Source organism: Halichoerus grypus, chromosome 15 (assembly GCF_964656455.1).
Source record: "Halichoerus grypus chromosome 15, mHalGry1.hap1.1, whole genome shotgun sequence".
In the NCBI taxonomy this organism is placed as follows: Eukaryota; Metazoa; Chordata; class Mammalia; order Carnivora; family Phocidae; genus Halichoerus; species Halichoerus grypus.
The window spans coordinates 48,362,523-48,497,328 of NC_135726.1; the positions used below are offsets into that span (position 1 = coordinate 48,362,523).

At 53.5% G+C, this 134,806-nt stretch overlaps 10 protein-coding genes and 1 long non-coding RNA gene across 20 annotated transcripts in view; 5 read left to right on the forward strand and 6 right to left on the reverse strand.

The window, feature by feature from the left end:
- Positions 1-1,145: 1,145 nt before the first annotated feature.
- On the reverse strand, positions 1,146-25,086 carry NUMBL (NUMB like endocytic adaptor protein). 2 transcript variants are annotated; one of them, XM_036094997.2, is made up of 10 exons: positions 24,831-25,086; positions 21,400-21,484; positions 19,662-19,801; positions 18,668-18,742; positions 18,505-18,579; positions 17,421-17,561; positions 10,473-10,662; positions 6,843-7,145; positions 3,847-3,969; positions 1,146-2,550 (listed from the first exon to the last, which is right to left on the reverse strand). In XM_036094997.2, the coding sequence occupies exons 1-10, from the start codon at positions 24,852-24,854 to the stop codon at positions 1,937-1,939; spliced, it is 1,770 nt and encodes a 589-aa protein (XP_035950890.1). In that variant the 5' UTR covers positions 24,855-25,086; the 3' UTR covers positions 1,146-1,936. The 2 variants fall into 2 exon arrangements, with proteins under 2 accessions (XP_035950890.1, XP_035950889.1); XM_036094996.2 differs by having other exon boundaries at positions 6,843-7,148; positions 24,831-25,085.
- An 893-nt stretch (positions 25,087-25,979) lies between these two features.
- COQ8B (coenzyme Q8B) lies at positions 25,980-42,863 on the reverse strand. Of its 3 annotated transcripts, none has more exons than XM_036094999.2 (15): positions 42,797-42,863; positions 42,276-42,380; positions 42,019-42,138; positions 41,807-41,873; positions 40,148-40,225; positions 37,165-37,287; positions 36,935-37,020; positions 35,533-35,673; positions 35,356-35,437; positions 34,495-34,588; positions 32,481-32,622; positions 32,247-32,354; positions 30,119-30,184; positions 27,276-27,362; positions 25,980-26,852 (listed from the first exon to the last, which is right to left on the reverse strand). In XM_036094999.2, the coding sequence occupies exons 2-15, from the start codon at positions 42,375-42,377 to the stop codon at positions 26,571-26,573; spliced, it is 1,578 nt and encodes a 525-aa protein (XP_035950892.2). In that variant the 5' UTR covers positions 42,378-42,380; positions 42,797-42,863; the 3' UTR covers positions 25,980-26,570. The 3 variants fall into 3 exon arrangements, with proteins under 3 accessions (XP_035950892.2, XP_035950894.2, XP_035950893.2); XM_036095001.2 differs by having other exon boundaries at positions 42,793-42,820; XM_036095000.2 differs by lacking the exon at positions 42,797-42,863 and adding an exon at positions 42,675-42,723.
- Positions 42,864-46,333: 3,470 nt separating this feature from the next.
- On the forward strand, positions 46,334-61,660 carry ITPKC (inositol-trisphosphate 3-kinase C). Its single transcript, XM_036094994.2, has 7 exons — positions 46,334-47,578; positions 51,525-51,624; positions 54,104-54,317; positions 54,893-55,097; positions 57,597-57,698; positions 58,348-58,419; positions 60,188-61,660. The coding sequence occupies exons 1-7, from the start codon at positions 46,493-46,495 to the stop codon at positions 60,389-60,391; spliced, it is 1,983 nt and encodes a 660-aa protein (XP_035950887.2). The 5' UTR covers positions 46,334-46,492; the 3' UTR covers positions 60,392-61,660.
- ACTMAP (actin maturation protease) lies at positions 61,657-68,158 on the reverse strand. 5 transcript variants are annotated; one of them, XM_036095011.2, is made up of 6 exons: positions 67,149-68,154; positions 65,283-65,351; positions 64,739-64,863; positions 64,332-64,461; positions 64,168-64,238; positions 61,657-63,404 (listed from the first exon to the last, which is right to left on the reverse strand). In XM_036095011.2, the coding sequence occupies exons 1-6, from the start codon at positions 67,460-67,462 to the stop codon at positions 63,067-63,069; spliced, it is 1,047 nt and encodes a 348-aa protein (XP_035950904.2). In that variant the 5' UTR covers positions 67,463-68,154; the 3' UTR covers positions 61,657-63,066. The 5 variants fall into 5 exon arrangements, with proteins under 5 accessions (XP_035950904.2, XP_077919527.1, XP_035950907.2 ...); XM_078063401.1 differs by lacking the exon at positions 65,283-65,351 and having other exon boundaries at positions 67,149-67,334; positions 67,910-68,152; XM_036095014.2 differs by having other exon boundaries at positions 67,910-68,151.
- Positions 68,159-68,419: 261 nt separating this feature from the next.
- SNRPA (small nuclear ribonucleoprotein polypeptide A) lies at positions 68,420-79,354 on the forward strand. Its single transcript, XM_036095018.2, has 7 exons — positions 68,420-68,559; positions 69,016-69,110; positions 72,723-72,895; positions 74,939-75,118; positions 76,977-77,150; positions 77,504-77,592; positions 78,988-79,354. The coding sequence occupies exons 2-7, from the start codon at positions 69,038-69,040 to the stop codon at positions 79,145-79,147; spliced, it is 849 nt and encodes a 282-aa protein (XP_035950911.1). The 5' UTR covers positions 68,420-68,559; positions 69,016-69,037; the 3' UTR covers positions 79,148-79,354.
- Positions 79,355-79,407: 53 nt separating this feature from the next.
- MIA (MIA SH3 domain containing) lies at positions 79,408-83,504 on the forward strand. Of its 2 annotated transcripts, XM_078063405.1 has the most exons (4): positions 79,408-82,270; positions 82,356-82,489; positions 82,966-83,076; positions 83,410-83,504. In XM_078063405.1, the coding sequence occupies exons 1-4, from the start codon at positions 82,144-82,146 to the stop codon at positions 83,431-83,433; spliced, it is 396 nt and encodes a 131-aa protein (XP_077919531.1). In that variant the 5' UTR covers positions 79,408-82,143; the 3' UTR covers positions 83,434-83,504. The 2 variants fall into 2 exon arrangements, with proteins under 2 accessions (XP_077919531.1, XP_077919530.1); XM_078063404.1 differs by having other exon boundaries at positions 82,966-83,504.
- A 773-nt stretch (positions 83,505-84,277) lies between these two features.
- Positions 84,278-95,791, forward strand: RAB4B (RAB4B, member RAS oncogene family). Of its 2 annotated transcripts, none has more exons than XM_078063403.1 (8): positions 84,278-84,449; positions 85,629-85,709; positions 85,928-86,042; positions 87,429-87,491; positions 87,579-87,733; positions 88,800-88,895; positions 89,000-89,134; positions 95,449-95,791. In XM_078063403.1, exons 1-7 carry the CDS (start codon positions 84,434-84,436, stop codon positions 89,113-89,115), a joined length of 642 nt encoding a protein of 213 aa, XP_077919529.1. In that variant the 5' UTR covers positions 84,278-84,433; the 3' UTR covers positions 89,116-89,134; positions 95,449-95,791. The 2 variants fall into 2 exon arrangements, with proteins under 2 accessions (XP_077919529.1, XP_035950912.1); XM_036095019.2 differs by lacking the exon at positions 95,449-95,791 and adding an exon at positions 92,485-92,856 and having other exon boundaries at positions 84,279-84,449.
- EGLN2 (egl-9 family hypoxia inducible factor 2) lies at positions 95,685-103,088 on the forward strand. The gene is made up of 5 exons (XM_036095008.2): positions 95,685-96,521; positions 101,240-101,359; positions 101,749-101,885; positions 102,104-102,171; positions 102,435-103,088. The coding sequence occupies exons 1-5, from the start codon at positions 95,685-95,687 to the stop codon at positions 102,488-102,490; spliced, it is 1,218 nt and encodes a 405-aa protein (XP_035950901.1). The 3' UTR covers positions 102,491-103,088.
- Positions 103,089-103,609: 521 nt separating this feature from the next.
- LOC118537529 (cytochrome P450 2F2-like) lies at positions 103,610-106,858 on the reverse strand. The gene is made up of 8 exons (XM_036095005.2): positions 106,682-106,858; positions 105,898-106,060; positions 105,325-105,474; positions 104,919-105,079; positions 104,534-104,707; positions 104,306-104,447; positions 104,024-104,214; positions 103,610-103,845 (listed from the first exon to the last, which is right to left on the reverse strand). The coding sequence occupies exons 1-8, from the start codon at positions 106,856-106,858 to the stop codon at positions 103,747-103,749; spliced, it is 1,257 nt and encodes a 418-aa protein (XP_035950898.2). The 3' UTR covers positions 103,610-103,746.
- Positions 106,859-109,794: 2,936 nt separating this feature from the next.
- LOC118537538 (cytochrome P450 2F5) lies at positions 109,795-120,419 on the reverse strand. The gene is made up of 9 exons (XM_036095025.2): positions 120,196-120,419; positions 119,939-120,101; positions 117,466-117,615; positions 114,422-114,582; positions 113,884-114,060; positions 113,126-113,267; positions 112,040-112,227; positions 111,295-111,436; positions 109,795-110,246 (listed from the first exon to the last, which is right to left on the reverse strand). Exons 1-9 carry the CDS (start codon positions 120,385-120,387, stop codon positions 110,065-110,067), a joined length of 1,497 nt encoding a protein of 498 aa, XP_035950918.2. The 5' UTR covers positions 120,388-120,419; the 3' UTR covers positions 109,795-110,064.
- Positions 120,420-132,965: 12,546 nt separating this feature from the next.
- The window catches only part of LOC144378791 (uncharacterized), a 13,951-nt gene continuing 12,110 nt past the window's right edge, over positions 132,966-134,806 (reverse strand). Inside the window, exon 4 of the long non-coding RNA XR_013444454.1 lies at positions 132,966-133,375. This is a non-coding gene — a long non-coding RNA (uncharacterized LOC144378791). The remainder of the gene's footprint in view (positions 133,376-134,806) is intronic.

The following is a 134,806-nucleotide window of genomic DNA, read 5'->3' on the forward strand; positions in this document are numbered from 1 at the left end:
GAATGGGGCAGGGCTAGGACTGAATTAGCTCCAGGAGGGGGGAGCAGGGGGCCCAAGTGGGGAAGGGTGCTCCTGACTCAGCCTGAAGGGGCAAACTTTGAAAGGATTTGTCTCAACTTTACAAGGATTGGAGGGGGGAGCAATGGAAGAGGCTTCCTTTCTAAGAAGAGGTGATACTTGAACCAAGGCCTAAACAACGAGTAGCACTCTCTAGGCAAAGGTGCTGTCAGGAAAGGTGTTGTAGGCAGAGGGACTGGCATCTGCAAAGCTCGGAGATGAGAAAGCATGGGTCATTTCCAGCAGAGTCCTTTGCTCCCTCCCTGGGGATCCCTGGGTGCCCTGGCAGAACCATCTGGCATAGGTCCCAGAGTCCAGGGTCCACACCTGCTTGATGGGCTGGAAACCCTTAAGGGCGGACCTTAAGCTTATTCCCTTGCAGCCTGGTGGTTTAATGATTGGCCTTGAGGTTGGCCAGGAGCTGGGTTCATCACAGCTTCCCCCGCGGATCAGGTGTGTGGCCTTGGGCAAGTGACTGAACTTCCCAATCCATCAGCTGGGGATGTAATACTGGGTTTCACAAAATCAGACACCTCATTTTCAAGAGCTATAAAGAATTAAACATATAATTTGTATGTTACCTATTTTAAAATATATAACTTGTAGATGATTATCAAGGGACCCAAGAAACAAGAGACTTAAAAAGCAACATGCTGCCATGTCAGATGACACTTTGGCCTAAGTTACAGAAAATGCACTTGACCAAACAAGAATTTTCCAGCTCAGTCAAAGATCTGTTCCAAACCTGGTTATTGAAAATTTCCATACTGAACTAAAAAAAAAATACATAAAAATAGCGTTTCAATACTGAACTGATTAGGAGCAGGTTATAATTTTTTGAATTCCTTGGTTCAAAATCTCTAAGAATTAGAAATTGGGGTGATTAATTTTGGGTCCCCTTTAATACCCACCTCTCAAATGCTGGGTCAGCATTCCCTGCTACCATGTTATGACTCAGAGGTTATGGTGCAGGGAGACCCTTTTTACTCCCTCTTGTTTGGGAGTAAAAAGAGATGGCTCAGGTGGTAAGGTTCTGCCACCACACCATCCCCCCCCCACCCTGACACACACCCCGCTGTCCCGAGGGCCATCATTATATTCTTCCTTTATTGGCTGTCCTTGTATAATACAAATCTGTAAGTTTAGATACAAAAAAATCTGGAAATAAAAGATAGAAAAGTACCCGCCAGGCACCCCCCCATTCGTCCCGGACCCCTCCCCAGCGGGCACTGACGTGAGGTAACTGAGCATCTCCTTCCCCTTCCTCCTACCCCGCCTCCTGGGCCCCCAACTTGGCCCCTGCCCCCATGAGACCTTGGCCCAAGGAAGATGTGCCCCCCCCGAGTGGGGGGAGGGGGTGATAGGGGTGAGCACAGCATTGGCAGTGAACGCAGCAGGTGGGCAGAGGGAAGCCCTTTGCTTGTGCTGTGTATGGGAGGGGATGACCAGACTTGGGGTGGGCCCTCGTGTGGGGCCCAGAGGAGTCCCAAAGTGGGCATCCCTTTTCCATCCCACCCAACACTGGAAGGTGGAAGGTCAACAACAGAAACTGGGACGTGTCGCTTGAACCGAGGGCACTCAGTGGGACTGTGGCCATCCCATTGTGTCTGGGGTGCGGGTGGGGGGAAGGGCATTGCCAGCTTAAGTCTGGCAGTGAAATGGGTCCCGTAGCCAGGCCGGGTCCATCCCTGAATTCCATCCTGTCGCAATCTGGGCGTACAATGTCAGTTCTGTAGTGGTTGTGGGGGGTGATCAAGAGAAGGGGCTAGAGGGGGTGTTGGGGGGGCGCAGCCCCAGGGACCGGGACTAGGGAGAGGTTGGGCCTCCATGCCCAGGTGTGGGGCACCCAGAGATGCTGGGGCGGGCAGGGCGGCGCGGGCTACAGTTCAATCTCGAAGGTCTTCTGCAGGTCGCCCGAGAAGGGGTTGGAAGGCTTCTCTACAGCCGGTTTGCCTTCTAATGCTGCCCACTGGGCCTCAAAGGGGTCCAACTCAGGGGCCGGGGCAGGGGCCGGCTCCGGGGGCCAGGGTGCCCCATTGGGGCGTGGGCGGGCCTGGGCCCCGGGGGCAGTGGGCATGGCCGGGGGCGGGAAGGCTCCGGCTTTCCCAAGCAGGGTGGCGGGCTGGGGCTGGAGCTGGGCGGCTGAGCAGAAGGCGTTGGCCACCATCTGTGAGGGTGTGATGCCCACCACGGGCACCCGGGGCATGGGCGGGTAGCCCAAGCCCGGGTAAGCGGGCACAAAAGGGGGCTGCATGTGTGCGGGTGGCAGGAACACGGCCACCTGGGCGGGCGTGGCATCGAAGGGCCCCACGGGGGCGGGGAAGGGCTGCAGGGCGGGGGCCATGGGGGGCACGGAGGCCGCTTGCTGCTGCTGTGCCTTGGCCACCTGGGACACCTCCTCTAGCCACCTCTCGGCCTCCGAAGGGGTCCGCTTATGCCCGGGCTGGAAGGCCGCTGCAGGGGGCACGGAGGACTCACCCCAGGCAGAAGATCCTAGAGAGAGGAGAGGGGACAGTTGAGAGATCCCTAGGCTGGGGGTTGGACCCTGCAGCTGTGTGCCTTGCATCCAGCTCCGCTCCTCACTAGCTGTGTCGACTTCGGGGCAAACGGCTTAACCACCCTGCACCACGGAATGGTTCCGAAGTGCTCAGAAAACACAGTTCTGGGATTCTCAAGTCCTAAGATGGAAGAGTACGGGCGAGACTGACAATCACCAGCCCAGCTTCCCTTCTGATCGGTCAGTGCCAAACTTGTTACTAAATATATATATATATATTTTTAGATTTTTATTTATTTGTTAGAGAGCACAAGCAGGGGGAGCTGCAGGCAGAGGGAGAAGCAGGCTCCCCACTGAGCAAGGAGCCCGATGTGGGACTCGATCCCAGGACCCTGGGATCATGACCTGAGCTGAAGGCAGAAGGCAGCAGATTAACCGACTGAGCCACCCAGGCATCCCGTTACTAAATATTTTTAATAGCACCCTTAGTTCTGATTATTTTGACAATGTATCGTTTTGGGAGGCTAGGATTCTAAGATTGCGTGGATCTTTCTCAAGAGTGTACTGTACCGTTCCAACATAGTGAGCGAGGTTCGGTGGTTTTAAGGTTGTGCTTTCAAAGATTCTAGAGTTCTCAATTTATACTGCAGTTCCAAGTGCTTCCGTGGTTCTAGGATAAGCTCATGGCTCTAGGGTGATTCCAAGGTTTCATGGTTCCCAATCAGGAGGTTCTAATATCCTGTGATTTTAAGGCTGTAGGTTTCTAAATTTTATGGTTCTGAGACAGGAAGGTTTAAAATTGATCCCGTGGGGGGCGCCTGGGTGGCTCAGTCGTTGGGTGTCTGCCTTCGGCTCAGGTCATGATCCCAGGGTCCTGGGATCGAGCCCCGTATCGGGCTCCCTGCTCAGCGGGTAGCCTGCTTCTCCCTCTCCCACTCCCCCTGTTTGTGTTCCCTCTCTTGCTGTGTCTCGCTCTGTCAAATAAATAAATAAAATCTTAAAAAAATAAAATAAAATAAAATTGATCCCGTGGTTCTAAGTTGACCCCGTGATTCTAATGTTACCTCGTGGTTCTAGGATGAACCCATGGCTCTGAGATGACCCTGGGATTCTAAGATGATCCAAGGCTCGAAACGGACTCCATGGTGCTAGGATGGTCCCATAGCCCTTAGATGATCCACGGTTCTAAGCTCGTGGGATTCCCAGGTCCCCGGCGTCCGGGAGGTAGCCCTGACCGGGGCTGCAGGCGGGGCACTGCCGGGTGGCTGCTGCAGGAGCTGGGCTGGGCTTACCTGCTGAGGCCGGCGGTGGCCCGGGCGGTGGGGCTCCGGTGCTGGCGAAGGACGAGCTGATCTGTGTGCACAGAGCACTGATGCTGTCACTGTCACTGGCACCGGGAGGCTCCATCTCGGGCACTGGGAAGTCAGGGAAGGGTGGGGGTCAGCGAAGAGGCCCGGGCCCTGCCCTCAACCCCGTGCCCTCAGGTGGCCCCCTCTGACGGCCTGGGATCGTGGGGTGTGTGGGTCACGGGTCTACTCTGCGGTAACCAATCGGCCGTGGCCATAAATAGGCTAACTCTGTGCAGATGTTACACCTGAGTGACACAACAGCCAAGTGGTATGGGACATGCGCTGGCCAAGAGTCACAGGGACCCCCAAACCAAGGAGGACCTCGAGATCTGGGTATAGCTACAAACCAGAAGAAATATTTTAAATGTTTATCAATATATATTAATTAAAAATATGTCCAACCACATAGACGGCAAGAGGACTGACTTGTCAGGATGGATGTTGGCCCCACTGTTGTGCACCAGCTGGGGATCACTTGTCCGACTTTGGGTGGAGAAGCGGGGCCCTGTCCACCACACCTGGCCTGGCCAAGAGCATACATCATGAGGGCAGAGATGCACCTGTTCCAGCCAGCCAGGAAAACCTGAGCGTGTATGGTGGCCTCACAAGGGCTTGGGATGAACAAAGGTGTCATCTGAATAAACAACAGAGGGGCGCCTGGGTGGCTCAGTCGGTTAAGCGTCTGCCTTCGGCTCAGGTCATGATCCCAGGGCCCTGGGATCGAGCCCCGCGATGGGCTCCCTGCTCAGTGGGGAGTCTGCCTCTCCCTCTCCCTCTCTCCCCACTTGTGCTCTCTCTCTCTCAAATAAATAAAATATTCAAAAAATAAAATAGTGTCATAAACGCAGAATATTAAAAAAAAAAAAGAACAAACCACACCAAACAAACGACGGAGAAATACCAGTGGGGTGTGGTGTCTCAGCAAACGGTTGTCTCCAAGGGAACCTGTGTGATGCTCTGATGAGCATCAGAAAGAAATCGGCTGTAGGGCTTCGCAGGTGTGATGTGGCGGTGCCCAGTGGGAAGGGCAGCGGTTTCCAGGTCAATTCTAGGATGACCGGATTAGTCCAAATGGGTGTGCAGCTTTCTGAGGGTGTGACATCTCAGGGTGACCAAAATCCAGGCACGTGGCGTCTTGCTTGTGCTTCCCAAGCGTGAGCCAATCCAGCCACCCCCGTGTGACACACAAATGTTTTTGCAAGCACGTGTGAATCTGAGATGTGACTTTCGAGTTTGCGTGAATCCGGGTGTGTGGTTTGTGAGTGTGTGTACCTCCTCGTGGGCTATCTGGATACGTGCCCAAGTGTGTGTCAAGGGAAACATCGGCTTCTGTGACTTCCGAGGCTGTGTGACTTCTGAGTCACATTGAGTGTGTGACTTCTGTGTGTGGCACCCGTGACTCCTATGGATCTGAAAGTTCTGGGGGGCAGGTCACACCCAAGCAAGTGTGCCACTGGTTCCAGGCGCATGAAGCTTCCAAATCAGGGGCAGCCAGGGAGCGTGCTCGCGTCAGGCTGCATGAGGACAGCAAGCGCGAGGGTGTGTGACTGCCGAGGGACGCTGCAGGACAGGGAGCGCTTGTGCGTCACTCTCGACCAGCATTGGCATCTGCTTAGCAGTCACCTTTGGGAGCGGCCCAGCCTTCCGGACACAGATCAACACCTCCCACGCCAGTCCCCAAGGCTATAAGAGGTGGGCGTCTCCGATCTGGCATAGGGAAGCAGGAAAGCGGGCCAGACCCCGTGACTTCACAGACAGCTGGGAGGAAAGGCAGCCCTCTTGCCTGTCTCCCTCGGGCAGAACACGGCACTGGGCCACCTCTCTTCCCCCTTTCCCACGCAGACGTGGCTTTTAGATCATGACCTATGCCACCTCTCTCTCCTTTTTCTGGCCCGTGGCAGACATGAGTAATCAAACACGATGCTTTTTCCCCACTGAACTCTGCTCGCCTTCCCCCTCACCTGGCCAGACCTCATGGCTAAGAGAGAGCACTGGTCCTTGCAATTCCATCTCCCCTTTAAGAAAAACAGAACAGCTCCATTGCCTCTCCTAGCAGCACCCAGAGCAGACATGGCTAATCGATGATGATGTGTCGCCTCTTTCTTCAGCACTGTCCCTGGAAGACATGGCTGGCCAACGATGATGGGTGCTGCCTCTGCCTGATACTTTGCCTGCCAGTGACACTGCAAACCCATCACTATGCTCCTTGACCCCTGACCCCCATGCTCATGTGTGCTCTTCACCTCCTGTCTCCACTGGCCAAATTCTGGGAGCCCCTCCTTGAGCTAACATAACTTCTGCTGCTCTCTCTTCTCCCTTATCCATGGCAACCTTCACTAATTAATCATATGGTGTGCCACCTCGCTCCTTTTTCTTGCTCATGGCAGACCCTGTCAGGAGATCGTGCCATATGCCGTCATTCTATTCTCCCTGCCTCAGGCAGACATTGTTAACCCGTCGCAATCCTCCCTTTGTCTGAGCCTGTATCCTTCACCTAGCTAGATCTTATGGCTCCAATGGCCAAATGCTTGGAGTCTCAGCCTCCTCCTGAGCAAACAATGGCATCTAGGCAGCTTCTCCCCTCTCCCGAGCCCCTGGCAGACTCTGCTAATCAATCGTGATGAAAGCCACCTCTCTCATGTCCCTAACCACAGCAGACATTACGAATCGATCGAGGCGTGTGCCATCCTTCTGCCGTTCCTTGCCAATAGTAGACATCGCTAATCGATCATGATTTATACTACCGCTCTCTCCCTTGCTGGCGGCAGATGCTGCTAATCGCCAATCAACCACGATGTGTTCCACCTCTCTTTCCTTTCCCCTGGCAGACAGTGCTAATCGATCAAGGTGTCTACTACCTCTTCTCTCTGTGGTGTTCACTACGGACGGCGGTATGGTATTGCTCCTGATGTTCCTTCCCGCTGAGCCCCCGGGCTCACCTGTGCCCTTCACCTGGAAGTCAGTGCGGCGCTGCAGTGTGGATGGCAGCTCATTCAGCCGTAGGCTCAGCTGCCGTTTGAAAGGTGAGTTCTTCTGGCTGAGTGCCGGGAACCCACGGAAGGAGCCCTGGCGAACCAGCTGTTCCAGGGGGGCGTGGCGTCGGGGGATGGCGGCCGCACTGGTGCCTGCAGCCACTGGGGTGCCCGCCTCACCCTTCTCACCGGGGGATGTGGTGGCCGGTGTCGGGGACACGTGCCCAGGCTGGGCAGGGCCGGGCGCCGCAGTTGGGGCAGCTGCTGCCTCTGCTGGAGACATGGGGGAGACAGGTGGTTAGATACCCCACCTAGGCATTCGCTCCTCTCCCACCAAGTCCCCTTGATCATCTTCCAGTGCTGCCTTCCTCACCCACTGTGTCCTGCCTGTCCTCACGACAGGCTGGTCAGAGCCCTGAAATGTCTCTCATCCCCACCACGCCAGTACTGCCTGCCCCAGGAGGCCCTCGGGGATTCCTCCTCCAACCTCACCTTCTGGGTATCTCTCGCTTTCTGTCCCCAGTCTGGCTTTCTTTGCTGCTTCCGCTGTTTGCCCTTCTGAGACCTTCTGTCTCCCTTTCTGATTAATTTAACGAACACGTATTTGGAGCATGACGGATGTATCAGGCATTGTTCCAAGTGCCTGGCAAGTATGGAGTCATTCCATTCTCGCAACTACCCAGTGAGGCGGATATGAGCATTATCGCCATTTTACAGATGTGGACACCGAGGCCCAGCAATGGTAAGTGACTCTGCTGAAGCCACAATGCTAGGAAGGGGCAGGCTGACTCCAGTCTGTGTCCTAAACGAATACCCTAATCCTGCCTCTCCCTCTGGCCTGCTCTCTCCACATCATGCTATCTTCCTGTCATTCTGTCTGCAATTCCTTCTCTCCACTTCCCACCATTCTTCCCAACTCAGGTACTTTGCCCCTTCCTCCAGTTGCTACTTAGCATTCTAGACCCAGCTTGGCACACTTCTTCCTCTGGGGAATTTTCCAGATTATTGCAGCCCCTCCATTCTTTGTGGAAAGTGCACTGCTCCGTCACTCCTAAATTGGAAGGACCTCCTTGTCGAAGGGCAAGCATGGTGCCTTGAGGCTGTAAATCAGCGCATCTACAGCGAAATGCTGGGTGGTGTGTTCAGCAAATCATACCACACTCCGTAAACTCTCATTTTGCTGTGTAAGCTGTGAATGCCTTCTACATTGCAAAGTACCTAGAAATGATCACATCCTTAGGAAACAGCAAAACCCTTTGCAAACTCTAAAGTGAATGCATGTTCCTTGTAAATGCCAACAGCCTCTATAAACAGTAAAGAAACATCTGTACACTGTGAAGAACCGTGGACCCAGTGTGTTCTTTCGTAAGCACTAAAACATCATATACTAGATCAGGCCCACTGTTAACTTCATTTTGTCATCTGCTTGGCAGATGGTAAAATACTTTACAAATTCGAATAGATGATGTAAACAGTAAAATACTTTGTAACCTGTGAAAAACTTGTAAATTTGTCAAGAGGTATGTAAATGGTCATGTAATTTATACAAAGAAATATACTCTGGACGCTCTAATATTCTAGTGATAAAAACTTCTGTTTTCCTAACTTTTTAGTTAGAAATATTTTATTTTTATTTTTTACTTTGTTTTGTTAGAAATATTTTAAACTTACAAACAAGATCTAATCATGGAACACTGAGCCCACATGTTCTCCTAACCTATGCTCCCCACAGTTAACTCATTTGATCTCTCTTCCCTTCCACAATTTTTTTTTCTGTACCGTTCAAGTGCAAATTGTAGGCAACGTCCTTCACTCTAAAACCTCCAGCATATACCTCCTAAGAACAAGGACGGCCTCAGAACCACAGTACAATTAAATCCAACGTGGGTACAAGACGATGAGCTAATCTGTGGTCCGTGTTCCAATGTCCCCAGCTTTCCCGATCATGTCCCTTAGAGATGCTCTTTATAGATGGAGATCATCTAAGATCCAATTCAGGATCACACCGTGCATTTATTACTACTTGTCAAATCTCTTTAGTCTCCTTTAATCTGGGTCAGTTCCCCACTGTAAGTTCTTTGTAAATTTTAAGCAGTGTTTTCCAAAAATTTAAAAACTAGAATCCACATTAAAAAAAAAAAATACTGTGACTCAGAACACAGTATACTTATATTTTAAAAAACACACTGTTTTAGGGGTGCCTGAGTGGTTCAGTTGGTTAAGTGACTGACTCTTGATTTTGGCTCAGGTCATGATCTCAGGGTTGTGAGATCGAGCCCAGTGGAGCCTGCTTGGGGTTCTTTTTTTCTTTTCTTTTCTTTTTTAAGATTTTGAGAGAGGGGCACCTGGGTGGCTCAGTTGATTAAGCATCTGCCTTCAGCTCAGGTCTGATCCCAGGGTCCCAAGATCAAGTCCCCAATCGGGCTCCCTGCTCAGCAGGGTGTCTGCTTCTCCCTCTCCCTGTGCTTCTCCCCTCCCACCCTGCTTCTACTTTCTCTCTCTCAAATAAATAAATAAAATCTTTAAAAAAAAGATTTTTTATGAAGCACCTAGAATTTTTCAATTAAAAGAATATATTCTCTGGGTTCTGCTATGGCTCAGACAGTGTTAAAAAAAATTTTTTTTTATTTGAAAGAGAGCACAGGCAAGAACGAGTGGGGGGGGGCAGAGGGAAAGGGAGAAGCAGACTTCCCGCTGAGCAGGGAGCTTGATGCGGGACTCGATCCCAGCACCCTGGGATCATGACCTGAGCCGAAGGCAGACACTTAACCGACTGAACTACCCAGGCACCCCCTTGCTTGGGATTCTGTCTCTTTCTCTGTTTACCCCTGCTCACTCTCTCTCAAAAAAAAAAATAATAAAAACCACACTGTTTTAGAATTTACAAAATATTTGCCACTTACCTAGAATGTTAGAGATTACCAGATTTTTTTTTTTTTTTAAAGATTTTATTTATTTATTTGAGAGAGAGAATGAGAGACAGAGAGCATGAGAGGGAGGAGGGTCAGAGGGAGAAGCAGACTCCCTGCCGAGCAGGGAGCCCGATGCGGGACTCGATCCCGGGACTCCAGGATCATGACCTGAGCCGAAGGCAGTCGCTTAACCAACTGAGCCACCCAGGCGCCCTACCAGATATTTTTCTTGATGGCAACCCAGAGTAAGAAAAACCTTTTACACAGTAACCTGTCTCACACACACAGACACACACACACACGCGCGCGCAAAGACATACACTGAAATAAAAGTATCATTGAACTACATTTACCTTAATACATTCAGCTAATCTGATATTTTCTGTTCTTTTCTATTTCAGTTTTTTTCAGTGCCAGCCAGCCACAATCCACCAAGCTGACTTCACAAGCCATTAACTGGCCTTGACACACAATTTGAAATGCCTCGGAGCCTCCCTGACTTAGCAGATAATGGAGCGCTGGTGAGTTTTGCTGGAATCTGTGGCCTGCACAATATTGCCCAATAGAAGTGAGCTCTGTAAACTGTAACCAAACCCTGTGGTTGGTGCTGTGCTTTGTGAAGTGCAGACTCCCTGTGCTTCTGCCGCTCTCCCCCCAAAGTGGATGCCCTCAGGGCAGCACCCACCTTTCTTTTTCTCGGGGGCCTCTCGCTCAGTGGGCCGCCCGCCGCCGGACAGGCGGAAGGAGCCCTCGCGGGCGAAGCTGGTGCGGCTGGCGTCGAAGGCGGCCGTGACCCCGCATTCCTTCTCCCGCCGCTGTTTCCGCTCTAGGCAGGCCGCAAAGGCACAGCCCACGGCGTGGCTCAGCCTCTCGCCCTGTGGGAAGATAGGTCAGGCCGGACGCCAAAGCCCTGGGTGCCACCCGCTCGGTGTGTCGGGTGATCCTGGACAAGTCCCCCGCCCCCACCTCGGGACACAGATGACAGCTCCCAGTGAAAACAGCCAGAAACAAGAGTGCAGTGCTGTATGGCTCCCTTTATATGAAGTTCTAAAACCAGCAAAACTAATCTATGGTGAAAAAAGTCCGAAGCGTGGCTGTTCCTTAGGGGGTAGGGGTGGGGTGGGAACTTACTGGGAAGGGGCAGGAGGCTTGGTTGGAGTGGAGGAATGTTCTAGGTCTTGATGGGGGCTTGGGTTGCACAAGTATATGTAGTTGTTAACATACTTGGGTCTGTGCACAGCATGTATTTGACTTTAAAAGAAAATGAGTGGGAAATGAATGAATTCTACTTCACGGTATGCATGCTCGAAATGTCGGGGGGAAGTATTCTAATGTCTGCAACTTTGAAATGCGTCAAAAATGGGATGGACAGATGAGCGATAGAGTAAGCGCAGAGACCTAATGGCAGGATCTGGGTGGTGGGTGTACAGGGGACTGGTTACCATACAAGTCTTTCGGCTTCCCTGCGTGCTTGAAAACATTTTGTCATAAAACGTTGGGGGTGAAAACAACAGCCCCCATTGAGTGCCTACTTGAGAGTCTCCAAGGCCACAATGATGCTGGCTTCCTGCTTTCCAGCTGTGTGTTCTCAAGAGATCCGCGTCACCTCTTGGTGCCCAAGCCTCCTTGTTTGTAAAATGGGGGCCCTAACGGCACTCACTTAACAGGGTTGTTGCAAGATTTATCTATGGACTAATATATGCAAGGCATACAACACAGGGAGCCAGCCCAAGAGCCAGGCACAGGGAAACACCACAAAGGTGTCCCAGTAAATCTGTCCATCCTTTGTTGGAATCCTCACAATCATCCCAGGAGGTGGATATGCTTATGAACCCATTGTATAGACAAAGAAATTGAACCTTAGTCAACACATCCATTACAATAAGCAAGTGGCAGAATTAGGATGAGAATGAGATTGATCTGACTTCTGTTTCCTAACCAAGATGCTCAGCCACCTTTTAAAGATAAACTTGGGGACAAAAATCCTCAACAAAATACTAGCAAGCTAAACTCACCAGCACAGGAAAAGGGTTATGCACCATGATCAAGTGAGATTTATCCCAGGAATGCAAGGTTGGTTCAACATATGAAAATCAATCAGCATAATACACCACATTAACAGAAAGATGGAAAAAAGCCACACGATCATTTCCATGAATGCTGAGAAAGTATTTGACAAAATCCAGCCCCCTTTCATGATAAAATAAAAAAGTTCAAATAACTTGGAATAGAAGGGAACTTCCTCAATCTGATAAAAAGTCACAGCTAACATCATACTCAATGGTGAAAGAGTGAAAGCTTTTCCCTAAGAACAGGAACAAGACAAGGATGCCCATTTTCATCACTTCTGTTCAACGCTGTACCAGAAGTTCTAGCTAGAGTAATTAGACAAGAAAAAGAAATCAAGGCATTCACATTGGAAAGGGAGAAATAACATTATCTCTATTTACAAATGACATAGTCTTATATATAGAAAATCGTAGAGAATCCACGAAGGAACTATTAGTGGTAATAAATGAATTTGGCAAAGTTGCAGGATACAAGATCAACACACAAAAATCAGTTATACCTATCTACACTAACAGCGAACAATCCAAAAATGAAGTTACAACAATCCCGCTTACAATAGCATCTAAAATAATAAAATGGGGGCGCCTGCGTGGCTCAGTTGGTTAAGCATCCCACTCTTGATTTCAGCTCAGATTATGATCTCAGGGTCGTGAGATGGAGCCCTGGGTCAGGCTCTGTGCTGGGTGTGGAGCCTGCTTAAGATTTTCTCCCTCTCTCTCCCTCTGCCCCTCCCCCCCATGTGCATGCTCTCTCTCTCTCTCTCTCTCTCTCTCTCTCAAATAAATAAATAAATAAATAAATAAAATAAAATAAAATAATGGTTAGGAATAAATTTAACCAAGGAAGTCAAAGACATGTATGCTGAAAACTAACAAACACTGCTGAAAGAAATTAAAGAAGACCTAAATAAATGGAAATACATCCCATGCTCATGGATTGGGAGATTTAATATTGTTAACAATAGCAATATTTCCAAAATGGTCTATAGATTCAATGCAATCCCCACCAAAATCCCAATAGATTCTTGTAGAAATATAAAAGCTGACCCTAAAATTCACATGGAATTGCAAAGGACCCAGAACAGCCAAAGTCATTTTGAAAAAGAACAAAATAAAAGAACTCACACTTCCTGATTTAAATAGCACTCCAAAGCTACTGTAATCAAAATAATGTGATACTGCCATAAGGATAACATATAGATCAATGAAACAGAATTGAGAGCCAGATATTGATCTACACATCTATGGTCAATTGATTTTCGGTAAGGGTACCAAAACTTCAATGGGGAAAGAACAGTCTTATTAGCAAATGGTGCTAGGACAACTGGATATCCATATGGAAAAAATAAAGTTGGACCCCTACTTCACACCATTTACAAAAATTAACTCAAAATGGACCAAAGCCCTAAATGTAAGAGCTAAAACTATAAAGCTCTTAGAATAAAACATGGAGTAAATCTTCATGACCTTAGATTTGGCAATGGATTCTTAGATATGACACCAAATACACAAATGACAAAAGAAAAAAAGATAAATTGAACTTCATCAAAATTAAAAACATTTGTACATCAAAGGACACTATCAGGGGCGCCTGGGTGGCTCAGTCGGTTGAGCGACTGCCTTCGGCTCGGGTCATGATCTCAGGGTCCTGGGATCGAGCCCCGCATCGGGTTCCCTGCTCGGCAGGAGGCCTGCTTCTCCCTCTCCCACTCCCCCTGCTTGTGTTCCCTCTCGCTTTGTCTCTCTCTGTCAAATAAATAAATAAAATCTTTAAAAAAAAAAAAAGGACACTATCAAAGTGAAAAGACAAACCACAGAATGGCGAAACTTTTTGCAAATCATAAAACTGATAAGTATCTAGTATCCAGAATATATAAAAAGTTCTTACAACTCAACAATAAAAAGACAAACAACCCAATTAAAAAAAAAAATGGGTAAAGGATTTGAATAGACATTTCTCCGAAGATATACAAATGGCGAATAAACACATAAAAAGAGTCTCAACATCATTAGACAGTAGGGAAATGCAAATCAAAACCACAATGAGATACCACTTCACACCTACTAGGGTGGCTATAATTTTTTTTTTTTTGTATTTATTTGACAGAGAAAGTACAAGCAGGGGGAGCAGCAGGCAGAGGGAGAGGGAGAAGCAGGCTCCTGGCTGAGCAGGGAGCCCAATGCGGGGCTCGATTCCAGGACCCTGGGATCATGACCTGAGCCGAAGGCAGACGCTTAACAACTGAGCCACCCAGGTGCCCCTAGGGTCGCTATAATTAAAAAAAAAAAAGAAAAAAAAGGAAAGTATTAAGTGCTGGCCAGGATGTGGAGAAATTGGAACCCTTGTACTTTGCTAGTGGGAATGTAAAACGGTGTAGCCTCTGTGGAAAACAGTTTGGCAATTCCTCAAAAATTTAAACATAGATCTAGCATATGATCTAGCAATCCAGCTTCTAGGTATAGACCCCAAAGTATTAAAAACAGGTATTCAAACAAATACTTGCGCACCAATATCCATAGCAGCACTATTCACAATATCCAAAAGGTAGAAACCACCCGAATGTCCATCAGTGGATGAAAGTTAAACAACATGTAATATATCCATACAATGGAATATTATTCAGCCATAAAAAAGTACTGACATGCTACAATGAGGATGAACTTCGAAAACATGATGCTAAGAGAAAGAAGCCAGTTGCGAAAGACCACATACCGTATGACTCAATTTGAATGAACTATCTAGAAGAGGTAACTCCACAGAGACAGAAAGACGACTAGCCATTGCCAGGCTTGGGGAGGAGGGTGTGGGGCACAGGGAGTGACGGCTTAATGGGTCTGAGGTCCCTTTTAGGAGCGATGAGAATATTGGCAACTAGAGAGAGGTGATGAACAAGAAGGTTGAGAGTGTACTAAATGCCACTGAAGTGTACGTTTCAATCTGATGAATTTCATGTGAATTGCACCTCAAAAAAAAAACAAAGTTACACTTGGGGAATCCTGGGAGTTCTGCTGCTTAATGCTTCAAACCCAAGGTTCAGAAGTGGAAGGGAATGCAGAGAAGGTCACGCTCTTTACCCAGAGGAGATGGCCTTGCTCTTTTCTTGCTTTGATTCTTACCCCTAAGTACTTCTCAAGATTTTATTTTATTTGAGAGACACAGAGAGAGACAGAGAGAGAGAGAGAGAGAGAGAGAGCACAAAGAGGGGGAGGGGCAAAGGGAGAGGGAGAAGTAGACTCCCCACTGAGCGAGAAGCTGGATGCAGGACTCCATCCCAGGACTCTGAGATCATGACCTGAGCTGAGGGCAGATGCTTAACTGACTGAACTACCCGGGCGCCCCCCATTCCAAGTACTTTTCAAATGACAGCAACTATTCCTAGTGACTGAACACATGTTATGGGACTCTGTGTAGAACTTTCTGGGTGTGATCCTAACGAATGCTTCCCCAACACACCTGTGAGCAGCCACTGCTAACACCCCCATTTCATGGAGGAAGAGACTGAGTCCCTGAGAGGAAAGTCACTCGGGCTTCATGTCCCACAGCTAGGTGGTGTGACACTGAATCCACACTAACCATGTGGCCACGTGTTTTCCAAAAATAGCCACAACAAATTTCTGGCAACCGCCCGCTCTTCCAGAATTTTGTCACTCCCCTATCAGAGGTGGAGTCTGTATTCTCCCCACTTAGCCTGGGAAGACCTCTGCAAACGTCTGGACAAAGAGAATCCCACAGAAGCAAGGCTGTGTGCTTTCCAAGACCAAGACCAAGCAGGTGCGAGCTCTCTCGTTCTCTCTACTCACTTTGGAGCCGTGTGCCACCACGTAAGAAGTCCAGCTCTCCTGAACCCCCCTGCCGGAGAGTCCTTGTGGAGAGATCCTGAGATACGTGAAGAGTGGGGATATCCAGCTGGACTCCTGAGGTTACAGCTCCAAACACCATCGGATTGTAGCAGCAATAAGAGACCCTGGACCCAGCCCCACCCAGCTGAGCCGCGTCCAAATCCCTGACCTACAAAACCCCTGAGAGATAATAAATGACTGTCATTTTAAGCCACTAAACGTTGGAGCAATTTGTTATGCAGCAACAGATAGCTGATACAACTTAGGCTGCTATGCTCAGGAAACACGCAGTTGCTCGAGGCTCTGGTTTCTGAGATCTCCATGCTAGCCCCTGGCAGGCACTCACCAGTACTGACTAATCCATCCCGACACTCTCACATTGGTTTTCCACATCCGGTGTGAGGTCTGAGAGTGTGTGTATGAGTGAGGAAGTTGGGAGTACTGACCAGTTTTGGGAGTTCGGAGCTCTTGGGGTGGGGATTTCTGAAATACGAAGGAATCCCGTGAAAATCTGAGAGGGGTACGTGTTGTTTTACTTGCAAAGTATCCATTCCCCTTGCTTTTGATAACAGCACCCCAAATTCCCTTTGGGGAGGTCCTCCTCCATATTGGATGTCAGTCTGTGTGCTCCACGCTCCCTGGACCAAGGGGAGGCCTGACCCAAGCCAGGTCAATCCCATGCCTTCTTTTCAGAATTTTAACCTGGGACACTGGGAAGCTGGATTTATCTCTGCAGCAGTGCAGTGGAAGGAACCTCCCTCCTTTATGTAGCTGGAATGAAGATGCGAAGGCTGGAGCATGTGCACCCATTTTGGATCATGGAGTGGAGGCCACACTCCGGTGCCACGACAAGATAAAGGAGCTGCAGCTCTTGATGGGCAGAGAGGAGCCACACCAATCCTGCACTGCCTGCCTCTGGATGTCTTTCACACGAACCAGGGACGAACTTCTATCTCACTGAAATGACTGGCAGCTGGGGGTTTTCTGTCACAGCCTCAGAATCCTAACTAAGAGAATGTTTCTGAGAAGACAGTCCATTTGTGGCTTCCATCAGATTCTCGGCGGGGACCCTGATGCAGGCACAGTGAATCGAGGCTAAAAGAAGAGTGGGGGGCGCCTGGGTGGCTCAGTTGGTTGGGCGACTGCCTTCGGCTCAGGTCATGATCCTGGAGTCCCGGGATCGAGTCCCGCATCGGGCTCCCTGCTCTGCGGGGAGTCTGCTCCTCCCTCTGACCCTCCCCCCTCTCATGTGCTCTCTCTCTCAAATAAATAAATAAAAAATCTTTAAAAAAAAAAAAAAAAAAAAAAAAAAGAAGAGTGGGTACCCTGGGGGTATCATTGAGAAGGGCCCGAGGGACCAGCTGGGGGCAGGAAACTCTCTACAACTTGGCCTGGCTGGGGTTTTTATGTAAGCACGAGTTTATGGAGCCCTGCCCAGACCACCTGTGCATGTTACTATATGCATACAACCCTCATAAAAAACAAAAATAAGAGAAACATGCAGAACTATGGATAATGAGGAAGATGATAATTAATGTTTTCCTGGGCGCTTCTGATGTGCCAGCCGTCATTCCAAATACTTTGTATTAACTCCCTCCAGCCTCCCTGAACTCTAAGTTAGGAGCTGTGAGGACACGGGGCACGGAGAGGAGGGGTGAGTGGCTGGCCTGACGCCGCAGGAGAGAAGAGTCAGCCAGCTTCCTCCCGGCTTCGGTGATACTCACAGAGTCCTTGAGCGCCAGGAAACAGTGGCAGATCCAGCGGCGGGTGGTCCCATCCCGACAGATGTAGGAGAAAGCCTTGTCCAGGTTGCGGTCAGGGGCACAAAAGGAGACCTTTTCGATGGTCTGGTCTACCAGCAGGTCCTGGATGGTGGCCAGGGAAACCAGGAGAGGAACTTGAACTATCTTTCACGTATTCATTCAGCACTCCCTTAGTGTCTGCTCTCTGTCCTGTCCTGAACGGGGTCGGGGACGCCGCACTCATTGAAACAGAGGTGGGTCCTGCTTGAATGGGGCTCCCCCGTTAATGTGGGACTCAGGCCCATCACCAGAGAGAGACACGGGCAAGGGGTCAGGGCCGGGACGGGGGAGGCACAGGGACCGGTGGGAGCCATGGGGAGGTGCCCAACTCAGCTTGCTAAGGAGACGGGCCGAGCTTCCTGGAAGAGGTATTAACTAGGCAAAAAGGCAGGGAACGGTCTCTCTGCGCTCGGGAACCGCCTGTGCAAAGGCATCAATCCTGTTTGGTTGTTAACCTAACTCTTGTCATGTGCTGCTGCCTCCTTGGGCAGTCTCTGGGCCGGGAAATCAACGGTGAGCAAACAGATACTCAGATCCTGGCCGCGTGCACTGACAATAAACCCAGCACAGCTAACATCCACTGATCTGAGCACAAATACTGCACCAAGCACTGTTTTACACTGCGTGAACCTACCTTCTCATTTAGGGCAGGCTCCATGTTTATCCTCATTTCACAGATGAGGCAACTGAGGCCCAGAGGGGTTAAAGCTCATACTCTGGGTCACCCAGCAGATACGTGGGTGAGCTGGGATCCGAGCTAAGACGGCTGGCTGCTCCACAGCCTGTGATCACACCCACTATCTGTGCCAGCTCATAATAACTGCAGGACTCAGTCCTGAATTATGACCACGAGGTGTGCCAAGATGTTGCGGGAGCACATGGTCTAGAAGGCCCCGGAGGGAGGGACATCCTGGAGGTGGGTGGGAAGGCGTCCTAAGCCCCGATTCAAGCGGGGGGGAGGTGAGGGGCCCACCGGTGCCCCCTGCCACCCCCTCAGGCCTCCTACCTTGGTCTTGTCATCCACCACTCGGAGCCCGTCGGCTGACACCCAAAGGACAGACTTCACGGACTTCCGGCCCATCTGGGGCGGGGGAGGAGGATAAAGGGCCTGGTCAGGGCTGCCTCCTGGGGTCTGAGGTGGCCCCCTCCCGGCTCCACCCCGCACTCACCGCCTTCAGCTTCTTCACGGCATCTTCACACACATGCATCCCCCGGGACTCTTCCACCTCCACATGGCCCAGGTACTTGGCAGGGAGGAGACGGGAGCATGGAAATCAGCACAGTAATCAATACCTTCCCAGTGTCCCCTGAGCAGCTGTGATGCGTAACGCAAGGTCCCTCGCCCATCATACATATGAATCCACTCTGCACCTCAGCCCTGTGAGGCGGGTACTCTGCTCCCATCCCAGATATACAGATGAGAATGCTGAAGCAGGCGCTCTCTGATTCCCATCTTGCCTCTATTCCTGGGCCTTAACACGTTACCCTCTTCCTTCTGGACGACAGTGTCTGCATCTCTGGGCCTCAGGACTGGCCCACCGATGACCGATGGGAGCTGGGGTACGCTCACCCCAGCTCCCTCACCCTGTGGCTGGGATGGCTCTATTTCCCAGCATTCTTCCCCAGGGCTATTGGGGTGCCCACAGCTGCAGGTTAGCGACACACCCTTTATGGGCTGCCTACCCTTCCTCAGCCCCACCAGCGTCTCCCACACCTCCAGATGGACCCCTCACACTCCATGTCTGCTTCTGGGGGAAGGGAAACACAGCGGTTGTGACCACAGCTGATGGGGGCTGAGTTGGGATTTGAACCTGAATCCTGCTGTCTCCCTCACAGAAGCGCAGTGTGTGTTGTGAAGAGTCGTCCAGTGCCTTGTGGAAATTGTGAGCTCCCACAGAATAGGGTGACTCCAGGAAGAAGGTACCCCCCGCTCCCCAGGTAATACCTTCCTGGTACAAGAGAATATGTGTTGGGTTTTGATCCCGCCTTTGAGGGGCCCAGACCTTGGGGTCCTGCTCCAGCAGGCTCCACAGCTCTTTGGGAATGTGACCTGTCTTCTGTACAGAACGGGGCCTCAGCCAGCCCGCCCAGCACCGGGACCCGCGAGCTCACAGCTTCTGCCCGCGCCCCGCCCACATCCCCGCCCGCGCCCCGCCCACTCACCCTGACCGGGAAGCTGCACGTGCCCTTGCGCACCGCGTCCTCGTCTGCTTGCCACTGGTGGGGGCGCGACGCCTCGGGCACGTAGGCTGGTTTCCGCCGCCGCAGGCTCTGTCGTAACTTATTCATGGTGCCCGCCCCTTCTGGTGACACAGGACAGGGGCACGCGGGTTAAGGGCGGGGGCCAGAGGCATGGGCTCCAGGGGGATGGATACAGTGCTCAGGAAACATGGGGTCAGATAACATGGGATTTGGGTTACAGGGTTGGGGGGGGTCACTGGGTCAAAGGACATGGCATTCAGGGAACATGCATCAGCAACAGTCAGGGGACAGGGTAAGGCAGGGGAATGCCAGAGTCAGCAGTGGGGCTTCAGAAGAAAAACTTCAGGCCAGAGTACATGGAGGTCTGGGATGGGGGGGGTCATGAATCACAGCTTTTAGCAGTTTGGAGATTAGGGATGTGAGACAGGAAGTATGAGGATCCAAACTAATGGGGAGTCAAGACATTGGAGGGCACAGGGGTTAGAAGCCGTAGGGGCCACGAGTCATGAGGCCAGGGGTTTTAGGGGTAGGAGGTCAGAGGATGAGAGGGTCAGAGAGCACGAGAGTTGGGAGTTGCACGGGTTCAATGTGGGGAGACTCAGAAAGTCCAAGGATTGAGGTCCAGAACCCAAGCCAGAGGGTGTGGGGGCTGGGGGCTTGTCTCTGTCCCTCTGAGGTCCGCCCCTCTGTCAACTGTGTCTAGTCGAAGGCAGGAGCCCCCAGGGTGGTGTGCACCTGTGAGCATCAGATGAAGGTGGGGGAGTGGAAGTGGCCACAGTGGAGGTGGGGACAGTCTTCACTGACTGATAAGTCATCCTGACAGTCCCAGGAGGAGCATGAGGGGCCAACCAGGATAGAGCACCACCAGCAGATGGGGCCTCTGTGTGTGTGTGTGTGTGTGTGTGCAAGCAAGTGTGCAACTGGTATATTCCTGAACAGTGTCTAGATCTGAGCATACAGCGATAATCTATGAGTGTATTTCTGAAGACTATGTACAGAAGGACACAGGTCTGAGAATGGTTGTCTGTGAAAGTGTGTCTGGGAGTGCTGTCTGTGAGGGGGTCAGTGTCCAGGAGTGTGGTTGTTGTCCGTAAGTGAAGGTCCCGGAAGGTTGTTGCTGAAGGGTATCTAAGTGTGAGAGTGGTCATGGACTGTGTGTCAGGGAACATTGCCTGTGAGCATGTGTAGGAGCACGAAGCTGTTGTCTTCGAAAGGGTGTGTCCATGACCGTTGTTTTTGAAGCTGTGTGTCTGTGTGCGGGTGTGGCTATTGTCTTCGATAGCTGTCGCCTAGGACAGTGTGTGACTGAGTTATCCGAGAGTCCGTGTCTCTGGCCAAGAGTGCCGCTGTTGGTGGTGAGGCCGTGTGTCTGTGGCTTTTGTTTGGGAGGGTGTGTGTGTCAGAGTGTGTAGCTGTTGTAGAGAGTGTGGGTTCATGCGTGTTGTTCTGAGGGTGTGTCTCTGCCACCGAGTATCTGGGTAGATGTGTGAGAGCAGGAGGTTGTTGTCTGAGAGTGTGTTCATGAGTGTTATTTGTGAGGGTGTGATTGACGGTCACTGAGTGTGCAGGGAAGACATTCGAAGGTGTCCACTCATGAGTGTGATTAAGCCCGTGTGAGCACAGGGACAGTTCCCCTGGTCGTGCGAGGCAGACCCACACACTCACTCAGCCCTTGCCCTGGCCCCAGCTGGTCACTCACCTGGCTCCGTCCTGGAGGTTTCGGGGGGCCCCGGGGCCCCACAGGGGGCTGGGGGCAGATGTAGCTCAGGCCTCCTGGGTCCGCCCTGCCCAAGGAAGGGAGGAGAAGGTGAGAAACTGGCTTGGGTTGGGGCTCAGTCCCCTACCTCACCCCCTCTTTGGACAACAGCCAAACCCCCCCATCTCAGGTTCCCTGATGAGAGCCCCAGTTGTCATAGCAACTGTTACTAGGGAGACCAGCCACCTGGTAGCAAGGGCCCAGGAATGAGTAGGTGTGTTTCGGGGGGCATGTGTTGGGGATGTCCTGGCCTCAGGAGGCCCTCAGTACCCAAGGGGATGGTGTGAGGAGGGAGTGGCCTTGACCCCTAGACACATGTCCAGGCTACACATAAACATACTGTCACATGCGTGCATGCATGCAACTCAGGTCTAGAGTTGTCCCCGGCCCCTGGGCACAGGTCCGCACGTGTGACTATGCACAGAAACCACCCAGCTGCACACGCCGCATCACACAGACACACGTAAACGGCGTCTGCCACTATCACCAGCTGGTCACACATCCGTGTTCACAGACACAGACGTTTGTCCATGTGAACAGCAAGCCCCAGCCTGCCCGGGCGCTGCCACGAACATCTGGTCACATCAGCTACTGGATGTTTGGTCGCTTCTTGTTTTCTCAGCCGCATACAGAGAGCTGGGCCCGGGGACACGCACCGGAGCAGGACTCCCTCCCAGTGACATCTCCTCAGGCCCCCGCCCGACACACTCGTGTTGCAGCACCTAGAGTCACACCGGTCAGAGGTCGCCCATCAGCACGGAGTCACGCACGGACACAGTCCCAGCCACACACACCTGTCACGCACGCTCCACTGCTGCCCGATGATGTGTGGTCCTGGGTGCACGCAGACACACCGACACGCATTCAGGTGCTGCACGGTCACAGACGCCCGGTCACAGGGACACATGTGTGGTCACAGCACCAGCCACACCTAACATGGAGAGTCCTCCCCAGCCAACCACACACAGAGACACGGACGGCCCTGGCCTGTGCGGGATAGAGGACCAGGCACGCACACTGAAGACATGCATAGAACCACCCAGAAACGACTGGCCCTCGGGATGGCCACGCTCAGGTACGGCCAGACGGTTGCTAGCTCACAGTTCCAGCCATACACGTTTCAGAAATGGCCACGTGTGCCAAGCCACACAGCATCAGTGTCCACGTTACCCAGCCATACACCCTGGCCATGACACAGTCCCCCAGTGTCCCATCCCCGGCTGCACATGTCACCCCATCACAAACACACAGGGAGAAGCCTGTGGCCACGTACAGTCGCAGCGCCATGTGGACAGACGCACAGTATCTCACACAGAGAGACATCAGCACACAATTTCTACGTCACACGTCATAAGCACACAGTGACGAAGAGACAGAGCTCAGAAATGCGGTGACCCGGACATAGGGCTCATAGCTGCGTCTACACAGAAGACACAGTTCCTGGTAGAGCCGTGTACGCAGTCAGGAGAGTCACCCGGTTACCAAATCACCTAGATGGAAACCCATGTGGTCCAGCACGCACACAGGGACACACACACACACCAGAGAGCCACACGGCTATAGACACGCGTACTCTCTCGGGCCACGACATACACTTACGTACATAGAATCACCCAGGGTCGCAGACACGCAGGTCACACACAAATCTAGAAGCCACAATCACCTAGACCCCCCCCCCCCACACAAACACAGTACCTGGTGCCACCACACACAGACACAACTAGAGCTTGAGTCACACACGATGAAATAACCTCAGTCAGGGGTTCAGACCCCTACTCCAGTCTTTCACCCAAATCCCACGCAGACACAACTATAAATGCCCACAGTCACTTAGTATCAACACACAGAGCTAGATGGAGACACAGATGTGACCATGAACACACAACCGTTGTCCTACACGTCACAGGGCCATCACACAACCGGGCACCATGTGTCTTCATATATAATGGCAGGCACATACCCAGAGTTGCAGGGGCAGTTGTGTGTCACATAGACATATGTGTGACCCACGTATACAATCAGTTATAGACGCAACCACAAACACTCACAAATCACCGGGAGAGTGGCACATGGCCACAGTCATACACACAACTCCACGTACACAGTCCCAGCTCCACCCACAGCTTGTCGGCCACACACTCGCCCAACCCCAGACCCAACACACACACTGTCACAACCCAGTTATAGTTACCAAAGCACACACCCAGGGTCACAAAAGACGTAATCACAGACACAACCACACGGTCGCAACCATGCACATGCACACCCAAACACAGACTAAAAAGTACAGGGTTCTGCACAAGGAGTAGCTGTCACACACACAGAGTCACACAAATGCTGGGGTCACACACAGACACCATCGTACACATTACTAGACACAACCACAAAACACAGACACATGCACAGGATTCCTCAGAGTCACCAGCTCCAGCGCACACGCATGCACACACACACTGCCACGGTCACACAAACACCGGGTCACACTCTTAGCCACCTCCCTATCGCTTGGTTCCCCCCTTCCCCCCAGGTACCACACACAAAGCCGCCGTCACCGCAGACGCTGCAGACAGACAGGGCTGCACTGGGTCCCTGGGGAGCCGCCCCCCACCCCCAGCCTGAATCTTGGAGCCTGGGGGGCCATACCCAGGAGAGGGAGGCAGCACATTGTCTGCGGGTGGGGCCGCTCCCAGGCAGCTGGGCAGCCCCAGGGACCCTTGACCAAGCCCTTGGGGGTTGCCTGAAATTTCCCTATTTTATTCAGGCTGGGGGGCGGGGGGTGGAGTCCCAGGCACAGGGACCTTGTTTTGAGAAGGGGCTATTCCTGGGACGCCGCCCAAGGATTGGGGGGGATGCTGTGCTCAGGACGTCTCTGAGGCCTGGGTACAGACTGTGCCTGGAATCCCCCCCAGGCCTTGGCTTGGTGGGGAAGCTGTGCCCAGGGACCCCCATCCTCAACACCTTGCCTAGAGGGTTGTTGTGCTCAGAGACCACCTCAGGCAGGGAGGGGTAGGGATTGCGTCTGCTCTGGAACGGCCTCCTGGAGGCCTTGGCCTGATGTGGGGTTGTGTCCTGGACCCCATCCCCAAAACCTTGCCCAGGGAGTTGTATCTAGAATCTGTCCCCCTGTCCTTGATTTTTTTTTTTTTGAGGGGCAGGTCTATGTCCAAGGGCCTTGGCAAGAGAGGGCCTGTGCCCCGAACCCCAGTCTCTCAAGCTTTGGCTTGGAGGGGGCCTGTTCTGGACCCCCACCCAGGCCCACCCTCCCCAGCCTTGGCACCCTCTCTCCATCCGGGCGCCGCGGCCGCCTCCCACCCTCCGCCACATCAGCAGCGGCGCCGCCCCCCACCCCAGTCCCCCTCTCCCGCCCTTCTCACGCTGGCCGCCGCGCTGCGGGACATCCAGGGCCCGGGCGCCCCCGCCTCCCGCGGCCCCGGCTGGGCCCGGATCCCCGAGCGCTGCTGCTCCTGTGGCGGCGGCGGCGGCGGCGGCGGCAGCTCGGTCTGACGCCGGCCGGGGCCGGGGGCCGGGGGATGGTGCGGGATGCACGCGCGCGAGCCTGCTCCGCTCCCCGGGAGGATTCCGTTCCGGGGGCGGGGGAGCGCCCCTCCTGCCTGGGCTCCCCGCCCCAGCCCCGCCCATTGGCCCGCCGCCTGCGGGATATGCAAGAAAACCCCGCCCCGGCCCGGCGCCTGGCCGGCTCAAGCCCCACCCCCTGGCCTGCAGGCCACGCCTATACGCAGATATGACCCCGCCTCCCCTGGTGCGGCCACCGCCCCGCCACGCCCATTGGCCAGTCCCAGGCTGAGCCAGCATGTGAGCCTCGCTGAGACCTTCCCCCAGGCCCGTCTAGGCGTGGGCTCTCTTCCCCTCCGTGACCCTTGACCTCAGGTCTCCTTCTGTTCCATGTCCGTAAAAGAGCTGCATCAAGAAGCCCTTTGCCGCCCCACATACCCAAATCTTCCAGCTAACCCCACGGTTCTCCCAGCCCAGCGGGGGCGGGCAGAAGCGGTGACGAGGCACTTTTTGCAAGGAAGGGGAGGGGGAATGAAGAGACCCCGGCGTTCTAGTGCGTGAGCGGTTCGGCTTCGGGGGCAGGGGCGCCGGGGTGGGACCAGGGCGCGGTTCTGGCCACTACTGCACCCCCGCTCCCACTCAGTCCTGTGGGTTTGGCAAAGCAGCTGGCAGGGGCATTACGGCCCATTAGCAAAGGCGAGGTTGCCGGGAGCCGAGGGGAGGGAGCGGGGAGCCTGGGAGGTTGGGAGGGGGGGCAGGCCTTCTCAGCTGCCACAGCCTTTCGAGCAGGTGGTCAGCACGTGCGGGAGGGGCGGGAGGGGCGGGAGGGGCGGGCGGGGGGGGGCGGGTGGGAGGGAATGGGTAGAAGGAGGTTCCCGGCAACAGATGGCCCAGGCTGGGCTGGGGCTTTCAGACCAGAGGATGGGAGGGGGCTGGCCATCTGCACCTGGAGGCAGGCTGAGAGCTACTCCCCCCCCATACCCCGCCCTCCCCCCAGCGCAGAGAAAATAGCCGGGAAGGGGAGCCGCTTTTATTCCCGTCTGAAGTTTCAAACCCCTTCCCCTAACCCCCTCCCCAACACATAGAAAAGATGGAGCCAGGGAGAATGGGGAGAACGCAGCTGGTGAAGGGGTGAGGGCAGCAAAGGTGAGGGCTGCCTCCACCAACCACCACCCCTCCCCTTTCACTGGCCAGATCCGTGGGAGACCTGAGGCAGAATTGAGGGGCTCCCCATCTACATGAGTCTGGATCTGCATGCTGGTGGGCAGGGGGCCTAAGACTCTTAAATGTTGGCAAAAATAAGTTAATCCCTGGCGCAGAGTTCCTGGACGCCCACTCTGGAGTGGGGAGAGCAGGATATGGGGGTGTGAAGCTGGGAGTTCCCTAGCCGGAGGGTTCCCCAGATCCCAGGAAGGGAGTTAGGCAAGACTGGGAAGCCCAAGGTGGGGGGGCGGTCCCCGACCTGCAGGAGAATGGAAAGGAGGCATCACAGCCGGGGATGGCCTGCTTTGGGGCCAGAATCCCGGGGTGCTGTCTAACGGGTCTGACCACACGTCCCTTTTGGTCAGGAGGCCACGGGCAAAACAGGCCGCGGGCAGTGGCTACGCCTGGCGACTGGCCCAGTAGCGGTGGTAGGCGTCCTGGAAGAGGTCCCGGCAGGCGATGTGGGCACGGAGGCGGGCGCAGGCCAGGAAAGCCCCTGCCAGCTTGCGGTGCAGGGCGTAGGTCTCCTTGGGCGGTGGGCGCAGCCGCTGCTTCAGCAGCACCGGGATGAGGCCCTGCACTCGGCGGGCAGTGTCACCTGCCCCGAAGTCGTAGGGGCCCGGGGTGGCGAAGGGCTCCCCCAGGATCATCACCGCCTCCACGTGGGCCTCCGAGAATGCCTATGGATGGGGGAGAGCAAGAGGCACGCGGCGTGGAGGTACAGCCCTCCACCTAACCTGGAAGGGATGAGCACCCTCGTCTCCCTCATACCCTCCAGGATAAACGCAGGCCCCCTACTCCCTCCGGAGTCATAAGCAGCCTCCACTCCTTCCAGAGCCCCCAGGCCTCCCCCAAATGGCTCTTTACTTCCTCTCAGAGCCTCCGGGAGACCAGCAGCCCTCACTCTAGAACAGAGAAACAGCCTCCACTCCTCCACCCCCAGTACCTACTAGCAGCCCCCCACTCCCTCCCTCTAGAAGAGAGAAATGGGGCCCATTTCCCCATAGTTTGTGAGTAGCCAAGCCGCCTCCATTCCCCCCACTCCTCCCCAGAGCCCCCCCAGGAGAGATAAGCAGCCCCCCAAACCCCGCAGTGTTTCCCACCTTGGTTTCAAAGCCCGTGAGGAATCTGAGGTCCCGGGATTTCTGCAGGACCCGGTCTCTGTCTCCACTGGCTGCTGCCATCACCACCTGGGAAATTGGGTGTTTGGCAGAGGTTAGAGGCCAAGGGAGTGGGGTTCAAGGAGGGGTCTTGAAAACTGGCCTGGCCCTCCCTACATTCTGGTCTACTTAAGTCCTCTCCCCTAGGAGCCTCTCCCTCCTCACCTTGTCCCTGTCTATATCTCCCTCAGGACTGTTCCAGAGCCTGGGGGGGGATGGTGATGGTGGGGGGTAAGGGGGTAGTCAGGGGCTTTTCCCACCTGGCCTAGGATGCAGAGCCTGCCTGGAGGAAAATAAATGTCAAGTGCTATTCATGGGTCCAAACACTCAACTGGACAAGGATGTGACCATGGCCCAGAACTCCATCTGAGGTTGCCACTGGGCCGTCTCTGTGATTGCCTGGTTCATGTCTGTCTCCTATACTGGGCTTGGAGCCCCAGGACAGCAGGGATGCCGGCTGGGTTTAGTCCCAACCAGACTTGCAGCTCAAGGTCTGGCATTCGGGAGGCCCTTGGTGAACCTCTGTTTGGCAAATGAGCGTGGGGAGAGCAGGAGTTGAGTTGAGGGCGCGGACAGACAGAAGCGAGAGCCAGCCTGCTGGGGCCCCATCCCAGCTCTGCCACTTGCCGGCTGAGAGATTCCGGGCAAGGTGCTTTGCCTTCGGGCCTCCGCTTTCTCATCTGTGAAGCGGGGATGATGAAAGGATCTTCCTCACGGGTGGCTGTCGGGAGGCAGGAGGAAGTGTCTGCGGAGTGCGTAGCACCGGGCCTGCATGTGGGATCCGCCACGACCGGGAGGAGCTACCACTATTAGGATGCAAAAGTCCCTACTTCATGGAACAACAGCAAGGCCAGGCGGGAAAACCTTCACCACTTTCTTGGGAGGAAGGGAAATACAGGATTCAATCTGGCAGTTCTAGTCTGTCTCAGCTCCCCCTGCCCGAGCCTGTCTGGCCATCTGTCAGGCCTGTGGTCCTCAGGGACCGGTGTGGCGGGCTTTTTTTTTAAACTGGAAAAGGCTGGGGAGACCGGAGGAGAGCCATGCCAAATAGGCCTGTGGGGGGGGGCGGTTAGGGGGACACACAAGATGTCCCACCTACCCAGAGAGAGAGGCCTTGGCTCTGTGCCTCAAGTGGCCTGGAGAGAGGGCCCAAGGAGCCTGTGGGGGGTGGGGGGGTTGGGGGGGGTTGCCAGCTCGTCCTTCCTGCCCTATGTCAGGGGTGGCCCCACCATCCCCCAGTTCCCAAGCCAGAGCCCTGGGCCTTGTCTTCTCTTCCCTTCCCTGGGCTCCCAGCCCCCAGTCTCAAAGGCTACCTGCTTTCCTGAGGGAGTTTTCTACTTCTCTGTCCCGCCCCTGCTCAAATCCCTTCTGTGGGTCCCCACAGCACCTGGATAAAGTACAAGGTGCAAAGCATGGCTTTTCAGACTCAGAGTGGTTCCTGCTCCACCCCTCACCTGCTGGCCCAGTCAGAAATGAACTTCCTTTTGGTCCTCCAGGACTGATTACTCAAAGTGTGGTCCCTGTACCAGTCGCTTTGGCATCACTTGGGAGTGTGTTAGAAATGCAGCATCTTATGCCAGACTCCAGACCACGATTTGCATTTAATAGGCTCATGTCGGTAGTGGGGGCGGGTGGGTGTCTCATAGACACTAAGTTTGAGAAGCGTTGCTCTAATGGGAATACGCCTTCTCTCCTCTTGGCCTTTGTATGTTTATCAGTCTGGAATACCCTCCTTGCCTCTTCCTGGTTGGTTTCCTCATCCCTCAGGTCTCAACTCTTGATGCCTCTTCCTCCAGGAAGCTCTCCCTGACCCCCTAGGCTGGCCCAGGCTCCTCCTCTGGGCTCCACAGTCTCCTGTGCTCCCCCATTCCAGCCCTGACAGCGTCTATCCCTGTCCTGGTCTGTGAGCTCCGTGAAGGCGGAGACTGGGTTGGATTAGTCACTGGGTTGGTATTGCCTAGAACAGGGCTGGGCACAGGGGGTTGTCAGAGAATGTTGGAATTGATGAGTAAATGAGTAGAAGACCCACATCAAATAGTCAATCTCAACAAATTAATGAGATGCCTTAGGTAGGTGGGTGGGAAGGACGGACAACAGATGTTCCTGAGGAGAGAGCTGCCCCCAGGGAGCATCCAGCCAGGGAGGTATGTGAGTGTAAGGCTGAATACCAAGGCCTGGGACAGCCTGGGGTGTGGGGAGGGGGCAGGATGGTCACCGTGGGCCATCCGGGGCTAGTCAGGGTTTGGGAGCTAGGCTCCCTGAGTCAATCCCAGGTCTGCTGTGACCTAGAGCAAGTGACTTAACTTCTCTGAGCTCCAGTAACTTCATCTGTAAAATGGGACTAAAGAATGGTCCTAACCCAGGGTGCCTGGGTGGCTCAGTCGGTTAAGCATCTGCCTTCAGCTCAGGTCATGATCTCTGGGTCCTGGGATTGGGCCCCTGTGTTGGGCTCCCTGCTCAGCAGGAGTCTGCTTCTCCCTCTGCCCCTCCCCCCACTTGTGTGTGTGCACGCGCACGCACTCTCTCAAATAAATAAATAAAACTTTTAAAAAATGCTTAAAAATGGTCCTGACCCCATACAGTTGCTCTGTGGTTTAGATCAGTTACCACATGGACAGTACCTCAAACAGTACCTGACATCATATTAAGGGCTTTTTATTTATTAGTTATTACTATTACTATTCTATATGATTTCTTAATTCCAGATACTATATTTCTCCTTCTCACCCTTGCCTCAGTATTGGGCTTGAGGCCCTTCAAAGACCCCAGGGTTGGGGGGGACTCACCTCGATGTAATGGTCTGTGAATTCGGTCCCAAATTCCCGGCTTGCACCAAAGTCCAACAGGGTCACCTGGGACAAGAGATGGTGAAAGGGATGCTGGGAGTCCACCACCACTCCCCACTGTCTGAGGTGGGGGGACCCAGGTCCATTCCCACACCGTGCCTCTCGTCAGAATCCCTGCCGTGCTGCCTCCCTGGATTCCTGGCCTCCCATCTCCACACTTCCTATCCACCCCCATATGAAACTGAAGGGACCTGGCTTTTATATTGGGTCCTATTTTTTATAACAATATGTTTTAGGCATAGAAAAAAATCTAAATAAAATATGTGGAAAAATAAAATGAACACCTACAAATCCCAGCAGCCCGCTTAAAATATTAAAAATTACCAATCCAGGTGGAGCCTCCCATGGACCCCGGCCTTATCCAACCTCCCCCTTCCTCTCTTCCAGGGTCACCACTTTCCCGAGATTATCATTACTAAACTATTATTTGCTGAAATTCCCATGTGTGCATTTCCACATTCTCTACATATGTGTGCACCTGTGAACAATAAATAGGCATGCTTTGCGTGTTTTAAAACTTCATATAAATGGTATTTATGATAGTTATCCTGCGGCTTGTTCTTTGTGCCCAACATGGTTTTGCAACTTATCCCCATTGCTATGTTCAGCTCTAGCTCATTCATTTTTTTCACTGCTGTGTAAGGACTTCATCGTGTAAATATATCACAGTGCATTTATCTGGCCGATGGACACTGTGGTTGTTTCTGGGTTCTGCTATTAAAAACAGTGCCCAATGGGCACATGTATAAGAGTTTCTCTAGGCAGTGGAGTTCACACTATTGGTCACAACCCACAGCAAGAAATACAGATTTTATTTGGGCACCAGTACCCAGGCACACCCAACTATAAGGTCAAACAAAAGCATCCCAAAATAATATGGATCCCTCCCATCTGCGACACACTGGCACCTTCTATTCTATGGCTTTAAAACAAAAAGTGCTGTTGAGACCCAATAAATTGATATCAGGACTCATATCACTGCCCCTCTCACCCTGAGTAGAAAAATACTTCCCTGTGGTGTGGTGTGAGCCTAGCAGGGACACAAGCTATCTGTGCACTGGGCAGGGAGGGGGTGGCAAGGGACTGAGGCTGGAGACTCAGTGGGTCCACACTGCACTCAGCAAAGGGCTCAGACTTGATCCTGAGGTGGCTGGGGAGCCATGGAAGGGACAATTTGGCCAGATTTGTGTTTTCAGAAGATCCCTCTGGGGACGGAATGGGTACAGACCACTTTAGAGAGCCATTTGGCAGCCACGCTCACTGAGTCTTTCAGTCCGAACCCTTACCCCAGGCCTTTGGCTACCTGTGTCCTCTGCCAGGAACGCTCTCTCTTTCCTGCTCTTCAGGTGGCTGTCCCCTTCTCATCTCTCTGGTTTCAGCTTTAAGGGCACATCTTTCGAGAAGGCTTCCTTGACCTCACTGACCTGGTGCCGGGTCAGTCACTTTCCCTGGCTCCCCACGGCCCCCTGTGCCTCCCCCGTCACTGACCACTCTGGCCTGTGCTTCCCCATCACGGTACTAACTGCTCAGTCATCACTGTCTGGTCACGGGTCCCTCCATAGACTGGGAACTCTGAGAAGGCGAGGATCAGGATTGTCTTGGCACCACTGTCAAGAGGCAGTAGATGCTCGGTGTGTTAAATGAATGACGGGTGTGGCAGTGATGACCAGCTGCCTTCCAAAAACTGTGCCCCTAGGAAACCACTGCCTAGCGGAGATTCCATTTCCCAGCATCCCTTGCACCTCAACCAGTTCTTATCAATGTGTGACCAATTCTTATCAATGGAATGGTATAGGAAACAACGTGTCACTTCTGGCCAAAGCAGTTAGGCAGGGCGCAACCCTCTTAACCTCTCTTTCCCCTTTCACTGGAAGGAGAGCATTGCAAGCCTTAGGGGATGGCACAATCACAGAAGGGAAGGAGCCTGGGTCCCTGTGTCACCATGTGGAGGAGGGCCACTCCAGCCTGTCATGTGGGTAATAACTACTATTGTGTCGAGCTACTGAAACATAGGGAACTATCTGTTAAAGCAGCTAATGTACCGTGATCCACATCATAAGGAACCAACCTGGTGGCTGGAAGCATCATACAGGAAGTTGGCCCAGTTGGGGTCTGTCTGCATAAATCGGAACTCAAACAGCTCCCGCAGACACAGCCTCAGGAGCTGGAAGCAGATCTGGAGTGGGGAGGAGGAACAGACATCTCAGAGTCATCCGTCCCTATAGAGCCCTCTCTGCGGGTCTGGCCAGCCCTACCAGCCCAGGGGCAGTGCCCTCCCTATTGCCCCCTCGAGACCCCGTACCTGGTTCCGGATGTCTTGGCTCAAGCTCTGGCACTGGTCCAGGGGGACCCCTCCGGCCAGCTCCATGCCCAGCACCCGCGTTGTGCACAGCTCCTTAATCACGGCGGGCACCCGGAAGAAGGGGTCATCGGCCAACAACTGCCTGGGGCAGAAGGGAGGGGGAGGGGCGGGACCTCATGCTTCAGGCCCCTGTGGCCCAGCTCAGGCCTCCTCCTCTTCCTCTGAGGAGTGCTCCAGGAACATGGAGTCTTGCCTTCTATGTCTTGCCTTCCCTCCTCGTGCCTCTCTGTCCTGAGCGATGGCCAACTCCTGGCCGGACTGATATTCATTCAGACATTTCATTCATTCACCCATTCACTCATTCATCAAATATCTCCGTAGTGCCTACTCTGTGCCTACCCCTAAACTGGGTGCTGCTGGAGCCCCAGTTACCACTTCCCTACCGGAAATACCTCTATGACTTCCGGTTGCCCCAGGATAGAGCTTGATGTATTAAACTTGATGAGCATTACTTTTTCATCAATTTATTAATTAACCCGTCCAAAAAAAGCATTGCTGATATACAAATCTCCAAGTCTATAGTGATATTCATTGGCCAATCCTTGGAGTCATTACTCTGAACACCGGTTAGTACTGACTCCTTCTTGGTGTCTGTCCCTGTGTGGGATGATGCTGGGGGACAGAGCAGTGGATGAGCTCTGGGCCTGCCCCTCAGACACCAGAGACCACACTCTTAACAAATATACAAACAGACCAATAATAGATTGAGTTAAGTGTGTCAGTGTAAGACTTGGGAGGCAAAGAATATGAGCAAGATCCCTGGTTGAGACCTGTGGGATGGCTGGGGCTGGGGGCAGTGAGATGGGGCAGGCCAGGGGAATGATCTGGGTTTTATTCTAAAGGCACTGGTAAATCCTGGAGGGATGGGGGCTTCCAGATCCCATACAGGAGTGCCCTGGCCCAGCCCACTTCATACTCTTCTCTTCAGGGTCCCACTTCGGGGCTTGTTATTTTTGTCCTTGTTTGAACCGCTCCGCCTGGGCCAGGCCCTGTGCCAAGCATTAATTAACACAATCCCCTTTTTGCCCCCTCACTCCCCTATGAGGAGGATGCTCTCCTAAGGGTGCGGATCCAGGCCACCCAGCCAGTTAAGGGCTGACCTGGGACTGGATCCCACATCTGAGTCCAGGGCCATGCCTGGAACCACTGCCCTCTGCCGCTGCCCCTTCTCTCGCTCCGTATCTACACACCTTGGCCCAGGACACCCATGGGCCATGCAGTAGAGGACCTCACTGGGTGTAATTAACTGCTGCACACCATGATGCTTCTAAGATACAACCACGTTGTTCCCTTGTAGCTGAGTTCATTCATTTTCGCTGCTGTGTGATATTCCGCTGGTGAATATACCGTCATTTATTTATCTACCTTGCTGGGTGAATTTGATAGATTTGGGTTGTGTCCAGTTTAGGGCGATTGCTGCTCTGAGCATTCTGGAAAAGGCTGACGGCGTATACCGGCCTAAGCATCCCTACAGCATTTGTTTAGCAAGGAGGGCAGTTATCGGGTTGTATGAGAATACTGGGCCTTGATGAAGCCAGACTGTTCTCCGAAATGCTGATCTCAAAGCCTCCTCCTGCCCACAGTGGATAAGGGCATGAGGGATGACCTGGAGCCCTGTTCTCTCCCACCCATGACAGTGTCAGACCGTTAATGCTTTGCCCGTCCAGCGGTGTGGTGGTATCTCACGGCGTGACTAAGTGCCTGCTGACCAGTCCATCTCCCCCACCAGACTATAGTGGTCGTGCCTCCCATTTGCCAGATGAGAAAACTGACAGGGAGAGGAAGTGACATGCCCAAGCTCACAGAGGACACGGGTTAAATCAAGTCAGGAGTGAATGGAGGGAGGGGTGAGCAAATGAGGAGAAAAAAAGAGTTTGCTGGCTCCACCCCAGGCCTCCACTCCCTGCTCATCCTGGGAGGGGGGCCTGGGGGGCCTGAGGGGGGCTCAGCTCACCTGAAGTTCTGGGCACAAGCTGCCTCCCGACGGTAGTCACACTCCCAGGCCAGCTCCTGCTGCAAGGCCTGCAGGCTCTGCTCAGCGAACAGGCCTGAGGGGGCAGCCGCGTCAGGCAGGGAAGGCCCCAGCCCGGCCCCAGCATGACAGCCACCCCCCAGGCTTTCCACTCAGGGCTGTCTTCTCTTGCCAGTCAGGTCTCTCGCTGCCTGTGTGTCACAGCCCCTCACACCTGCTCCCTGCCTTTTACCACATCATCTGTCCACACACACCTCCCCTCCGGCCTTCACAGAGCCGCGGCCTCCCCTGCAGTCTCCCTCCTGGGGTCTCTTTCTCAGGCACGTGCGCCAGGCCCCAGGCAGCTCTTTCATGGTCACACGTGCCACCTACCCTGTCTCTTTTTCATAGTCTCTCACACTGTCCTCAGGGCCTCAAAATCTTACTTCCAAGTGCCACACACACACACACACACACACACACACGAGGTCTGGCTTATGCTCCCTTCCTGCTTCTGTGGCTCTTTTCCAGACCTCCAGGCCCTCTCTGGGCATCCTGGGTGTCTGTTTCCAAATGTCAGTGTGGGCTTCTGGCTCTGGGTCTGTCAGAATCTCTAAGTTTGCCTTTTCTCACACGTTCAGACTCTCTGGGCTCTCCCTGCCTTGGTGTCCCTTCTTTCTGTCGCAAACACACGGACTTGCACAGTCGCCCACGCTCACACACACAACACACGCGCGCGCGTGCGCGCACACACACACACACACGGGCACACCCTGCCCCGAGCTGGCCTCTCTCCCTCCATCCAGCCCCACTTTCTCCCGTCGAGGCATCCCTCCCACGGTCAGGGGTGGAGTGGCGCCTCACCCTCGGGCAGGGCCACACTCATCTTGAGCACCGCCAGCAGGTTCTGGATGTCACTCTGGATGCTCTGGGCCACGCCTGGGTACTGTGAGCAGGGAGGGACAGAGGGCGGGAGTCACGCCTCTGGGACAGCAAGGGGCCCACTCCCACCCCTGCCCCGCTTCCCCGCCCCCCCCTCACCTGGATCTTCACAGCCACCTCCGTCCCATCCCTCAGCATGCCCTGGTGCACCTGCCCGATCGAGGCAGCAGCAAAGGGCACCTCCTCCAAAGAGGCCACCTTGGCCTGCCAGTCCCTGCCGAGCTCCTCTTCGAGAACTTTCTGGGAACAGTGGTTGAAACAATCATCGTTGCAGTTATAGGCAGCTGAGTTCACTCCCTGTGCTGAGCGCTTTATGTGAATAAGCCCATTCACCACATGCCGGGCTCGGGGCTATGCTCCTGGCTACTACCCAACTTCACAGATGAGGAGACTGAGGCTCACAGAGAAGTCTCTTGGCCGAGGTGACAAGCCAGGTGCTGGCAGACTGGGAGGCCCAGCCTCAGCCTGTACTCCCAAGGCTGTGTGGGCCAATTTGGGGACTGCTATTATGTACGGTCAAGACTGATAATCCTTCATTATACTCCTAAACTGTATTATCAACTCAAAGTTAATGTGATGAAGAAGAGCTAACATTTACAGAGGGCTTCCTGTGGGCTGGGACCTGTCCATAGTGGCTCGGAGAGGGGCACCAATGATCCAGGGCCACAGGGCAAGTGAGCAGAGCAGAGATCAGAAGGAAGGCAGCTGGATCGGGATTCCACACCCTTGCCCAGTCACTAGAAGAACAGTTCATGTCTTGGGCACTTACTCGGTGCCAGGTGCTGTGCCAACCCATTTACAGACACAATCTCCTTTAATTAAGAAAAACTAGTACTGGGGCGCCTGGGTGGCTCTGTCGGTGAAACGTCTGACTCTTGATTTCAGCTCGGGTCATGATCTCAGGGTTGTGAGATGGAGCCCCACTTTGGCGCTCGGTGCGGAGTCTGCTTGAGAGTCTCTCTCTTCTGCCCCTCCCTCACTGCCCCCACTCACACACGCGTGCTCTCTCTCAAGTAAATAAATCTTTAAAAAAAAAATCTAGTACTAATAACAGCTAGAACTAGCATGTCACTCATGGTGTGTCAGGGGCCCTTTCGAAGTGCTTTACATATACTAATTTACGTAACCCTATGATGTGGGTGTTGCTCTCACTATGGCCAGTTACAGATGAGGTAACTGAGGCACAGAGAGGTCAGGCCACATGTCTGAGATCACACAGGCAATAGCTGGCAGAGCCAGGATTTGAACTCACAAAGTCTGGTCCCCTAACCACTGCACTCCCGGCCTCTTCAGTAGCCGTGACAAAGCCCTGAGCCTGCCAGGGACTGGTCTAAGCACTCTGCACCATTCTCTCATGTCATTATCTCAACAACTCGCCGAGATGGTGCTTCAGTGATCCCCATTTTACAGATGGGGAAACTGAGGCTTCAGCAATGAAGCCAGGGGGCTCAGGCAGGTGGAGCCCGCCTCCCTCACCAGCCTTCCCGGCCAGGGCACTCACCAGCATCTGCCAGCGAGGCATGAAGTCGGCGCTCTGGCGGACACGCTCAAAGATGCGCTGCAGCTGAGGGCTGATGAGGCTGTTGTCTGGGGAGACAGGGGGACAAGGGAAGCAGTGAGGGAGGAGGCGAGGAGGGGCCCCTGTGGGGATATCTGAAGTCTGCGCTGGCGGGTGGGTGGGGGTGCGGAAGGAGTGAGGTCAAGGGTCAGGAGTCAAGGGTCATGCTGTACCCTGGATGCTGAGCATTTGGCCAACCTTGAGGGCGGCCCCCCGAACTGTACACAAGGTCTGCACAATCCGCTCGGCATTGGCCTCTGACAGGAAAGGGCTGGAGCCTGGCCGGGAGCTGCTCTCTGGGGTGGCGAGAATAATCATTAGTATTACGACCACACAAAACATCATTATAGCACCGCTGCATAACCCCCAGGATGGCTAAAATGAAACCGACAATACCAAGTGTTGGCAAGGATGTGGGGCACCCTAAACACCCATATTGCTGATGAGTGTCGTGGCACAAGCCCTTTGGGAAGTTTCCAGTAGAGCACACACCTATGGCCGACATAATTTCTCTCCGAGGTATATACCCAGGAAAAGGCATATGTGTGTCCATTGACAGTTATTCCAAGATGGTTCACAGCAGCACTATTCACAATGGTCCCCAACTGGAAATAACCCAATGACTGTCAATAGGATGAACAAAGGCATGCTGGAACAGTCACACAGGGACTCCTACAGCACTGAATAAACCACCTCCATCTACCCGCAGCAACATGGTGGCATCCCGCAGACAGAATGTTGAGCAAAAGCAGCCAGACATGTATGAGGACACGCTGTCTGATTACATTGGCGTAAAGAGCAAAACCAGTCAAAACTAATCTTGGTGGTCAGAAGCCAAGACAGTGGTTTCCCTTGGTGGGATGAGAAGCCAAGACAGGGCAGATAGAAGCTTTTGGAGAATGAGGGCAGTGATTCTCAAAGTGTGATTCCGGGAACCCTGAGGGTCCCTGAGACCCTTCAGGAGGCTCTGTAAGATCAAAACTATTTTCATAATCATATTAATGTTATCTGCCCCTTTTTACTCTCATTCTCCCATAAATGCTCAGTGGAGTTTTCCAGAAACTCCATGACCTGTGATGATACCATTGCTCTGACAGCTGATGGAATGCACGTGTGTGTGTGTGTGTGTGTATTCTTGCGTTCTAAAAATTTGTTTTCTCCTGAAACTAATATTACACTATATGTTAACCAATTAGAATTTAAATAACACTTGAAACAAAAAAAAAATCGTTTTAATCTCTAATGCAGTAAATATCCACAAATATAACCCCCAAATATAATCCACAAGCGGGTTCTTTGGGGTCCTCATTCTATTTTTTATTGAGATGTAATTCATAAATCGTGTAACTCACCCATTTAAGGTATACAGTTCAATGGCTTCTAGTACATTCAGAGTTGTACATCACCATAAGTAATTTTGAAACATTTTCACAGCCCAAAAAGAAACCCCATACCTATTAGCAGTCACCCCCCATTTCTCCCAACCACCCCCCCACCCCGAGTCTCCGGGAACCATTAATCTGCGGTCTCTATGGACATTTCATATGAATGGAATCATACGGTATGTGACCTGTTGTGTCTGGCTTCTTTCACTTAGGATAGTTTTCAAGATTCATCCACATTGTAGCATGGATCAGTACTTCATTCCCTTTTATAGCTGAATAATATCCCATCGTGTGAATATAACATGTTTTGTTTATCCATTCCTAAGTTGTAAGGGTGCGCAGGGATCCTGAGACTGAAAGTTTGAGAACTGCTGTCTTAGGGTTTCTTTTTTTTTTTTTTTTAAAGATTTTATTTATTTATTTGACAGAGACAGACACAGTGAGAGAGGGAACACAAGCAGGGGGAGTGGGAGAGGGAGAAGCAGGCTTCCCGCGGAGCAGGGAGCCCGATGTGGGGCTCGATCTCAGGACCCTGAGATCATGACCTGAGCCGAAGGCAGACGCTTAACAACTGAGCCACCCAGGCGCCCTGTCTTAGGGTTTCTTGATCTGGGCACACAGATGTATCCACTTTGTGAAAATGAACCAAGCTATACGCTTAGGATATGTGCCCGGCTCTACATGCAAATTATAGGATTATTCAATCCTATAATTATTCAATTAAGCTTTTATTTATTTGATAAAAAATATTATTGAGCTCTTTATCTAGCTAGGGCTCACCCTGTGCCAGGCAGAATTCCAAGGGTCTCTGGATTCTCTGGCTGAATCCCCACAATTAGCCAAAAAGTAAGAACTACCAATGCTTTAATTTTCAAGGTGAGGGGGCAGGACATTCAGAGAGGTGCAGTGCCTGGCCCTGGGTCACACAGCATAGAAGTGGCAGAGCAGGGTTTGGTCTTACCTCAAGCCTAATCCTCCACTTACACCCACCTTTTTATTTGGAAAAAAAAAAAATCCAAATGAACAGAAAAGTCACACGCACAGCATCACGGACACCCGCATATCCAATTCAAACTTTTTTTTTTTTTTTCCGATTCAAACTTTTCACCTTCGGCCTCACCTGCATAATTTATCTATGTGTATGTGCCCAAACACTCGCCCTTACTTTTTGCAGACCCATTTGCATGTAGTTGCACACAACTTGTGCTAAAAATAAGGATATTCCCCTACTCAATCACAGCGCCATCATCGTGCCTACGAACATGAACACAGATTCTCTCCTATCTGCTCTTCAGTCCAAATTCAGATGTTCCCAGTTGTCCCCAAAGTCTTTGATAGTTATTTTTCTCAGGCTGACATTCAATCATGGGTCACACACTCCATTTGTCAGTTACTATGGCCTTAGTCTCTTTTTCATCCAAAATATCCAGCCCCATTTTTGCTTCCGGACGTGGGCTTGTTGGGGAATCTTAGCCACCAGTGCTAATCTCCACACACGTCTTTCCATCTCTGTTGTCCACAGACACCCCCCCTCCCCCCCCCGCCCAACACTCCTATTCTCAGCTTTCCTCTCCTGCTCGGAGTTTTAGGAACTCAACTCCAATTATTTTTCTCACACGATAGGCTTCCGCCCATCACAACCGTGAGAGGTGGGTACATGATCATCCATTTTCCGGATGAGAAAACTGGGCTCGGAGAGGTGAAGCCACTCAGCCTAGGTCACACAGCAAAGCCAGGGTCTGAACCCAGGTAGTGTGACACACCCACTCACCTGATGGTAGACGTCCTTCCAGCAGGGACTTCTTGGCTACCTCAGCCAGCGCTCCCAGCCCCAAGCCCACAGCCAGTCCTGGGGAGTGAGAGAGGAGTCTGGGTACCTGCCTGCCCCCGGGCCTTGTCCCCCGACCCCCTGTCTGCTCTCAGCCTCTCTCGAAGCAACCTGTCTCCCAGCTCTCTGTTGGCAACTCTCTGCTTCTCTCTGTCCCCAACTCCATCTCTTACTCACTCTCTCCCTGCTTGGGGTTCCCTTTGAGGTGCGGCTCCCTCTTTCTCCATCACTCTGTTCACGTCTGTCTCCCGGGTCAGCGGTTCTCACCCCTGGCTGCACATCTGAGTCATGTGAGGAGCTTTGATAAATAAGAGGCTGAGGTTCTATGGTCTGAGATGAGCCTTGGAATTTACATACATATTTTAAGCATTCCAGATGATTCTAGTGTGCAGCTAAGGGTAAGAAGGCCCCGAAATGATCCCCCTGGGTCTCTGTCTTCCTGTGACTCCCCTTTCTCTGTCACACTTCGTCTTCTTCATGCTCACCTCTCCTTGTCTAAGTTGGTTTTTCTCCGTCTCTCCCCCTCCCCCCATCTGGCACGTCAGTTCAGGCCTCTTTCTCTCTGTCCCTCCTTTTGATCTTATCTTTTGGCTTTGATTTCCCCTCCCTCCTCGGTCCCCTTGTCGCTAAAGACATCTTGAGTCTCTCTGCCTCTTCCACCGTCACCTTCTCTGCAAATCATCGTACGGACATTTTCTGGGTGCTTGCTACACGCCAGGAACCATTACTGGTGCCTTATATGGATTAACTCATTTCATCCTCACAGAAGAGAAAAAGAAATTGAGGCTCAGAGAAGTTAAGTAACTCGTCCAGGGTCACAAAGTGAGAATGCGGCAGAATCACCCCTTGAACCCTGGGCAGCCTGGTATCAAAGCTCTTAACCAGTGCATTTAACTCCCTCTTTATACTGTGAATTGGTATCTTTAAAATTTGAACCACGATCCACCCTAAAGAAGACATATGCATTATAACAGTAGATATATATATATATATATTTCATGAAACAAGAATTTCCTTCATTCTACATGTGCACCATTCTACTCTTTTTTTATTTTTAGGATTTTTATTTATTTGAGAGAGAGCGAGCACAAACAGGGGGAGGGGCAGAGGGAGAGGGAGAGGCAGACTCCCAGCTGAGCCTGGGGCTCCATCCGAGGACCCTGAGATCATTACCTGAGCCAAAGTCAGACGCTTAACCGACTGAGCCACACAGGTGCCCCCCATTCTATTCTTTTTAATGCTGGTTGCAACCCCCTGAATTATTTCATGCAGACTGTGACGTGAAGTTTGAACAATCCTGCTGCATAACCTGGGGTCAAGTCACTTCGCTTCCCTTTGCCTCCATTTCCTCATTTATAGAGTGGAAATTAACACGCATCAATTCAGTGCAGAGAGATCGAGTGTACATGGGGCCTTCCACATTCCAAGTGCTCAATAAATGTTACCTTCCTCTATTTCTCTTGGCTTTGCAGGCCTTTGCCTTCCTTCTCTTTTCCATCTCTCACTCCTCTCCCTGTCTCTGATTCACCCTCTCCCCCTTGCTTCATTCTGTAAACGCGGCCTCCTCTGATCTAGGTCACAATCTCCCACAGTCACACCTACCCCCAAAGTTGGCCAAGCGGCTGATGCGGGAAGCGGGCACCTTGCGTTCTCGAGAGCGGTCGCTCAGCTGGGAAATGGGGAGAAGGTCTGAGGGTGGGAAGGTGAACATAGCGCCCAGGGAGTCCAACCAACCTGCCGCCATACCCTTCCCCAAGCTTGGGAGGCCAGCTGCCTTCAGGGGGTGCTGCTGGGTGGGTGGGAGACAATGATACCTGGGGCCGGGGTGTCTTCCTGACCCGGGCCTCCCGTATCCTGCGAATGTCCTCCTCACCCAGGCCTCTGCCAGGCCCATCCTTATGAAACATTTGGGCCTGAGAACCCCCACATGGCCCCTGCAAGAAAAGCAGATATTGGTAAGGAGTGGAGGACATGGGATCTGCCTGGCCCTTTTGGACCCCTCCCTGTCATTTTTATACCCTAAAACCTCCCTCAGCCTCTCCCCCTGGGAGACCCCTCTCCAGCCTCTTACCCACCAGTGGGGCCCAGGCCCCAGGGCCCCACAAGGCAAACCAACAGTCCGGCCCAGCTGTCCACAGGTCCCCCGCAGTAAGCACCCCACCTCCAGCCACATCGCCTGAGGGAGAAGGGGAGGGATTACTCGGGTAGGAGTTGGCACTGACCTCCCTGCTTTGCCCTTGTCTTTGCTAAGCCCTCACATTCCTGTGTGTCCACCCTAAGATTCCCACCCACCAATGACTTCCTTTCCTGTTTAATAGTTCCCCCAGTTTCTCCTGGTTCCCTCTCTGGTTGCTAGGAACCCATAGCTCTTCCTGCGCACCTCCCAAAACCCACTTTCGCCCTGTCCCACTCCCCGCCGTTGCTAGGGTCCTCCCCCGTCGCTAGACACCCACAGATCCTCCAGGGCTACCTCTCCACTCCTCTGAGCCCCCCTCGTTGCTAGGCACCGCCTTCCTCTCTGTTGCTAGGCACCCACAGTTCCCCCCCCCCCCGCCTGTCACTGGGCACCTCCCCCCGTTGCTAAGCACCCACTGTTCCCAGGATCCGGGTCCGCTATGAGCCGGAGCCTCTTGCGCTTCCGGGAGTCTCTGCACGCCCGCCCCCTCCGGTTAGCTAGCCAATGGCGGAGTAGCAGCTCACTGACTGGAGCATAGCACGCCCCGCTGTGCGTGAGGGGCGGGGCTAGGGGCGGGGCCTAAGGGTGGGCGTTGAGGGCTGCTGGGATTGTTGGGGCACCGCGGGAGCCGCGCACGTGGGGTTTTATGCCCTTAGTGGCAGACCTTTCTTTTTGCACACAGCCTTTTTTGCAAACATCCCTTACAAACTCCGCATCTCTTCTCTGCACGAACACCTTGCCAACCTGCTTTCTTATTTTTATCCCCAGCAGACTGGACCTCTCTCCTTTGAACACACATCTTCCCAGCAAACATTTCCCTTGCACTGGGAGCCCCTTTGCACATCAACCCTCTGCTTCAAACACCCCCATCCTGGCACACAGCTTCTTCCCTTGCACATATAAACCCCCATGCCTTGCTTGCCAACTGTCTCCCTCTCATATTCTCAACTATCCCGTGTACATAAACCTCCTTACACTCAGCCCCTTGCACACTGGGTCCCTGTTCTCTCATACACCCTGCTCTCTCTCCGCCTCCGCCCACCTGCGGGATGGTGTGAGTGGGAGCCCTCTGTTTCCTGTAGGCCTGACATTTCCCAGAACACACTCAGCCAAGATTCCCAGTGCTGAGTCAGGAGCCCTGGCATCCCAGAAAACCAGCTCCCAGCCCATCTGGGTGTGTGTTCGGGGGCCGGGGGGAGGGCAGGCAAGCCTAAACCCTGCTCCCCCCACAACAGGCTGACTCACCCCTCCTCACAGTCTGGAATAGAAGCAGCTGGCTGGGGCATCTCTCCCACCGCTGGGAGGAGGGATGTGACGCTTTCCTTACAGAACCTCCCCCCTCCCCTCACTGTCTAACTCCTTTTGTTGGAAATCAGACCTCCCTGTCTCTGTCCCAGTGCTATGACCTCAGAAGAGCCCCAACTCTCTGTACTTCACTTCCCAGCCTGTATGACTTGTTAGGGGGCTCCTGCTATGATTTCTCACTGGTCTGTGAAGAGATGACTCACTTTAGAGCCCTGGGGCTGTGCCCAATGCCCCACCCCCAGATGACTCAATTTCAGGACAAAACACCCCCTGTCACCCTCCAGACATAAGGGTCTGACTCAGGAGCGGGGTGACAGCTCACCCTTGGGGGCAAAACTACATAAAAAGCACCTATGACGATAATTAACCCTACAAGACTGTGGCTGATAGTGCCAAGCCCAGTGCCACACGCTTCCCCTTTACGAGGTCATATCAAAGGCTACAAGCAAAAGCTAGAGGCTGGCAGATTTCTGAGCATCAGTGTTCCATCTGTAAAATGGGGCTGTGGCATCCTGTCTTCCTCAGTGTTAGTGAGAGAAAGAGGTGCAGTGAAATAGTGTCTGTAATGAGCTTGGCACAGGACCTGGTACAGAACAAGAGCTCTATACATGAGAGAAATTTCTTTTTTTTCTTTAATTTTTTAAAAGATTTTATTTACTTATTTGTCAGAGAGAGAGAGCACAAGCAGAGGGAGAAGCAGGCTTCCCGCTGAGCAGGGAGCCCGATGCAGGGCTCGATTCCGGGACTCCAGGATCATGACCTGAGCCGAAGGCAGTCGTTTAACCAACTGAGCCACCCAGGCGCCCCATGAGAGAAATTTCTTATGGAAAAGTCATTCTTCCCAAATTTCCTACTAAGCACTTATCATGTACTTTTCTAAGCTTTTCTAGGGGACACAGCAAGGAGTAATCCAGGCAAAAATATTCCTCCCTTGGTGCTGGCTTCCAATGAGGGGCAAAATAAACAAAATAAATAAGTATATTTAATAAGGTGACATGTGTTAAAGAGAAAAATAAACCAGGGAAGGGGGGCAAGGAGTAGAGAGATTTTGAGTTTAAACAGATTTTGAGTGGTCAAGGAAGACCTCGCTGAGGAGGTAACATTTGAACAAACACCTGAAAGAGGCAAGGGAGGGAGCTATTGGAATATCGGAGGAAAAAACATTCCAGGCAGAGAGAACAACCAGTGCAAAGGCCCTGTGGTGGAAAATATCTCAGAGAAATAGCAAAGAGGCCGATGGGCATAGTGAGTGAGGGGGAAAGACAGAGAGGAGATCTGGGATGTAACTAGAGGCAGATCACTTAGGGGATAGTGAATCACAGAGAAGACTGTGGCTTTTACTCTGTGGGATGGGAACCATGGAGGGTTTTATTTATTTATTTATTTATTTATTTATTATTTATTTATTTATTTGACAGAGAGAGACACAGTGAGAGAGGGAACACAAGCAGGGGGAGTGGGAGAGGGAGGAGCAGGCTTCCCGCTGAGCAGGGAGCCTGATGTGGGGCTCGATCCCAGGATCCTGGGATCACGACCTGAGCTGAAGGCAGACGCTTAACGACCGAGCCACCCAGTCGCCCCAACCATGGAGGGTTCTGAGCAGAGGAGGACATGATCCGATTTAGAGAAAATACTCTCAACTTCTGGCCCGTTCTCTCACACCCCCAGCCTCAAAAGCAAGTTATATTATCCTGTAGGGACCAAAAGCCCAGACTTAGATTAATTGGGCCTGAGTTCAAATCTATCCAACTTAGATTTATGATCTTGGACTCACTGCTTTGTCTTTCTGTGCCTGTTTTCCTGTTTGTGCAAGGGAATGATGATGATCCCTACCTCACAAGAGTTGGGGTATAAACTGGTAAGTACAGCACCTGGCACAAAGCAAGTACACAAATGTAAATGCTGTTGCAAATTAATAAAAACTCCCATTACGGTCCTGTGAGGAAATTATCCCCCACTATCCCCTTTTTACAGATGAGAAAACAGAGGCTCAGAGGAGACAAGTCTGCAGGGAAAGAGCATCCCAGAAGTGCGTGCTGGAGCCAAGATTCAAAGCCAGGCATCCTAGCTTCAGAGTTAAGTTCCTGGCTTGCCCCTCATCTAACCTCACTTTGCCTTTAGACAAATTCTTTCACGGCTCTGGGCCTCAATATCCCTGTTGGTAAAAATGCTTTGCTCTTGGAGCATCGAACACACATTTTCTGAAACAATAAAATAACATTATGTATCCTCATTTTACAGGTGAAAAATTGAGTCTGGGGCTGGAGCAGGAGGGAGGGAAAGTAAGTCACACAGTGCAGGTAACACTGCGAGTAAATGGTAGAGGCGGGTCTTGAACCCAGGGCGGTGGGATTTCCAAGTCTTTGGAAGTCAGTCCCTGCTCCGTCCGAAGAATGGGCGAGCTGCTGGACTCCTCATCGAGGGAGGCTAAACTGGTCACTCGAGGGTGTAGGAAGGTCGGATTAGTTGCGGGGGGTCTAGGAAGGGGCCCCACTGGCCCGCAGCCAGGACACCGACGGCTCACACCCAACCCGGACCAGCTTCGAGAGCTCGGAGCCCACCTCCTCCAACAGAAGCGGGCGGGACCAGGCAAGGCCCGTCCCCCTTGCGTCACGTCCGGGGCGGGGCTTTGGGGCTTTCCCAGTTTGCGGGGGGAGGCAGAGTATCGGTTAACCCCTGCGTGGCCGGGCGGGCAGGACTCCGCGGGCCGGAACCCGCGAGTCGGGGCTCCCCAGCCACACCCCTCGCGGGATTTAAAGGGGCAGGAGAGGCCGGGTCGGGTCGAAGCCCGAACCTAGGGAGCGGGCATGAGGCGCTGCCCGTGCCGGGGGAGCCTGAGCGAGGCAGAGGCCGGGGCGCTGCCGGGAGCGGCCCGCATGGGGCTGGAGGCGCCGCGAGGGGGGCGGCGGCGGCAGCCGGGGCAGCAGCGACCTGGGCCCGGCGCAGGGGGCCCGCCGGGGCGGCCGGACGGGGGCGGGCCCCGGGCCCGGACCGAGGCGTCCAGCCTCCACACCGAGCCCGAGAGGGTCGGCCTCGGGCCTGAGCCGGGGACAGACGGACAGGTTGAGCCTGAAGCAGCTGGCCTCGGAGCGGAGACAGAGCGGCCCGGCCAAAAGACGGAGCCAGACATATCCAGCCTCCGGACAGGTCCAGAGAGGAGCAGCCACTGGTCAGAGCTGGAGACAGCCGGTCCCTGGACGGAAACTGGGACGGATGGCTTTTGGACTGGGCCACACAGGTCTGACCTCCAGTCTCAGCCAGAGAGGGCCAACCTCCGGACGCAGCCCGGAGTTGATGGGCCCCGGACAGAGGGAGAAATACATGGGTCACAGACCCAAGCAGAGAGGGCCACGACCTGGGCTGATAACCTCTGGACCCATAAGAACAGGTCCAGCCTCCGGACTCAGCCAGAGGGGGCCGGTCCCTCAACAGAGCCAAGTGCTGATGGCTCCCAGATACAACAGGATGCGAAAACAGCCTGGGAACAGGTTGGCACTGATGGTTTCCCAACACGGCAAGATACTGTTGGCTCCTGGACACGGCCTGGCACTGATGGTCCCCAGACACAAGATACTCACGGACCCCAGACAGAACCTGGGACAGACTGTTTTTTGGGGGAGTCCCAGCAGGATGGCCAGTTAGAGGAACCAGAACCTGGGGAGTTGGGGACTCACCTATACTCTCACCTGGAGTGTAGCTCCCTGACCCCTGTGCCCCGCCTCATCATCACTCCTGAAACACCTGAGCCTGAGGCTCAGCCAATGGCGATGGGACCTCCCTCCCGGGCTGAGGGGGGCAGTGGTGGTTTCTCCTCTGCCTCCTCTTTCGACGAGTCTGAGGATGATGTGGTGGCCGGGGGCGGAGGTGCCAGCGACCCCGAGGACAGGTCTGGGGTGAGTGGGAACCGTCCTGCCCTTGAGCCACATCCCCACAGGCCCCTTAGCCCGACCCCCCTGCCTTTGCTTTGAGAAGTTCTCTAGCACCATGAACAGTTTCATCTCCAGGTACCTCTTCCATCTGCCGACCTCCTTCCTCTGACAGCCACGTTACCAACCCACTCCCGGCACCCATCTAATCCTTTCCTTTTCTCCTCCCCGACTGCCTCCAGTCCTGGGGTCTAAAATAGACAGCCACTGGCTGACTTAATGGTGCCCAGGAACTCCTGAAATTGGGTGATCGTGTGAGTCTGTGTGCATATACACATATATTTTTGCAGTGAGTGTGTATGACTTCTGTCGGATCTTCTAGAAAGTATGTAACCTCAGAATCTGGAGAGCTCTAGTATAGGAGGACAGAAAGGGTGGCACTATTTACCCCCAGTTTTTAGCCTAGGGCCTGTGGCTGTCTTCAGGGGTCATGAACCTTTACCACCCTTTAGCCATTCGCTTTTGTAGGGAGTGAGCCCCCCAGCTTTTATCAGATTCTCAAAGGGCTGTGTGAGCCCAAAATGCTAAGGACCCCCAGCTTGGCCAGGGAACTTCTGGTCTCCCCATTGCCCCCCAGCTCTCCAGGGGGCTCCCTGCAGACTCTTGTTTACATCCTCTACCCTCACGCCCAGCTTGGGTGCGGCTCTTCCCTGGTGAATCAGGAGGGCTGGGCAGGGCAGGTTCAGGGAGGGTCAGCACCGAGGCAGGTGTGAGAGCCTCGAGTGGGTTGGCCTACTGGGTCCTTCCATTCTCCTGGGGCCTCTGGCCGGAGTTGGCCCTGAGCCCCCTTCACCCTACATGCCTCCCTTAGGAACGTGCTTACACATGTGGCCACAGGTGGAGACAGACCTGCCTAAACCTGCCTGTGCCAGAGCAAAGGAGCTGACCCTCTGGTCTTTCTGCCTTAGCTGTTTGCTCCACCTACTCTCTCACATTCTTGGCATCTCAGAACAGCTGATCTGGAAGGGAATGGAAGAAAAAAAAAAAATAGCAGCTAGCACTTGCTTATACCCAGCTCTGTACTAAGCTCCTCGCTCATATGAACTCATTTAATCCTCATGGCAGCCCTATGAGGTAGATACTATTATTATTCCCATTTTATAGATGAGGAAACTGAGGCCCAGACAGGTCCTGACACTTGTCCAAGGTCACACACTTTGGAAGACACAGAGCTGGGGTTCAAACCCTTGGAATACTAGGCACTTTTCTAAGTGTCGTATATGTGTTAACCCCGAATCCTCGTAACAGCACTATGAGATTGGGATTATTATCGTGTCCATTTCATAGATGAGGAAACCGGTTTAGAGAGGTTCGGTCACTTGCTTAGGGTCGGTCAAGCTTGGTTGGAGCTTGGTAGGATTCTAACGCCGTTCTGGCTGAGTTTAAAACTCAGTTACTTCAACCTCGGGGGTGTATGGGTGGATCCGTCCCTCACTTGCTTTCCCCCCAGACCTCCCTGTCTCCAGTTTTTCTTCATCCTTCCAGAATCTGCCTCCAAGACCCACTTCTGATCAACTTTTGAAACTTCCCTGCTTCCAGTGCCTTCCATGGCTCCCCGGGGCCTTCCAGATAGCCATCAGTAATTCAGTCCAGTGTCCAGAGCTTCCTGTCTCCAGGCTGCTTCCCATGTTCAGCTTCCCTGCTCCCCTCCTGACCACCTCCGCCGCCATGAAGCCCAAGGGCACACCATCCTGCCTTCCCTCGCTGTTCCTGCTGCCCAGAAAACAAACCCTTGCTTCCTTCTCGCTTAATTTTGAAATCCCATCCGACCTTAAAGTCCTACTACTTTCTTCCTTTCCTCCCCCTTTCCCTTCCTTCTCACGTCCATCCTGTCCTCCTAATCAGACAACCAACAGTCCCTGAGCCTCTGTTATGTGTCCCCCCGTGTTGGCTTTTCTGGGGACACAGCAGTGACTGAGACATTGCCCTCATGGGGCTCCCAGGCCAGTAGAGAAGACAGACCCATTACCATACAGAGAGGTCAGGGCTGGTATGGGGGAAACTGAGTGTTGTAGGAGACCATGGCGGGGGTGGGGGTGTGTGTGATTGGCTGCACCTGGGGTATCAGAGAGGGCTTCCTGGAGGAGGGGGATGGGAGAGGAGACCATCGTGAAACCATCTAAGAAAGCCCAGATTAACCATGAGGTCTAGGAAAGAGACAAGCTACTGAATCTGCTTAATGATAAAAGACCGTTACAACTAACCTTCTTCAATCCAAACGTTTTTGGCGCAGCCATGGTGTGCTAGGCCATGGGCTGGGGACAACAGGCATAACCATGATAACCCCAATCCCTGCCTTCAGAGTTCATAGTCCTGCAGGGGGTATAGCATGTAAGCCCAGGGCAGTGGGTTCCGAGTTAGAACCCCAGCACTGTGCTGTGTGACTTAGGCAAGTGACTGCATCTCTCTGAGCCTCTGTTTCCTCTGGAACACAGAGGCAACAATCCTCCTGGGGTTGTGTTTTTAGGATTAAGTAGGTTATGGCTCACCGAGTCTTTGTCATTGTGCCTGGAATGTTCCAGGTGCTTAGTAAACAGGAACCTTTATTAATCACCTCCTCTCCCCGGCTGGCAGCTGGAGGATGGAAGGAATAGCCTTTCCTGAATCCTGCAGTCCCAACACCCTGTGTCTGCTTGACCTTCCCACCATCAATTAGATGTCTGCTGAGTAGCTGGGCTCTGAGCAGGTGGGAGAGAACATGGCTTTGACCCCAGGGTAGTGGGGGGATGGGCCACACAGCTTCCTTCTCTGGAGAGGACCCCTTCTGCTAATACCTGCCTAAGGGCCTGCCATGTGCTTGGAGCGGAGAATGTATTCATGTGTGTGCATGCGTGCTCATGCATGTGAATCAGACGCTGACCTGGTCTCAAGAACCTCTTGACTGAGTCAACCTGATACAACTAAATCTTTGTTTTCAGTTTGCTTTACTGGTTTTCTATCGCTTGTTCTCTCTCTCTCTTTGCTTCTACTTACCTTTTTCTTTCCTGGCATTACTTTGTATCTGTGTCTCCCTTTCTGTTTTTCTATTATTTTCTTTCTTTGTCTTTTGGTAACGCTGTCTCTGTCTTAGTCAGGCTAGGTCAGGGTTTGCTGTAGTAATAAACAACCCCCAAACTTAGTGACTTGGAACAACACACGATTATTTTTGTTCATACTGCACATGGACCATGAGCCACTGGTGGGTGAGGGAGCTCTGCTTCATGCTGTCTTCACTCAAGGCCCAGACTGAAGAAGCTTCTATTTCTTTTTCCACACTCCCCACCCCCCTCTACAGCAGGGCAAAGGACAGACAGAATCACGTACTGGCTTTCACGCTTCTGCTCACATTTCATTGGCCAAAGAAAGTCAGTAACCTAAGGTCAAGATGGCAGGGATGTCCCTGGAACGGGGAGGGGCTGGAGCCATTTGGTGAGCAGCTCTCATGACTGTCCCAGTCTCCATCTCCTGTGCCCATCTCTCTGTCTCTGTCATCACCTTGTCATCTGCTTCTGTTTCTGTCTTCCTCTGTGGTTCAGCCTCCGCTCATCAACTCCTACCTCTATCACCTTCTCCAGAAGGTCTGACTTGGTTTTGGGATGGAACTGAGGTTTCCAAGTGTTTGGTGTGTGCCTGTGGAGGGGAAGACCTGGGGGGCTGCTTGTTACTGCAGCAAGACCTGGCCTATTTTTCCTCCTTTGAGAAGGACAGAGAAAAATGGACAGACTCTTCCCCACCTTTGCTGGGGCCTTTGGGGGATCTCGAGATGGCTGAAGTAGTGGGCTTTGCTCACCCCAGTGAGCTTGGGAGCAGCAATCCCAGGAAGCCCCCTGGCCCTGGAAAGACCCCTAGTCTACCTGGTTCCCCTCAGCGCAACACCCCACCCCCTTCCCTCCCCAGCCTTGGCACTGACCCCACCCTGCTCTGCCTCACACAGAACAAACCATGGAAGAAGCTGAAGACGGTTCTGAAATATTCGCCCTTTGTGGTCTCCTTCCGAAAACACTACCCTTGGGTCCAGCTGTCGGGACACGCTGGTGAGAGCAGGGGTGCGGGCGACGGCAGGGGGCAGACAGGCTGGACAGACACCTGGGCTGGGGAAAGAAAGCTCCAGAGACATTCTCTGTAGTTCAGGTTGCCCCATCTGTCAAATGAGCTTGAGGACAGTCTCCACCTCATGAGGCTGTTATGGGACATGCTCAGGCCTTGGCCGGGCCATCTGTACATCAGGGCTGAGGGCTGTTCCCTATTGTCTCAGTGCCAGGGGAATGGGGAGCAAATCTTCAACCCTGGGCGAAAAATGGTTCTGGGCTCAAATCCTCTCTCTGCACTTTCTTTGTGGGGGATCCTGGGCCAGTTACTTTCTTTCACTGGGCCTTGGTTTTCTCACCTGTAATATGGAGATAATCATACCTCCCTTGCAGGCTTAACCGAAGGGTTAAAATCAAAATGTATATAAACGGGGATACCTGGCTAGCTCAGTCGGTAGAGCATGCGACTCTTAATCTCAGGGTTGTGAGTTCAAGCCCCATATTAGGCGTGGAGCCTGCTTAAAATAAAAATAAAATAAAATATTTTAAAAAATAATGATAAACCAAAATGTCTATGAAGATTGAGACACGGCCCCTCATTAATGGAAATAATCATTCCTTGTTCTCTCCTCATGTCCAGAGTATAGTAGGCCCTCAAACAGCAGCTCTAATGGTTTTCCCCAGGCCCTCGCATGATGTCTGTGGCACGTGGTAGCACAATGCCCAGCACAGAGCATTTTCTGTAAAGGGCTAGATAATAAACATTCTAGGTTTTGTGGGCCGTATGGTCCCTGTCACAACTACTCAACTCTGTTGTTCTAGCATGAAAGCAGCCATAGATAATACATAAACACGCGAGTGTGTCTGTATTACAATAAAACTTTATTTACAGGGGTGCCTGGGTAGCTCAGTCGTTGGGCGTCTGCCTTCAGCTCAGGTCATGATCCCAGGGTCCTGGGATCGAGCCCCGTGTCGGGCTCCCTGCTCAGTGGGGAGTCTGCTTCTCCCTCTCCCACTCCCCCTGCTTGTGTTCCCTCTCTCGTTGTCTCTCGCTCTGTCAGATAAATACATAAAATCTTAAAAAAAAAAAAACTTTATTTACAAAAAAGGCTACTGGTGGGGACTAGACAAATTGGGTGGGTCCACCGGCAAAGGAAGACAAAAAGGGAACTTACCTACCTTGTTCATCCCTAGATCTGAGTCATTGAAAAGCCAGGCCCCCCGCCCCAGGGCTGCCATCTCTGTGCGTTCTCATTACTCTAGCTGAGTTAAAATACCAAAAAACCCCTCAAAAGTTAGTGGTGGTTAAAAGAAAACTTAGTGGAATAAAAGGACCATTTTATTACACTCATAGGTTTGGGGTCAGGAATCCAGACAGGGCATGGCTGGGATGCGCCATGGTATCTGGGAACTCAGCTAGGACAACTCTTTTGAATGCTGCAAGGTGGAAACTTTTGAGATTCATTCACTCGCGTGCCTTGTGATCAATTCTTGGCTGGCTCTCAGCCGGGGCTGCCTCTGTGTGGCCTCTCTGATGCTGCTTGGGCTTCCTCACAGTATGGTGGCCTCGGACTAGTCCGCTTTCTTCCAGGGCTGCTCAGGACCACAAAGGCACACATCTCTGCCAACACAGTGGAAATCACATCTCCTCTTGTGACCTAGACTCTAAAGCCCCAGTGTCACTTCTGTCATCAGCCCTCCCAGATTCAAGGGGAGAAGAAGAATTAGATTCCACTTCTTGATGGGGAGTGGTGAAATTCTAGAAGAACCTGTGGGGCAGGAGCTATTGTTGCAGCCATCTTTGGAGAATATAATCTGAAAATACAATTTGCCCCAATAAGAATTCATAATTCTAATCTACACAGTCTGCAGGGTCCAGGAAATGCCAGATTTGTCAGTTAACTTAAATTGGCTCCAGGCATTAGCACTGTGGGACTCCAGGCAGAAGCAAATGCAAATCTTTTTTTTTTTTTTTTTAAGATTTTATTTATTTATTGGAGAGAGGGACAGAGAGAGAGAGCAGGAGCAGGGAGGAGAGGGAGAAGCAGACTCGCTGCTGAGCAGGGAGCCCGATGTGGGGCTCGATCCCAGGACCCTGAGATCATGACCCGAGCGGAAGGCAGACGCTTCACTGACTGAGCCACCTTGGCGCCCCAAAGCAAATGCAAATCTGCTCTGGAGCGTCATGCTCTGGACTCAGGTTGCACAAAAATTCCCACAGCCGATCATGAGCTCACAATCTAAAATGATAAGACAAAGGAGGACATAACGTGCTATGAGCAGGACTCCGTTTGGACAAGGAGCAGCAGCAGATCCTGCCCTTTCCATATCGTGGCCAAGACTGTGAGAGTTACAGGGAGGGAGAGAAAGCCTTTCAGAAGGGTCAGGCAAGATGAGGGCAGCCAGGATCTGATGCATCTGGGAGATGAGGCGATTCTCTGGCTGATCCAGCTTCTGACCCTCTTGTTGACTGTGCTGCTCATAGGGAACTTCCAGGCAGGAGAGGATGGTCGCATCCTAAAGCGCTTCTGTCAGTGTGAGCAGCACAGCCTGGAGCAGCTGATGAGTGACCCCCTACGGCCTTTCGTGCCCACCTACTATGGCATGGTGCAGCGGGATGGCCAGGCCTTCAACCAGATGGAAGATCTCCTGGCGGATTTCGAGGGCCCCTCCATCATGGACTGCAAGATGGGCAGCAGGTAGGTTGAGGGGCAGCCATGGGGCAGAGGTGAAGGGTCAGGGGATGCTCAACCCACTGGGCCACCCAGGCGTCCCTCATTTCACTCTCTTAATAGTTATCTTTTGACAAACAGAAGCACTTTTAATTTAGGCCAGTGTGCCATTTTTCATTCTGATTAGTGGCTTTGTGTTTAAGAAATCTGCCTACTCCAAGATTGTGTGATCTCCTATGTTTTCTTCTGCAAGCTTTATTGGTTTAACTTTCACATCTAGATTTGCAATCCATCTAGAATTAATTTTTATACATGGTGTGAGGTAGGGATGGAAGCCACCCCCCCTCCTCAATATGGCAGTCCTATTGACCCAGCACCATTTATTGAGAAGACTTCACTTTACCCACTGAATTGTTGGGCCTTCTTTGTCATAATTTGGGTGAATGTACACGTGTGTCTGTTTTTAGACTCTGTTCCGGTCCATTGATCTAATTGTCTATTCTTCTGCCATGTTGTGGGTTTATAACTTGTCTTGATATCAGAGAGTATGTCCTCCATCTTTGTTCCTCATAGTTTTCTTTGTCACGTCCTCTGTGTCCCAGGACCTACCTGGAGGAGGAGCTAGTGAAGGCCCGAGAAAGGCCCCGGCCCCGGAAGGACATGTATGAGAAGATGGTGGCTGTGGACCCCAGGGCCCCCACCCCTGAGGAACATGCTCAGGGTGCTGTCACCAAGCCCCGCTACATGCAGTGGAGGGAGACTGTGAGCTCGACCTCCACCCTGGGCTTCCGGATTGAGGGCATCAAGGTGAGGGCCAGGAGCTGCTAGCCTATCGCCAGAGGGCTGAGCGCTAGATCAGAGGCAGGGCCTCTTGGGGAACATGGGTGTCAGGGAAAGCTGGGAAGAAGCAGGATGTCGAGAAAGAGCAGGAGACTGTGGAAGATGAATAGACAGGGGCTCAGGGAAGTCCTGCTTCTTTCTCACCCCTATCAGTGACCAAGTTTTGTTTATCTGTCTCCCTGAGTAGCTCTGATTCTGTCTGCTCCCCTCCCTACGGCCCTGCCCTAGTCCGCACATCTCTCCTGCCCTAGCCTCCCTGGTCTCTCCTGCCCTAGCCTCCCTGGTCTCTCCTGCCCTAGCCTCCCTGGTGTCTCCTGCCCTAGCCTCCCTGGGCTCCTGGGTCCTTGTCTCACCCCCTCTGATCCTCATCCAACATGGTAGCTGGAAGGATCCTTTTTCCCCCATATAGGGAAAGATTTTCGTTTTTTCTTTCGTTCCTTTCTTCTTTCTCTCCTTTTTTTGCAAAGTAAACCTAATTGCTTGAAGAGGTATTCACACAGATCAAAAATCAAAATAATATAAAAGGGTATAGAGGGGAAATCTCTCTCCTAACCCTGCTGCTGTCCTTCCCTCCACCCATGCCGGCTCCTGGAGAACCACCTTATGGTTTCTTCTGTTTCTTCCTGCAGATACAAACAAATGCAATATCCTAAATTTTCCTCCTCCCACTCTTACACAAAAGGAAGCATAGCCCTGGAGAGTTTTCCATATCATTCCATAGAAAGCTGCCTGCCTGCCTTCCTTCCTTCTTTGCTCTTCCTTCCTCCCTTCCTCCCTTTCTGTCTTTCTCTGGATGTAATAGCTCTCTCTGGGTGAGACACAGTCCCCTACAGATGGCCACCTGGGTTTCCACTTTTTGCGATTATAAACAGTGCCTCAGTGAATCACTTTGTACACCAGACACTTTGCCAGTGGGTAGGTTTGCTGTAGACGAGATTCCCAGAAGCAGGAGGACAGTGTCGAAGATGAGGTGCATTGGGGATTTTGCTAGAGATCGTCAAACTCCTTTCCCAGGAGTGGGACCATTGTGCACCCCACCAACGATCCATGAGAGTACCCATTTCTCCACGGCCTCGCCTGAGCTGTCTTTCTGATTTGTACATCTGACTGTCATTCTCCTATTCAAAACCCTTCCATGGCTCGCTAGTCCTCTTGAGAGAATTTCCCTGGCCTAGAGGGCCCTCCAGGGTCTAGCCTCATCTCTCCCTACTCTCTTCCTCCTCGTCTACCTCGTCTTTCATTTGCTTGAAAGAGTCCTGCTCTTTCCTGCCACAGGACCTCTGCACATGCTTTTCTCCCTACTTCCCCGATTGACTCCCAGTTGTTTTCCTGTCTCCTTTTATTTTATTTATTTATTTAATTCATTTGAGAGAGAGAGAGAGAGCATGGCAGGGAGGCGCAGAGAGAGAGGGAGAAGCAGACTCCCCCACTGAGCAGGGAGCCTGACATGGGGCTTGATCCCAGGACCCAGAGATCGTGACCTGAGCCAAAGGCAGATGCTTAACCATCTGAGTCACCCAGGCACCCCTATTTTTTACCCATTTTTTATTTTTAAGGATTTTATTTATTTATTTGAGATAGAGTGAGAGAGAGAGAGATCATGAGCCAGGGGGAGGGGTAGAGGAAGAAGCAGACTCCCCACTGAGCAGGGAGCCCGATGCAGGGCTGGATCCTAGGACTCTGGGATCATGACCCCAGCAGAATTTCAGACACTCAACAGACTGAGCCACCCAGGCGCCCCTCCTGTCTCCTTTTAAATTTCACTTCCTCCAGGAAGCCCACCTTGATTTCTATCCTGCCAGATCAGGGCCCTCTCTTTACTTCCTCATTATTCTTATTTCCCTTTGTGATGATCTTATTCCATACCTGCCTCCTTCGCCTGACTGTGTGTCTGTCCTGTCACCTCCGTGTTACCAGCACCCACACGCACCTGGTGCAGTGTGGCAGAATGACTCAGGTGGCTTTTCTGTGCCCCTCTCAGACATAAAAAAAATAATAACATTAGTGTCATTTATGGAGTGCATCCTTAACTGTGTGCCAGGCACTGTGCCATGCATCCTACACATCCAGTCTCCTCTGATCCTTATACCAGCTTTAGGTGGTAAATATCAACACAATCCCCATTTTCCAGATGTGGGAACTGAGGCTGAGGCCGGGAAAGCGGCTTAAGGCCGCCAGCTAGGAAGTGGCCGAGTCACTGTTCAAAGCCAGACCCACCCCTCTCCAGAGTCCACTTGGTTAGACTGGCTCAACCAGGGGGTTCAAGGTTAGCCTGGGAAGGACCGGTGGCCCAGGAGTGTGCCGTGGGGCTGGGTGGAGCTGGGCTGGCAGGTGGGCTGGCTCCTCCTCCTGAACAGCCAGGGGCTCGGGGACAAGCAGGTGGTCCCAGGAGGTGCCTGAGGCTGCTTGGGGTCAGGCACGGGAAGGAAAAGGTATGACGCTCTGCCTTTGCCCCTTGTCCTGCAGAAGGCCAATGGGACCTGCAACACCAATTTCAAGAAGACCCAGGAGCTGGAGCAGGTGACAAAGGTGTTGGAGGACTTTGTGGACGGGAACCGTGGAATCCTGGTGAGCGGGACACCCATGCCCCGAATTTAGCAGCTTAAGACCATTGCCGTCATCATTGCTCCTAAGGCAGTGGTCTTCTGCTGTCGGCCCAGGCTGGCCGATAGTGGCCTGCCTTGCTTACCATCTGCGGTCAGCTGGTGGCTTGGCCGGAGCTGGCTGGACCAGGAGGGTCCTGCTCACATGTCTGGTGATGGGCTCACCGTCTCGGCTCACGACTTGGCCACTTGTCTCTCACGCTTCAGCAGGCGAGCCTGGGCGCGTTCTCGGGTGGAAGCAGGTGGTCCAGAGAACAAGTGAAAATGCAAGATGTCTCGATGGCTCGGAATGGCCACCATCATTTCTGCCCCCGTTTTATTGGCCAGAGCAAGTCCTCGGACCAAGCCGAGGTTAAAGGGACTCAGACTCCACCTCTTGGTTGGAGGAGCTGCTAGGAATTGTAGATATTCATGTAATGTCCCAACCATACTCTGCTCTGTGCCATCCAGAGGCATCCAAGCCTCCGCCCACCTCGCATTTTCCCTGCAGCTCCCCTGATCCCATCCTGGCAGGGTTCTGCCCGCTCCTTTGGGGGTATAGGATGTCCGTTCTCGAGGCGGGGAAGGACCCACAGAGTCCCTGTGCTAACCAAGAAGTGCTCCCTCTCACACAGAGAAAGTACGTGTCTCGCCTGGAAGAACTCCGAGAGGCTCTGGAGAACTCCCCCTTCTTCAAGACCCACGAGGTGCGAGCCTCAGCTGCTGTGGGAGCGGAAGGCCCTGTGGGGGGGTGGGGAGGCGGGGGGGTGTCAGCATCTGGGTGGCACTGAAGAGAAACCGCTGACAGAGTTACAGGGCAGAGCTATTAAGAAGAACCCCCATGTTTTGGGGTTTGCTTTTTAGGGTAGGCAGCAGAGTGGGTTTTAGGGAGATGGGATAGTTCAGAACATGGGCTCGAGCCAGGGGGTCTGCAATGAAGGCTGTTCGTCACTGGGCACGCGACTTACCCTCTAGGGCCTCAGCTTCCTCCTAACACAGGGAAAAAATGGTTTTTTGTTTATTTATTTGAGAGAGAGAGTGAGTGTGAGAGTGAAAGAGAGAGCATGAGCAGGGGGAGCGGCAGGCAGAGGGAGAGGGAGAAGCAGTCTCCCTGTTGAGCAGGGAGCCCAACGTGGGGCTCGATCCCACGACCCTGGGATCATGAGCTGAAGGCAGACACCTAACCAACCGAGCCACCCAGGCGCCCTAACTTCTTGCTCTTAAGATTACTTTGTAATCATAATTATTTCCAGTTACCAGTGTCTGCCTTCCTGTTTGGTGGCTCTCACCCCCTCTGCAGCCTGTGTCTCTTTGGAAACATTCATTTCTCTGGGCTGTCGCAGGAAGTCTGTGAAGTGGTGACCTCACTGCGTGTGGGTGTCCTCTCCCTCCTCTCTCCAAGCTCTTCCACCACCCCCGCTCAGGTCCCCCTCACTTCTTTTTCCCGGCGTCCCCAACTTCCCGTAGATCCCTGATCTGGGAGTTGGGCCTCCGGGTTTGAACCCCGGTCTGCACTCCCCAGCCCCCTGAGCCTGGGACCTGTCTCCCGACAGGCAGGATGGGCTAGCAGAGCCCCTGCCTCCTGGGTGGGGTGAGGATAAGGCAGGTTAATACATGGGAGGGCGGCCCATGGTCCACCCTCAGTATTCGCCAGCCGGGACTATCCTGTTCATTATCATCAAATGGCCCCCTCGTGGTCCTCGTCTCTGCCCTTGGGCTCTACGCGCCACGTCCCGAAGAGGAGGCCCAGGGACCTCATCTCTTCTGTGCTCCTGTTCAGTTTCACCCACCCGGTGACTTAGCATTTTAAAAAGTGAGTTGCCAGCACCTAAAACATAAGACCCGAGTCGGGACATCCGGTTTCCCGGGCCCACTGGGAGACGTGGCCCCAGCTGGGCCGCTCGCCGTACGCCAACAGCCAAACGGAGTGGGGCAGCGACTGCCTCTCCTGACAGCCACCTGCTCACCTGCCCGGTCACCTGGGTTCTCTGGGAGCAGCGGGGTTTGAAACCCGACTAGAAAAGGGGAGGGCCTTGCACACCTGGAGTTCCATGAAGGCAACGAAAGTACTATTTCTAATTTTAACCCTCCCCCCCACACACCAGCACCTACCGAGGGCTGTGTGTCCAGCACCGCAAGGCACTTCGAGAGCGTGTGTGCGTCGTGGAATGCTGCCAATGACCTTAGCAGCTAGGGGAGGGGGGCTCTTAGCATCAGCACCAGCAGCAGTCCGCGGGGGCTGAGCGCTTCTTCCACGGGGGGAGGCGTCGGGCGCTCTTGACCCATGCGAGATCCTGCAGGCACCTGAGTTTGTACCCCAGCGTGAAAAAGGGTAAAAAGGCAGAGCCGGGATTTGAACCCAGACAGCCCGGCTCCGGAGTTCATGCTGTCAAGCCCCCTGCTCAGCTGCCTGTTGGGGAGGGGGCCCGGGCCGATGCCCGTTCTCCCGCTAACCTCCGACCTCTTTCCCTGCAGGTGGTAGGCAGCTCCCTCCTCTTCGTGCATGACCACACTGGCCTGGCCAGGGTCTGGATGATTGACTTCGGCAAGACAGTGGCCCTGCCCGACCACCAGACGCTCAGCCACCGGCTGCCCTGGGCCGAGGGCAACCGCGAGGATGGGTACCTCTGGGGTCTGGACAACCTGATCCACCTCCTTCAGGGGCTGGCCCAGGGTTGACCCACTTGCCCACTGCCAGGTTTATTTATTGGATGGTGCCCGTCTGGCTGGAGGTGCCCCGAGATTGGCCACAGGGGTGGGGTGGGGGCTGATCGCGGGGATGGGAGAGGTTGTGTTTTACAGCACGCGAGACCAGAGTGGAAGGTCCGAAGGGCCTGGGAGACCAGGTAGCGTCCGGCCCTTTCATGATAGGGAGGTTTGAAAGACTGGAGCAGGGGTGTGACATGGCCACATCCCACGGTGAATCAGAACCAGACTGGGTCCCCCGACCAGCCAGGAAAGTTTCTGAGGGGCTGCTGGAGACCGTAACTAAACCGTGAGCCCTGACAGAACACAATTCAGATGCCACAGGGCACCTGTGTGACATGGTGCCTCTCGCCGTAGGAATGACTGTAATCACGGCCTCCTTGCCAGCCCCCTCCCGGCTGCAGGCTGGCTCCCGGAGGCCTGGGGAAGGTCAGCTTCATCCCTGGTGCGCCGGAGAACCAGCCCTCACCCGTGCACAAAGGCAGGGGCCACCTGTCTGCTTGGGAGAGTTCTGGCCCCATCCGTTCATCCGGGAGCCATTCCAGCGCTGACACTCGGGGGAGGGTGTGACGCCATGGGGCTGGGCTGAGAGCTGCTGCCCTGGGGCGGGACCCAGTTCTCCCTGTCCTGCCCTCCCCTGGCCCCATGGGATCCTCCCCGCTCCTGGAAGAACTCTGCTGACCCCCTGCAGAAGCCAGACCACAGCCACGTCGTGTGCCCGGCACTGTGACCGGCACCACCTCGTGCCTCGGGCACCAGCCTCAGCCTTGGGACTTCCTCCTCCCACCCCTTACCCCCTTTCCCTTGCTCCTAGCCGGCTGGTGGCGGGAAGGGCTTTCAGCCACGGAAAAGCAGGTTTGGGAAGCAGAGCTGCCTTCCTCCAGGGGTGCACGGTAGGTGGGGCCACTGGCTGTGGCCCCGGGGCTCGTGGCCTGCTCCAAACCAGAGGCCCTAGCACCGCCGTGCGTGGGTGACGCCCCTCCACCCCCTCCTCCTGCACCTGTACCTTTGGCTTCCTAGCTTCAGAGGCTGGGAACCAGGCACCTCCCTCTTCCCTAAGCTGAAGCTCGAACATGTCTTCCAGGCCTGAGGAGGTGTGCTCCTTTTCTACTGACCACCTTTATACTTATTTATCCGAGAGAGGTAGTCGTTAGCTGGGGCGGCGTTCCGAACAGGAGGCAGAATCGCTTCACGTGCTTTCCCCTCCATGACGACGCCCCAATAAATCGCACAGTCGGTCAACTTTATGGATTTTTTTCTTTTATGTCTGGGGTGTGTGGGCTCAAAGCTCCCAGTTTCACCATTAGTGCCAGGTGGGGGCATGGGATCATGAGTGGTTTGGGATGCAGAGCAAGCCGGTTCATCCAGTCAGCATCCACCCAGCAGCTGCTCTTGTGCCTGGCTCCGTGTTGGACAACGTGGGGAACAGACTAGTGACCCAGACAGCTCCCAGCTGCACCCTCAGGGCCTCCCAGGACAGTGCGCCAGACAGCACCAACCAGGGTGTCAGGGCTGGGATGCTCTGGTGCAGAGGGGCCAGGGCGGGGGTGCTCCTCTTTGGGCGGGGGGGACACCACACTGTACAGCATCTCTAAATAAGACCCTTTGCCCGGCACTGGGTACACAGGTGACCAAGACGGACCCGTTCCTCCCTTTCAGAGTAGAAGCAACAGGTCCTCATTCAATCAATAACCTCTTTCTCCACTCACGTCTGTATAGCTACTAACTGCCAGGTTTGAATCCTGGCCCTGCCACTTGCCAGCCATGTGACCTCAGGCCCGTCACCACACTTCTCCAGGCCTCAGTCTCTCCATCTGTAAAATGGAGGAAGATCTAGTCCCTTCCTTATGTGGTTGGAGAATTTGATGAGCAAAGGGGTTGGCACATAGAAGCACATTCGGTTCTAAATCAGAACAAGAGGTGGGGGAGGGGCCGCGCCTGGGGCTAGGGAGTCTTCCTGAGGAAGATGAGCCAAAATAGAGAATTAAGTAGTTATCCTTGGCAGAGGGTTGGGTGCAGGGGAATAGGGCACTCTAGCGACCTGGAAGGCCAGTGTGGCTAGTGGCAGAAAGCATGATGAGCTGGGGCTGGGAGAGTTTAATCCCTATCCTGTGAGCAACTAGGAGCTGCTGGAAGCTTCTCTGGAGGCGAGTGGTTAAGCCCCGGTTTGCATTTTGAAAGGCAAAGCTTCCTAGGCTCCGTGGGAACAGACGCTGGGGGGCAGCAAGGGGTCTGGTGAGGCTCCCGCAGGTGTCCAGAGAGAGGCGGGTCCTTTAGAAGAGGCTGGTCACCAGTGAGCAATGGCTGGATGCAACACTGAGGTGGGGCAGACAGGCAGGACCTGTGGGCCGAGCTGTGGCCAAGTCTCTTCCCTGGAGAGGGAGCTTGTCTGGTTGGCTCCCGGCTTGAACCCCAGCCACACATCAGGAGCCCAATACTGGGGGGGTGGGCGTGGGAGAAGGGGACTGGGACCGGACGGACGGGTGGGACGGGGGCCTCCGCGTGGAGGATCTCTGGCTGGAGGTCCTCGGGAACGCGGCCCACACTTGGCGGGCTCTTGCAAAGGGAGAAACCGGAGCACTCTTCACATGGTGACAGAGCCCAGCTGTGGCCGCGGCCCTGTCAGCCGGCCTCAGGGCTGCAGCGGGCTAGTGGCTGGAGTCCCCCGGTCTGAGGAGCAGGGCCTGGCCACAGAGGCCGGCCCGCACCCCGCCTGCAGGCACCACGTACGCCCGGCCGTCGGCGGCCCGTGACGGCGAGAAGTCCATCAGCTGTAGGTTGCTGTCCCGGACCTGGTCGTAGTCCCACAGCTGGTAATGCCAACTCTTGCCCTGCTTGGAGAGGAGGTAGACGGCTCCTGGGGAGCCTTCCTCTGGCAGGGCTGGTGGCTGGCGGGGCATGCTGGGCACTGGGTGGAACAGACCTGGCAGCTCGGGGTCCTCAGAGTAGCCGAGGCCTGGCACGGCCCGCACACCCAGCAGGACCCCTGGGAGGAGAGGGGAGGCTGTGAGCGGGAGCGAGCGCGGACTCGGTACTGGGGCTTCGCCAAGCTCCCCCCACGGCCCTTCAGGGTAGCAGTCGGCAGGGCGGCGAGCACACAGCGGAGCTGGGACTGGACCCAGGGTGTCTGGCTCCAGGGCTGCGGGCTTTGAAGTCCTGCCTCCTACAGCCCAGTAGCCCAGGGAGGGGAGATGCTGTTCGACAAAGCAGGTGCCGTCACCCAGTGGTTTCCTGCTGTCTAGTAAAAGAGAGCTCAGAGAAGCCCTTGAGGCCACGGACCCAGCATGGGGGAGCCTCCAGGCCACCTGGCATGCAAATCAGCCTTCTTGCAGGCAGGCAGAATGAGGCCAAGGCCGATGGATGCCAGCGCTGACGGACACCTGCAATGTGCCTGCGCCGGTCAGGCTTTTATATGCTTTGCCTGCTGTCACCCCGATTTCCAGACGGAGGAAGGAAAGCCCAGAGTCACAGAGCCCGGAAGTGGCTGGAGCAGATCTGGAGCCCAAACTGTTTGATCCTAAAGTCCATGTTCTGAGCTTCTGTTTGTGGAAACCCTGACTGGCAGATACTGAGGCACCTGCCACCTGCCAGGTCCCTACTAAGCATCCTGTAGGGACGGGGACAGCCCAGCCCTGGTCCCCACCTTGAGTACGGGAGAAGTGCCAGTGTCAGGTTCAAAGTGCGGGAGGTGATGAGGGGGCTGGGGACAAACGGGGTGAGCATACAGGAGTATGGGAGGGGAGACCCACCTGTGCTCACTGCCCAGTGGGCCTTGTGGCCCTTCCTCTGACACGGCTCGTGGTTGAAGTCCTCGTCGTAGCTGGTGTGGGGGGGTTAAGGCCAAAGCTGCGGTGTGGCCCTGGGACCCACCCTTCTGCATCCCCACCCAGCTCCCTTCTGGGCCGTGGGATACGGGATGAGCATGGGATGTCCGGAGACAAGGTGCTGCAGGACTCGGGCTCTGTTGGGACCGCCCAGGCCACCGTGGAGCTGCTCAGCCTGGCAGCCCAGTGCCTCCCAGGCCAGCTTGCCCATGTCGGCCACTGCAGGGGTGACAGAGACAGAAGGATCGCTGTGTGCCTGGCTGCAAGCCATGGGCTAACTGGGGATCGGCACCTCGAATCATCACTGCAACTGCCACGTCTTTGTACAAATGCAGAAAATGAGGCACAGAGAGGGTAAGCTGCTTGTCCCCAGCCACCCAGCAGGAAGGGGCAGAGCTGGGCTGGGAATGAAGACAACCTGCCTCCAGAAGGGCCTGAGGACTGGAACAGGGTCCCCTCACAGGACTGGCTTGAGACCCTTCTGCACCCAACTCACCGGAGAACATCTCTCCCTGGGCCGTGTAGCCTCTCTCCACGGCCATCTGCACAAGTCTCTCCAGGGGGATGCCGCTGGGCGGTGCCAGCAGTGTGCCTGCCATCCACAAGGCCACCAGCCCACACCTGGGGAGAGACAGGCCCAGTCGCTCAACCCCTAAGTCATGTCTTTACCAAGCCCCCTCTGCCCTGGAAGCTGGAGTGTAAGGAATAGGTCAACTCTGCTGGGGGAGTTTCCCTTTTCCCAGGCCTGGTGGGCTGCAGGGAGGGTGGGAAGGTGGGGAGAGGTCACCTGGGCTTCCAGAAGGAGGAGGTGCTGAAGCAGAGTCAGAGATAAAACGGTTCACTTGCTTGCTCACTTGTTCATCCATTCCAACAGTTTACTGCGCATGCACCTGGGACCCCACCCTCCAGCCGCCCTTTCCCTCCCCTCTGCCTCTTCCCAAGATGCCTGGGAAGAACCCACACCTCCCACCCTACAAATCGGTCCTCAGGAAGCACAGCAAAGGCAGAGAGGGATTGGAGTCACAAATAAGGGCACGTACTGAGGGCCTTCCTGGATGAGGGAGGGCAGGTCGGCACAGAAGAGGATCCATTGCAAGTCACTTCTGAAACTGAATCAGAGCGTGCTCAGGTCACATGGGAACCAGCTCCTAGATCCCCCCTTGAGGTATGACTGGGAGTGGAGTGTTGAGGGATGGGGAAAGGAACCCAGGTCTGGCTGTCCTAAGGCCGGAGGGCAGCTCCAGGCTCTGATGCTGACTTCCTTCTCCCTGATGAGGCATGTCTCCCTTCCCGAGCCTCCGAGTCCTCATCTGCTCAGTGGGAATCATCCTTCCACCTGCTCCTTCTCTTGGTTATTGAAAGAAGAACAGATGTGCAAAATGTATGCAACTCAGAGCCAGAAAAATGGATTTACTAGAGGAAATTTCTCAAAGGGGGGGGTGTCTCTATACCCGAACCCTTCCTGTGATTTTTCCCTTCTCAAGCCTGTTCAATGGGGATGAAAATCCCTTAACTCAGCCTAGAGTAGAACCAGTAAGAGCGTGCTCCACAGGCCTAAGAGATCACCTGGATAGTGAGCTCTTGCAGGCCTGCCCAGCCCCACCCTTGGGGAAGTCACTCAGAAAAGTTTGATCTGGATGAGGCCCCAGGGCTCAGGAGGGGCTGGGCAACATGCGTATCCAGTATTTCTGTTCCAAGGCCAGTGAAAGAGCAAGGCTGGGGAGAAAACCCAAAGCTCCTGGTTCCCAGTTTGGAGCACCGTCCTGATGGAAGATGATAGCACAGCGGTTAAAAGCATGAAGGCCTGCTGCCAGAATGCAAACTGGGCTCTTCTAAGTGCTGTGGGTAAGGGACTTCAGCTCCATGAGCCTCAGTTTCCTCATCTGGAATATGACATAATAGTTCCCATCCTACAGAATCACTGAGAGGATGAAATCAATATCTAAACACAGAATAGTGCCTGACAAATGTCCTAACCAAACAGATTAGAAACTTGTCTAGAGAGCTGGAAGTTTCTTCCCTGAGTCTGGGCAATTCACTCATTGTTACACCGGGTCACCACAGCCCCAGCCTGGGTCTAGCCCCCTCCCGCCTGGATCTCTGGGTGCTCCAGCTTCCTCCTGAACCCCTTTACTGTCTCACCACCTCCAGTCCCCACAGGTAGCCTCCCTCCCTGTGCAAAGCCCTTCCGAAGCTCCCAGTGCCCTCAGGATAGTCCACCTCCCTCCATGTGGCGCCCATGCCCTGTGTGATCTGGGCTCCTGTCCACCTGTTGAAACCCCATGTTTGGGGCGCCTGGGTGGCTCAGTCGTTAAGCGTCTGCCTTCGGCTCAGGTCATGATCCCAGGGTCCTGGGATCGAGCCCCGCATCGGGCTCCCTGCTCCGGGGGAAGCCTGCTTCTCCCTCTCCCACTCCCCCTGCTTGTGTTCCCTCTCTCGCTGTGTCTCTGTCAAATAAATAATCTTAAAAAAAAAAAAAGAAAAAAGAAACCCCATGTTTACCACCTCCCCTGTCCTGGTACAGAAATATTTGCAGATCCTTGAGAAGAACACCTCTCCATTTCAGCCTGCAACTCTGCACAGGCTGTTCATTCTCCTCATCACACCCGGGACAGTTCTCAGGCTCCCTTAACCCCCAGCCTTGGCCAGGCCCGCCCTGGGGGCTCCCTCATTACAGCTCTGACCACTCTGGGCTGTCACTGGTGAGGGAGGGATCTGTCTCTGCCACTGGACTAGGTGCCTTGAGGGCAGGATCTCTCTTCTTTGGTGAAGGCGTGCCCTGAATGGGTCTAAGTAGGGAGCTGAGGCACACAGGCTCTTTGACCTTGAGGAAATGGGAAACCCCAAGAGAAGACGGCTGAAGTGACCTGGGGACAGTGGGGACAGGTGGTTCGGTGAGACCCTACCGGTCCTTGTGCAGCTTCAGGAGCCTCTTCACGTCATCTCTGCTCCTGGGGACTGGGCTGGCCTTCTCTAAGGCCTCCTTCAGGAGCTGACTCTTCTCTAGGCCGAAGACGTGAGGGGGAGCCAGTCCCCTCACAGGGGGTGGAGGTGGCAGTGGGGGTGGTGGTGGGGGGATAGGGGCCTGGAGACTTGAGGGGGATGAAAAAGCTAAATTGGGGACATTTGGGGGTAGAGGAAGTGGAGTGATGGGGGCTTGGGGAACAGGGGTTTGTGGAGGGGCTGGGGGCTCTATCGGAGGAGAGCACGGAGAAATCATTTTGGGGTCTATGCATGCAAGTGCTGGCAGGTCAAGAATGGGGGCGGGATGGATGCTCTAAAATGAGTTAGTCACAGGGATGGACGTTCTGAAGGTTTTAGCGCGGAGTTCCAGAACTTGTGTGCTGAGCAGTGGGCCTGAAAGGACCAGGACTGACATTTGGAACCATGGAAGCAGGGGGTTAACAGGGCGGGTCCTTTATCCGGAACTAGATTTGTGGTTTGGGGCTGGGTTGCAAGGCTCAAGAAGGGGGATTTAGTTAAGGATTACTGTATAACCCGGGAAAGGTTTGTAAAACTCCGGAGTCAATTTTGGGAAAATGAATGCTCGGATCTGGGGTGGGGTGCCTAAAGGGTGGGGTTTGGGGGGCCCAGGGCTAAAGACTAGGGAATTTTGGCTCTGTAAGCCCTCACATCCCAGGCCCGAGTTCGGAACCCTGGAGCTGACCTTTGAATCAGAGGTCAAGCGATCAAAAGGACACCTGGCAGGGAGAATGGCTTAGTCGTGGAGAAGGTCCTGGAATCAGAGCGCAAAAGGAAAAGTCCCCTCGGTTGGGGATGGCTCAGAGATCGGAGGACGCTGAGAGCCGCGATACCGCCGGGATAGGTAACGGAGCCAGAAAGTAAAACGCGCCTCCCCTTCCAGCAAAATGGCGGCCGCAGCACACATTTTTCCCATATCACGTGGCGGGACTCGCAACTCGTGCCCGCCCCCATAGCGTCACGTGATGAGAGAAGGCGGGGCGGTGGGGTGGGGAGGAGAGGATTTTAAAGGACCGCCCCCCCGGAAGAGACTGAAGCGCGAGCGGCTTCTCCATTGGCATGAAGTGCGTGAGGGGCCGCGGCCTTCGCTGATTGGTCCGTAGACCCTCAGTGCCGGGTCGGGCGGGGTTTTTCAGCCGAGGCGGGAACCCAAATGTCGTTTTTGATTGGCAAGGTTTGGGTCCAGGGGCGCGACTGACTCTGATTGGTCAAGGTACTGAGTTTCCGCGCGGGATTGGCTTGCAGAAAGATAAAGGCGGGACCAGGAGAGGAAGCTTTGGTAGTCGGCTCTCAGAAACGTAGGCGGTGACTCTTGCAGGAGCTGCGGCTCTGTTGGTGAGTAATCTCGGGCAACGGCGGCCATCGGCGCCGGGCGAGCGGAGCGCTTGCCGCCTGGGCCTTCTCGCGCCTCGTGTGGGGAAACTATCTTCCCGCTGCGCGAGGTTAGGGCGCCTCAGTCGTGTCTTTCCTTAACTGACTCCTACATCCGGGTTTTTTTCTGCTGGGCCGTCCTTTGAGCTCGTGGGCCAATGGGGTTCGCCACTTAGGACGCTCCGCCTACTGGGTCGCGTAGAGCATCTTGGGACTCGTAGTAAACCTCTCGAGATCTCCCTCTACCACGCGGGGAGCAGAAGCTGTCCAGCTTTCGCTTTGTTTTCCAAGCTGTGCCTCCTTCCCGCCTCTCCCGACTTCCTCCTGGAAGGAAGATCCCTGAGCAGCCCGTTAAGCCCGTTTTGGGGCAGAGGATTTGGAGAAACCCAGGGCTGAAGTTACCTTTTTTCCTTCTTTCAGCTCTACCTCGGCATCTATCTCCATGGCAGTTCCCGAGACCCGCCCCAACCACACTATTTATATCAACAACCTCAACGAGAAGATCAAGAAGGATGGTGAGTTCTGGGGATAGTCCAGACTCCAGGTTACCTCGCACGAGCCGGCCCCCTCTTGCATACCCCGCATTCACTTCTCTTCCTTCGCTTTCTCCAGCCAAACCGTCAGTTAATCCTTCAGCCTTTGCACACACTGCTTCCTGTGTCTTTAACGCGCCTCCAGTCCATCTTGTACTCTGGCCATCAGCCTGGTCACTGTTGTTCGTCTTTGAAGGTTTCAGCTCACAGGACTCCTCCAAGAACCCTTCGGCGTCCCCTTTCCCCTCAGGTGCCTGCCTCTGACTTCCCAGAGGCCCTGGACATGTCCCGCTCAAGCCCTGATGGTTCTGGGCTGTTACGGGGTTGTCTGCACTGGTGTGTGAGCTCCATGAGAGTAAGCGCTGGGATGGTCTTGGTCCCCGTCCTGTACTCAGTGATCGGCCCACTGTGGAGGTGTTTGATTTCAAAAAGGAAATGAAGTAAGAGTAAGATGGTTAACACCATCATCAGGTACTGATATGTACATCTTTATTAAGTTAAATTCTCACAACAATATTTCAGGAAGGAGTCTCAGATTAGGAATCAGACTCAGGTGATGTGACTTGCCCAGGGTCACACAACAAGGTAAAGTGGTTGAGGCCACCAGTGTGGAATTCTGCTTAAGAACTCTATTCTTTTTTTTTTTTTTTTTTTTTAAGATTTTATTTATTTATTTGACAGAGAGAGACAGCGAGAGAGGGAACACAAGTAGGGAGAGTGGGAGAGGGAGAAGCAGGCTTCCCGCTGAGCAGGGAGCCCGATGTGGGGCTTGATCCCAGGACCCTGGGATCATGACCTGAGGCGAAGGCAGACGCTTAACGACTGAGCCACCCAGGCGCCCAGAACTCTATTCTTTTTTTTTTTTTTTTAATTTATTTATTTATTTGAGAGAGCGAGAATGAGAGAGAGAGAGAGTACATGAGAGGGGGGGAGGGTCAGAGGGAGAAGCAGGCTCCCCGCTGAGCAGGGAGCCCGATGCGGGACTCGATCCCGGGACTCCAGGATCATGACCTGAGCCGAAGGCAGTCGCCTAACCAACTGAGCCACCCAGGCGCCCAAGAACTCTATTCTTGACATTGGACGTATTTTTCCATTTTCTTTATCACCTTTATTGAGTTTCATTTTCTATATTTGAAAATTGAACAAAGCCCTAGTACTTTCTTTGCATGGATGTTACATGGATTACATTAGCCAAACATCCATGCAGTGCTTCCTTTTATGGTATCCAGTCGTTAGTAAGGGCTGGATAAAATTTATCGCTTATTATCCCCTTAAGAAAATTCTTGGGTTGGGGGCGCCTGGGTGGCTCAGTCGGTTAAGCGTCTGCCTTCGGCTCAGGTCATGATCCCAGGGTCCTGGGATCGAGCCCCGCATCAGGCTCCTTGCTCAGTGGGGAGCCTGCTTCTCCCTCTCCCTCTGCCCGCCGCTCCCCCTGTTTGTACACTCTCTCTGTGTCAAATAAATAAATAAAATCTTAAAAAAAAAAAAGAAAAAAGAAAATTCTGGCGGGGGTGGAGAAAATTCTTGGGGAGAACCAAAGGAGTTTGCCGGAATTAAGTTTGAGCTGTTGAAGAAAACCAGACAAGCCATGTAAATCCCCTTGTGCCTTTAGAGTATCGTGCCCAGCCAGTACTCTGTGGTGCTGGGGAAACACTGGTGACAGACAGTCCTGGTCCTGCCTTCATGGGGCCACAGTCCAGTGGGGAAGGCAGACCTGCTTCCAGACAGCGGTAGCCCAGAGTAGCCAGGGCCGTGATTGGGGAAGCATAAGCAGAGTGGTCAGGACTGGGATGGGGCATCCCGACAGAGGGGTTTGTTCTCTCTCATAGAAGAGGAGACATTTCAGAGAAGCCTTCCAGGTAGGGGAAGCACAGTGTATATGTCGTGGTGAGGGAGAAGAGTGTTCCGAACCTGGACCAACATGTGCAGATGTCTAGTGGCAGAAGAGAGCCCGGGCCATTCTGGAAACGACAAGCAGTTTGTGTGACTGAGGCTGGTGACACAGTGAGCAGTGCACTGATGGTTTGTGGGATCTTGTGGGCGGGTGGGCCGTTAGACTTTGTCCTGAGGCCATCAGGGAGCCAGGCGAGGGACACAGTCTGATGTGAGGACAACGTATGGAGGGTGAACTTGAGTGGGCGAGAAGGGAGAGAGGCCCAGAGTCCAGGGGAATGACTGAGGCCCAAACTGGGTTCATGGGGGTGGAGAGAAACACCAGAAATGGCATCAGGAGAATTTTTGGCAAATTTTGCCAAAACACATTTTGCTTCCCTCTTTACCTCACTATTTTCTTTTCTTCCCTCACCTAGTCTTTCAGCAGGTGTCTTCAGCTCAGATGCCTCCTTTGTTTTGTTTTTTGTTGTTGTTTTTTTAAGGATTTTATTTGTCAGAGAGCACAAGCAGGGGGAGTGGCAGGCAGAGAGAGGGAGAAGCAGGCTCCCCGCTGAGCAGAGAGCCTGATGTGGGGCTCAATCCCAGACCCTGGGATAATGACCTGAGCCGAAGGTAGACCCCCAACTGAGTGAGTCCCCCAGGCGTCCCTCAGATGCCTTCTTTGCATAAGATTGTTTTTTTTCTGTCAGGTGTGGTAGTTTGTTTGTGAGATACGGTGGCATGGGGTTCAGATGGACTTGGGTCCCGGTCCCCGCTGTGTAGCTTCTTCCCAGTACCTTCAGGGCACTCCTCCTGAGCCAGCAATGAATCCTCTGAGTGCCTGTTTTCCTGTTCGTAAAATTGAGACCGTTCCGGTCGCTGTCTCACGAAGTGGTGGTGAGAACTTAGTGAAGTTTTTTCCGTAAAACATTTAGTGGTCTCTTTCTTCATGCAGATGTTCTTGGTGAAGCCTGGGTGCTAGAATCTGCACTGAGCCTGGGGCCACTGCAGTAAGCCAACTGGAGGGGCTTGTAGTTAAGGATAGCCAAACAAGGAAGCAAATGTGAGGTCAGGAGGTGGGAAATACCGCGAAGGAAAAGCAAGTAGGGTGCAAGGAGTGGGGAGAGTGACAACGGGGCACCTCTGTTAAGACAGGATGGTCGGGGGCGGCCTCTGAAGTGGGAACACTTTTACTGAGAGCTGGGTGACTAGAAGGAGGCAGCGGTGTACACATCAGGAGAAAGGTCCTTGTGGTGGAGGCAGCAGCCGGGGCAAAGGTCCTGGGGCAGCATCCGTGTACTGGCCCGGGAAAGGGCTATGAGGCCAGTGTGACTGGAGATAGGGGCGGTGGGGTGGAAGGTGGGGGACCAGGTTGGAGAGGTTGGCCAGGGCCACCTCACACAGGCCTGGGTCAAGGTGCTGGTGACGGGGAAAAGCACGCTCACATTTATCGAGCATTTGTCATGGGCCCTTTGTTACGTGGGCCTCCTGTTCTTCATCCAGCAGGAGGTACCCGTACCCTCCATGCTCTCAGAGGAGCGCCCACAACCCACCCCTGCTGGCATTGCTGGCCCTTGAGGGGTTCCTGACCTGTGGCAGCGTGTCAGGGGGCCGATGGTTTCCCTTCTGGGCCTCGCTCGGCTCTGAAAAAGGAACTCAGCCCCCAGGACAAGGTACCAAGACCTCCAGTCACCCATGGGCCTTCCCTTCCTCCCCCTGCAGAGCTGAAGAAGTCCCTCTATGCCATCTTCTCCCAGTTTGGCCAGATCCTGGATATCCTGGTTTCCCGGAGCCTGAAGATGAGGGGCCAGGCCTTTGTCATTTTCAAGGAGGTCAGCAGCGCCACCAACGCCCTGCGCTCCATGCAGGGTTTCCCCTTCTACGACAAGCCCATGGTGAGTGCCGTGGCAGACTGGGTGGGTCTGGACCTCCTGGCACTCGTAGTCCGGTCCCCTAAAGTCAGGAATCTCTCTGGCTGTTGGTCAGCGTTCACTGTTCTTTGTACTAGGGCGGGTGGGGGGTGGGGGCGCCCAGTGACCGAGGGAGCCCCCAGCCCTGCCCTTTCAGACCCCAGATGGTGACGACCCAGAGGGGCCAGGGCTGGGATAGGGGAAGTGCACAGATCTTGGGGGAGCTTAGGAGAGGCACTTCACCCAGTCTGGGGGTTCAGAGAAGGCTTTCTGGATGTGAGGCTCAAAGGAGAAGGACTAGCTGGGGGAGGGGGGGGAGAAAGTGTTAGATAACTGGGAGCATTTGTAGTTGAGGACGTGGGTCAAGTCGGTTTGGCTGGAGCGAAGGGTGGGTGTGGGGTGGGGGTGCTTGGGAGCCATGGAAGGGTTTAGGGAGATGCCTCTGGCGGTTGGGGAGAGTGAATTAGAGGCGGGAAGTTAGGGGAGGCTGGGTGTGAGGGAGCCCCAGCCAGGACCAGGGTGGGGGCCATGAATGGGTAGAAATGGGTGGGTTGCAGGGGTTTAAGAGACCAAGTGGACAGCCAGCGGGGCTGCATTCTGGGCGGTGGGGAATGGCTTAAAGTTCCCGCCCTGAACTAGCATTCCTGCCGTATCACTGGCAGCCATCTTTGGTTCCTGGGGCCTTTTTCCGTATCCCTCGATCAGTGGAGTTTCACCTGATGGGACTGTGCCTCCTTGAACCAACTCCCTTGGGGAGGGAACAGCAAATGCTGGTGTGTCCAGGTCCCAGGCGGGTCACCTCCCGTGGAAGACAGTGGGCCCCGGGAGCCGTGGGGTAGCCTGGAACCCTACCGTCGTGTGGAGGGGGCCCGGATGTGCCTGCTCTCACCTCTGGGTGTGAGCCCAGACTTAGTGCATCTTCCATTGCTTTTCTGGAACAGCTGGGAACTCGCTCTTGAAGTATAAAGATCATAGTGTTACCGTGTTGATCCTCCTCCCCTGCTCCCCAGATCACCGCGCGGAGCATTTCAGACACTCACGTGAGAGTGAGTTCTGTGAGGGAGTCTGTCAGGCCTGCCTTCGGAACCTCTGCCGCTGCCTGCTTCCTCCTCCCCTGTGGCTTTCCTGGTCTCTGCTTGGACCCCTGCTCCCCACAGGCTCTTCTCCATGTGCAGTCCCAGGGCTGCTTCCAGCACACCCGGGAAATGTCCTCACTCCCTGCTTGGGACACTCCATGGCTCCCAGCTTTTCCCAGGGAAAAAACCCAAACTCCTGCCTCCTCATCCCCGTTGATCTTGAACATGCCGCACACCTTGTCCACTGTTCCCTTTGGTAGAACGCTTGTTTCCTAGATCTTCCTCTCTGTCTCTACCCCAGTGTCACTTCACGGAGGCCTCTCTTAGCCACACTCTGAAATTTTTGATTCTTACCTTTTTTTTTCTTTCCTTTTTCTTTTTTTTTTTTTAAGTAGGCTTCACGCCCAACCTGGGGCTTGAACTCGCAACCCTGAGATTGAGAGTCGCATGCTCTGAGTCGGCCACTTTTTAATCTTTTTCATCGTGTCTTTCTCACCGCGTACAGCATGAGGGCAGGGGCCTTTGTGGGCTGTACCCCCAGAAGAGAGGTTCTCCATAGACCGCTGAGCATGAGCTTTAGCCTGGGGGTCTAAACTCTTGTGTGATTGGAACCCCCCTGCATAGTGTTCCTGTCCTGGCCCTATTTTCTTGAGCTTCTGCCTTTGGCCCGATGCTCAGGACTGTCGCATCTTCCCTTCAGAATCACAGCAACCCACTAACCAAACACCTCATGCGTGCCAGCGACTATTCCAAGCACTTAAGCTCATTTAGTCCTTACAGTCATCCTTTCAAGTGGGAAATTTCCACAGTCCCCATTTTACAGATGAGGACGTTGAGGCCAAGGGATTTCCATAACCTTACTCACTGAGCCTCTGGTACAGGTCTGCTTTTGCACCCAGGCAATTTGGCTTTGAGATCGATGCTCTTCACCCTTCTGCTCTCTGTTTGGCAGCGCATTCAGTATGCCAAGACTGACTCGGATATCATTGCCAAGATGAAGGGCACCTTCGTGGAGCGGGACCGCAAGCGGGAGAAGAGGAAGCCCAAGAGCCAGGAGACCCCAGCGGCCAAGAAGGCCGTACAGGGTGGGGCAGCCGCCCCCGTGGTGGGGGCTGTCCAGGGACCTGTCCCGGTAAGCCAGGGCTCAGAGATGATGCCCACTCCCCATCAGGCCTGCCTTAGCCTTGTGGCCTGGCATGTGGGCACAATGGGTGGGGGAGGTCTCTCCTTGGGGTTCTGGCCCCCTCCCTTTCCATTTCCTTCCAGAACTTGTGTGCCTCTCTCTGAGGGATTGCGCACTTGGGTGATGGACTCTGCACTTGGGTGATGGACTCTGCACTTGGAAATGCCTCTGTGCTTCCCCAGCTTTTTCAGGAGCTTTCTTTCTCTGTGTCTCTGTCCCTTGGTTTCTTTCTCCCCTTGACCTTAATCTTGTTGTCTATGTCTTAATGTCTATGCAGAAAATCCAGAGGAAGCCACGAACCAACTTTTTTGGATTAATTAGTGAATTTAATTTATCAGGCTCACCAGAGAGAAGGTCAGTGTGGAAGAAGTCAGTTTTATTTCTCTGTGCTAGCAACAAACAAGTAGATTCCAAATTTTAAAATAGCTCAGGATTAAATCCAATGAAAGGTGTGCAAAAACCACCTACTAAAAGTATAGAACATTTCACTGAGAGAAATGGGAGGTGAATTCAGCAAATGGATAGGCGACTCAAAACTTAAGATGCCAGTCCTCCAGATTGGCCTAACACTCAACACAATTCCGATCAAAATGCCAGCAGGAATTTTGGGGACATTGGCTGTCCATTTCCACAGGGCTGTGGAAAGGCAAGGCAAGGCAGGTAAGGAGAATGAAGCTGGGAGGCCCGCTGTAGGCGTCAAGATAATGTGACATTGGCCTAAGGGGATGGAGATGGACCAGGTGGCAGAAGAGAGTCCAGAAATAGGTCCACATAGGCATGGTTTCTCAGCCGGTGAAGGCTCCATCGAGGTCCAGTGGTGAAAGGACTTTTTTTTTTTTTTTGCTAATAAATGGATGAATTGAATGTCTGTGAGGCAAAGAATTAGTCTTACTTCAGCTATATAAGTTAATTTGAGATGAATCGTAGACCTCAATGTGACAGCTAAAACAATAAAGCTTCTAGAAAGAAACAGGAAAATCTCTTCATGACCTTTGTGAGGGCCCGAGAAGTAGAAACGCCCTGTTTTCTAAATAGAATCGAGAAAGCACGAAGTACTTCAGAAGAGCTAGGCGAATTGCATCTGTTCCTTACTGCTGGGTCTCCACGTTGGCTTTTCTGCCCGGGTCACACACTGTTTGTCCGGCTTTCACCAGTGCCAGGTCACTTTCTGTCTGGCGTCACCAGCGGGCCCGGGGTTCCTGCCCAGCTTCCCTCTTCTTACCCAATTCCCTTTTCTGCACCCAGCTTTTTGTCTACCTTTGAGTCCTCAGCTGTGGTTCCCGCGCCCCTGGCCGCCCCGTCTCCCCTGGGGGCATGAGCTGCGTGCCTTCGGGCTGGCTCCCTTCCATTTCGCTCCACATCTGCCCTGTCCAGCCCTGTCCATCTCCGCCTTCCGCTCTCTGTTCCTCTTTTCGCTGTAGGTCTCTTTTCTCCCCCCCTTCCCAAGGAAAAGTATAACTGCTCATTACAGTGTTTACTTCCACTTCTTTTGTTAACAGTCATTAGCATTTTCCAGTCTTTTTTTTTTTTTTTTTTTTCCTATAGTGATGAACAGTTGGGTCACGTTGGTTAGTTTTTCTACGTTAAAAAAAATTTTTTTTTTAAGTTTCTAGTTTGATATCCGCCTTGAGCCTGGGTCAGTTTTGCTCCATCCATTTTCCTTCGGGTGACCTTTGTCTCCATGGGTGCCTTGGGCTCTGTCCCCTGTGTCTTTCACACCCTGGATCTCCTGACACCCTCTGGTCCGCTCTGCCTCCTGCTGACACCAAACCCGCCCCGCTCAGCCCTGCCCTCCGTCTCTCCGCAGGGCATGCCCCCGATGACCCAGGCGCCCCGCATCATGCACCACATGCCTGGCCAGCCTCCCTACATGCCGCCTCCTGGCATGATCCCACCTCCAGGCCTGGCTCCTGGCCAGATCCCGCCAGGGGCCATGCCCCCGCAGCAGCTTATGCCGGGACAGATGCCGCCTGCCCAGCCTGTAAGTGTCTCCTTCTCCTGGGGTCCCATAAACAGCTAGAACATGGGAATAGAAAGGGACGGGTTGGGGCTCTGTTGGAGGGAAAGAGAGGGATTGTTGGAGGAGCTTCGGTCAGGGTGAGGCTGGAGCGGCGACCAGACCCTGGTTTGATTCGGTGAACTTCTGCGGAGCACCCGCTGCTGGATACAGCAGGGCTCTTAGTGGCTTGTAGGCTGGTGGGGGCAAGGTGGCGTAGACAGGCAACATCAGCGATGTCAGGTGAAGGGGGCAGAAAGAATTCAAGCGGGGTGGGGGTGGGAAACAGGAAGGCACTAGGTACCCCTAGACTCATGGGCTCTGTCACTTCCTTGCAGCTTTCAGAAAATCCACCAAATCACATCTTATTCCTCACCAACTTGCCCGAGGAGACCAACGAGCTCATGCTGTCCATGCTTTTCAACCAGTAAGTGGGGCCAGTAGCTTTGCAGGGGCCAGAGGGCAATGGCCAGGAGATGGCACCATGGGGCCAGGCCTCGGAGTTCTGCTGTGCAGCCCTGAGCCTGCTTAGGATTTGCAGGCAGGACAGTGACTAGAGGCCTAAAAGGTGGAAACTGAGGCCAGGCCCACAGCCTGAGGAGGTATGGTAGTGGCAAGCTTAGGGTATAGCAGTGCGAGACCTTCCTCGACTTCCTGAGGGGTGGGGGAGTCCCTGGGCCTCCTTTCCAGCCTCGAAATCAGAAAAGTGCTTGGTGTGTATAAAATAACGGCAAGGTGGCATCGAGCACTGGCTAGAGGCCCAAATCGGCTGCAAAATCAAACTGCGTTGGTGGGAGATGGGGATGATTGAAACCTCATGTGCTGGTAATGGGGTGTAACCACTATGGCTGTTGCGTTCAGTGAAGCAGGGGGTATGTGCTCACCTGGTGACCCTGCTTCTAATCTTAATATCCTAAAGATACTCTTAAGGTGAGTCCCAAGGGATGTGGATGGACCTCATTCCTCCGGGTGGTGGGGAGTTGGAGCCAGCCTGGGGAAGAGGGAGAGGGTCAGACGCGCTACTCGCCATGACCTGCTCTGGGGCAGTTGGAAGAATAGAGCAGCACGGATGGTTCTTTGTAACACGACAGGGAATTTTGAGAAACTCCGTAAGACAGAAAAAAACAATATCACACGTATATCCTTCTGTAAAACAATACGTACTTTGTAAGAGCGGCGGCAGAAGAAAGTGTACCCAGCACGCATGAGGATGGTTGCCCAATGGGGAAGGAAGTTAGGGAAGACAAGGGGGAAATGAGAGAAACAGCAGATCATAAAAAGTCAGGGTAGTGTTTATTTCTGGAACGGGGTGGGTGGGTTATGATTGGGGAAGGACATGGGGGCAGTGTTCTGTTTTTTTTTATTTTTTTATTTTTCAAAGATTTTATTTGAGACAGAGAGAGTGCGCCCAGGCAGGGGGAGGGGCAGAGGGAGAGGGAGAAGCAGACTCCCGACTGAGCAGGGAGCCCAATCCGGGGCTTGATCCCAGGACCCTGGGATCATGACCTGAGCCCAAGGCAGACGCTTAACGACTGAGCCACCCAGGCCCTCCTGTGTGTCCTGTTTCTTGATTTAAGTTGTGGTTGCATAGGCATGGGTGTTCATGTTAAAATATTTCCTTAAATGACACGTTTACATTGTGTGTACTTATTTATGTTAGGGTTCCTCAGCTTCACACTGTGTGCATCTGGGGCTGGATAATCCTTTCTTACTGTGCATTGTAGGATGTGTAGCAGTATCCCTGGTCTCTAGGCTCCCGATGCCAGAACATTTCGGGGGAGACACCAAGTCTGGATCCCTGAGGTTTCTTCCCTTCTTTCAGGTTCCCTGGCTTCAAGGAGGTCCGACTGGTCCCCGGGCGGCACGACATCGCCTTTGTGGAGTTTGACAATGAGGTTCAGGCAGGGGCTGCTCGTGACGCACTGCAGGGCTTCAAGATCACCCAGAACAATGCCATGAAGATCTCCTTTGCCAAGAAGTAGCACCTTTTCCCCCTGCCTGCCCCTGCCCCCTGTTCTGGGGCCACCCCTTCCCCCCCTTGGCTCAGCCCCCTGAAGGTAAGTCCCCCTCGGGGGCCTTCTCAGAGCCGTGTGTGAGTGAGTGGTCGCCACACAGCATTGTACCCAGAGTCTGTCCCCAGACATTGCACCTGGCGCTGTTAGGTTGGAATTAAAATGGTTTTTTTTTGAGGTTCGGTTTTTCACAACCATTTGTCGTTTTTATTTTCTTGTCGTCTGTGCCGCCTTTTCTTGCACATCAGAATATTCTGGGTGTTTGGATCTCTTAGCATGCTGGGGTTTGCAGCCTTGGGAAAACACAGAATAATGTAGTAACTTTGTCTAAGCTTCAGGCATCTTTACTAGTTTGGAAAAATTTCTGTTTTGTCTCCATCAGCATTCAGAGCAGGAAATTGAAACCCAGGCTGCCATGTGCAGTTGGGCAGGTTGTGTACTACACAAGGATGCCACCCACCTTTAAGGGGGCACTATTTACTTTGTAGATTCGTATGTTTTTTCTAACTTGATAGTGTTAAGAAAGGTTTTTCTTCGCCTTTTTTGAATCTTCACAAAAATGCCTTCTGTCGTAGCAACAGTCCCTAGAAACCACGCTAGATACTTCAGGAAGAAAAGGAAGGGAACTGGGTGCTCAGGAATTCATTGGAAGGATAGAGGAGTGGTAGCCTGGGTTTGAGACACTTGAGTTGAAGTTTGCAGTCTCTGATTGAGCTGCAGTGTGGACTTCAGGAAGGCGCCAATGCTGCTGATGGAAGTGCCCGGCCCACATGGGAAGCCACTGACCAGGCACAAAGGGTGTGGCCACTTCAAACACCGCTAATCTTCCCTGCTGGCCACCCGCCAGCCAGGAGCCTCGGGCAGGTGGCTGAACCACGTCCTGCAGTCCCCTGGCTGCAGGGGAATCTAGGAAGTGGAGTTTCTGATTGGACAGTCATGTAATCTACCTGAAGCTATGGATAAGAAGGGAGATCAAAGGAGGGATCTTCTTTAGCAGTCTCTTAACAAACCTGATTCTGGGAAAAAAAAAATTTGTTTTAAAGATTTTATTTATTTATTTGAGAGAGAATGGGGAGCGGGGGCAGAGGAAGAGGGACAAGCAGACTCCCTGCTGAGTAGGGAGCCTGACAGGGTACTCGATCCCAGGACCCTGAGATCATGACCTGAGCTGAAGTCAGACGCTTAACCAACTGAGCCACCCAGGCACCCCTGGAAATTTTTTTAATTGACTCAAAAATACACATGGTCAGTAGATCCTGGTTTTTATTGTCTGCCTGGTGGACCCCCTAGCTGTTCCCCATGAGCAGCTGATGTCCCGGCTCCAAGCTTCATTTTCTTCCCAGGTAAGGGAAGAATTCCTGTATGTTAGTCCTGTGGTATTCATGGTTGGTACACACCACCACGGCCAACATACACCCACTGTCAGGCCCCCAGGAAGCACCATAAACTCAGCAAATACTTGCCGAGTACCTATCGTGCTAAATGCTCTTCTTGGCACAGGACACGCAGTGGTGAATGAAATCGACAGGCCAACTGCAAATACTGCAGTTGTTCTGATAAAACAACTGGGGTGGTGGGGCTGCGGAACAGTCCTGGGTGATCAAGGAAAGCCGATCATCAGACGTGACTTTGGAGCAGGCCTGTTTCTCCCATCCACGGTGGCGGTGCTGGGTATTGGGTGCGTGGAGATGGCTGAGGTCCAGGCTTTGCCCCTGACGAATTCTTCCCCACCCCCAAGCCCATGCGGCCCAATCCACTTCCCCCTTACAAAAGTTTGGACTCGAGGCCATAGGTGAGAATGCCCGAGGCCGGGAGATGGCCACCCAGGAGAATGACCTTGGGCACGGGGATCTATTGGAGACGCAGTTTTAGAGGTTGAGACTTGAGTTCAAATCCCCCCTCCGTTTTCTCCTGACCTTCGGCAGCAGACAACTCCACACTCAGTGAGTGACGGGTGTGGGCCTGGAGCCAAATCTGACCCCTCCGTTCCCCGGCTCTAACCTTGGGCAAGTTTCTGAAGGCTGTCCCCTGCCATTTCCACGGCAGCCCTCTTAAGGTGATGTAGAGTGTCCCTTTGAGTTAATAAGATAAAAATTAGTGCTGAGTGCTCTTTATTTTATTTTTTTTTTAATATTTTACTTATTTATTTTGACAGAGAGAGACAGGGAGAGAGGGAACACAAGCAGGGGGAGTGGCAGAGGGAGAAGCAGGTTTCCCGCTGAGCAGGGAGCCCGATATGGGGCTCGATATGGGGCTCGATCCCAGGACCCTGGGATCATGACCCGAGCCGAAGGCAGATGCTTAACAACTGAGCCATCCAGGTGCCCCCTGAGTGCTCTTTAAATAACTTAGCTTTCCTGGTCCCTATTTTAGTAAGGCGAGGCTCTTAGAAGAGAAATCGCTCAGGCCAGGTCACCCAGTCAGGAAGTGGCTTGTGAAGATAAATAGGGATTATGGTGGAGCATTGCTAGCCAGAAGCCCCAGCATAAAATACTTGGTTCTTGAGAGTGGGGGCTGTTCCTGGCGATCAAAAGGCTGCCTTGTTCTGTCCTTGAGCACAGGAAATTCCAAGGTAGTTTCTGTACTAGCTCCCTGTTTTTTGTTCTTGGAGGGGCAGCGGAGGGGCCCAGGTACCCAAGCAGCCTCAAGAGAAGATGGAATTAAATATCTCAGCCTGCCTGTCTGGGCCTCTGATTGTTGAGGGGGCTGGGTGGCTGTCACTTGGAGTGGCCTGGGCTGCTTTGGGCCTATCTGGGCGTTTCCTTGGGCAGGCAGCCCTCACCCTGTCCTTGAAATGGTTCTGGCTGGGTAGCAGCCTCTAGGGGTTGTGGGGGAAATTTGGGACTGGTTAAGGGCGGAGACAGGACTGAGAACACAGGTTTCCTTGTGTTGCTGGAGAGAGGGAGGGCAGAAGGAAATTGGAGACCCCATTTCCCCCTCGGTCACTCTCTTGCTTGGAGTCCACGATGGCTGGGTTGCCGGTGTTCCTCGGTGTCCTCATTTTGCTGTCTGCCTTCCCGGGGCCTAGTGTCGGGGGCCACGCCATGCCCAAGCTGGCTGACCGCAAGCTGTGTGCCGATGAGGAATGCAGCTGTAAGAGTTGGGGGTTGGGGGGCCTGGGGGCTTGGGCTGCCAGCCCATTGGGGGGTGCTGTCATTCCCTTCTATTCCTTCCCCAGACCCCATCTCCATGGCCGTGGCCCTTCAGGACTACGTGGCCCCCGACTGCCGTTTCCTGACCATACACAGGGGCCAAGTCGTGTATGTCTTCTCCAAGCTGAAGGGCCGAGGGCGGCTCTTCTGGGGAGGCAGTGTGAGTCTTGGGAGAACAAAAGAGGAAAGGATATGGGGCTGGGGTGGGAGTACACCCTAATTTTCCACCCAAAGGGAAAATTTGAGGGGGTGGACTGAAATAGTTTGGGGGGGGCAGGGGTATTGTGATCTACTTGGTTTTCACCTTGTTGAGCCATTATGGGGCACCCACTATCGTGCCAGGCCCTGTTCCAGACCCTGAAGATACAACAGCGAATGATCCCTTTTATTCTAATGGAAGGAGACAAGCCATCAAAAAATATCAGCAAATACGTGCTCCTCTGAGAATTAATACACACTGACTGGGTGGCTACTTCAGGTGGTCAGGGAGGGCCTCCCTGCGGTGGCTGTAGGCTGAGATCTGAGTGACAAGCATGGAGCCAGCCATCTGGAGATCAGGAAGAATAGTGCTATGATCTTCAGCAGGAACAAGTTTGCCATCTTCCCAGACCCAGGCTTTGCCTTCTTCCTCTCCAGGTTCAGGGAGATTACTATGGAGATTTAGCTGCTCGCCTGGGCTATTTCCCCAGCAGTGTTGTACGTGAGGACCAGACCCTGAAACCTGGCAAAATCGATGTGAAGACAGATGTGAGTGTCTTGGGGGCTGGCAGGGATCCAGAGGGAGGACCCTGGGGTTGTGATGATTGGCAAAGATACTCCTGCTTTTGGCGCCCTGGCAGCGTAGCTGTGTGCGCTAGGACAAATTCCCTGCCTCGGTTTTCTTATCTGTAAAATGGGGAGTGATTTTTAAGTCCCTGTCAGATTGAGAGGTGCAAAGATCAGGGAGCTCTGGCCTAATTTGCATAGCACGTGTTTGGCCAAACCTGGCCCCTGTCGCCACAGCCTTTGCTAAAACCACTAGATCCTTTGTGGTACGACCGCTCGTTTTTCTCCCCACTGTTTTCCCTTTCTCTTTTTCAGAAGTGGGATTTCTACTGCCAGTGAGCACAGCCTACCACTGTCCCTGCTGTTTTTTTCTTCCAGGCTTTATGCAAATATATCAGCCAAGTGCAAAATGCGGGTCTCTGTGGTCTTTATGGGGGGGGGCGGAAGGAGGTGTAACAAAGGAAATGTTTCCCCAGGTTCCTGAATTTAGCCAGTCAGCCCCCTGACTGTGGTAACGTCAGTGGTTGCTAGGCAGAGTTCCACTGACTAAAAGCTCTTTGCTCCAAGCTGGGTACCGGAGGTGGGCTCCTAAGCTTAGATATCACACACAAACAAATGAGAAGGCGGAATAACCCAAACAGCCCGGTTGCGGGTTTTAGTGTCCTCTCTAGACCAGTGGGAGTGAGTTGAACTATTGGGAATGAGCCAACCGGACCATGAAGAAGACATAAATCACAGAATAGAGGTTTTCGTGGAAGATCATCTGCAGAGGGAGATGGGAGGTTAGCCTGCGCGTATCCCCCCCCACCCCCGAGTTTTCGTCTTTTTTGCCTTTGAGGTCAGAAAGAGCGCTCGCCAGCTCAATATCCGCTCTTCTTCAGGGTCTTTCTGTCAATCCTGTCCATGCCCCCTTTGCAGCCATGTCCCCGCCCCCAGGTCCGCTCCTACCCAATCCAGAGTCTCGACTCTTCACCCGTACTCCTGACCAAATCCGTTTCTCAGCTCGGCTAAACATCTCTGTACGGTCCATTCCCACTTGCTCCGCCAATCGCTCGTCTTGGTCCCTCCCCCTCTGACCCGTCCCCTCTCACGCCGCCAATCCGCGCCTTCTGTTCCGCCTCCTGGCCGTTGAGCCCGCCAATCCCTGTCTTTGGGAAGCGTGGCCTGGTATCCCGCAGCCCTAGCGGGTCGCGCCGTAGGGGGGTGGAGGCGGAAGTGGCGGCGCCGGCCCCGGGAGTAGGAAGGAGCCGGGGCTGCAGCCGGAGTGGAGTGGCTGCCAGCCGAGGAGCAGGCGCGGCCGCGGCGCCATATTGCGGCCCCAAGCGGCCGCGACCGAGTCATGGCCGAGACCTACGGTGAGGGTGGTGGGCCGAAGTCGGGGTCTGGGGTCTGGGCCCAGGGAGGATGCGGCCTTTGGGGAGTGGGGCGGGGCCTTATGTGCCAGGGGGCGGGGTCTGGCATGGGGCAGGGCCTAGTGGATGCTGGGAGGGGTTTAGTGGGTCCGAGGCTGAGCTCCATCGATTTGGGCGGAGCCTGAGGGTCTGGTGTGTGGGTTAAATAGATCTGGGGCGGGATTTGAGGCAGCCAGCCTTGATGGACGTGCGCAGGCCTGGAGGGAAAGGGTGAGTCTTAATGTGTCGGGGCGGAGCCTGAGTGGATGGGGTGGGGCTGACTCTGTGAATGGCAGGGCTTGAAGATGGTGGGCTGGGAGAACCCTGAGGGGATGCTGTGGACCCCGGGACTGCTCTGGCTTGAGAGGTCTGCAGTGGGGTTTGGGTTGAGTTGTCTTTGAATTAGGTGGTGGGAGGGACTAGTGGCAAGGGGTGGGGCTTAAACTTAAAAACAGGGGCAGTACCTTGGGTAGAGGGAGGGACGGAGGGACCGAGAATTGGAAAATCTGGAGGGATGGATGAAGAGGAGGTGGGAGGACAGGGTGCGGTAGAAGCAGCAGTAGTTTAAGAGTAAGAAGGAGCTACATTCCTTCAACAAGTAGAGAAAAGCCGAGGGAACAAGTGTAAAGATCCTGAGGTGGGAACCAGCTTGCAATTTTCAGGGAGTAGACTGAAGGCCAGGGTGGTAGGAGGTGAAGTCATGAGGGGCAAGGGCAAGGCTGTAGTCCTCGATAAGATGGCTCTCAAGAGGCTTTAACAAGGTAATAGCCAAGCTTTTGAACTCTGGAGCCAGTTGACCTGGGTTCGAATCCCAGCCCTGCCCAGCTATGGGATCTTGGGCAAGCCAGTTAACCTTTCTGGCCTCAGTTTCCTCATCTGGAAGATGGGGATACTTGTTAGTATACCTCCCTCGTAGAGTTTTTCTGAGGAATAAGTGAGCTTGCTGTAGTAAAGAACTTTAGAACTGTGCCTGTTACGTGGTAAGCACTGTATAAGAATTGTCTGTTACTGTTGTTACTGTTGCTCTGTTTCTGCCTGTGTCTGTTTGTCCCCTTGTAACTGTGATGGTCTCTTGGTTTCCATGTTTTGCCCTGTATCATTCTCTCCATATGGGTTTCCCTGATCTTGGCTCCATCTGCTCAGACTTCCTCTTCAAATTCCTGGTGATTGGCAGTGCAGGAACTGGCAAATCATGTCTCCTTCATCAGTTCATTGAGAATAAGTGTGAGTTTCTGGGAGTGGTCCCGGGAGCACTGAACTGTGGGCGTGGGCATGGCGGGGGCAGGGGCAGGGCTGGCTGCCTGGCCCTCGCCTTTGCTAGATCCTCCTTGGTCCTCAGTCACCCCAGCAACGAGAATGGTTTTGTACAGGCTGAGGAGGCCTGGGAGGACAGGGAATCTTCTGAGCCCCTGCACTGCCTCTTCTCTCCCTCCTACTCCCAGTCAAACAGGACTCCAACCACACAATCGGCGTGGAGTTTGGATCTCGGGTGGTCAACGTGGGTGGGAAGACTGTGAAGCTCCAGATTTGGGACACAGCCGGCCAGGAGCGGTTTCGGTAGGTGGGCCGGGCTCCCAAGGGAGAGGGGCAGAGGAGAGGGGAGAGAAAAAGAGAGGAAGACGGAGTCACAGAGCCGTGTGCAGTCACTTGGAGATCTGACAGGAGCACAGAGACAGTGAGAGGGCAGGCAAGGCCGAGGGAGAGAGACAGAGACTGAGTGCAGGTGCCTATAGCCAGAGAGAGCAGGGGTCCTGGAGAGAGAGCAGGGGTAGCCAGGGAAAATGAGGTCGAGAAAGAAGCATAACGAAGGGAGAGACCCATGGACCCTAGAGAGACTGCAGTAGACCGACCCATATGGGTGGAGGGATGGAGACTTGTGCCTGGGGAGAGGCATTTGGGATGGGGGCGGGCGACAGAGGTGGAAAGAGAGAGATTGGAAGAGAGGGAAACTAGAAAAGAGATACACTCAGAAAGGGACAAAGAAGGACAGAGACTGAGAAGAAGAGCAAGGGAAGGTTGATAAAGAGACACAAAGAGAAACAGGTCAGAGCTAGAGACCGGGAGGGTGGGACAGGCGCAGCCAGAGAGATGGAGAAATGGGTGTGTGTGGCGGAGGGGAGAGAACCATGTGGGGCTCAGCACACAGTATGTCTTCAGGAAATGGCTGCAGACAAGGTGGTAGATGCATGGAAACCCTGAGTCTGAGAAACAGAGACAGCGAGAAGAGGGACATGAGGAAATCGAGTCCATGGAGAGGTGTGGGCCCGGGCCAGCACATAGTAGCTGCTAAGTTAATATCGGTGTGTTGATCTGCTGTGTGAGCGAGACAGACAGGGCGAAGGTATGCGGCGTGTGCTGGGTTTGCAGTACGTGTTCAGTGAATGCTTGTGGAATGATTGCCTGAGTTCGAGGAGGAACAGACAGGTGACACGGAGATGCAGGCTGTCGGCCACCCTGGGAACGGGGCCTCCCCGAGACGTGGCAGGAGAGGGACAAGCAGATGTCGTCAGAGCACTTGGCCAGGACTGGGCAAAGGGGAGATGGCAGGAAATGAGGAAGGAGCGAATGCATGAGGAATCAAGAGTGAGGATGAGAGAACCAGAGCCAGAGCGACAGACAGACAGACCTAGGGAATGAGAGAGACACACACGTAAGAGAGACAGACAGAAAGACACAGACCAATGAAGAGATACAGAAAGACAAGGACACACAGAGAGTCCAAGACAGGGAGAGACTGACAGAGGCAGGCAGACAGCTAAGGGAGACAGAGATTGAGGGAGACAGAGAGACCAGCAGAGAAGGAAATTGTGAGACCAGACCGCCGACAGCTTTTGGGGGGATGGGCCAGCAGTAAAGGGGGGGCCTCCGAACCACCAGTCTCTCTCCGCAGAGGGGGGCAATCTCAGGGCAGTCGGGGGTGACTGGGTCCCCCTGGCCCCACAGGTCGGTGACACGGAGTTACTACCGAGGGGCGGCTGGAGCCCTGCTGGTGTACGACATCACCAGGTGGGTGCACCGAGAGGGTGGGGCAGGGCCTGGGCGGGGCCTCTATCCTGTGCCTGCCTCCCTCCCTCCTCTCTCCCTTCTCCATAGCCGGGAGACGTACAACTCACTGGCTGCCTGGCTGACGGACGCCCGCACACTGGCTAGCCCCAACATCGTGGTCATCCTCTGTGGCAACAAGAAAGACCTGGACCCTGAGCGTGAGGTCACCTTCCTGGAGGCCTCCCGCTTTGCCCAGGAGAATGGTGAGGACCCTGTGGTGGGCCAGTGGGGGAGGGGCCTCAGCAGAGGGGCGGGGGCTGTTCACTGTGGCCCGTGGGCCTCCGGGCTGTCTGTGGCTGTGCCTAGCAGGGGAATGTGGAGATTGAGGGTCTGGGTGCAAATTCGAGTGTTGCCACCTGTGAGCTGTGTGACCATTCTGGTCCCGTTTCCTTGTCAGGGAAGTGGGAATCACAATGTTTCTGCCTCGCGTAGCGCGGGCTGGTTAAGGGGGTCGGGCACTGGAGAGCCCTCCGCACTGCCTGGATGCTTGATTAATGTTGGCTGCTAAGAAGCTTTCCACCAGTGCAGGCTGTTGGCGTAACGTGGAGGTTGCAAACTCCGATGGCCCGAGAGGACAGGCCTATTTTGTGAATAAGGGAGATAGGACAGGGTAGACCCCAAGCTAGCAGGCACTAGCCTTAGGGGCGTGGACAGGACCGACAGCCACATCAAAAGGTGTATGAGTATAAACTCATTTGGAAACTTCGTGTTGGCCAAACACCGACTAGCTCAGGGTTTGTCCGTGTCCCACCAGTTGGTAACCTCCAGATTTGGAGGATGTTTTGCCAATCCGAAAGATGTGGGCTTGAGTCCTGCCTCTTACTTTCTGTGAGGCCTTGTCATGTGGCTAAAGGGTGGACTGTGGTGGGCCTGGGCCTGTCCTAGATGGTGCTGGGGACATGGCATTAAAGACACCCTGGGCCCAGCTCTCGCGGGCTCACAGTCCAGTGGGTGGGGAAGGGAGACAGGACCCTTTCCAGATAGTGACAGCCCCGAGAGGTCAGGGCTGGGATAGGGGAGGCACAGGGGGCTGTGGAAGCCCAGGGGGCGGGGAGGGCACCTGATCCATGCGGGGAGGTCAGGGAGAACTTTCTGGAGGAGGAGGTGTGTAGGCGGGAACCGCCTGGGGAGGGGGGCCCTCCGTGGCAGGGCAGCAGCCTGGGCGAGGGCCTGGAGTGAGGGCAGAGGTGGAAGGCTTGAGGAGCAGAATGAGAGGTGGCAGGTCAGAGTCAAGGGGCGGTTGGGGACTGACCGAGGCCTTGCCCCCAGAGCTGATGTTCCTGGAGACTAGCGCCCTCACGGGTGAGAACGTGGAAGAGGCTTTCCTGAAGTGTGCCCGCACCATCCTGAACAAGATCGACTCAGGTGAGGCCCCTGACTGCCCAGAGTGGGAGCGGGAGCGGAAGGCAGGGCCCAGAGGTCCCCAGGGGACCAGTCCTGACCTTTCCCCTGCTGCCCCCTGCCCCCAGGCGAGCTCGACCCTGAGAGGATGGGCTCAGGCATTCAGTACGGGGACGCCTCCCTCCGCCAGCTGCGGCAGCCTCGGAGCGCCCAGGCCGTGGCCCCTCAGCCCTGTGGCTGCTGAGACGTGTGTGCGGAGCCAGGTGGGAGCCTGGGGCCCGGGGACGGCAGGGGTGGGGTCCTGGCAAGGGGGACTACGGAGCAGAGACAGAGACATAGAAAAGGAGAGGTGATGAGAGAAAAGAGTGAGAAAGATGCAAAGACAGTCGAGTGAAAGGAGCCATCGTCCTGGCCTCGGGGATGTCCTTTCCATCTTGCCACCAGCTCACGGCCCTGGATCTCTGACCCAGCTATTCATAATTCAGCAAATATTTATCGAGTGTCCGCTGTGTGCCAGGTCCTGTTCAAGCAGTGGGCCAAACAGACAGTCCCTGCCCTTGTGGAGCCAACATGCTCTTGGGAGGAGACAGGCAATAAACAAGACACATGAGAAAATGACGTGGTAGTTAAGAAGATAAAAGCCATGGAGAAAAATAAAGGGAAAGTGGGGGGTAGGGAGGTGAGGAGTGGAGATTTTCGATGATGAGAGAAACCCTCACTGAAGAGGTAACAGTTGAGCAAAGACCTTAAGGAAGGGAATGGGGGGGGGGGGTCATATGGGTCCCTGGGGGATGAGTGTTCTAGGCAGAGAGAACAGCCAGTGCAAAGGCCCTGAGGTAGGGGCATGCCTGGCCTGGATGAGGAAGTCCATGGAGGCCAGTGTGGCTGGAATGGAGTATGTGTGTGCATTGGGAGGCGGGGGAGGTGAGAAGGAGTTGAGGTCAGGGGTGGGGGGAAGCAGATCGGATAGGGCCTTGTTGTCCATAGGAGGTTCTGGGTTATACCGTGGGTTGGATGGGAGCCATGGGAGGGCTCTGAGCAGAGAAGGGACAGGACCTGATTCAGGTGTTCCCAGGATCCCTCTGGCTGCATATAGAGGAGAGGAGGGGGTGGGCAGGAGTGGTTGCTGAGAGACCAGTGAGAGACTACTGCAGAGTCAGGCTGAGAGACAGTGGTGGACAGGATGGAAGGGTGGTGGCGGGCAGAAGAGGGACTGAGACGTGGCTAGGTTTGTATCCTCCCTGGTCTCTGTCTCTAGTCTTGTCCCCTCTTGATGTAGCCACTGGGTCTTTCTAAAGCACAAATCTGATCCTGTCCTTCCCCCGTTTAAAACCACCCATGGCTCCCAGGGTCCATGGGACAGAGCCGAAGCTCCTAGCCTGGTGTTTGCCCTTGCTAGCCTCACCTGCCTCAACTCACACCTCTCCCCACCACTCAGGCCGCTGCAGGCACCCTGGAGTTCTTCCCATTTCTCTGGGTCTTTGTTCATGCTGTTCCCTCTGCCAGGAACACTGTTCCTTCCCTCTCTTCCCTCCTCCCTCTCCTCCAGGAGGCCTTGCTTCCCCTATGCTTGGTCCACACTCCTTGCTGGGCTTGCAAGGTCCTACAGGATGAGGTCCCATCCCCACCTCTTTGAGAGCGTGTATGTCTTGCCAATTCTCCCCTGTGCTTCACGCCCCTGCCCCCCTCCCCTGCTTCCAGCCATTGGCGGCTCCAGGGTGGCTGTGGGGAAAAGTGCTCAGACCTTGGATATACTTTGAAGGCAGAGCCAACATGATTTCCTGATGAATGGATATGGCATTTGAGAGAGAGGAGTCAAGGGTGAGTGTTTTGGGCAGCCCTGTTCCCTTCATGCCTCTGCATCTGCCGTGCCTCAGTGGACATGCCTGTCCTCCAACCTCCTTTCTTCTGCCAACTGCCCCTCATTATCTGATCTTTGCCAAAATGATTCTTCCCGTAGGATACCTTTATTAGCTTCCCACATGGGGTCCCTACCTCTAGCTGGGTGGTCTCAGAGCTGCCCCCTACTTTTTAAAGCATTCAGCTCTGAACCCTTGATCAGTGCTGCGTTTGTCTTCCCCATCCGAGAAGGGAAGGAAGTGACAGGTCAGAGATTCCAGAGCCGGGCTGCCTGGGTTTCAACTCTGATTCTGTCATTTCCTATCTGCGTGACTCTGGGCAAATTATTTAACCACTCTGGGTTCTTGGTTTCCTCACCTGTAAAATAATAGTACCTACCTCCTCTGGGTGTTGAGAAGATTAATTACATCAATACATGTAAAGTCCTTAGCACAGGGCCTGACACTTAGTAAAGACTTGATAAATGAGGGCTGTTTGTTATTTTTCTTTTGACTATCCATTTTAAAGAGTCTGGGCTGTGTAGAAATGGATGGGTATGTATTCGTCACCTGAGGGCTTAGTATAGCATCCATGTCAGAGTTTGCCCTCAGTGAATCAAATGGAGTAAGACAGCGCTTTTTCAAACGTTGTTGACTGCAATCTGCAGGAGAAAATACATTTTATATGTCTCGATCTGATACAGTTAAACACACATAAAGCTGAAACATATTTTTCTAGCACTAATATTATGTTTTTGTTGTTTTTTTTATTGAGGTGAAATTCACATGGCGTACATTAGCCATGAAAATGTTCCAAAACATTTTCGTTGCCCTAAGGAAACCCCATACTCATTAAGCAGTCACTCCCCATTCCCCCTCCGCCCCCCGCCAGCCTCTGACACTCACCAGTCTGCTTGCTGTCCCTGTGGACCAATACTCTTTTTTATTTTATTTTATTTTATTTATTTTATTTTATTTTATTTTATTTATTTATTTGACAGAGAGAGACACAGTGAGAGAGGGAACACAAGCAGGGGGAGTGGGAGAGGGAGAAGCAGGCCTCCTGCCGAGCAGGGACCCCGATGCGGGGCTCGATCCCAGGACCCTGGCATCATGACCTGAGCTGAAGGCAGACGCTTAACGACTGAGCCACCCAAGTGCCCCTGGACCAATACTCTTATTACATATGATGCCCGTCTGATATTTTCTATTCTATTTTATTCTATTTCATTGAAAAATTGCCCAAGGCTCACCACACTGATTTCCCAACCCACTAATGCAGTGCTGCACATTGAAATCACCTGGAGAGCTTTAAAAGAGTCTGATGCCTGGGCTTCACCCCAGAGATTTTGAAGTGATTTCTGGATTTCTAGAAGCTCCCAGGTAATGCTATATGTAGCTGAAGCAACAACCACTAACTGAAGGTGTTGCCTCAGTTTGGAAAACACTGGAATGAGCCAGGGCAATCCAGGAGCATAGAGGGACACAGAGATACCAAGGTGGGGACGTGAAATTTAGATACTAAGATATCCCTCTGCAGACTTAAGGGATCAGCTCTCTGAGACAAACAGGGAGATGCAAGGCCCTCAGAGACAGCCCCAAATTACCTGCAGACGAGAAACAGAAAATCAGACAATGTAGAAACTCTGGAAGAAAGAGAAAGGTATGGACAGACAGACACAGATAGGAGGGCAGGAAGATACCCAGAAATGAGACAGAGACACCAGCCAGGCAGACCCAGAGTCCCTTTAGTTCACCACACACTTTTCTTTCAGCTCACCCGTTCTCCAGGACCAGCCCTGCCCTTCTGGCTGGGGCCCAGACCCAGGCCCTGGGAGGCCGAGCCCCTCACCTGTCCTGGCCCCAGAGAAGCTGCCCCGCCACCTGTCCCCCTTCCCTGGCCTGGTGGGGCCTGGCTGAGGGGCAAGACTGAGCCACGGGGGAAGGGGGAATCCGTACCTGCTGCTGCTTCCTCTGTCTTGGCTAACCCCTGTCCCCCCGGAACCCCTAACCATACTCAAAGAGTTCCCAAAGCCTGAGACCAGGGCATTTGGCCCCAGCTCCCCGCCATTGCGAGTACGTGTTATTTATTGCCTGGAGGCCTGTCCAGTCCCCACTCCACCCCCATAAAGCATTGTTTACACCTGTGTCTTGGCCTCTGTTATTTTGGGGGGATGGGGAGGGAGGGGAGACAGAAGAGGTCGCTGATGGAAGAAGAACCACGTGTCATGGTGTGTGGGGGTCATGTTTCTGGATTGGCTGTGGTGTGGGGGGACACCATGACTCAGGTGGTGGTGTGGAGGGAGCCTGTAACCGCACCGTGTTGTGACAAGGCATGCTGGGGGCCCACCTGTGTAGCACTGATGTCCTGGGCTTGTGACAGCATCTGTAGGAATATGTCCTGATTGTGTGTGTGACGCTGTTGCTCGTGACTACTTTGTGTCCTTGGTGATTGTACCCATGAGGCTGATGTTGTTTGGGACCAAGTCCAGGGAATGAAAATTCAGGCCTATAGGTGATCTGCATGCATCCTTGATGCTTGAAGGTCCCAGGCAGTGTCTGATTGTTGCGTGTGTGACTGTGCGTTTATGCCCCTGAGGTCTGTGTGTGTCTTGTGTGAATTTGGCACCCCTGATACAGCTGCGTGTGACCATGAACCCTGAGTATGCCCCTGAGGACCTTGTGGGCCTTTGTGCAACCCTGCCTTGTGCATACTTGAGACCGGTGTGTATCTCTTTTGTGTCGTGGTGAACTGACGAAACTCGCAAGTGCTCTGCCAGGGACAGGTGCAGCCCCCTGAGGACACTCCCAACTTCTCTGCCATCCCCAAGTCAGCAGTAGCCCACCCACAGGGTCCCCCCAACTCCCCCCCGCCGCCCTGGCGGCGGTGGAGGGGGCGGGGCATTTAAATGACCTCATCTGCATAGTCCTTTCAGGCTGGGTCGCCCAAACTGTTCTTAGACCCTAGGCTGTTAGACAAATGTCTTCTCTGCGTACTCTGCGTAGCTTTCCTAGGTTGCTTTATTCGGGTTCCCACAATTGTCCCGGAAGGGCAGGTTGGAGCGGGTCATACTGTGGCATCCCTTCCAGTCTAGTCTTCCTCTCTCAGGGATGTTCCGCACTTTTTTCCCTCCGTTACAGAAAGTACTTAAGTAAATTACTTAACTAATGTGCGCATTTACATACATTTCTCAACTAACTGCGCAGACATTTCTCTATCGCAGCCCTATTTTGGGGCTGCGAGAAGGCGGGGCTGTCCATGTAAATAACATCATTTGCATGCCACTGTCCCGCCCCGCTGAGCGTCATTCTCCGGCGGTCGGAACTCTGAGGGGTGGGCCGGCCTATGCAAATAGACGTATTTGTATGCCCCTCCCACGCTGCTTGGCCTAACCGTGGAACTCCCCCCGACCTTCCCTGATCCTGCCCTTTCTAACAGCCTTCCTCCTTTCTCCCATAAGGGGCGGAGTGCAGTATGCAAATGAGCCTCCTGTTGGCGACCGACCCATTTCCCCTGTCTTGGGAGGGGGGTGTGTGTTCTGAACTTCCTTGCTCCGCCTCGCGCGGCTCGCGCCTGCGCACGCACCGTCTCCTCCGCGGGCGCGGTCACGTGCCCACCGGGCGAGGCGGGGGCGGAGCGTCGCGGGAGGTGGGGGCGGGGTATGGCGCGCTGTGCGGCGCTGGGCGGCTGGCACAAACGACGGCGCCGGGGCCGGAGGAAAAAGCTCGGTGAGGAGAGCTCGGGGAGGGAAGAGAACGGGGCGAAGAAGGCGCTCGAGCTCGGGCGCCGGCGCAAGCCGGGCGGGGTGTGGGGGCGCGCGCCGGCCCGGCGTGGCGGAGCGCGGCGACCCCGGGGAGGGAAGGGTGGGGGTAGGGCGTGGGGGAGGGAACGCGCCGGGCACGTTGAGTGCCGGCCGTTGGGGGGTTGGGGTGGGGGAGCGCGCGCCGGCGGGTGGGGAGAGGGAGGGGGTTCGTGGTCCGAGCGGTCCCTAGGCCCGGCTTCCGTCGCCTACAGCGCCCCGAGCGGGGAGGCCCGCACCGAAGGGGCTTGGGAGGAGCCGCCTTCTCCCGTCCTGTCCCCGAGTGCGTGCACCCTCCCCCGCCCTTCCCCCCGTTGCCGTGGACCCTCCTCCGGCGGCTGCCTTCCGTCTGTCTGTCTGTCTTAGGCCCTCCCTTCCGTCTGGGTGTGTGTCAGCCGCCGGCGGGCTTCCTCCCGTTGGGCTTAGGTTGACCCCTCCGCCCCGTTCTGTCCGGCTGTCTCAGGCCCGCCCTCCCAGCTTCTACCCGGTCGGCTTTTCCGTCTCTGGGCCCCCCATTCTCTTTGTCTCTGGGCTCCCCGGTTTGCTCTGTGGAGCACCCCGTTCCCGCCGTGTGTCTCTGGAATCCCCAGGCAGATCTCCCGCTCCCCACTGCTCTAGCATTCCTTTTCTACTTGAGGCCCTCTCCGTCCGTTCTGTTGGCTGTGTCTGAGGATGCTCTCCGACAGCCCCCACCGCAGTCCTGTGTCTTTGGGTCATCTCCCCAGCCTCGCTCCTCCGGCTGCCTCCCTCACTGCCTCCTCTCTCCTTGTCCCCCCCCCCAAATTCCCATGGTCTTCTCCCCAATGTGATCTCAGATTTTGGGGGACCGTGTAGCCAAATCTGACTTCCTCCTTACTGCCCCTGCCACCCCTCACCTCTACCCCACTCCGAGTGCCTCTAGCTCTTCTCACATTCCTTTTTTTCTCTCTCCCCCTTCAGCCACCCTGACGGGTCCTTTCCCAAGCCCCTAGGGGCAGCAGAGGACTTGGGGACCAGCGAGCACCCCCAGGGCGTGAGAAGAGCCTCTGCTGCCTGCCCTGCCTCACCCTGCCCTACGCCAGGCTCAGCCGCCCCGGCCCCCGGCTGCATCAAGTGGAGGAGGCGGAGGCGGAGGAGGGTGGCACCATGGGCCCGGGCCGTGCCCTCCATGCCCGGGGGATGAAGACGCTGCTGCCATGGACAGCCCGTGCCAGCCGCAGCCCCTGAGTCAGGCTCTTCCTCAGTTGCCGGGTTCTGTGTCAGAGCCCTTGGAGCCTGGTCGGGCCAGGATGGGGGTGGAGAGTTACCTGCCCTGTCCCCTGCTACCCTCCTACCACCGCCCGGGAGCGCCTGGTGAGGCCTCGGCGGGGAGTGGGACCCCCAGGGCCACAGCCACCTCCACAATAGCCAGCCCCCTTCGGGAGGGCTTCGGCGGGCAGGATGGTGGTGAGCTGCGCCCACTGCAGAGTGAGGGCGCTGCAGCACTGGTCACCAAGGGGTGCCAGCGACTGGCGGCCCAGGGCGCCCGGCCTGAGGCCCCCAAACGGAAGTGGGCAGAGGATGGTGGGGACGCCCCAGCACCCAGCAAGCGGTCCTGGGCCAGGCAGGAGAACCAGGAGGCAGAGGCTGAAGGGGAGGGCAGCATGGGCTGCAGCAGTGGCAATGGCGAGGCCAGCGCGGGGCCGCGGGAGGAGGTGCTGCCCGCTGCGCCTGAGCGCCTGGCCCTGGACTATATCGTGCCCTGCATGCGGTACTACGGCATCTGTGTCAAGGACAGCTTCCTGGGGGCGGCGCTGGGTGGCTGCGTGCTGGCCGAGGTGGAGGCCCTGAAGCGGAGCGGGCGCCTGCGTGACGGGCAGCTGGTGAGCCAGCGGGCTATCCCGCCACGCAGCATTCGTGGGGACCAGATTGCCTGGGTGGAAGGCCATGAGCCGGGCTGCCGAAGCATCGGGGTCCTCATGGCCCACGTGGACGCTGTGATCCGCCACTGCGCTGGGCGCCTGGGGGGCTACGTCATCAACGGGCGCACCAAGGTAAGGCTGTGAGGGCCTTGTGTGGAGGGGGCCCCCCAGCACCTGCTTGGTGGGCACCTGGTGCTCTGAGTATCGGCGCCCTTGGGGATAGGCTTGTGGGGTCACTAAAGGATTTAGGCAGCTCCAGTGGCGTGAGCGTTGGTGCTGGAGTTTGATTGGGGCTCTCCCTCCCTGTGGGGACTTTGGGGGTCTGTGCACTTTCTCTTTCCCCATTCGCCTCTCTTTTCATCCATCCCTGTCTCGTCTGTCCTTTCAGTCGCCTGCCTCTGGCCTGTCCTCTGGTCTGTCCCTTCTGTCTCCCAGGCAGGAGAACCAGAAGGCAGAGTGGGGAGGGTGGCAGTGGTGAGGCCCGTGCCAGGCTGAGCGAGGAGGTGCTGCCCGCTGTGCTTGGTGCTGGACTGCGTTGTACCCCCTGTGCCACACTGTGGCATCTGGGGCCGGGACAGCTTCCTGGGTGCCTGTGTGCTGGCCTTGCGGGAGGGGGATCCTATCCTTCATCTTCACTATGCTTCCCCGTCCTAATGCCTGTCCTGTATCCTTTCTGTCTGTCCATCACTGTATTCTTGTCAGTTCTGATCTGTTCCCTTGATTCTTTGTTCTGTGTCTTGTCTTGGTACCGTTTTCTTGTTCTACAGTAGTTTATATATATATATATTAATTTTTTTTTTTTTTTGAACCTGGGCTTTTTTGAGAATGCTGAAACCACAGACCCTCTTTTAAGAAAAATGCTCATTTGTCTAGTTTATGGGCAGTCATCAGCACCTCCTGAGCCTCCAGCTGCCCATTTGAGAATCTAGGGTCAGGAGCTCTGCACAAGACAGTGGTCTGTTGGGCCTTTCTGGCTTTCTGACACAATAATTTTCTTCATAGAGGGGTGAGAGAGCTCTGGCCTTGAGTCCAAGGCTAGTGTCATTTGGCCAAGGCCCCGTAGGGAGTGCCTACTGCACGCCAGTGACGCCTGGCTGATGGCAGGGCTGTTTGCTTCCCTGCGGGCATGAGGCCGTGCTCCTAATGTCTCCTCCCTCCTCCCTCTGATCCCATCTTGGGTTCTGCCTCTGTGCAGCTTCTGTCTCCAGCTGGAGCTGGCTCAGGGACCCAGGCTCCCTCGGGCTGAGGCCAGCATCCTCTCCACCCAGCTCGGACTTGTCCTACTTCCCCCTCCCTCCCGTTACTTGATAGCTGGAGAGCCAGAGGAGGCCCTTCCCTGGGCTCTGCTCCTGTGCAGGCAGGAGAGATGAGAGGGAGTCTCCTGGCCACAAGGTGCTCAGCATCTTCACCCCAGGTCACCCATCCTCGCAGGAGGGAGTTTGAGGGGAGACCGTGAGAACTGAATGGCCCAGGGCAGCGCACTTTCCTTAGCCTCAGTTTGCTTATCCACAGGATAGGAAAATCAGTTAAGTCCCCAGCTAGTCTTTGGCAGTTTTAGGAGGGGAGGGCAAAGTAGAGTGAGCAGATCTTTCCCCTTTGGTGCGTTGGATGTGGTTGGGGCCAGGGCCCCGGCTAAGCTTGGGGGTTGGGGGGGCGTTGGGACTATTTTAGCTCCGGGTGAGTTCTCTTGTCCTGGGAGGATAAGAACAAACCTGGCTAGACTGAGCAGGGCGGGGGGAGCTGACCCAGTCACTGGAGTTCCTCTCACACTCCCCTCCCCCCCCGCCCCCCGCTCCGGTGAGATGCCCACTCCAGGCTTCCCCACCTACAACGTGCAACCTCTGGACTCCCTCCCCAGGCTCTGAAATAAGAGTGTGGGGTTCCAAGGTGGGGTGGCACAGATCACTAGTGTGGCTAGGGCCCGCAACAACCTGCCTGTTGGTCGTTCCTGAATGGAGCTCCTATGTTCTATTCTCCCAGCTGTCTCTAATCCCTCTGCTCAGCTGACCTGCAGGTAGGAGAGAGTTGACTCCCACTGGCATCAAGGACAACCATAGGGGACCACAGGGAGGGCCTGGCTGGCTTGGTTGCCCCTTTAAGAGCAGCGTGGAGGTGGGGCCTGCTGTCATTGGCTCAGTCCCCAGTTTCTGACCTGCGTGCGTGCGTGTGTGTGTGTGTGTGTGTGTGTGTGTGTGTGTGTGTGTTGGGGCTTTTGGCACATTGTCACAATAGCCTTTAATTCTTTAGTCTCCTGGCTCTGATAGTAGCTGCCCCTTCCCTGAGATGGGAGGGTGAGGAGCAGGCTTTCATGTCCTTCTGCTTGTTGTCCCTTTCCCTTGTGGGGGAAGGACGTAGGTGCTTCTCTGGGGCCAGAGGATGCCCCCCCTCCACCAAGGTGTGTATGTGGGGGGATTGGTGGAAGTTTAAAGGGCCTCTTTCTGTGCCTAGCCTTCATGCACAACTCCCCTTCCACTCCAGAATACAGGTGCTGCCCCTGCCTGCATGGTGGGAGACCCTGTGTGAGGGTGTGCAGGGCAGGACGCAGCGGAGTCCCTGAGACCCAGAGGAGTGCTTTCTGTAAGCAGCTACTGCCTGGGCGCTAGGGACACACGCCTGGCCCCAGGGGCTTCCCCGGGACTGCCCGTTGGGCCAGTACTAGGTAAACAAGTACCTGGACTGATCTCACATCGAGAGGGGTGGATGGAAAATCAGCCTTCAGCCGGAGTACTCAGGTGCCCTTTGATCTGAGATGTGAATAACAAGGAGCACCAGGGGAAGTGTGTTCCAGGCAGGGGCAGAGGCTCTGTGGATGAGCTTGGCCTGGTCAGAGAGCAGTTAGGAGGCCTGAGGGGCTAGAGCAGAGTGAAGGCAGTAGTAGTTGAGATTGGTGGCCTTGGAGGCTGAGGCTGTGAAAATAGGAAATTGATGTTTTGCATTTTCTCGGCATGTGATGGGGGTCTTGAGGGATTTGAGTGATGAGCTGGAGGAAAGGGTTTCTGGCTGCTGTGTGGAGATGGATTGTGGGAAAGAGGCTGCAGCCCTGGACCCCTCTCCCCACCCCATCCTTGTGCAGAACCAGCAAAATCTTTGCTTGGATTCTATCTGGGGAGGGCTTGCCGGTCCTTCATCAGTGATTCACTGATTGCAGGCCACCTGGGCTTAGCCATGTTCTTTTCTCCCAGTGAAGTGGTTGCTCAGAGCACTGACCCATTTGCAGGGAGTGAACAGCGCAGAGATTCTCCTGAACCCCGGGGATGTGGGGGCCAAGGTCTTGCCCCGGTGCCACCAGAGAGAAGCATGGCTCTCCACTGCTGGGTGGCCTCAGCTGGCTGCAGCCCTCCTGGCCTCCATCCCAGGGCGCATGCTGTGGTCTTCGGGTACGCGCACGTTTAATGCAGGGCCGTGGACTGCTCGTGCCGGGTGAGCCCTGGGAGTAACGTGTTGGAAGAAGGCTGAGGATTGAGTTGACCTGGCCTGCCCGGGAGTGCTAGGCCAGCCTCCTGTCCATCTTTTTGATCAGGAATGTTTATCCTAGGGCTGTTTTTCGGGGCTGTGGCCCACAGGCGTAGCTGAGCGCGAGTGGGGAGCAGCCGGCGGCGGTCTCTGGTCTGGCATGAGCATGGCTCAGGGTGTCAAGACAGATGGTCCAAGGAGCTGGAGGGTCTGCACACCAGCACTCCCGTTTGCCTTATGCAGCCCTCCCAAGTGGCTTTGGGCAAAGGGTAGGACAGGGACTTTTTTTTTTTTTTAATGTCATTTCGGCCTGTGCTTTGGCTTTCCATCACGTGGCAGGCGCTCTGCTTGGTGGCTTCCCGAACATTTGTCTGACTCAATTCCCACAACTGCCCGTGAAGTAGTTTATCAGCTCCATTTCACGGATGAGGAACCTGAGACAGGAAACGAAGTCTCCCGCCTGATACTACCGCTGGTGTGGCAGCACTGGGCCTTGAACCTGGGAGTTGGGTCTGAAGGAACGCTGGGGCCCTTTCCCTCGCTCCCCATCTGCTTTTCTGTCGGCTCCCTGATGGGAAACAGGCCCGAGCAGCTGGGGCCGAGGCCTCGGGATGGCCGCCACCCGGGAGAGGGCAGAACCCTGTGCCTAGACCTGTACACACACAAGCCAGGGTCCGTGGGGGTCAGGAATGTCCAGGTCTGTAAACAAAGGAGGTGTTTATTAGTCTGTTTAACGGATGAGCCTGTGATGGGACTGTCGGGGGCTACCCAGCAGTTTATCCTTGGAGTGGGGGTTAGAGCTCAGGTTCTGGTCACACTCGGGGTTTTGGTACTTGTTCGTATGTGTAGGAAGTACATTTATTTAGTGGAGATTCTTTGTAGTCAAGGGCAGCAGTTCTCAACATTGCTGTACATTAGAATTATTTGGGGGAACCTTTCAATATTCCAGGCTCCACCTTAGACCAAGTATTTCCGAACCTCTGAGATGGGCCTGGGCATCAGCATCCCAGGTGATTCCATGCTGAAGCCAAGGTCAGGAACCCCTGGTGCAGGGCTGTGAGGCCCCATCCCTCCATACCAGAAAACATGTAAATTGGTTTTATTCTGAAAGGTCTGGTGGGGGGTGGGGTCAGGTTATCTTTAAAAAACAAGATCCTCGGTTACTCATCGAGCCCCGTCTGGGTGCCCGGCTCTGGGCATGTGTGTGTGGGGAGTGGGCTCTGGAGGCCCAAGAGCTGTGGCTTGGCTGACCAAGAAGTAAGTCTGGGGGCTGGAGCCCTTGGGAAGAGTCTGGGGAGGGACGAGGGGCCGGGAAGGGTGAGAAAGAGGAGGTAACGGCTGCTTCCCCGAGTATCTCTGCCTCGCCCCGTCAGCCCACTCCCATCTGTCTCTGCCAGGCCATGGTGGCGTGTTACCCAGGCAACGGGCTGGGGTACGTGAGGCATGTCGACAATCCCCACGGCGATGGGCGCTGCATCACCTGCATCTATTACCTGAATCAGAACTGGGATGTCAAGGTAGGGGTTGGGGGGTCAGGGTGGGGGTGGGGGCGAGGATGAGGCGGCTGCATCAACCCCATTTTGCGCGCCCAGCTCAGCTTCTGGCACTCTCCACGGCGGGGCAGTGCAGTGTCGGCCTGCTGGCTGGCTCTTCCTGGGAAATGGCACCTCCTTGTCTCCAGCTGACCGGGTGGTGGCAGCACCACCCTTTCCCATTTCCTGTCTTTAGTAGCTTCCTGCCTGGCTCCATGGTGACGCAGACTCTGGGCTGTCATTCACTCTGAGAGCCTGAGTGGTGGGAGGGGGTGATGTGTGCGGCTGCCACATCCAGAGCCCAGGGCGGTGCAAGGCAGAGGCTCCAGGCTGGACCCGCCAGCCTCCTGCCTCATCCTCTGGCCTGCCCCTAGGTGCATGGCGGCCTGCTGCAGATCTTCCCTGAGGGCCGGCCTGTGGTTGCCAACATTGAGCCCCTCTTCGATCGGTTGCTCATTTTCTGGTCTGATCGGCGGAACCCCCACGAGGTGAAACCAGCCTATGCCACCAGGTATGACCGATACTTGTGGGGGTGTGCTCAGGCGTCCCGCTCTGTGCCGACGAAGTCCTGTCAGACCCCAGGAGTGGCTAGGAAGTGAAGCGCTGACAGGGGCCCAGGTGGAACAGAACCAGGCCCAGAAGGGTGGACTGCAGTGTCATTGTGGATGTGGTGGCTGGGATTGAAGAAGAGTCATGCTCACTGCCCTTCGGGGCTGCTCTGGTCCCCAGGTACGCCATCACCGTCTGGTATTTTGATGCTAAGGAGCGGGCAGCAGCCAAAGACAAGTATCAACTAGGTACCTGCTTCCCAAATGGCATCCCGTCCCTCAAGCCCTTCCTGTTCCGTGTACCTCACAAGGCCTCAAGTCCCCTTATCCACCTCGTCAGTCTCTTCCTAAAGTTTGCAGCTCTTTTTTTCTCCCCTCTGCCCATTTTCCCTAGGCAGCCCTGTCTCCTGGGCACCCCCAGCATGCGGTCCTCTCCTCCATCTTCCCACATACTGCTTGGCCTCTGCGTCCCTTCCCTGGTGACCCCCTGTCTCCTCTCGCCTCACCCCTAGCGTCCGGACAGAAAGGTGTCCAAGTACCTGTGTCACAGCCGACTACGCCCACCTAGTGGCCAGCCCCAGAGCTGCATGGACAGACAGCCTGCCCTGACTTGGGGAGAGCCTTCGGCCCCGTGCTGCCGGCCCAGCCCCCCACCAGTCTCGGTGCCTGCTCCTTTGCTGCCACCACCGCTGCTTCCGGCTTTGCCTCCGGCCTGCCTGGTGTGGAGAGCTCCGTCTGACGCTGAGGACCAGGGAGGAGAGACCTCTGCTGGCCTGTGATGGGGGCTGGGGCTGTGACCTGGGCAGGGGCCGGTGTCGGGAGCTACCATCACTGGCGCTGGGGCCCGGTGGCTTGCCCTGTCCGGTTGTGCTCCTCTCAGACGGGGAGAGCTGGAAGGAGCCGTTGCCACCTCCCACCAGGCTGCAGGATCGGGGGTTGGGGATGTCATGGCCTCTTGCTGGCAGAGGTTCATTGGGGGGACAGTATCCCCAAGCCCCCCACTCCTCCAGCCTGGAATGTGAAGTGACCCCCCAACCCCTATGGCCACGGCACCTTCTGGACTAGGCTGCCCCTGCGTGGGCAGGAGAAAAGGTGCTGGGAGGAGCATGGGTGTGAAGAGTCCTGTCAGCCAAGAAAGAAATAAAAGTTTACCTCAGAGCTGCAAACGTCTGATTCTCCCGCTCCCTCTTATTGGTAAGGAGACGACCTGTCCATCTGCAGTTTGGGGCCTTTATTGACCAAAGGGGGAAAGGAGGTTCGGGAGCCGGTGAGCAGAGGGCAGCTGAGCCCGACCACAGCGGGCCACCAGGCGGAGCTGGAAGGCTGGGGGGATGTTGCCCAGGCCAGTGCATTGCAGGGTGAGGTCGATGTTGGTGGGGCTCCCCACAGGGAGCAGGCAGAACTGCTGCAGGATGGCGGTGAAGAAGAGGAAGATCTCGGATCGCGCCAGGCCTGCGCCCAGGCACATCCGTTTTCCTGAGGAGACAGGGATGCAGGGTGGGAACCATGCACCCCTGGGGCCTGCCCAGCCTCGTCTCCTCCCTTCCTGGCCCAGACCTGGGGCAAAGGGCATGAAGGCATCGTTGCTCTGGAACTTGCCCTTGTTGTCCAGGAAGTCAGTGGGGTTGAAGAAGTCTGGGTCTTTTTTTTTTTTTTTAAAGATTTTATTTTATTTATTTGACACAGAGAGAGAGAGACAGCTAGAGAGGGAACACAAGCAGGCGGAGTGGGAGAGAGAGAAGCAGGCTCCTGGCCGAGCAGGGAGCCCGATGAGGGGCTTGATCCCAGGACCCTGGGATCATGACCTGAGCCGAAGGCAGACCCTTAACGACTGAGCCACCCAGGCGCCCCGAAGCAGTCTGGGTCTTTGAACTGGGTGGGGTCCTGGTGTGAAGACACGAGCAGAGGAATCACAAAGGTGCCCTGGGGGGTGGGGTGCACAGGGGTTATCCTGTGCACTTGGTTAGTCATCCAAGACCCCATTTAAAAGCCAGTGGGAAGGTGGGCCTTCTTTTCTGCTCCCAGGGCACATGCTCAGGGCTGATGGTTTCAGTTATAGGTGCTTCCAGGCCCGCACAGAATCCCCATGCTTGGTGGGCACCTTGGGCGGAAAGTAGCCGCGCAGGTGGGCGTCATGGGTGAGGGCACGTGGCAGCCCCAATGGCAGCACGCTGATGAAGCGCTGGATGTCGTGCAGCACGGCGTTCGTGTAGGGCAGGCGCTCCTGGTCCTCCAGCCTTGGGGTGCGCATCCGCCCTACCACAGCATCCAGCTCGGCCTGCACTTTGGCTGCTGTGGGCAGAGGATGTGAGCTGCGCACGCCCTGGCTGCCAGCCATCCCCAAACCCTAGCCCCCACACCCCAGGCTTTCCAGCTCCCGGACCTGCCACCTCTGGGTACTTAAGCAAAATGAGGAGCCTATAGCGCAGAGTGGTGCTCGTGGTCTCGGTGCTGCCGAAGAAGAGGTTATGCGTCGTCATCACCAATGTCTCCTCCTGGAAATGGCTCTCTGGGTCTTCCTGTTCCTGTGGACAGAGATGGGTGCTGCGGCGTGCCTGGCACCTCCTGGTGGGCGGCAAGGGGAGAGTTCTATGGTAGCAGGGGCCTGCACCTTATCCATCTGATCCAGGAAGCAATCGATGAAATCACGGGGCTCCCCAGGCTGCCGCGTCTGCTGGTGCCGCAGGATTTGCTCAGAGATAAAGACCCGAAGCTCCGTGAAGTTTTGAAAGATTCGGTGGTGCGGGCCCGGGAGCCAGTCAAGGAAGGAGGGGAAAATGTACATCTAGGGGGACAAGACCGCAGCAAGACCTCGAACAAGTCCACTAGTTCCCCTGTGGGGAGATTGCACCAGGACTTTGATGTTCTAAGTTCTAGAACTCTCCCCTTCCAAGATTCTAAGACTCGACCTAATGATCCAAGGTCGGTAGGTCTACGTACTCCGGGTTTGGCATAGGTTAGGCACAGGAGGGAGGGTCTGAGGCTGGCCCTCTCACCTCGCCCCATCTGGAACTCATAATGCGGAAGTTGTCATGGAAGAGGTCCAGGAGCCTCAGGAACTCCGGGTCCTCATAGCCATAGCGGTTCCCGAAGACCACCGAACAGATAACGTTAGACACAGCATTATCTAGTAGCCGCCGGGGGTCGAATGGCGTTCCTGGGAGTCGGAACAGGACAGGGTCTTTTCGCTGTGGCTCCGCTTACTGACTTCGTTCCACGACAAATGTCTTCCCGCGTCCCCCGCCTTGCTTTTTAAATATTTTATTTTTAAGTAATCGCGACACCAAACTTGTGGCTGGAACCTACAACCCTGACGGAGAATCGCTTGCTCTACCGACTGAGCTAGCCAGACACCCCACCCTACCCCTTCTTGATCATGGCCACATCCCCACCAGGCCGCACCAATGGTGGCTTGAAATTCGCCGAGCAGACAAGCCGCTTCCTCCAGGATGCGCTCCTCTATGGTCCGCGTTCCCAGTCCGAACTCCTTTAGTGCTCCCAGCGCAAAATTGCGCAGCGTCCCCCAGCGCCGCCCGTTCGAAAACACGACGCCTGGGGGTGGGGCACAGAAGGGGCGGGCCGGGGTTGGCCACGCCCCATCCTGGAAGCGTCCAGTTTTGGAGCTGGCTTCCTCGCAACCCTTCAATTCTGCTGCTTTCAGACCTCTTGGTTGCCACCCCAGCCTTCTCGGCCCTGTCCGCACCTTGGCCCCACCACTGCTGCTCTCGATCCCTCACCAGTGCTTGCTATCTTTGGCTTTGACTCTTGGGCTCGTCTCTTCTAGTGGCTGCAGCAGAAACCAGCGCCCACCCCCCCCCCGCCACCCATTCGGCTCCTACACTTTAGCTCCGCCCCACCTTCTCGCTGTTTGCCTTCATTGGCCTTCTCATTCGGCCCCGCCCCATCCCCCCGGCCCCGCCCTTTATCGCTCAAACTGGGTGGTCCAGGCCCTCACTTCCACAGCCTGGGACTCACCGTTTCCGCGGGTGAAGCGTTCGGAAACAGCCATGGTCCCGCGGCCGGAGAAGGCATCCGCTTGCAGCACTAATGCGTCCCGCAGCGTTGAGTAGCCGCACAGCACCACTGCAGGGCGCGGGCCCAGCCGCACTGTGAACACTGGGCCCCAGCGGCCAGAGAGCTACGCGGAGCGGGTGCTCAGCGCGTCCTGGTCCGGGCTCCTGACCCCTCCTCCACCCCAGAGCCCCCGCCCCCAGCTCCCTCTTCCTTCCGGCCCAGGAGTCCCCATCTCATCCCCTCATTACTGGCGGAGGAGGTCAGATCCCCACCTCCTTCCTCCATCCGCAGGAGTCCAGGCCCCCAGCTCCCTCTTCCCAGGGGATCTACAAGACCAGGGCCCGAGCCCTCTGCACCCTCAGAACTAGCCGTCTGGGCCCTCGGTACTCTCCTCCCCGCCTTGAACCAGGAGAACAGACCCCTCGGCACCCCTTCCCGCTGCCCCCCGACCTGCCTTCTTACTCTAGGCTCCTCCTCCCTCAGGACCCAGGAGTGTGGGGGGGGGCGGGGAGGGAGAGGGGGATCCCAGGGCGACTCTGCCAGGAACCAGGAACTCAGGCCCACTGTCCCTCTCCTCTCTCAAGCAGATGTCCAGGCTCCCGGCTTCCACCCCTAGTCTCCTTCCTTCCTGGAACACAGGACTCCGGCCCCTCAACCCTCCTCAGGACTCATGGGGTAAGAGCCCTCAGCTGTCTTCATTCAGAAAACCAGGACCTCCAGCGCCCCAGCCCACGGTCGGGGCTACCTCCATGAGTGCACGGTCCGGGCGTCCGGACTCCAGCTGCAGCAGGTTCCCCAGCAGTGGGAGTGCCGTAGGCCCCGGGGGTAGGGCCCCCTGAGTCTGGGCACCCTGAGCACCCCAACCCCACCTGGCTAGGGCCAGCAGCAGGAGGAGCAGCGGCACTGTGATGCCCATGAGCATCATGCCCTTTAACCTCCCTGCCTGCCCTTTGGGTCTTGGGTGGTGCCCCCGCCCGGATACCTGGATACCCGGAGTGGGAGTGGTGGGAGAGGTGGGTGTCTCCAGGCTGCTCATATTGCAGATTCCCCAACCCAAGGTCTCCACCCAGCTCCCCAGCTCTGTCACTGTTGTGCCAGGTGCAGCCTGCCCTATTGGGCAGCTTTGTTGTGCTAGCATTCCATGTCAATACACCTGACCAACATGTGCACCCTACTGAGCCTTTGGGTCCTTGGGGTCCATCTTCCTTGACCCGTAGGTGTGCATTTCTGAATCCCCTGGCCACGTTTGGGCCCGTGACCCCCTGAATGCTGTACCCTATACTTCTGATTCCTAAATACATTTTTGACTTCCAAATACACTTCTAAAAACACCCCTGGTGACATACCCATTAGCCTGGCACTCCTGTGCCCTGTGCTTGTGATTCCTAGGGACAGGCGCCTGAGCCCCTGTCACTTCCATGCCCTTGCTCTTGGAACCGTGTATGCTGTACCAGTCCACTGTTCAGGAAGGCGACCCACCCTCCCGCAGGCCCCTGCCTGGCCGGATCCGGCCTTCCGCCAGGTGCCTGGCACAGGGCCCAGACCTGGGGAGAGGGTGGGGACGGCACAGCCTCTGGGACTGGCCTTGTCTCTGGGAGTGTCTCTCAGGGTCTCTGTCTCTCTCTGTTTGTCTTTGTTTCAGCTCTCAGCATCTTCCTCTGTGTTTCTTTGTTCATCTCTCTCTCTCTCTTTCCGCCTCTGTTTTACTCTGCTTCTGTTCCTGTTGGTATCCCTCTCAGTTCTCTTTCCCTTCATCTCCCTCTTTCACTTCATCTCCCCCTTCCCCGTCTCCCTGCCTCTGTCTCTGCCCTGGATCTCCCGACCTGTCAGGCTTTCTCCGTCCAGGAACCCTGGAGAGCTGCCCTCTCTGGGTCTCTTCAAGAGCAGGCGTTTGTCCTATTCGCTTCTGTGTCCCCGGCACTAAAACAGTGCTCAGCGCACAGTGGGTGCTCAGTAAATGTTTGTAGAGCCAATGCATGACTCTATCCCGATTTCTGTCTGTCTCTGTCTTTAACTCGGACTCTGTTTTCCTCCGTCTCTGTCTTTTGCCAGATCCTTGTGACCGTCTCTCTCCTTGTCTGTCTCTGTGTCTCACCTTTTACGGCTCCTGTCTCTCTAGTTCCCTTTTCCTTCTGCTCTCAGATCTCTGTCTCTCTTCATCTCTGTTCCTCTCAATTTCTAGCTCTGCTTTAGAATCTCCTTGTCTTCCTTCTCTCTGGGCATGTCTCTCCCTTCCTGTCCGTGCCTCCCTGTCTCTCTGTGTCTCTCCTAGTCTTTGGTTTTCAGGATCTCTCCTGTCTCTCTGCATCTCTCTGTCTCTCTCCATCTCTTTTTTAGTACTTCCATGTGTTTCTCTTTGCTGTCTCTTCATCTTTCTTCCTCAAGACCTCGGAGTCTCTCCCTCTCTCTCTCCCCCTCCGTGTCCCTGCCTGGGCCCTTGGGGCAGACTCTGTGGTTGGGCTGTGGTGAGAACAGCGTGGGGATTAAGGAGCCAACGCCTGGTGTGGGGACCGCCTATAAGTCTCAGCAGAGCATGTCCCAGTTTCTGGATGGCCTTGAGGAGACCCCGTTTAGGGTATGGTCATCCGGGCCACCTCCACCCATGGCTGGGGAGCCACCACCACCCTGCCTAACTCTGACTCCACGGAACCGAAGACGCCCCATTCATTGAGAAATGCTTCTGTCAGCAGGATGTCAGGCTGACAAATCCAGTCCCAGGTCAGGAGGCCCCGTGCCCGGGATTGCTATCCCCACCCCAAAGGGAGGAATTGCAAGACAAAGGAATAGTCTGAGTAGTCTTCCAGTGTCTTACTTCTCCCCTTCATAGCTCTTCCTCTCTGGACTTCTCTGGCCATTTCTGTTTCTTTATCACTCTCTCTCTTCTCTCTGTCTCCCCATTTCTCCATCCGTGTACCCCTCTGCGTCTCTGACTTGTGATGTGGAAGGGAGCAGTGTTGGAGTCTGAGTTCTGTTCCCAGCCCTGCCTGCTTCCGGCTATGTGATCTTGGCCAAATCATTTCACCTCTCCGAGTCTCTAAAAGTGTATAATGTGGGACGCTTGGGTGGCTCAATCGGTTGAGCGTCTGCCTTCGGCTCAGGTCATGATCCCGGGGTCCTAGGATGGAGCCCTGCGTCGGACTCCCTGCTCAGTGGGGAGTCTGTTTCTCCCTCTCCTCCTTGCTCGTGGTTTTTCTCACTGTCTCTCTCTCTCAAATAAATAAATAAAATCTTTTAAAAAGTGTATAATGGGGCGCCTGGGTGGCTCAGTTGGTTAAGCGACTGCCTTCGGCTCAGGTCATGATCCTGGAGTCCCTGGATCGAGTCCCACATCAGGCTCCCTGCTCGGCAGGGAGTCTGCTTCTCCCTCTGACCCTCCCCCCTCTCATGTGCTCTCTCTCATTCTCTCTCTCTCAAATAAATAAATAAAATTTAAAAAAAAAGTGTATAATGCTTCTTTGTCTTATAGGGAGATTTAAATGGGGGCATTTATAGTGAATAGGAAGCACTGTGTAAGTATTAGTGTTATTTCCCAGTCTCTGTGTCTCTGTCTCTGGGTCTGTCAAGTTCTCCCTGCTTCCATCTCCCATCTTGTATGGCACCCTGCATCTCTTGCAGACCCGTCCTGTGTATCTCTGGGCTTCTGTCTTTTTCTCTGTCTTGGTTTCTCTGCCTCTCTGTCGTCAGGCTGTCGTCCGGCCCTTACCCCAGGACACAATTTCTCCCAATTTCTAGCCACTCTAAGGGTGAAGGTAGAACTAGTCAGTTCGGTGTCTCCTTTGAGCCAGACCTTCCTTCTCCCCATCCTAGGGGGCTGCCCTCCTCCCTGTAATTCAGCCCAGGCAGGTTTGAATCTTTTATAAAGATACTTTATTAGAAAATTATAAAAACAGCCCCCAAAAGGGCGCGCGATAGAACGAGGCAAGCTCTTCTCCTTCCCCTTGCGTTTCTCTGCCTCTGGGGGCGCAGACCAGGTCAAGATGGGGGTTGGGGGCTGGGGAGGCGGCAGGCACACGTGCGGGGAAGCGAGCGTGAGGGCGATGGGATGGGGGCACAGCGGAACGAGCAGGTGACTGGGGCAGCCCCCGGCCGGCCTCCCCGCCCACCCGCGAATCTGGAAGGGCCGTGGCGTCAGCGCATGCGCAGGCACAGCTGGAAAGGCCGCGGTAAGTTGCCCAGCCCGGAGCTGAGCGGCGTCAGGTCGATGTCCTCGGGCGCCCCCAGCGGCTGCAGCGAGAAGCTCTGCAGGATGGCGGTGAGGTAGAGGAAGAGCTCCATGCGCGCCAGCGACTCGCCCAGGCACAGTCGGCGACCTGCGGGGGTGGGAGGGTGCGGAGGGGCGGCGAGATAAGATGGGGTGAGGGGCTCCAGTCGCAAATTCTCGGAGAAGAACATACGAAGCTAATGACTGGCGACGTCACAGAGCCACCCTTCTAAAGGTCTGGGAAAGATGCATTAAGTAAATCCGGGGCCAAAAAGGATCTGGCCGATACAAGGACAAGTTCATGGGTTCGAATTCTGACTCTGCCATTACTAGTTCTGTGATCTTGGGCAAGCCAGTTTCTGGGTATTTAAAATGGGGATGATAAAAAATAAAATAAAATAAAATAAAATAAAATAAAATAAATAAAATAAATGATAGTATTGCTTCATTAGGTTGCTGTGAATGCTAAATGCAGGTAAAGAAATGAGAATATAATGCCATGTAGGTCATACTGCGTGTCATATGTTACTCTAGGCACTATACTGATATTAATTAATTTAATCCTAACAATTCCAAGAGGTGGGCCTTGGAATTCTATCGATCATTCTCCATTTTATAGATGTGGAAGTTGAGGCACAGAGAGCTGAAGTAACATATTCAAGGCCATTATAGCTAGGAGACGACAGAGCTGGGGTCTTGCTGGAAAACCTCTTGGCCACCACTCTAATAGCTCTTCTTAAAAGTAGCGCCTGGCACACAGTAGGCAATATGGTAGGTGGCTTATTATTGTTATTCCTCCCTCCCCCTTTCTATTTCTGCTACTGGGTTAAACAGGAAAGATTTTTTTCAGCAGGATAAAGACCAAAGCCGAGGAAACTAGAACTGCTCACCTGCGCCACCCAGTGGGGAGACTGACGGTGACCGCTTCCAAGTTGAATTAATATCCTACTTCCCCCTCCTCCCTCCTCAAGGATTTTAGCCATTATCTGCCTATGGGAGCACAGTTGGGAGGGAAAACAAATGTCTCCGCACATCCAAAGCTGAGGATGCGGTGGGATGAAGAAACGAGAGGGTTTGGAGAGTGGAATGAGGAATGAGGAATGTAGGTAGGAATATGGGACCCCAAAGACCCTGACTCTTGTCCCCATGGCTCTCACCAGCTGAGAAAGGCATGAAGGCAGGGTTCTTCTTGAAGGACTGATTGGCATCCAGAAAATGCTCAGGGTTGAATTCCTGGGGCGTCAGGTAATGGCTGGGGTCATAGTGGACTGTGTTAAGGAGGGTGATGATATCCGTGCCCTGTGTGGGTGGGGAGGCAGAATCAGTAGGGGTAGAAGGTCTGGGAGATTCTCAAGCTGAAATCTCACTCCACAGGGCTGGAGGCCCCTGGAACTTGATAAAGGGGCATGGAGCCCAGGACTCCGAACAGGGATTCAGGAAATGTGTGTCGCTGTCTGGAGTTACACGTGATGGGTGCTGGAAGCTGTGTTGACAGGGATGGGGGGGTACCTCCCCTTGTCAGAGCAGATTTGGGGTTTCTGGGACTAGGGAGAGTTCTCTCAGAACAGTGTTTAGGCACAGCGGGTCCCCAAGATGAAGTCTTAGACCCTGGGGATGCTGGAGAGGGGTCCTAGGAAGGGGAGCTGTATTGGGCAAGGGGTCTGAGGTTCAGGTCAGGGTCCAGTCCATTATAGTACTGAATAGGCCCTGGGAAGGGGCTGAGGTTCTGGATTTAAGAGCTTCAGATGTCTGTTGCTAGGGCTTGGGATGCCAGTCACTAAGGCCCGGGGTACTGATGGCTAGGGCCTGGGATCCTCCTTGCTAGAGACCCGGATGCCATTCGCAAGTCTGGGATGCCTCTTCCTAGTGTGCCAGACGTCCATTGCCAGGTGCCCAGCACACCTTGGGTATCAGGAAGCCGCGAAAGGCTGTGTCCCGAGTGACGCGGTGGGGCAAGTTCATGGGGATGACGTCTGCGAAGCGCTGCACCTCGTGGATCACCGCGTCTGTATAAGGCATGGCCGCTCGGTCGTCCAGCGCCGGCAGCCGCGCGCGACCCACCACGCGGTCGATCTCCTCCTGTACGCGGGCTGGAGGTGGAAGGGGGAGCGTTAGTCAAGGGTACCAGTGGGCTCGACTGGGCTCCCAGTCGTGTGCATGTGTGCATGTGTGTGTGGGGGTCCAGCCTACGCTTCCCAGTAGGGACGCCGCTACAGAGATGCCTATGATGGTTAGCAGGAGCCTCGAAGGGAAGGGTTGGTTTGGGAGACGTAGGTGAGAGTGAAAATTAGGTTGGTGCCAGGGCTCCTAGGGGCGGGGTTGTGCGGGCGGGGCTTAGGGGCTGCCGGGAGTCCAGGTCCCGGATGGGACAGCGGGCGGGGTTCGAGGACCAGGCCGGATGGAGGGTGGGTCGAGTGGGTAGGCTGTACGAAAGCCCGGAGAGATCGGGGGTGGGGCAGGCGGTACGGATCCTAATAGACTCAGTGCTGGAGGCCAGGGTTCCGGGATCCGCCCAGAGGCGGGGTTTGGAGAGGTGGGGGGGTCCCAGACCGTGCTGTGTGGGCGGGCGGTCAGACAGCGAGGGTCAGACTGATGGTTCCTGGCTGGCCCTGTGGCTGAGGCTCGGGGCCAGGCTCTAGCCGACTGTTGAGATCGGGGCGCTGAGGCCGGACGCGTGCTGTGTGGTCAGGGTCAGGGGTGGGCCGCAAAGCAAGGCCACGAGGGCGGGGTCCAGGTTCCGGCCGACTGTGTGAACCGCGGGAGCCTGTGGATGGGGTCGGCCTCCGTGTGGGTTTGTGGGTTTGGCTGGGGGTCTCAGGCGTAAGCTGGAGGCCTGGGCTATCTGGCATGCTGGGCGGGGCCGTGCCCATTGGTTGTGGGCGGGGCTTAGAGGTAGGCGAGTTGAGGCTCGTGGGGCCCGAGTGCCCAGCAGGTGTGCCCCGCGGCCCTGTGTGCAGGATCTCCGAGCCAGGCTTGGGGCGCGCTCACCTTGCACTTTTGGGTACTTCATGAGCACTAGGAAGGCGTGGCGCAGCGTGGTGCCCACGGTCTCGGTGCCGCCAAAGAGCAGGTTATGTGTGGTCATCAGCAGGGTATCCATGTGGAAGTGACTGTGCGGGTCCTGCTTCTCCTGCGGGGGTTGAGGGGTGGGGATATGAGCCCGGGCCGGATCACTGACCACAGGCTCGGAGTCTGTGCGACCCGCTCCCCACAGATCTGCACGCCTCCTGCTGGGTGTGTCCGTTCAGTCCCTACCCTGTTTAACTTTCTTTCCTCGGGGAAGCTGGGGAGCGCGGAAGGGCCGGGTAGAGAAAATCTCAGCCGCAGGGCCCACGATTAACAGATCCTTAAGGACTTCTTAATGAGCTGTTAATTGGCGATGGGTCCCCTAGTGGCCAGGTGTTCCAACTTCACTCCCCAGATGTAGGGAGACCGGTCTCAAACCCGCTCAACCCGGGATCCTCGTTGGTTTGAGGCGGAGGGAAGCAGGTCAGACCAGAGATGCGACTTCCAGGCCAGGCTTACTTGTGCCATCTTTTTTTTTTTTTTTTTTTTTAAAGATTTTTATTTATTTATTTGAGAGAGAGAGAATGAGAGAGAACACATGAGAGGGGGGAGGGTCAGAGGGAGAAGCAGACTCCCTGCCGAGCAGGGAGCCCGATGTGGGACTCGATCCAGGGACTCCAGGATCATGACCTGAGCCGAAGGCAGTCGCTTAACCAACTGAGCCACCCAGGCGCCCTTACTTGTGCCATCTTGTTGAGAAAGCAATCGATGAAATCCCGGGGAGAGCTGGGGTCGAGGGAGTCCTGGTGGTCGCGGACGCTGCGGGCGATGAGGTCCTTCATGCACCCGTAGTTCTGGAAAAGGCGTCGGTGCGGCCCGGGTACCCAGTCCAGGAGGCTCGGAAAGATGTTGTACAACTGGGGATGAGGGAGAGTCGGAGGGGTTTGGAGGATCAGGTAGCGCGCGCGCGCGCGCGCGCGTGTGTGTGTGTGGAGGGGTTGCCAGCGAGGTCAGGGTGGAGCAGGTAGGCACGGGCGGGGTTTTGTGGGTCAGCTGGGTTCTGGAGAGACCGAGGTGGGGCGGGGGCCCTCGGTGTCTGTGGCAACTTGGTGGGGAGACTGACCTTGGCTAGACAGCTTAGGGCGATGCGGGGGCGGAGCCAGACGGGAAGGGGCGGGGCCAGGGAGGGTCCAACGCATCCTCTCCCCGCCCACTGTTTCCCGTTTCCCAGGACTGGATGAACCCCAACCCTGTCCCGCCCAACCTGGGCCTCCTGACCTCTCCCCAGGGGCCGCTCATGATTTGGAAGTTGTCACTGATGAGGCGGATAATGGTGAGCAGACGTTCATCGTCGTAGTCAAAGCGGCTGCCGAAGATCACAGAGCAGATAATGTTGGACACGGAGCGGCTGAGCACAAACGTGGGGTCGAAGGGCTTGCCTGCGAGTGAGGGGCGGAGGGGGTCAGGGGGCGCGTTGTGCAACACCCCAGACCCCGAGCGGCACTAGAGCGCACGACATCCAGCCCAACCATGCCAAAGGACTCGCAGCACAGAGCAAATGGTCTTGGCCACCTGACCTGCAGCGCAACACCCCGGGTCCTTGGCAACACGCCAGGCAGGACAGAACCCACAACATCCTTTGGCACAATGACAACACCACCAAACAACGGAACAGGCTATTCTTCACGATACAACACACAGCACACACCACACAAAACAACATACATACAATACACAACACAATACAATCGCGCATCAGGGTCTGCCAACACCACGACCTCACCCAGAAATGGCACAGCAACACGACACCTGACACCCAATGATCCGACGACGGAACAGATCACAGACAATAACGCATGAGGCATCACAACAACAGCATGGCCCGGAAACTGAGTCTGGAGTTAGGTCGACATAGTTTGGATTTTGGCTTGGCCGCTCAGTTTCGGTGTGGCCCCGGATGAGCCGACTTCCCTTCTCTGAGCCTTGGTTTTCTCGTCTGTAAAATGGGCTTGATGACAGTCTTCTCCTCATGGAGCTGTTGTAAGGAGTCAGTAAAAGTGTGACTGGCTAAGGGCCTGGCCCATCCTGAGCCTGTGTGAACCACGGTGGTGTGGTAGGCTGAATAGTGGCCCCCCCAAATATCCATGTCCTCCTCTCTAAGAGCCTGTGAACACGTGATTAAGTTAAGGATTTTTTTTTTTTTTTTAAGATTTTATTTATTTATTTGACAGAGAGAGAGACACAGCGAGAGAGGGAACACAGCAGAGGGAGTGGGAGAGGGAGAAGCAGGCTTCCCGCCGAGCAGGGAGCCCGATGCGGGGCTCGATCCCAGGACCCTGGAACCATGACCCGAGCCGAAGGCAGACGCTTAACGACTGAGCCACCCAGGCGCCCCTAAGTTAAGGATTTTGAGATGCGGAGATTATTCTGGTTTATCCACGTGGGCCTAATGTAATCACAAGGGAGGCAGAAGGGTCTGAGTAAGAAAAGGTGACGTGTTGGTGGGGAGAGAGGGAGAAAGAGAGAAGAGAGGGAGAGATTTTGGAAGATGCTATGTTGCTGGCTTTGAAGATAGGGGAAGGGGCCACAAGGCAAGGATGCTGGGCGCCTCTAGAGGCTGGAAAAGGCAAGGAAATGGATTCTCCCCTAGAGCTCCCAGAATGAGCCAGCCCTGCCAACCCATTTTAGTTTTATGGACTTCCAGAACTGTAAGAGAACAAATTTGTGTTGCTTTAAGTCACTAAGTTTGTGGCTTTTCTTTCTTTTTTTTTAAATAGCAGCCATAGGAAACTAACTCAGGCAGTCATTATTGCTTTATTTACATCATATCATTTAATCCCTGAAGCATCACTGGCCACATTTCCCCCCCTCAAAAGCCAGCAAGATTTGGAGATCAGGGTAGAGGGCTGTTTGCTTCTCTGCTTCAGTTTCTTCTCCTGTAAATTGGGGTTTATAATAGGATCTCCTTCACAAAGTTCTTGGAACAGTGCTGGTTACTTTTATTTTTATTTATTTTTATTTTTTAAGTAGGCTCCATGCCCAGCATGGAGCCCAATGCAGGGCTTGAACTCACGACCCTGAGATCAAGACCTGAGCTGAGATCAAGAGTCAGATGCCTAACCAACTGAGCTACTCAGGTGCCCTAAGTGTTGGTCATTTTTATTTTTTTTTCATGGGTGCGCAGCTTTGACCTGGGTTCACATCCCAGCTCTGCCACTTCCTGGGCACGTGACTTAAATCTTTCTGGGCCTCAGGTTTATCCTTGTAATAACTTCCCAGGGTTTCAGGGGAGGTGAGATGTGTTCATACATGTGAAGAGTTTAGTATAGTGCCTGGTCCCCAGGAAGCACTCAGTAAATGGGCATTAGTGTGTTGAGTATGGACCTTAGACACAGGTTTAAATCTTGGCTCCTCCACTGACTAGCTTTATTATTTCAAGCCAGTTAGTTGACCTTTCTGTGCCTCTGTTTCCTCATCTGCAAAATGGATCGTTCAGAGGCTTAAGGGGCTTATGCGTGAAAGTGTGCTTAACACAGGGCCCCACAAGTCGTGCGTTCTCAAGAGTGTCATCATCACCATCATCTTCCACCACAATTATACAAACTGCGTTCAAAATACCACACAGAGGGGCGCCTGGGTGGCTCAGTCGGTTAAGTGTCTGCCTTCCTCTCAGGTCATGATCCCGGAGTCGCCCTGATCGAGTCCCACGTGGGGCTCCCCGCTCAGCGGGGAGTCTGCTTCTCCCTCTGCCCCTCCCCCCTCTCATGCTTTTTCTCTCTCTCTCTCTCTCTCAAATACATAAATAAAATCTTTTATAAAAAATAAATAAAAAATAAATAAAAAATAAAAATCTTTCCTTTAAAAAAATACCACGCGGAGGGGGCATCTGGGTGGCTCAGTGGGTTAAGTGGTGGACTCCTGTTTTCTGCTCAGGTCATGATCTCAAGGTCAGGAGATCAAGCCCCGTGTGTGTCACCGCACTCAGCAGGGAGCCAGCTTGAAGATTCTCTCCTTCTGCCCCTCCCTGCCCACTCTCTCTCCCTCCCTCTCTCTCTCTGATAAATAAATCTTAAAAAAAAAACAAAAAAACACCACACAGAGACAGCAACAGAGAGGCCGCCGCATAACTTATCCGGTCACCATTACCTCAAGGAACACAGCACCGGAAGCCGATCCACCTCCAGGGGGCGCCACTCTTACTGCGGGCCAAGTGAGGAGCCTCCAGGGGTTTTGAGCTGGTGCCCACACTATCTGGCCAGTCCTGACTACTAAGTAGGATGGGTGTGAGTTAGGGGTTATCTACTGCGTTTGGGGACCCCAACCTTCAGTTTTCTTTAGCTCTGCCAGCAGGAAGCTGCCTTCCTCCAGGATCCGCTCCTCAATGCTCCTCTTTCCCATCCCGAAGTTCCGCAGAATCTGGACAGAGAACCTCCTCAGGACCTTCCACCGGTCCCCGTTGGAGAAGGCGATACCTGGAGAGAGGAGAGGGGCCAGCTCAACTGATGTACTTGTCCCCAAGACTACTGCCATCCGAGTCCCCTTTCCTGGTGTTTGCTGGGAGAGAGACTGAGAATTTGGAATCTACCCCCTCCCGGGAAGTCCTACATAACCCTCCAGGCTAGGTCAGGTGCCACCTCTGAGCTTCCATAGGGCTCTGGGCTTCCTCACCATAGTCTTAATCATTCTGCCTCTGTTTTCCTCAACACAGACCTGATCACTCTGGATTATCACAGTCTGGCCATCGGGCTATCTCCTTCTCTAAGCTGTGAAGGTGGGGGTGGGAGTGGAAGGAGGGAGGGGCTGTCTTGGTCACCACTGTGTCCCCAGCATTGCCAGCGCAGAGCTTACCACATGGGAGATGTTGGTGAATGCTTATTAATTAATGAAAGCACAAATAAGGGAGAAAGGAGAAATAAACACTGAGACATTGGGACTTCATCCAGGAACAAGACAGACCCTGTTCTCTTCTTTCCCTGGACTCAGGGTCTTTGCACAGGCTGGTCCTTCTTCCAGAACACTCTTCACCCTCTGTCTGCTCCTGACTGGTGATCTTCATCTTTTAGGTCTCAACTTAGAGGTCCCTTCCTCCAGGAAGCCCTTGCTGGCCCTCCCTCCCTGCCTGACTCAAGTGCTTCCTCTGGGCTCCCAAAGTTTCCCTGCATCCCCATCCCAGCCCTGACCACTGTAGGTGGTCATAGTCTGTTGATGGGACTACAGTAGGATAAGGTCTCCGATGTGTTTATCTCTGATTTCCCTGGAGCAAGCAGAGAACTAGATGCTGAAGAAGAAAAAAATCTCAGTGATTGCCTTGTATTGTCTGCATTATCTCATTGACTTGTAACAACTTTCTTGTGCTAGCTGACTCATGGTCAGAGAGAGGAAGCCACTTGTCCAAAGGTACATAGCCAGTAAGCAGCAGAACCCTGTTTTTTGTTACCCTCTGTACTATGTATTGAAGAATTAGATGGTAGCTATTTTTAGTAACAGATAATGTATATATCCAGATGTTCTCTGTGCAAAAGTAGCAAGGTGACTTTCTCAATTGCTCTGTGTCCACCTCCTTGCATTTGGTGTACGTGGACTGGTGAGGTCATAAGATCAAGCCCAGGAAGGGGACATGAAGGTGGAAAGTGTATTCAATACACAATAGTGGATTTTTGCCTTTAACCAGAGCTCTTTACTTCCAAATTCTGGAGCAGCTGGGACTCATCTAGTCAAGGGGACAGGGGGAGCCCTAGGGCTTCTTTAGGAGTAGAAGAATAGTCCAAGGTGCAAGCCTCCAAGATCTCCTTTTCAATCAGAGCAACTTTCTGCCAACTTACTCTCTCTCTCTCCTTTGTCATTTATTGGGCCCCGTCATATATGGCTTCTTTTGAATAAATGATTAATGTTAAAAAAAAAAAAAAGAAAACCCACAAGACTAGGTGATTTCCAAACCTAAGGAGGACAGGATATTGAGATAGAAGAGGTTTGGAGTTGATGTGAGTTGCTGGATGGGTGGATTTGGGTTTGGCTTTGGATGGGGATGACAATGGGCAATGGGGGGGGGGTTATGGGACTCAGGATAAAATTGGGTTTGAGGTTGCCGATGGGAATGGAGTTGTGTGGAATGGGAAGGACTGGTAGACTGGGGTTGAGATTGAGCTTGGGCTTGGGTAGATATGTGCCAGGGTTGGTTTTGGTGTTGGTAGTTTGATTAGGGTTGAAAATGGAACTGGGGACTGAAAACTTCAGTAGGTGATTGAGATAGAAGATAGGGCGGGGGAGAAAAATGATGGTGGAGTTCAGTTTGACTGAAGGGTTAGGATGGGGTTGATAACAGATTTTCAAGTGGAGACTGGGAGAGGGTTCATAATGGAAATGGAGGGAGGGAGATGAATCAGCGTTGCAGATACAGATGAAGTTGATTTTGGAATGGGGAACATGGAGGTAAGGTTGATGAGGACTGGGTTGAGGTGGGCAATGTGGGCTGGGCCAGATAATTTGGCCACTTGACTGAGATGGAAATTTGATGATGTGGTTAGGCTAGAGGTAGGGATTGGGATGAGAATGGGGTTGGAGTTGGATGGAGGTGGGGATTGGTGTGGAAGTGCATTTCAAGATGGTGGTGGGATGTGGGGATAGGGAAGGTGAAACAGACTACCTAGACTAGCACTGTCTGGTGCCATCCTAGCTGGTGTAATTGGTGAGATCAGTGGCCCTGAGTATCACTAAAATTGGGAGGACAGTCCCCCACCCATACCCCCTCCCTCAGTGTGGAATGAGTTGGGGTGGAGAAGATGGGGGCAGGCTTACCATTGCCCTTAGTGAAGTTGAAAAAGACAGGGTAGTCACCACGGCCACTAAAATCCTCCCCTTGGTCCACAAGGGCCTCCTTCACAGCTTGGTATCCGCTGAGGACAACCACGCGCCTGGGCCCCAGGTGCACTGTGTACACCGAGCCATACTCCTTGCTCAGCTGGGAGTAGGAAGACAGACGTCACAGGGGGGTCTGGGGCCCTGAGACCCCTCCCCCAGTTACTCCCCCCTCCTCCAAGCCTAGGTCCTTGCACCTTGGTGAGAGAGGTCAGCATGTCTTGGGAGCGCAGCTGCAGCAGGTTTCCCAGGAATGGGAGAGGCCTGGGGCCTGGAGGCAGCCGGTCCTTGCCCTTGGAACTGAGGATCAGGAACAGACAGGTGAGAGCCAGGAGCCCGAGCAAGATGGCTATGCTCAGACTGTCCATGATGAAAGCAGCTGCAAGCATCTGGGGGGCAGAGTGGGAAAGGGCAGGACTGGGAAGGGAGTGGGATCCCTTCACTCCGCATCTCCTGGGACTTGCCTTCCCCAGGCCCTAGAAGTGAGGGCAGGTGAAGAAAAGAAAGGACGTAGGGAGAGTCAGGGACAGGGAAAGGCCGGGGATTGAGGGAAGAGAAGTGGAGAGGAGGGGAGGGAGAGAGAGAGGACATGGAGACAGGCAGAGACAGTCAAAATACAGTGAGACTGACAGTAAGAGAGACAGCAACAGACAGAGACAGACAGAGAGACAGAGAGAGACACATGGAAATAATGAGGGATGTGGAAAAACCAAGTGAGATATCTGAGTATTTGTAGATGTCCGCCTATCATCTATCTGTCTGTCTATCATCATCTATCATGAGACCGAATCTCACACAGAGACAGTGATAAGAGATAGAGACACATGGGTAGAGACAGACAAATGAAGACACAGAGCTAGAGAAAGACAGAAGGCAGAGATGGAGAGACAGAGAGACACATACTTCCTGAGAGACATACAGACGGACATTGAAAGAGAAAGAGCAGGAAAGAGAGACAGAGCTAAACAGAGACTGAGGGAGAGAGAGAGAGAGTGACACAAAAGAGAGATGCACTGAGACAGACACACAGACACACACACGGAACATTAGACAGAGACACGCAGAGACAGAGACCAAGACAGACTGGAGACAGGGAAGGGGACAGAAGCAGAAGCGGAAGTGGAGGGAAAAGAACCAGGGGTTCTGACCCCAGGGGCTCAGTCCACAGAGAGATGCCACCTTCTGGGTAAAGCACCAGCACCGAGGTCCTGGTGCCCAGCCCCCCTGCGGGCTCTAAAACACATATCAAATGAATGAACACAGAGCCAGAGAAAGCCCCAGAAAGACAAGCCCAGGGGCCTTGAGAACCCTCGAGGAGGTGACAAGGGAGATCCCAGCCAGTCTTAGCGACAGATGAAGCCGGTGACCCCTATCTTGAGAGCCATCCTCCTCTGTGACCTGCACCTTGTCCTTTACCTGCTGAGCGGAGGTGTGATCTGCTCCAGTTCTGTGCCCTGCAGCTCTGGGTATGCCTGAGGGCTGGAGGCTGCTCTTAAATCATCTCTGTCCACACCCCCTGCCCCCCCCCCTCCACGCCGTTTTCCCAATGACTTTTAATCCCTTCTATTTTCTTGCCTTACCTTACTAATGGCTTGGGGCTCGCAGCCAGCTGGAGTGATGCCTCGGCTGGGTACCACTCCTTGGGAGCCCTCCAGTGGCCTCTTTGAGGCTGACCTCAGCTCTCCTTACTGTGCTCAGTAGTGGCCATTTGCCCTGCAGTAGGCAAAATCTTTTCCATTTTTTTCTTTAAAGATTTTATTTATTTATTTGAGGGGGGATGCGTGAGTGAGGAGAGGGGGAGGGAGAGGGAGTATCTGAAGCGGGCTCCACGCCCAGAGTGAGCTTGACACTGGGCTCCATCTCATGACCCTGAGATCATGACCTGAGCCAAAATCAAGAATCAGAGGCTTAACCAACTGAGCCACCCAGGTGCCCCAAAATTTTCCTTTTTTTTGCCATTTGGGGTCCTGAGTCTGGTTTTGGGTCTGATCTGGGGTTTCGGGGCTTGGCAAAATGAGCCAGGGATTGGGGCAGGGTCTTTTTGGTGTGTGGGGCACTTGGCTCTATTTCTCTGGGTTCAAGTTGATTTCTGCCCCTGACTGGTCACATGACCCCAGGCAAGTTCCTTTCTGTTCTGGGCTGGAGTTCTCCCATTCTCTGTCTCTCGTGGTTTGTCTCTGAAATTCTGTGTGTCTCACTTTGCTTCTGCCTCTGAAACTTTTTGTCTCTCTTTATGTCTCTGTCTCTCTCGTCCTCCCACCCTCTGCGTCTCTGGGTCTCTCATCTCTGTCCTGTCTCTAATTCTCTCTGTGCTTTTTCTCTTTCTCTCTGACTCCTTCTCCCTGTAAGTCTTTCTCAGTCATCGTCTCTTCCTGACTCTCTGGGAGTCTCTCTCTTTCTGTCTCTCACACCTCCATGAGTCAGACTACAGTGAAGTGGGCTGAGGTTGAGGGAGGATTTGGGGGAAGTGCAGGAGAATGGACCTCAGGTTTGGGTTTGTGGTTGTTTTTTTTTTTAAGATTTTATTTTATTTTAGAGAGAGGGCAGAGAGAGCGTGAGTGGGGCAGGGAGGGGCAGAGGGAGAGGGAGAAAAAGAATCCCAAGCAGGCTCCACGCTTAGCGTGGAGCCCAATGTGGGGCTCGATCTCACGACCCTGAGATCACGATCTGAGCCAAAATCAAGAGTCACACACTTAACTGACCGAGCCACCCAGGCACCCCTAAAGATTTTATTTTTAAGTAATCTCTATACTCAACATGGAGCTCGAACTCATAACCCTGAGATCAAGAGTCTCATGCTCTCCCAATCGAGCCACCCGGCACCCCCGGACCTCAGATTTCAATGACTCCCCTGCTGCCTTCTGCCTACACAGTCTTCCCCCTGCTCTCCTCAGCCCGCACCAACTGTATCTGCTCCGGGTTACTGCCCCAGACACTGGCCAGGTCAGAAGGGCAGGTTGTAGGGGCGCCTGGGTGGCTCAGTTGTTAAGCATCTGCCTTTGGCTCAGGTCATGGTCCCAGGGTCCTGGGATCGAGCCCCGCATCCGACTCCCTGCTCGGCGGGAAGCCTGCTTCTCCCTCTCCCACTCCTCCTGTTTGTGTTCCCTCTCTCGCTGTGTCTCTCTCTGTCAAATAAATAAATAAATCTTAAAAAAAAAAAAGGCTAAAAAAAAAAAAAGAAGGGCAGGTTGCAAAAGCATGGATCTAGGCTAGGACTCCAGTGCTAGGAGTTAGGGTAGGGGAGAGAGCCCCTGAGGTCAAGGCTCAGGGAGGCTAGGTGGAAGTGTGGGTGTCCCCAAAGGTCCGTGGGTAAACACTGTGTTTGCCTTTCCCATGGAGGCAAGGGAGGAAGTGCTTGAAGATCCTGGGAAACCTGACACCCCAGGTCCTAGGCACGTGGCAGGATGGAGGTGGGGCCCGTGCTGTTGTGTAAGTCCCAGAGAGGCTGGTTAGGGGTGGGTCCTGGAAGAGGGGTGAAGGCTTGATTGTAGGATTATATATCTCAAGTTTCCCTTGGCATCTACTCCTACTTCTGGGGGAGGGGGCAGAACTGGATCCATCTGAAGCCTGTAAGTTACTTTTCACTGACCCTAGAACTGAGTTGAGAGGGTCTGGATGGGGCTGCCTCACTGGGGAACTTGGCATTCATGAGAAGGGTTTTTTTTTTTTTTTTAAGATTTTATTTATTTATTTAATTGACAGAGAGAGAGAGAGAGACAGCGTGAGAGGGAACACAAGCAGGGGGAGTGGGAGAGGGAGAAGCAGGCTTCCGGCCGAGCAGGGAGCCCAATGAGGGGCTCGATCCCAGGACTCCGGGATCATGACCTGAGCTGAGGCAGTCGCTTAACCAACTGAGCCACCCAGGAGCCCCATGAGAAGGGGTTTTAAGGCGCTTTGAGTTCTTCTTGTAGTCTGACTTGCTCTCCTGCTACAGAGAAAATGTTAGGTAGGGAGGGCTGTGTTGTAGGGTTTCAGACACTTAAATGACTGAGACACCCAGGCATCCCTAGAGCTGCTGATTGATTAAATGAATGAAATGAATTTCCCGTCATATGCTTTCTAAGTACCTCTAGCTTGGAGGTCAAGGAATAGGGAGAGTTTGGGGAGAGATGTCCAGGCACAGGCTTTATCATCATGCCGTGGGAGGGAACTCCTTATAGGCTCCAAGTTCCTCTGCACGGTCGATGAGACTTTTTTTCAGAACCTCTAACCTGGACAGCACCCTTCAGTGTTGGAGGGCTCATGAACTGCTCTGCACAGAAGCCATACTGGATGCTATGTGTTGGGGAGTGAGGATGGGGGACACCAAGGGACACAGCTCTGGATTTTCAAGGGAATCAGAAGTTGGGAGGATTTGGTTAGGAGATAAGCCTTGTCTAATATCATGTGAAACAAGATTTTTTAAAAATCTACCTTCTAAGAATATACAATGGTGAAAAGACAGTCTTCAATAAATGGTGCTGGATCCCAACTACTGGACAGCTACATGCAAACAAATGAAACTGGACCACTTTCTTACACCATACACAAAAATAAACTCAAAATGGATTAAGACCCGAACTTAAGACCCGAAATCATAAAACTCCTGGAAGGAAACATAGGCAGTAATCTCTTTGATATCTGCTTTAGCAATATTTTTCTAGATATATCTCCTAAGACAAGGGAAACAAAAGCAAAATAAACTATTGAGACTATACCAAAATAAAAAACTTTTGCACAGCGAAGAAAACCAACAAAACAGCGCAGAAAATCAACAAAGCAAAAAGGCAACCTACTGTATAGGAAAAGATATTTGCAAATGATATATCTGATAAGGGGTTAATATCCAAAATATATAAAGTACTTATACAACTGAACACCAAAAAAGCAAACAATCTGATAAAAAAAATGGGCAGGGGGCTTGAATAGACATTTTTCCAAAGAAGACAACCAGATGACCAATAGACACATGAAAAGAGGCTCAGCATCACTCGTCGTCAGGGAAATGCAAATCAAAACCACAATGATGGGGGCCTGACCAGCTCAGCTGGAAGAACACGTGACTCTTGATCTTAGGGTTGTGAGTTCGAGCCCCATGTTGGGTGTAGACATTACTTAAATAAATAAAACTTAAAAAAAAAAAAAACAGACCCATAAACACAGAGAACACACACAGAGAGAACAGATGGTTCCCAGAGCAGGGAGGGGGAAGGGCTAAATGGGTGAAGGCGGGGGGTAGAGCCTTCCAGTTATAAGTCATGGGGATGAAAGGTACAGCATAGGGAATATAGCGAATGGTATCACAAAAGCACAATAGCTTTGTTTGGTGACAGATGGGAGCTACACTTGTGGTGAACGTAGCATAACATATAGAATTGTCCAATCGCTATGTGGTACCCCTAAACTAATGTCACATTGTGTGCCAACTACACTTCAATAAAAAAAATAATCTGCATGGGGCACCTGGGTGGCTTAGTCAGTTAAGCGTCTGCCGTAGGCTCAGGTCATGATCCCAGAGTCCTGGGATCGAGTCCCATGTCGGTCTCCCAGCTCAGTGGGGAGACTGCTTCTTCCTCTCCCTCTTCCTGCCTCTCCCCGTGCTTGTACTCTCTCTGTCTCTCTCTCAAATGAATAAATAAAACCTTAAAAAAATAATAAAAAAAAAATAAAACCCCAGTCTTCAAGTTAAAAAAAAAAAATCTGCATGCTGGGTTTAGCTCCACAGATTGCCTTCTCTGTTCTTCAAACTCATCTGCATGGCTCACTCCTTCATTCAGATCCCTAATCAAATTCTCTTCCTCCCAGAAGCCTTTCTGATCATCTTATGGGAAACAGGCGCCTTCATCCCTCTGCAGCCATGAATTGCTGTATCTTCTTGGGGCGCTCACTGCTCCCTGACATTTAGAATATATGTGTGTTTATCTATTTACAGCCTCTGCCCTCCTGGAAAGTGATAAGAGTGTCCACAGTGCTTGACTCATAGTAGGTGCTCAAGGAATGTTTAGTGAACCAACAGACATTAGAGAGGCGTGGACTCTGGAATCAGACAGACTTGGGCATGAGTACCAGCTCTACCTTGTCCTTTCTGTGTGTCCTGGATAAGTGAGCCACAGTGACCTCAACTGACAAATGGGGTATTGGTCTCTGCACCATCAGGCTGTTGAGAGAACTCTGTGAACTTAAGCATGTCATGCTTGGCAGAGCTCCTGACAGTGTAAAAACCTGGTATCTGAGAACTAACTGTTCTTAATGTCCTTCCTGGACCTCCCAAAGCCCAGGTAAAGGCGCCCAGATATCTTCTTTCCAGGTGGGGCACTGATGGAAAGGGGGGTGGTGGCGAGAATCCCAAACAAGAGGCTGAGGTGGTTTGAGGCAGTATCGGCTTACAGCTGGCTTGTGCCCCAGTCCTGACCCTTTCCTGAGTTAGTGGCAGGTGAGGGCAGGGCAGCGGTGCAGCAAAATGAAAGTTCCTGTTCTACCCAGGGTCAATCCAGCTCCGAGAGCCCCTGGCCATCCCAGGAAAGGTTAAGAGGGGGTTTGAATCATTACATTTTAGAACCTGAGAATCCCAAACCCACTTGATTAACATGAATACCTGGATTCCTGCAGAAAAAGAAGCAATTGCTCCCACATCCAACAAATCCTTTGCTGAGATTACTTCCTATCTGTCTGCATGGTGGAAGGCTTGGTGGTACTCTCTCCTCCTCCTCTGTTCCTGGGCACAAGGAGCTCCCCGCAGAAAAGAACAGTCACATCCCTCCAGAGCCTTCTCCATTTCAACCCTGGGGACTCACAGACACTCCTGCTCATTATCCCTTCAGCCTCCCTTTGGCATGCAAAGGGTCAAGGGCAGTGGGAACGTGGCTTCCTTGTTCAGTCCCAGACCTGGAGAGTTGGCCCGGGGTTTGGGGTTCAAAGCAAAGATGGGGGAGCTGAGGAAGTAAAGACAGACTTAAGGACCTAGGGATTTGAGTGGAGCAGAAGGGGATGAACCCTCTCTCCTCCCACAGGCACATCAATGCAGGTGAGAACACAGCATTAACCCGTTCCCCTAGAAAGAGCCATTAGTGGAGAATAAGTAAGAGATTGGAGAATAAGCCAAGGAGAAACATGTGGAAGAAGGTTACAGGCAGAATCAAACAACCACAGATATTCCATATCAGTGGGACAGATAACACTGGGGGGAGAACCCTTGAAGGACTTGGAGGAGGGGCTAGCTTTATGAGGAGAAGACATTGAGAAGCTGCAAGCACAGGAGCTCTGGAGAAGAGCTGCCTGGGAAGAAGGGGCAAGAATCAGAGAAGCACAACTAGAAGACACTGGGAGGGGAGTTCTCACACGGGATGGGGTGTGGGGGGCAGGCAAAGACAGACTCCCAGGGGAGGAAGATCCCAGAGGTGAGAGTGACGGACAGACAGAGAAGGTCAGAAGGATTGTCCTATTGTCTGCTGGGCTGATGGTGGCTGCCCACTTTAGATGGGGCACCTGCTCTCGGCCCCCAGTCCCCTCCCAGCCCAAATCTCTTGCTGGTGACCTGGGGGCATTTGAGTGTAGGGGACGGTAGGTATTAAAGGGCATTGAATGCCAGGCTGAGGAGCTCAGACTTTGTTTCCTAGGTCCTGGAACACGGTTGCTGAGTGATGAGCCCCATTGCACCCAGTGCCTGACTCCCAGTTTACTAAAGACGAGACTAAGGACCTCCTGGCTGAGAGCTGAGGCAGAGACCCCCAGGCTGTCTGTGATCAGAGAAGGAAGGAGAGGAGTTTACCAGGGAATAACTGAGTGGTACAATTGGGACAATCACTCCATCTGAACTGGTCTCCATAATAGAGGACACTGTCATTTTCCACCTGTATCATTGTACATCCCTCTTCCTGCCTCTAGCCGGTCCTCACCTTCTCGATGGAGCCAGAGTAATCTCTCTCAAAATCACCATGTCTTTAGTTCATTCATTAATCGAGTCAACAAATATTTTTTTTTTTTAAGATTTTATTTATTTATTTGAGAGAGAGAGAATGAGAGAGAGCGAGTACATGAGGGGGGGGAGGGTCAGAGGGAGAAGCAGACTCCCTGCCGAGCAGGGAGCCCGATGCGGGACTCGATCCAGGGACTCCAGGATCATGACCTGAGCCGAAGGCAGTCGCTTAACCAACTGAGCCACCCAGGTGCCCTCGAGTCAACAAATATTAATCGAACATCAATAAGTATAGGCACTGGAGATAGAGCAAAGAATAAAACAAACAAAAATGCCCTGCTCTCACGGAGTTGACATTTTAGCTGGGTTACCTCCCATGCACAGCTGTGAGTGTTTCCCTAGGACCAATGGCTAGAGCCGGGATTGCTGGCTTGGACCTGGCATTGCCAAACTGCTCTGCAAAGCAGCTGAACTAATTTATACTCCCACCAACAGTATATAAAGAAAGATTCCTGTGTTGTCATTCAATCCTCGATCCCATCAGTTATAAAATTTTGCTAATCCAATGAGTGTGAAATTCTATCCCGCTTTCATTTACTTTTCTCCAATTGGCCAGCTGCTGAGTTGAGTGTGGGTGTTGGCCATTCAGTTTCCTGGACTGAGGACTGCCTCTGAATATCTTTTTTTTTTTTCCTTATTGGTTTATAGGAGTTTATTTTTAGTCTGATCACTAATTCTTGGTTGGAAGGCCCCAGCCCCTTCGGAGGGCTCAGCCCCTGGCTGGGTCAGGCCCTCCTGGGATGATCTTACTTTATGATTAACCTCAAGATCAATGGATTTAGTACTCTATTACAACTGGAAAATCCCTTTTGTCATATAATGTAACGTAGTCATGGGAGTGACATACTATCCTATTCACACGTCCCACCCACACCCAAGGGAAAGAGATTATATGAAGGTATGCGTCCTTGGGGGATCATTTTTAGAATTCTGCTTACCACACTTATTACAAGAAGTTAAATGATTTTTTTCTTCTTAAAGGAGGAGTGTTTGATTTCATAGATTCTCTCTACAGTTTTTGTTGTTGTTTTGTGCTTCATTCATTGCTGCTATTAAGTTTATTATTTCTTTCCCTTTCCCTTTGAGAACAGATTTCTCTGTTGTTTTTTATTTTTCCTATATTGGATGCTAAACTCCTTAATTTGCAGTTTTCCTATTTCACACATAAGCACTTCTCTTGAAAGTCTGCTTTACCTGCCTCCTCTAAGTGTTGAGATATAGATTCAGCTGTAAACATTTTAAATTTCCAACGTGATTTCTACTCGGTTCGTCCATTATAGAGCAGTATGCTTCAACATTTCTAAGCATTTTGGTGTTTGATCTTCTCTTTATTGTTGATGATTTCTTTCTCTCTTTCTCTCTCTCTTTCTGCATTGCAAACAGACTGTATTGTCTATGATATCATTTCCTCAACATTTATAAACATTTATGTCTTGGCCTGGTTTGTGGCTAATATTTATAAAACCTCACATGTGATCGAAAGGAATGAGGATTCACAAATGAAGAGTTTAGGGATCTACAGTGGTTAATTGGATCAACCTAATTATCTTTTTCAAATATTCTATACCTTTATTAATTTTTTTATCTGTTTGATTTATCAAACTTACTGCTGGGGTAAGTTACAGTCTTGTAATTTAGAGCTATATTGTCATATGTCAGGATTTGTATATTTTCTTGGTGCATCGTTCCTTTTATCACAATATTCCTGTTGCTCCTAATAATTCTGTTAAAATAAAAAACAAGTGGAGACCAGCCTTGAAAACACCCTGACCAGACAAAACCAGTGCAGTCATTAAAAACTAAGCTTCATGTAGCTTATGTTGGAAGATTAACTTGACCTGGATCATTTCTTGCTTATGCTTCTGGAAATGATGTGCAAAACTTGACCTGTTTCCGAAGGTTGATATAAGGTAACCACTGACCAATAATGAAGAAAATCTTCATGGGCGCCTGGGTGGCTCAGTCAGTTGAGCATCTGCCTTCGGCTCAGGTCGTGATCTCAGGTCCTGGGATCGAGCCCCACATCAGGGCTCCCTGCTTAGTGGGGAGTCTGCTTCTCCCTCTGCCCCTCCCCCAGCTTATGCTCTTTCTTTCTCAAATAAATAAATAAAATCTTAAAAAAAAGAAAACTTTCAATCGTTTAAGAAAACTCCAATATTATAACCAATCCCTGTGAAGAATAAACAGTCACTGCTTTCTCCCAATATAAGCTGCTTTATAACAGCAATATACCCCTGAGCCTCATTCTATGTTTTGGTTTGAATGCTCCTAGTTTGCAAACTCTTTCTGGTGTGTGCACAATAAACTTCTACTAATTGCTATTTAAACAATTCATTGGTTTTACTTCTTTTATTTCTGTACTTTTGACATTTCCTTTTGCCATAATGTCAATTTTATATTATAGAAGTATAGCCACACTGTCTTTCTTTCAGAGGACATTGGGCTGCTTTGTCTTCTCCCATTCATTGATATTTATCCTTTCTGTGCCCTGTGAGATTTATTTTTTATTTTTTAAAAGATACTAGCTTTTATTTATTTATTTTAAAGTATTTGTTCATTTATTTGTTTATTTATTTAGAGTGCAAGCAGGGGGAGGAGCAGGGGAAGTGGGAGAGAGAGACTCTCAAGCTGACTTCCCACTGAGCACGGAGCCTGACCTGGGACTCAATCTCAGGATCCTGAGATCATGACCTGAGATGAAATCAAGTGTCGGATGCTTAATCAACCAAGCCACCCAGGTGCCCCTTTTATTCTTTCTATAAAGGGGATCGTGCAGAATGTACCTTATGCCTGATTTCTTTGTCTCAGTATTATCCCAGGACAGTGTGGTGAATGAGAGTGTGGGCTCTAGAGCCAGGCTGCCTTGGACGAGTTATTGAATTTCTCCGTGCCTCAGTTTACTCATCTGTGCAATGAAGATAATAGCAGCAACTAACTCTTGGGGTTGTTGTAAGGATTCAATCAGTTGAAAATTTAAAAGCACTTAGAACAGTGCTTGACATGTAGGGAACACTGAGCACATGCTTAATGATTACTGGAGTCATTGACAGTTTCCAAGCTCTTGGCCATCTGGTTACACTTTGGCTTTTGTGGAAGACTTTCAAAGGAGGACTTTCAAAGGCCATCATCGTACCCAAGATTACGTCATACCTAAGATTACACTTATGGCCAAGCCTGGGCAAGATCCCTACACCCCTGCCTTCCCTAATTCTTCCTTCCCCTAAGCCCCAGAGATGCCTGGGATTTCAGTTGAGAGCTGAGTTGGGTTTAGCTGCTATGTGGGGAGTGACCCTTCCAAAGTGTGGAGTGGGGATGGGCTGGGTTTGGACAAGAAAGCTCTGGAAAGTTGGTGGATGGAGGTGATTCCTCTCATTGCTTCTGGTACTACTTGCAGTCACACCCATGTTCTCTATTAGCTTTGGGATTTGGGGGATTAGCCTTCATTCCTTCTTCTGTGTTGTCTCTCCCTGTGTGTGGCAGTCAGCCAACCTCAAACCCTTCTTTTGCAGGAGCTCTGCGTTAGCAAACCAAACTGGTTCCAGCCATCCCCTTCCTCACAAGCGGTGAGTAGGGAGGATTTATGATGACTGGTGGAAAGAAACCTCATTTTCTTAGAAGAGATTTGCTACCAAGGAGAAACTATAGATGTCATCGGTAAAGATGAATGCAGAAGAATCTTGGAATCTAGATTTTTGGGTGTCCTTGATTCTAAGATTGGGGGAGTCTGAGATTCTCAGATGCTTATTCTAGTACTAAAATTTGTTTCTGAATGTCAAGGGAAGTCTCATCTTGAAGAATTACAAAATGATGACAATTTTTGAATTGTCAAGGGTCGAAGTGCACTGATGTCTGCCACTTATTTTGAAATGTATCAAAAAATAGATGAATTGGTGGAAGGATCAGAGAATGTATAGATGGATAGATGTGTCATAAAGCAAGTATGGTAATGCTGACTACAGAATCTAGGTAGTGGTTTACTGTATAATTCTTTCAACTTTTCTATATATTTCCAAACTATCGTAAGAAAATGTTAGGAGAATACGATACTATTCACCTTTGTCTCTTAGTGGAGACAGCTGATTCCCTTGGAAGAGTTAATCAGTTGAGATTTTTTTTAAAAAGATTTTATTTATTTATCAGAGAGAGAGAGCACAAGCAGGGGGAGCAGCAGAGAGGGAGGGAGAAGCAGGCTCTCACTGAGCAGGGAGCCCAATGCAGGACTCGATCCCAGAACCTCGGGATCATGACCTGAGCTGAAATCAGATGCTTAACCGACTGAGCCACCCAGGCGCTCCTCATCAGCTGAGATTTTCAAATGGGAGTTGAGTCAGCACTCAAGACTGCTGGAAGGATGTAACAGAGCTTGACAAAGGCTTTCCCCCCAAAGATCCGGGATTAGGACTTCTGTTACAAGTGGCGGAAATCTAACTCAAACTAGTTTAAACAAAAATGGGCATCTATTTTTGGGAGCTATGGGGCAAGCCATGAGGAGGCAGATAGGCTGGATTCAGGCTTTATGTGATGTCTTCAAGGACTCTGTTTTTCTTAATCTCTTTGCACTCCTTGCTCTATCTATCTATCTATCTATCTATCATCTATCTATTTTTTTTTAAGATTTTATTTATTTATTTGAGAGAGAGAAAGCATGAGAGGGGGGAGGGTCAGAGGGAGAAGCAGACTCCCTGCCGAGCAGGGATCCCGATGCGGGACTCGATCCTGGGACTCCAGGATCATGACCTGAGCTGAAGGCAGTTGCTTAACCAACTGAGCCACCCAGGCGCCCTCATCTATCTATTTTTATTAAGTAGGCTCCACGCCCAGCATGGAGCCCAAAGCAGGGCTTGAACTCACAACCCTGAGCTACAGACCTGAGCCGAGATCAATAGTCAGATGCCTACCCAACTAAGCCACCCAGGTGCCCTGCTTCTTTCTGACTTTACTGTCTGACAGGCATTATCCCTGTGAGGGAGAAGAGCTGCTGGAAGTCTGAGGCTTACCTTGGCTGTGGTGGATTGTTTTATTTTCAAAATGTCTTCTTCCCTCCCACTGGTCCTTTCCTTAGGAGAAGATTACACTTTCCTGTCGCCGCTGACAGGCGTGGTCATGTAACTCCCTTTGGCCCTGCCTCCTGGCCCTCCTCGTACCTATAGGTCTCGTCGGGTTCCAGCAACTGCGCCCTCCCTCTGAACCTTCAAGGATGCAGTGCAGCCTCGCCGTAGCTAATATTCCGCCGCCCCTCGCTGGATTTCCCTCAGTTTTGTAAATAGTCCTTTCATTAAACTCTAAATGATCCCATTTGTGTGTGACTCACCTTTCCTGCTGGGATCCTGACTGACACAGCATTCCACGGTATGGCTGCTCCATAATTTGTGTGGTTGGTCATTGGACTACAGTTATTTCCAATCTTTCACTATTGCACGAAGCTGCAACACATAAGCGTGCACATAGGTCATTTTGCACACATTTGGGTAAACCTGTAGGATGAACTATTAGATGAGGGACTGCTGAGTCAAATAATACATATCTTTATAATTTGGGCTGATAGTGTTAAATTGTGCTCAGGGGTTGTACCAATCCACAGCTCCAGTAGCAGTGGATGAGAGTGAGGGTTGTTTTTTAGACTAAATCCACAATCCAAAACGTTTGGACATCTGTCCTGGAGGCTACTAAGAATTCTCAAGATAGGGATGCCAGATTTCTGGTTAATAATAGGCAGGTATCTGGAATAACAAATTGAATAAATGAGGCGTGTGAATGTATTTGTTTTCCATCTTGGAATCTCTGATCACAGTAGTTAAGAGAAATTTTTGAAAGTTCGTATTAGAACATTTTTATTTTTAAGGGACTATGATTCTGTGTACAGTGATTATAATATTTCAAGTCTTTGGTACTGAGACCGTGGTTCCCAGATCTCATGAATCTTTATGCCGTACCTCGAAGATTGTGTGAGTCAAAGGTTTTCAGCTTCTTCCCAAGAGACAGTGCACGTGGATGGTTATAGTCTGAATAGGCACTTGTTATTAGTGTGCTTGTTATGAAACAAGATACGTGGATTTGGGGTTTCCTCGTACCCTCCCATCTCTCCCCCATGGAAAGCATCCGAAACTGGAACCTGAGCTGTTCACACAAATCTGAAAATGTTCGGAACCGGATAACTATGGTGTATTATTGGGGCACCTGGGTGGCTCAGTTGGTTAAGCGACTGCCTTCGGCTCAGGTCATGATCCCAGAGTCCTGGGATCGAGTCCCACATCAGGCTCCCAGCTCAGCGGGGAGCCTGCTTCTCCCTCTGATCCTCTCCCCTCTCATGCTGTTTCTCTCTCTCTCTCAAATAAATAAATAAAATCTTAAAAAAACAAAACAAAACAAACTATGGTGTATTATGAAACACACAGGGCTCTGGAGGTTAAGTTACTTCATACTTGACTTTTTTTTGCCTCTGTGTAGAATGAGAAAGGGCAAGAAAGAGCCAAAAAGATCTGATTCAAGTCTGGGTACGGCTACTTTTTAGCTGTGTAATCATGACTATGTCATTCAATGGCTCTGAGACTCCATTTCCTCACTAGCAAAATGAGAATAATGGTCATAAGGAATCAAGGGCCCCAAAGTCATCAATTTGCCTGTCCCACCATGATATATTTTGCTATCCCAACTAGGTCTCCCCAGAATGGCACTCCTCTCATCTCAGAAACATCCCACCCAAGTTTGGTAAAATTCAACCTTTTCCCCATGCATGGAAACCATGGTGCCTTGGCACATTATCCTCGCCAACATATCCTCCCGGTCCTCATATTTATATTTCCTTCTACCACTGTCAAATTGCATGGTTCTTTTTCTCTCAACCAGGACCTTAG

Excerpts from the sequence above, each read along its gene's own strand:
- NUMBL (XM_036094996.2), bottom strand. The coding sequence starts at position 24,854 with ATGTCCCGCAGCGCGGCGGCCAGC. Across the intron at positions 7,149-10,472 it reads GGCCCCCGAGAAAAAGAAAG|CAGAGGCAGCAGCTGCCCCA; the intron begins GTGGGTGCTGCC and ends CCATGTCTCCAG. Across the intron at positions 2,551-3,846 it reads GCCACCGCCGGCCTCAGCAG|GATCTTCTGCCTGGGGTGAG; the intron begins GTAAGCCCAGCC and ends TCCTCTCTCTAG.
- LOC118537538 (XM_036095025.2), bottom strand. The coding sequence starts at position 120,387 with ATGCTTGCAGCTGCTTTCATCATGGACAGTCTGAGCATAGCCATCTTG. Across the intron at positions 120,102-120,195 it reads TGCTGACCTCTCTCACCAAG|CTGAGCAAGGAGTATGGCTC; the intron begins GTGCAAGGACCT and ends TCCTACTCCCAG. Across the intron at positions 110,247-111,294 it reads CTTCATGCCTTTCTCAGCTG|GTCGCCGACTGTGCCTGGGC; the intron begins GTGAGAGCCATG and ends CCACCCCCGCAG.
- EGLN2 (XM_036095008.2), top strand. The coding sequence starts at position 95,685 with ATGGACAGCCCGTGCCAGCCGCAGCCCCTGAGTCAGGCTCTTCCTCAG. Across the intron at positions 101,360-101,748 it reads ATCAGAACTGGGATGTCAAG|GTGCATGGCGGCCTGCTGCA; the intron begins GTAGGGGTTGGG and ends GCCTGCCCCTAG. Across the intron at positions 101,886-102,103 it reads AAACCAGCCTATGCCACCAG|GTACGCCATCACCGTCTGGT; the intron begins GTATGACCGATA and ends TCTGGTCCCCAG.
- LOC118537529 (XM_036095005.2), bottom strand. The coding sequence starts at position 106,858 with ATGCTCATGGGCATCACAGTGCCGCTGCTCCTCCTGCTGCTGGCCCTA. Across the intron at positions 104,448-104,533 it reads TCCTGGATCAGATGGATAAG|GAACAGGAAGACCCAGAGAG; the intron begins GTGCAGGCCCCT and ends CTCTGTCCACAG. Across the intron at positions 103,846-104,023 it reads GCGGCTACTTTCCGCCCAAG|GGCACCTTTGTGATTCCTCT; the intron begins GTGCCCACCAAG and ends CCCACCCCCCAG.
- MIA (XM_078063404.1), top strand. The coding sequence starts at position 82,144 with ATGGCTGGGTTGCCGGTGTTCCTCGGTGTCCTCATTTTGCTGTCTGCC. Across the intron at positions 82,271-82,355 it reads TGCCGATGAGGAATGCAGCT|ACCCCATCTCCATGGCCGTG; the intron begins GTAAGAGTTGGG and ends TTCCTTCCCCAG. Across the intron at positions 82,490-82,965 it reads GGCTCTTCTGGGGAGGCAGT|GTTCAGGGAGATTACTATGG; the intron begins GTGAGTCTTGGG and ends CTTCCTCTCCAG.
- COQ8B (XM_036094999.2), bottom strand. The coding sequence starts at position 42,377 with ATGTGGCTGGAGGTGGGGTGCTTACTGCGGGGGACCTGTGGACAGCTG. Across the intron at positions 42,139-42,275 it reads GGCCTGGGCCCCACTGGTGG|GGGCCATGTGGGGGTTCTCA; the intron begins GTAAGAGGCTGG and ends CTTTTCTTGCAG. Across the intron at positions 32,355-32,480 it reads GCCAAGACATCCGGAACCAG|ATCTGCTTCCAGCTCCTGAG; the intron begins GTACGGGGTCTC and ends TCCCCACTCCAG.
- RAB4B (XM_078063403.1), top strand. Across the intron at positions 86,043-87,428 it reads GCCGGCCAGGAGCGGTTTCG|GTCGGTGACACGGAGTTACT; the intron begins GTAGGTGGGCCG and ends CTGGCCCCACAG. Across the intron at positions 87,492-87,578 it reads CTGGTGTACGACATCACCAG|CCGGGAGACGTACAACTCAC; the intron begins GTGGGTGCACCG and ends CCTTCTCCATAG.
- ITPKC (XM_036094994.2), top strand. The coding sequence starts at position 46,493 with ATGAGGCGCTGCCCGTGCCGGGGGAGCCTGAGCGAGGCAGAGGCCGGG. Across the intron at positions 51,625-54,103 it reads CCAGCTGTCGGGACACGCTG|GGAACTTCCAGGCAGGAGAG; the intron begins GTGAGAGCAGGG and ends TGCTGCTCATAG. Across the intron at positions 57,699-58,347 it reads ACGGGAACCGTGGAATCCTG|AGAAAGTACGTGTCTCGCCT; the intron begins GTGAGCGGGACA and ends CCTCTCACACAG.
- ACTMAP (XM_036095011.2), bottom strand. The coding sequence starts at position 67,462 with ATGATTTCTCCGTGCTCTCCTCCGATAGAGCCCCCAGCCCCTCCACAA. Across the intron at positions 64,462-64,738 it reads CCAGGGAGAGATGTTCTCCG|TGGCCGACATGGGCAAGCTG; the intron begins GTGAGTTGGGTG and ends TCACCCCTGCAG. Across the intron at positions 63,405-64,167 it reads CCACTGGGCAGTGAGCACAG|GGGTCCTGCTGGGTGTGCGG; the intron begins GTGGGTCTCCCC and ends CTCTCCTCCCAG.
- SNRPA (XM_036095018.2), top strand. The coding sequence starts at position 69,038 with ATGGCAGTTCCCGAGACCCGCCCCAACCACACTATTTATATCAACAAC. Across the intron at positions 69,111-72,722 it reads CGAGAAGATCAAGAAGGATG|AGCTGAAGAAGTCCCTCTAT; the intron begins GTGAGTTCTGGG and ends CTCCCCCTGCAG. Across the intron at positions 72,896-74,938 it reads CCTTCTACGACAAGCCCATG|CGCATTCAGTATGCCAAGAC; the intron begins GTGAGTGCCGTG and ends TCTGTTTGGCAG.